The 143,456-nt window shown below is 41.2% G+C and overlaps 8 protein-coding genes, 1 non-coding gene and 1 pseudogene across 20 annotated transcripts; 7 read left to right on the top strand and 3 right to left on the bottom strand.

Moving 5' to 3' along the window:
- Window positions 1-32,191: 32,191 nt before the first annotated feature.
- Window positions 32,192-34,453, top strand: LOC106571466 (alpha-1,6-mannosyl-glycoprotein 2-beta-N-acetylglucosaminyltransferase). Its single transcript, XM_014144605.3, has 2 exons — window positions 32,192-32,457; window positions 32,555-34,453. The coding sequence occupies exon 2, from the start codon at window positions 32,802-32,804 to the stop codon at window positions 34,044-34,046; it is 1,245 nt and encodes a 414-aa protein (XP_014000080.1). The 5' UTR covers window positions 32,192-32,457; window positions 32,555-32,801; the 3' UTR covers window positions 34,047-34,453.
- A 2,390-nt stretch (window positions 34,454-36,843) lies between these two features.
- On the top strand, window positions 36,844-44,567 carry brox (BRO1 domain and CAAX motif containing). Of its 3 annotated transcripts, none has more exons than XM_014144293.1 (13): window positions 36,844-36,933; window positions 37,520-37,650; window positions 37,733-37,839; window positions 38,014-38,110; window positions 40,338-40,433; window positions 40,590-40,662; window positions 40,991-41,096; window positions 41,311-41,400; window positions 41,542-41,627; window positions 41,911-41,992; window positions 42,109-42,259; window positions 42,385-42,544; window positions 42,745-44,567. In XM_014144293.1, exons 2-13 carry the CDS (start codon window positions 37,550-37,552, stop codon window positions 42,832-42,834), a joined length of 1,239 nt encoding a protein of 412 aa, XP_013999768.1. In that variant the 5' UTR covers window positions 36,844-36,933; window positions 37,520-37,549; the 3' UTR covers window positions 42,835-44,567.
- A 501-nt stretch (window positions 44,568-45,068) lies between these two features.
- Window positions 45,069-49,005, top strand: LOC106571467 (protein FAM177A1-like). 4 transcript variants are annotated; one of them, XM_014144606.3, is made up of 6 exons: window positions 45,069-45,162; window positions 45,462-45,523; window positions 46,142-46,297; window positions 46,395-46,449; window positions 46,610-46,704; window positions 47,106-49,005. In XM_014144606.3, the coding sequence occupies exons 2-6, from the start codon at window positions 45,503-45,505 to the stop codon at window positions 47,298-47,300; spliced, it is 522 nt and encodes a 173-aa protein (XP_014000081.1). In that variant the 5' UTR covers window positions 45,069-45,162; window positions 45,462-45,502; the 3' UTR covers window positions 47,301-49,005. The 4 variants fall into 4 exon arrangements, with proteins under 4 accessions (XP_014000081.1, XP_082817959.1, XP_045551718.1 ...); XM_082961833.1 differs by having other exon boundaries at window positions 45,127-45,162; window positions 46,193-46,297; XM_045695762.2 differs by lacking the exon at window positions 45,069-45,162 and having other exon boundaries at window positions 45,171-45,523; window positions 46,193-46,297.
- Window positions 49,006-51,277: 2,272 nt separating this feature from the next.
- LOC123727309 (uncharacterized) lies at window positions 51,278-53,201 on the top strand (annotated as a pseudogene). The gene is made up of 2 exons (XR_014380624.1): window positions 51,278-51,923; window positions 52,520-53,201. The product of XR_014380624.1 is annotated as an uncharacterized LOC123727309 (transcript).
- On the bottom strand, window positions 51,421-51,502 carry trnas-gcu (transfer RNA serine (anticodon GCU)). The gene has a single exon. It is a non-coding gene; the product is annotated as a tRNA-Ser (tRNA).
- Window positions 53,202-53,544: 343 nt separating the features above from the next.
- On the top strand, window positions 53,545-57,960 carry LOC106571464 (meprin A subunit alpha). Its single transcript, XM_014144602.3, has 14 exons — window positions 53,545-53,812; window positions 53,934-53,958; window positions 54,056-54,100; window positions 54,232-54,272; window positions 54,427-54,502; window positions 54,652-54,769; window positions 54,999-55,174; window positions 55,383-55,604; window positions 55,807-55,953; window positions 56,080-56,295; window positions 56,395-56,859; window positions 57,088-57,261; window positions 57,496-57,573; window positions 57,737-57,960. Exons 1-13 carry the CDS (start codon window positions 53,753-53,755, stop codon window positions 57,543-57,545), a joined length of 1,815 nt encoding a protein of 604 aa, XP_014000077.1. The 5' UTR covers window positions 53,545-53,752; the 3' UTR covers window positions 57,546-57,573; window positions 57,737-57,960.
- A 1,655-nt stretch (window positions 57,961-59,615) lies between these two features.
- Window positions 59,616-63,873, top strand: LOC106571463 (meprin A subunit alpha). The gene is made up of 14 exons (XM_014144601.3): window positions 59,616-59,847; window positions 59,928-59,952; window positions 60,173-60,229; window positions 60,327-60,367; window positions 60,612-60,687; window positions 60,830-60,947; window positions 61,151-61,326; window positions 61,417-61,638; window positions 61,799-61,945; window positions 62,120-62,335; window positions 62,489-62,623; window positions 62,731-63,057; window positions 63,281-63,451; window positions 63,542-63,873. Exons 1-14 carry the CDS (start codon window positions 59,785-59,787, stop codon window positions 63,607-63,609), a joined length of 1,842 nt encoding a protein of 613 aa, XP_014000076.1. The 5' UTR covers window positions 59,616-59,784; the 3' UTR covers window positions 63,610-63,873.
- A 2,470-nt stretch (window positions 63,874-66,343) lies between these two features.
- On the top strand, window positions 66,344-75,895 carry mep1a.2 (meprin A, alpha (PABA peptide hydrolase), tandem duplicate 2). The gene is made up of 14 exons (XM_014144599.3): window positions 66,344-66,450; window positions 66,557-66,581; window positions 66,669-66,722; window positions 66,859-66,899; window positions 66,993-67,068; window positions 67,159-67,276; window positions 68,496-68,671; window positions 68,942-69,163; window positions 69,348-69,494; window positions 71,120-71,335; window positions 71,486-71,935; window positions 72,171-72,347; window positions 74,169-74,382; window positions 74,893-75,895. The coding sequence occupies exons 1-14, from the start codon at window positions 66,388-66,390 to the stop codon at window positions 75,041-75,043; spliced, it is 2,130 nt and encodes a 709-aa protein (XP_014000074.1). The 5' UTR covers window positions 66,344-66,387; the 3' UTR covers window positions 75,044-75,895.
- A 259-nt stretch (window positions 75,896-76,154) lies between these two features.
- LOC106571459 (adhesion G-protein coupled receptor F3) lies at window positions 76,155-101,428 on the bottom strand. 4 transcript variants are annotated; one of them, XM_014144596.3, is made up of 18 exons: window positions 101,293-101,428; window positions 83,600-83,660; window positions 83,109-83,121; window positions 82,756-82,884; window positions 82,496-82,648; window positions 82,201-82,265; window positions 81,991-82,049; window positions 81,727-81,848; window positions 81,118-81,345; window positions 80,706-80,927; window positions 80,367-80,507; window positions 79,961-80,157; window positions 79,497-79,667; window positions 78,094-79,416; window positions 77,945-77,986; window positions 77,786-77,821; window positions 77,032-77,108; window positions 76,155-76,818 (listed from the first exon to the last, which is right to left on the bottom strand). In XM_014144596.3, exons 1-17 carry the CDS (start codon window positions 101,313-101,315, stop codon window positions 77,043-77,045), a joined length of 3,051 nt encoding a protein of 1,016 aa, XP_014000071.1. In that variant the 5' UTR covers window positions 101,316-101,428; the 3' UTR covers window positions 76,155-76,818; window positions 77,032-77,042. The 4 variants fall into 4 exon arrangements, 3 of the variants coding, with proteins under 3 accessions (XP_014000071.1, XP_082817957.1, XP_045551712.1); XR_006759185.2 differs by having other exon boundaries at window positions 77,032-77,821; XM_082961831.1 differs by lacking the exon at window positions 101,293-101,428 and adding exons at window positions 85,550-85,670; window positions 96,245-96,373 and having other exon boundaries at window positions 76,155-77,821.
- A 37,709-nt stretch (window positions 101,429-139,137) lies between these two features.
- LOC106596676 (L-rhamnose-binding lectin CSL3) lies at window positions 139,138-141,850 on the bottom strand. 3 transcript variants are annotated; one of them, XM_045695749.2, is made up of 9 exons: window positions 141,787-141,850; window positions 141,528-141,563; window positions 141,403-141,447; window positions 141,124-141,259; window positions 140,862-140,980; window positions 139,794-139,838; window positions 139,557-139,686; window positions 139,369-139,476; window positions 139,138-139,291 (listed from the first exon to the last, which is right to left on the bottom strand). In XM_045695749.2, the coding sequence occupies exons 1-8, from the start codon at window positions 141,815-141,817 to the stop codon at window positions 139,371-139,373; spliced, it is 648 nt and encodes a 215-aa protein (XP_045551705.1). In that variant the 5' UTR covers window positions 141,818-141,850; the 3' UTR covers window positions 139,138-139,291; window positions 139,369-139,370. The 3 variants fall into 3 exon arrangements, with proteins under 3 accessions (XP_045551705.1, XP_045551706.1, XP_082817955.1); XM_045695750.2 differs by having other exon boundaries at window positions 139,138-139,476; XM_082961829.1 differs by lacking the exon at window positions 141,528-141,563 and having other exon boundaries at window positions 141,787-141,847.
- Between the last annotated feature and the right edge of the window lie 1,606 nt (window positions 141,851-143,456).

Below are 143,456 nucleotides of genomic sequence, written 5' to 3'. Positions count from 1 at the left end.
GCCAACATTTGGCACATAAACAAATGTCTACACTAGTAAACTGCAAACATGAAATACACGTTGGTAGATAACCTCTACAATAGGCCAATATTTCAACAAATGGAATTAGGATATAGTTCAATGTATTTGTAGAAGCCTAATACATGTTAATGTTTCCCCCGCCTCTCTCTCCATCTCTCTCTGGTAGCTCAGACGGCACATTCAAGCTATTTTGGGATACATTTTAGAACCCCATCCAGAAATGGGCAACATGAGAACAGAACCAAAGCTCTTAAAATGTCAATCAGCAGTAGAAACGATTTCAAAAAGGCATCCCCGCCCCTGTTTTGGTAAAAAGCTGAATGCAGGACTGACAATCCATGATATCAAAATAATAGTTATAACCATGTTGAGGCTATATAGTGTGGGTTCGATTCCCACGGGGGGCCAGTACAAAAACGTATGAAATGAAATGTACCGTAAGTCACTCTGGATAAGAGCGTCTGCTAAATGACTAAAATGTAAATGTAAAATGTTTGCTTACATTTACTTTGTTTACAAACATTGAAGTAAAACAAATGTAGGTCTATATTTTGGATTCTGGTGGGGTACGACAGGCATTTATAAGTTATATTATTCAAGAATCAGTGGGTTCATATAATACATTCATTAGTAAAAAAATTTTTTTAATGAATGTAGCAATTACTGATTTCCCCTTTAAGGTGATTTACACATATGGTTTCAGGTATTTGCATGAAATTCGATTAGACCTTAAGTTACAAATACCAAACTATGCCTCCAATACAGAAGGAATGAACATTTTATTTTTCTCCAACTAATGACAGTATAGCCCAATATAGGCCGTCCACACACACACACACACACACACACACACACACACACAACTTTACTCCAAAGACACATTATGGTTTTTACACTGATATAATTCATGGCCTATATTCAACTTGTTGGCACAAATAAAAGTGGAAGTGGAGCAAGCAGATAACCTCCATGCATGGCTGCTTAATTGACCATTTGCTAAACTGTCAGGGATTTCGTCGTCGTCAGACGATATGGCGAAATCATCGTCGGAAAAGGAGGACCAATATGCAGCAGAATTGTGTTGGCTCATCTTGAACATTTATTAGACTCAAAATGAACGTACAAAAATAACAAAACGAACTCACGATATAGACAGTCTTCTCAGGCTCACATACGGTAGACAAGAAACAATCTCCCACAAATGACAAACACACCCTAATCTATGGGACTCTCAATCAAAGGCAAAGAGAAAACACCTGCCTTCAATTGAGAGTCCCAACCCCAATTAATCAACCATAGAAACACACTCACTAGACTCCACATAGAAATACATAAACATAGACCATAAACCAAAAACCAAAAACCCGGAAATACTAAATCAAACGCCCTTTTACCAAAACACCACCCCCAACCACATAAAACAAATACCCTCTGCCACGTCCTGACCAAACTACAATGACAATTAACCCTTATACTGGCCAGGACGTGACATAAACAGTAGGCTGTTATTTGCTTTTGCTACATTTCAATAACGAGTTTTAGTGAGTAAATAACAAGAATAATCCCAAAGAAGTTAAATAATAATTTATTATGTTTTCTTTTAAAATCATTTAATATATATATATATATTATTGCAAGTTATATATATTTATATTGCAAGTTAGCCTATAGGCTCACTTTGTTACTGGCTTTGTTCACTTATAAGATTGGTTAGAATTTTTTGTGATGAGGTGAGCCATTTCTGATATATGCTTATTAAAACTGTATGAACTAAAAACATGACAAGTTCAAACCAGCTGATTCTCCTTTGCAAACGTGTAAACAAGAAATGCCAATGAAAATGGCAAAATTATCCAACAACATATGAATTGTCATATTATAAAATGTCTGTCAAATTTTTGGTACTTATCCGTTGAGACTTGCTGCAAATCGTGATTACCAAAGCCTTGGCTTTCGAAAGCAATGTCTAAATTACCTCGACGTTTCAGTATAAGGTGAATAAGTACAACCATCACCAAAATAACAACGACAATACATACTATCATTCCAAGAAGACCTCCGGCCTTTACAGTGAAAGGGCGCTCAGTTGGATGCTTGGCACTTGGTGTATATGGTGTCGTAAAACCTGAACCTTCCGATCGTTCTCTCTCAACACAATCATATTCACCAACCAAGTCGAATCCCTCGTCACAAGAACACAGGTAACCTCCATAAGTATTTGTGCAATTATGGTGGCAGTAAGTATCCATCTCACATTCATCTATGTCGACACAAATTGATGACCCATTTCTGTCATCGAGTAAGTAACCTATTGGACAGTAGCATTGATATGTTTTACTACGATCACATTCTGTGGGACACTCTTCTGCTAAACAAAGTAATTGACACCTGTTGGTGTCTTCTGTCATTGAAATGAATCCATCAAAACAGGAGCAAATGTAACTGCCTATCGTGTTCGTGCATTCGTGGTCACATGGACCCATGAAGCATTCATCCACATCGACGCATATGTCATATTCCAACTCATATCCCTTCTGGCATCTGCATTCAAATCCACCAAGAGTAGGCACATTGACACATTCAATGTTCTGTCCCGGGCACTGTCTATCATCGACACAATAATCAATGTCTTTGCACTCCTTCCCATCTTCTGCCAGTGCGTACCCATGGTGACACATGCAAGCGTAGCTGTCATCTTTTTTCTGGCAGAGATGCGCGCACCCTGAGTCATGGCAGGGGTCATTTAGCGCATATTCACATATGACGTGGTTGTCCTGGAGAGTTTTTCCAGGTGGACAGGTGCATACAGGTTCATGGTTAACTGAGGAACAGTCATGCGAACAGCCACCATTAAATACGTCGCAATTCCACGGTGCTTGCATCCACTGTTCAAAGTTACATATATACTTCGATCCGAGGGATTTCAGCGTTGCAATGGTTCCCGGGGGTAATACCAGTAGGTTGTCTCCCTTGAATCCCAATGGGTTGTCGTACAGAACGGATTCGTCCCCTTTTACCATGACATGTTGGCAAGGACTGTCAAGTTTATATTCACAAATAAATCCATCTATTTTACTGTTGCATGGCTGTTCCTTCCATTCAAAGTCGTATTTTGATACTGAAATGCATTTTGAAGAGCAGACATCATCAAAGTGTCCCCAGTTCTGGAACTTCGTTTCATTATCTCCAGTAATCCACCTGTACCCTCGTAAACCCAACGCTTGGTCGGGGCATTGGCCGCTCGGTAGCTGCAAACCAATCCAATAATCTCCAGTATGGATACCGAGTAATATTAAAAGGGTGCTATGCGATATCAAAGATCGCACTGTCATTAAATGTCCATTATGTCCATTATTATCCTCACAATGTTTTTGTGCCGTTTCAAAGTCGACTTGGTCCTGGAAAACCGCAAAGCACTGCTTCTCGATGCAGTATCCACCACGAGGGGCTTCCCCCTTGACTCTCAAAAGGAATGTTAACGCAACGAGTATTCCTACAGTATCCATCATTTTTTAACAATAGCCTACGCCTCAAATCAAATATAACAATTTCGCATATAATTTAGAGATGTAGGCTACTCGGCTCCTCTGCTTATAAAGCACGGTTTGATTAGTAGAATGAACGTTAAGACTGCTGATATCTGCCATTTATAAAAGCCTCCCTCCATGTTTTCGATTGATCAAGGAAGGAAGTTCCTTTTTGGATGGCGTAGTTGCTGACTAAGAACAAACAAGTTCTCTCTTAACCTGTAGTTGGGCTGGCTGCAACCTGGACTCAGGGGTAGACTTAACATCGTAAAGTAAATGTAGTAATACACACATTTGTATGATATGTTACGTTTTGTATTGTATGTCGTAATTTGTGAATATCCATTATCCATTTTGTAAGAATTACAATTGGTATGATATGTTACGAATTGCAATTTGTACAATATCTTACGAATTTCAATTCATACAATATCTTACGAATTTGCAAAATGTTTAATATGTTATGAATTCCAATTTGTTGTGGCAAAAGTTAGCTAGGTTGCTAACGCTAATGTTAGCTAGGTTGCTAACGTTAGCTAGGCTAGGGGTTAAGGGTTAATGTTAGGGTTAGGAGTTAGGTTAAAGGGTTGAGGTTAGGGTTAGGGGAAGGGTTAGCTAACATGCTAAGTAGTTGCAAAGTAACAAAAAAGTAGTAAGTAGTTGCAAAGTTGCTAATTAGATCAAATGCTTAGGTTGTCCGTGATGAGATGTTCGCGTTATATGGCCATCTGTCCACCTCAGCCAACCACCCTACTTTCATTTTTTGACCTTAAGTAACCTTCTGTCTTATGTAACCATACCAAACTTAACATACTGTATCATACTAATATGAATGTCCTGATTTTACTATTACATTATTACGTCTAGTCTATGAGACCAGGCTGGCCCATCATCCCGTATTACTAGTGCCATCGTGTCACTGATGCATGCGCCCACACACATTATCTTATTACATAGGCTATGCCGAATATTTAGAGGCGACCAAGATAATATCTGGGTCTCGGTGGTAGCTTAGGAGGAGTAGGAACATAATCAGTCACGGGGAGATTGAATCATGAGTGGCACAAATGCACCACAGGAAGTGGAAGGTGGGCTTAATTCTTCTAAGCCCACCCCACAATTTGTGTTACTAGATAGAGATGGCATGTTATTTCAGCGCTCCCATATTTCCTTTAATAAAATGGGTTGAGTGAGAGAAATGGGGAATTGAGTGGAAGTGGGTTTGGTTTTGTTCATGCAACTGGAACAAAACCTGTCCAACACTCATATTTGATTAGTCCTACTGATTGGTATGCTGTCATGATGAAGTCCACTATGTAGGCTACATTGTATGATAAGTAGTGGCATTTGTAGATTATTGTTGGCTGCTTGATATACCTGGAAAAGAATGTCATGTCTCTTTGGCATATTTATTTAAAACTTAGAAGGGGAAACTTCAAGATGTGTCTGCAGACTGTTTATTTTTGGAAAACCAAAGATATCCAGAACGGAAGAAACCATGCCTGTTCTTTCCAACACTTATGTTTGTATAGCCACATTCTGACAGAGCCAGTTTCGTTGGTGCCACCAACAACATATCCGAAGCCTATCATTGAGTAAACAATACCTCAAAGGGGCCCACTTCTTTGAGTCCGCTGCAAGACAAGTCTTTCATATGGGATGGAGGAAATGGGAGGTCTTCCCCTGCAGCGTGTAGCCGGGGATAAGGAGAAAGGGAAAAGGTGTGTACCGATGACCTTCCCTGTATCAAAACCCACGGGAGTGATTTCTCTCTGAGTCGGCGTTGTCGGAAGGTGCCAGCCATATCCTGTGATGGCTACTCCCAACCAACTCTACATTGATCATAACTTTTATGAAAATGGCTGAAATGACATTGAATAAGATTCACTCATGTTGTCGTAATGGAAAACTATAGACTGTGGAGAATGATGGAAGACACTTATTAAATAATATGTAAACATGCCTGTAACAGTCATCGTACGTAGTGGACCAAGGCGCAGCGGGTTGAGTGCTCATAGTGACTTTTATTGAACACAAACAAAACGATCGAACAAACAGGATTGCAGGCTAAACACACAGCTATGCAACAACAACTTCCCACAAGGGACATCTGAAAACAGGGCTACTTAAGTATGACTCTCAATCAGCAACAATGATGTACAGCTGTTCCTGATTGAGAGCCATACCAGGCCAACACAAAGAAATACACAACATAGATAGAGCATAGAAATACAAACATAGAACATAACCAAAAACCCCGGAATACTCTAAACAAACACCCCTCTACATAAACACATATACCAACAAACCCCGAACCACATAAAACAAACAACCCCTGCCACGTCCTGACCAAACTACAATAACAAATAACCCCTTTACTGGTCAGGACATGACAGTACCCCCCCCAAAGGTGCAGACCCCGGATGCACCTCACAAAAAATCAACACAAAAATAAACCACCCAAACTAAAGGGAGGGTGGCTACCGTCACCGACGGTTCCCGTGCTACACCCCCCCTCCCCAATCCTCCTACTGTGGGGGTGGCTCAGGCTCTGGCCTTAGTCCCCCAGCTAACCTGTCCACCCCCGCTGAATACCTCGGGCTGAAGCGCGTCGCTGTAGACCTCGGGCTGAAGAGCTTCGCTGTAGACCTCGGGCTGAAGGGCGACTCTGGGAGTTCCGGACTGTAGTGCGACTCTGGGCGCTCCGGACCGTAGGGCGACTCAGGCTGCGCTGGTTCCGGACCGTAAGGCGACTCTGGCTGCGCCGGTTCCGGACCGTAAGGCGACTCTGGCTGCGCCGGTTCCGGACCGTAAGGCAACTCTGGCTGTGCCGGTTCCGGACTGTAGGCCGTCTCACTCGGTTCCGGACTGTAGGCCGCCTCACTCGGTTCCGGACTGTAGGCCGCCTCACTCGGTTCCGGACTGTAGGCCGCCTCACTCGGTTCCGGACTGTAGGCCGTCTCACTCGGTTCCGGACACTCTGGACGGGGCACTGTTGCCGGACACTCTGGACGGGGCACTGTTGCCGGAAGCTCTGGACGAGGCACTATTGCCGGAAGCTCTGGACGAGGCACTATTGCCGGAAGCTCTGGACGGTGTACTGTCGTCGGAAGCTCTGGATGGGGACTGCGCACTGAAAGCCTGATGCGTGGGGCTGGTAGTGGAGGTACCAGACTGGAGACACGCACCCCAAGGCTAGTGCGAGGAGCAGGAACAGGACGAGTTGGACTGGGCTGACGCACTGGAGGCCTGATGCGTGGGGCTGGCTTTGGATACGCCAGACTGGATACACGCACCTCAGGGCTGGTACGAGGAGCGGGAACAGGATACACTGGGCCGTGAAGGCGCACTGGCGGTCTCGAGCGCAGTACTGGCACCACCCTTACTGGCTGGATGCCCGTTTCCCCCTGGCAAATGTGGGACGCTGGCACCGCGCACACCGGCCTTTGAATGCTCGGCCTCGACGCCGTGCGCATCACCCCATAGCACGGGACCTGACCAGTAACATGCTGCCTCCGGTAAGCACGGGGAGTTGGCTAGGGGCTTAACCCTGGCCCAGCCAAACTACCCATGTGCCCCCCCCCAAATACATTTATTGGGGAAGCCTCTCAGGCATCCTTCGTTGGGCCCGCTCTTCGCTCCACTTTCGCCGTTCCTCCCTCGCTGTCTCCACCTGTTTCCATGGCAGGGTCTTGTCCCCTGCCATTACCTCCTCCCATGTCCAAGATGTCCTCCACTCCCTTCTCTCCCTGGCCCAGGATCCTTGCTCCTCCTGGGCCCGCTGCTTGGTCCATTGGTGGTGGGAAGTTCTGTAACGGTCGTCGTACGTAGTGGACCAAGGCGCAGCGGGTTGAGTGCTCATAGTGACTTTTATTGAACACAAACAAAACAAGAAAACGAACAGGATTGCAGGCTTTACTTTAAAACAAACACCACCCTGCCACGTCCTGACCAAACTACAATAACAAATAACCCCTTTACTGGTCAGGACGTGACAATGCCATATTTTGAACATTTTCCTATGTTTAAACGTTACCATTTTGGCAGAATTTTGTCAAAAGCATTGCATGTTATCTGCAATCTGCTCATAACTTGCATAGCAATGTAATTTGAGACAGTGATTATGATCCCACATACATGTAGGCTACAAGGAAGTTCCATTTCTATTTGCCATGTGTAATAAAGAAATTAGAAATCTTACTCACTCACATTTATTATCTTGGAAGTGCCAAACCCAGCAACCACGTAATCTGATTCTAGTGTATACAATTCCGCTCAATTTAATTTGGCATTCCTCAAGCTATTGCTAGTGACCCAACCCAGACATTCATATTTTGGTATTCTGTCTGCCACAGCCTACCTTACTTTCTTTTGTCAACCCTTTTGTCAACCCTTTCTGCTTCATCCTAAGGAATTGACTGTTAGGATATTGTGTTTCGCCGCCTGAGACGCACATAATCGCAGTGTAAATAATGGTAGATCCACCGCATCAATGGCAGGAAATGGCTTCACGGGACTCTTAAGCCTTGTTCACACTGGCAGTTTGAAGTGACACTCATAGGTGGTTTGAAATCAGATACAAATCTGATTCCTGGCCATGCGACTTCGTCAAATATGACCAAATATGATTTGTTTGCCCCCAAGTGGTTTGTAGACTGTTATTTGGCATATGTTGTTGCTTGCTAGTTACTCTGTTGACAGTGTGAAGAGAACATGTGGTAACTAACTAGCTTGTTAATTGTTTACAAACAAATTAGTGAATGTGCTAGCAAGCTCAACAGCTACCTAGCTAGCTAGTTGACTGCTGTAGCTAGCCAAAAATACCTTATTTTGAAAGGTAATTATCCTTTGAGACTTTCTAAGTGTGAAAAGTGTTTAAACACTTTTTGTTGTTGATTTCACATTGAATTCACGTTAGTTGATAACTCAACCAAATGTAAATCAAAACTAGAGGTTGAACTAACGTCTGTGTCCAGTGGGTCTCTGTGACACTTTATTTTCTGGAATCTGGTTGATTTAATTCAGAGGGCCTGCTGAATAAAGCAAGATTATTAGCAGGCTGTCTGTGTTGGCAGCGTGGTCTGACTTGATTCTAAGAGATGTGCTTGTGTTGGAATGTGTGCTCGCACACAGTTCTTTAGGGCCTCTCCAACAGGCGATCACACAGAGACTCTTGCTATTGCCAGCATTCACTTACTACTGAGAAAACAACGGAGTGGTTTGGACGCATTGTAATAATCTGTTTCCAGCAATTGTGTTGTGCCACTCAGTACATGCAAAGAAAAGGGCCATTTAATCAAGTTGACAGAACTCCAGAGACAGGAAGACAAACTCTGACATGTCATAGTGTAACCGATGTGAAATGGCTAGTTAGTTAGCGGTGGTGCATGCTAATAGCGTTTCAATCGGGTGACGTCACTCGCTCTGAGACCTGAAGTAGTTGTTCCCCTTGCTCTGCAAGGGCCGTGGTTTTGTGGCGCGATGGGTAACGATGCTTCGTGGGTGTCAGTTGTTGATGTGTGCAGAGGGTCCCTGGTTCAAGCCCAGGTTGGGGCGAGGAGAGGGACGGAAGCTATACTGTTACAATAGCCTCTTCTTTATCACATCCTATCTAAACAGACTACCGGTAGTTGCAGGCAAACCCATGTACTCATAGCTTGGAGAGTGGTGTCGGTAGACAAGTAGATATGTCAGACTGAGCTACAAATAATTTAGTTTGCGGTCTTTTGCTGACTCACGCATTTCATTCAAGAATTTCCAGACTTTTAAGAGAGAAATGCATTGTAATCTCGTTTACCAGCCTCTCTGAAGGACTTTAACTTGCAACCTTAAATCAATGATTACTTGGTTCAAAGCAGAGTCACATCATTGTCATGTTTTTCTTTAGTCATTACTAGAACCCTGACCAGGAATCACTTATAACTAGGGCCCTAACAAGTTTTTGGATAGGCAATTCTTTCCTCCAAGATACTATTTTCCCTAGACATTACTAATTCCTCATTAAAGCAAATATTTCCCCTTAACCTTCCTACACACCGTTTCCATCCCCCTGAGCATGGGGAGCAGGAACAACCCTATGGTTCTCAACATCTCCCCTCTGTGAAAAATAAGCCTTCCCGAGGGTCTGGCACGATGACAGACAATCCCTGTTACAAGAACAAACACTTCTGGCTGGGCCTCAGCTGGACCATGCACAACTCTTCAACTCTCAAGTCGGAGATGAGGGGTACTCATAGTCCAAACAGCACATAACTTCAGAGGCTAGAAAGTCAACACAAACACACGGACTTATTTGTTTTCACCCACTGGGAATTACATCACATTTAAAGAGGCTGAATTACATGGTGAGAGTAGACATCTCGTGACATGGCATGGAAGGGTGAAAAGGCTGCATACACAGCACTAAGGATTTGTAGTTTATTGTACCAGCTCCTGTATGTTTCACAAGACTAGTTGATTGAGGAAGTGAAATGTTCTTTTGTATTCCCCTTTTTGGACATGTTTGCATAAACATGACCTGTCATCTCAAAAGTCTCCAATACCTAACTACCGTTGTGTCCATGATCCCATGCCTGGGATTCTATCTGAGCTAGGCCAGTGTGTGTGAAATATGGAGGAGAGGAGTCATCTTGGAAGAGCACTTGAGGGAGGAACTTGACTTTAGATGAAAGTTACAGGCCTCTGATAATTACCTAGTACCCAGGCGAGCCCTGGGTAATGGGTAATTATCAGAGGCCTGTACATTCTGGAATGCTTGACCCCTCTCCATGTATGCCTGGGAACACTTCCCCCTGAACAGGGAGGCCTATAGCTAACTGCTACTTAACCCACATTGTTCTTAGAATAGAAGAGTTGTCCCCTGATGATTATATTGCTGTTTTGGAAATTACCCACCTGCTCTGCTCTTCCCAGATAAGGATTACATTAACCACAAATATCATTAGTGCTTATCTCCCAAGTGAGGTGTTAGCAAGCCATAGGTATTCGACCCTCAGACAAAATCAAGCTCATGGTCATTTAGAAAAAACCTAATCCAATGAAATGAGGATGCACCTCTAATGGTTTGGGGAGGTTGAGGGAGGCACATTCTTGTGTACACTTTACCCCAGAGCAACATGAACAGATTCCTCCCTCATCTGGAAACAATATTTATTCATTCAGCAGGACTGAGTGAACTCGGCCAGATCTTTTCATACACCCTGCGACATCTGGAAAAAAGATGTGATCCCAGCAAAATGCCTGAAGCAAGACTCCTGTGAAGTTATCACTGTTCACTTTTTCCAATAGGTATTTTAGGCATTTTGACATTTGTTAAACCCCTGCTATGCATTCAAATGTAAGGATTTATCATTGCCCTTGCAAAAAAAAACATGTCACGTAAAAAAACGGCATTTCACATGTGAAAATCACTTTTATGTGGAATTGCAAGTTCACATGTAATTGTTTTCACATGTGAACTTGCAATTCCACATGTGAAAGTGAGATTTTCACGTGAACGTTTTTCACATATGAAACTGCATATTAGATTTTTACAAGTGATTGTTTTTCACGTGTGAACTTGCAATTCCACATCTGAAAATCTAATTTGCAGTTTCACATGTAAGAAAACTCCACATTTACTCCAATGTTGTGAACAAAGTAAAAGTAAACAAACACTGTATAGCCTAAAAACATGGTTAAAACTATCATTTTAATATCATGGATGTGTCACGCCCTGATCTGTTTCACCTGTCTTTGTGATTGTCTCCACCCACCTCCAGTTGTTACCCGTTTTTCCCATTAGTCCCTGGGTATTTATTCCTGTGTTCCCTGTTTGCCTGTTGCCAGTTCGTCTTGTCTTGTCAAGTCAACCAGTGTGGTTTTCCGTGCACCTGCTTTTTCTTATCTCTCTTTTGCTAGTCCTCCTGGTTTTGACCCTTGCCTGCCTTGACTCCTTTGCCTACCTTTAAACACCGTTAATACATTAATAGTATTATATGGTGTGGTCCTCTAGTGAGTGAGTTACATTTGTGCCATCAATATCAAGCAAAACTTCTGAAGTTGAGAAGAAATTTCTTAGTATTGCAAACAAAAATAATGACATTGAAAGCAAACAGATAGCAAAACAAAATAATGCAAGGAAATAATATTCAAATGTGAGAGCAGATGAATTGTAAATGGATTTCAGTGATCAAAAGAAAATTATAGTGCGATTAAATAAAACACCTCCCTCTTTCCTGCAATTTTCCCTATCATTGGTTATGTTACCCTGGCCTTCGCTTTCACTGCCTTTTATCCAGTTACAAGTTTTGGCGCATTCATTCACGCAACATAGCATCCTGCATCCCACTGCTGGTTTGCCTCTTAAGCTAAGTAGGGTCAGTCCTAGTCGGTCCCTGTATTGGAAAACAGATGCAGCTGTAAGCGATGAAAAATGAATGTGAGAAAAAAATCACGTGGGGAATGTCTACATGTGAAACTTCACACGTGCCCAAAAACCACATGTCTGATTCATGTGAACATTTCATGTGATTTGTTCACATCTTCTTGAATTTTTTTGTAAGGGTAGCAACGGCATATGACATCACACTAATGTTAATATACATGTTGCATATTGGTTTTACATGAGCCCATGTGTGTTCTTTGTCTTCTAGGGTTTTCTATGGGACTGGACTCACACAGTTTCACCTGTGTGTGTTATAGTATATAATATGCATATTATGCAAGCATGTTCAAGTGTTTGCTACAGTATTCTTTGTCAATGAAGCAGGCACTTTGTTGTAAAGCAAAGCATGCTTCTTTTATAGACAAATAAGTTGTCACATAAACTAAACCGCCCAACGCTTGGTACAGTTTCATGTGGTCTCATTCCTCTCCAAGGTCTGCATGGTCAACACATCACACTGGTTTCCATTCATTGTGTTCATGTTCTCCTGTTGATCTCAAACCACCAGGAGCCTGGAACCCTGTGGGCACCCCAACCCAGACACCGTCCTGCTCAGACGGCTGCCGGCTGGGGAAATACACACTGCTGTTACAAGCCAACACAAATGGGGACTTTCACTTAAGAGTCACCTCTGACTTTCCATTACTGTTTTAGGTCTGTTTACATCTGTTGTGGTGATTCCTGGACATTTGACATTATTTGGTTTGGCAACAGAGTGCTTTGTGATGATTCTGTCACCTCAAAAGAAACCACAGACTTCTAACTCAGAACGTGGTGGTCATGTGTAAGCATTGTTGTCATCAGTGACCCGCTGCTTCTGTCTGGCTTGCATCATCTTGCTCTGTGCCAGTGGACACATTTCGGCCGATCGGGTCTGATCAGAAGCAGTGAGTAAAGAGTGAGTATGTATCTGGTGATGTCACTGAGGGGGAAAAAACAGACTGCCTGTGTTACTACCCTGGACAGATGTTATTATGACACCTTTGAGACGTCACAACGTGGAGAAATCACTTCCTTTTTATAATTATAAAAATCATTCACACAATTATAATCGTCATCAGAGTTTGGCAAGTAAAGCAATACTCATTCTCCCACTTTCTCACTACAGCATAAGTCACAATGTTCTCTCCTACTCCACTGGGGATCTTGTAGTTTTATGTCACACAAGACCAGTGGAGGCTGCTGAGGGGAGGACGGCTCATAGTAATGGCTGGAATGGAGTGAATGGAATGGTATCAACCAAGGGAAACCACATGTTTGATACCATTCCACTGACTCCATTCCAGCCGTTATTATGAGCCGTCCTCCCCTCAGCAGCCTCCACTGCAAGACTCATAGTAAGATGACGATAGTAATGACAAGAAGTTTGTAGTCCAACTGTGGCCAAATTACTCAGCTGACAGACCAATCCATGGTTACAAGGTATTGATATTTCAATGTTAATCTAATCATTTACACTTAGAGATCTACAACTTCTCACATTTGGTCCAAAACCATGTTAATCATGACATTTTCTTCTGCATTACCTGGCATTATTTTCTGTATTTACGAGAAGGTACATTGGGATGGTCAGTGATTCAGTATTCCTTTGGGCACTAGGAGGAAAATGTGATTAGGTACAGTATAATATGCTTGGTGTGCGTTAGACTTACACGTAAAGTTTATGAAAGAAGAGAATTTCAGATCATTCAAGTGCACAATATGTTGGACTCCACAATTATCCTGTCTTGACGACTTGACCACTGATTTAACGACTGATTTAAATGACATCAAACCCCATTAAAACCTTAAAACAATTATTTCCCCAAAGCTCTTGTTAATTTAGCTCTGACTTATTTAGCTTTCCAATATTGTGAGTGGGGGAAATGGCCATCTTGGCCTGAAAAAACACATTTTCAATTCCAATGTCCTTTGGGTGTTGTGTTTGGCAATGACAAGCAAACCCATGGGAACGTTTGCACAGGCCATGAAAACGTTTGCACAGGTCTGAACATATTCCACCACATCCTCAAGCATCCCTATGCCAAGTTATTATTTCCTTGTACATGGAATCCAACCTGCATAGGGACTGCTGAACTCCATAAATATACCTTATAAATCTGTATTTTTGCACTTCTCTCATTTTTTACTGATATTTTCCAGCAGCTGACAGGATGATTGAGTCCTTCCACAAAAACATTGACCATTGTTACCGTGTCCCCATCAGGACATCCTTTATGTGTTATATTGTCACGTATCTTTCTATGGTAGAGTAGGTCAGGGCGTGACTGGGGGGTTTTGTCTAGTTTATTTATTTAGATGTTTGGTTCTAGTTTATTTTTTCTCTGTTGGGTTTTTTAATCTAGTTTAATTGTTCTATGTTGTGTTCTAGGTTATTTTTTCTATGTTGTTTTTTTTGTCTAGTTTACATTTTCTATGTTGTGTTCTAGGTTCTTTTTTCTAGGTTGGGGTTTTCGTATGATTCCCAATTAGAGGCAGCTGGTCATCGTTGTCTCTAATTGGGGATCATATTTAAGTTGTTGTTTTTCCCACTAGTGTTTGTGGGAGATTATTTTGAGTTTATGCATGTAGCATCTCTTTGTCACGGTTTGTGTTTGTTTATAGTTTATTGTCTGTCTTGCATAGTTTCACATAGAAATAAAGATGTGGAACGATACGCACGCTGAGCCTTGGTCTCTTTCATACGACAATCGTGACATATATCTTGAAACTGTATTGACAGAATGTAACATACTTAGATTTCCAGGTGTTTAATGTCAAAGGTTTATTTTTCAAAACTGAACAGAAGTATCAAATCACCTAACAGTCTCCTGCTAGTCTTCCCGTCTGTTGATTTATTGGAAGAAAAAAAAACGACTAGAAGAACAGAGGATAGTGACTTCGCACAAAATTGTCTCCATATAAAAGTTTCAAAATACCCCAGTCTTGGAAATGATTCCACACAGTCTGGGCATGTATCTGAGCTTAATTTATCCCTGTGTTTCATCTTGTGACTAAAATCAGTGTGGAGACCAATAACAGAATATTTCCTAATACCGTGTTGGAAGCAACAACATGGCAGTATCAGCCAAATTCTCATCTAAACTCATTTTAAACAGACGGGTTGAAAGCTGCTCTCCGCTCCAGTTAATTTATTTGTTAAATGTAAGACTTCAGATCAGCAGGCTAATGTTCCTTGTAAATCTTAAGACTTTTTAACTACATCTTCAATGGAGCGATTATGGTTGAATTCGGGTTACCATTGCTTCCATGATGCCTCCTTTAGAACGTGAGAACAACCCATAAATGGATGAGTGTATACAACTGTAGCACACAACATTTGCTCTGACTTCTATGTAAATGCCACAAGAGCGCTTAACGTATGCCCCCAAACTATAACAACCAATGGGTGATTATAAACCATGGCCTGTGGTGTTAAGGTCATAACACAACTCCAGCTACCCCTTACTGCACTCCTCAGTGAGTTCCTGACATTCTGTGTGTTTCGTTGGCTATATTACTACACAGTACATTCACATATGAATTCTTACATGTAATGATGCATTGGGGATGTAACAGAACATTCAGTACAGAAACATTAGGAACAGCTGCAGACATTAGGTCACACACACGCATCCATTAGTGTTGACATGTTCTTCTAGAGAGAGTGAGAGAGAGTCTGTGTGTGCGAGAGAGAAGGTAGAATGAGCTCTTGTAAATATTCATGAGAAGTTCCATCCACTACATATTTTTTCAATTTTGAAACAGGAAGTTCCTTTCTTTCTTTCTTTCTCAGGGCTGTTGCCAACTTCACCAGCAGTCAGAATATGTTGTATCTCAGCAGCCCAGGCAGCCTTTCTGATATCACTCTGTCTCTGTGTTGGCTTCACTGATTTGTTTCAGTTTATGTGAGGCTTAACCATGGAAATAGCAATGATGAGTCATCTGTTCTAAAAGCACAGCCAATGACATGGTGTACCTACACTAGAGCCAGGAGTTGGTTCTGACTATGAGACCTGAGCAGGAAAAACTCTGTCCCTAGTCCCTAAAAATGATAGTCATTTCATGTGAAAACTATGCTCATTGAACACTGTAATTTACAGTAAGTGCTTCAATCCCCACAACAACACATTGTTGCACTCTTGCTGTGAAATCCAAATGTAAAGTTTGCCCTAGTTTAAAGGGCAATTGACCCTTGGCTAAGTCCCACCCACCTTGGTTACTGTTGCAACCTAGGACAGCATTTTCCATGGAAGCACAATTCCCCATTCAACCACACAATGAAATTAAACACAAGTACTCCTGGTGCACTGTTCAATTGTTTATCCATTTAAACATACATTTTTTTAAAGAAAACTCTCAGTTTTTATCATAGCACTAATTGGCTTTTCTGCGATTTAAACGTGAGCTTGTCCGAGGTGTCGGAATTGACGGCAGTTGCTATCCATTGGAGTGCTGTAATTGCTTACCCAAAATTCTGGGGCGGGGTTTAGCGAAAGGTCAATTGAGGCTTTGCTCAAATATATGTGCAGCTAAGTCAGATGCATCTGTGTAACTAGGCCAGATATATTTGATACAATTCAAATAAGTAGTTTAGAAGAAGAAAAAAGATAGTTTCAGGTCATCAGATGCTCTTGCCTTGTTGAGCTTGACATATTGGTAGTTGTGATAAACAACTATAATTCCTTTCAGATTACCAGAGTCTATAATCAAGGTGACCATAAATTCATTTCAGCTCATTTTCGTAACCAAAATGACCTTTTGGCTTTTGGAGCCTCTCCAGACCATGGTGAATTATGAGAGTGGAGCTGTTGATGTTCAAGTAATAGATGTCTCTTCTATTGTTTTCCCAGAACTCCTCCACAGTAGCCGCTGGTTTACCACGCCAGTGTTCTGCAGGCCGTGTGTGTTCTACAGAAGCTGGCATTTTCTCAACAGGGCCAGCTGCTTTCTTTGGGAATCCTACATCATCTGTGTCCTGATTCTTTGTTGAGACTTTTATGAAACATCAAGCCTCGAAAAGAGCGAGGAGTTTACCTTTGCATTTCTATTAAAGTACGCCATGTGATGACACTTCACAATTTACAGAGGTTTTGTAAGTTTGTGCATTTGGTTCAACAGGTAACCTGCAAGGATAAATCTCTATATACTGTAAGGAAAGAGAGGAGTAGCTCAGGGTTAAAAGGTGGCCGGTCCCAAATGTCACTGTCTGGCACAGAGTGGTACCAGATGTACATATTACTATATGTAGGCCAGGCCTTTGTAGTGAGGCTCTCCCACATACATATCTTAAAGAGTACGACATATTCAAGGAGGCTCCTAAACACCCAGACTCATGGAATTATTAATTGTAGCTACCTCAATTACTCCGTCTTTGTCTAATAGACAGGCTAACCTAGAGGGATGTAGAAAGAAATTGTTTCTGAATTCCATCAAAGCATACAATCAAAATTAGATATTTCGGAAAATGAGTCTCTTGACATTATTGAAATTGGCAGACAACGAGTGGTCTAGAAGGGGTTTCAAATCCAGTCAGTTTGTTGAACTTTTCTGTTATGTAATGTGACAGTTTTACTACACACTGGGGAAAGTCTGTCTCTTTCTCACCAATTTGTTTATTTGCTCATTTGAAACACACATTTGTTTTACTCACATTGCCCGGAAGGTCATGACAGATATGGTCAAAATGTAAATGTATTCAACATATTTAATAAACACCTAAAACCTCCACCAGTTGTTATTGGTCGATTATTATTAAGTGTCCAGATGTTGGACAAATCCTCAGTATTTGTACATTACACTTAGATGAAGCTATTGCTTCCGTAGCTTTGTAAACAAATAACAAACAAACTTTTATTTTGTTTAGCTGTTAGCAAGGAAAGTACTTATTAACGTGTTTCTTCTGTCACCTCCATAAGATGATCCGTTTCCCTCAAGGACTGTCCCCAAATTTGAATGTTTCTTTAATACACGTTAGCCACACTGCCCATATCCGCTGGCTTTCAAACATTCCTCTCCTTCTAGGACTCACAAGACTGGGTAACAGTTCAATACTGCTGTCTCACAGCTGTAGTAGTTTTAGTGCATCAAAGAACAAGGCCCTTCTTGACAACAACAAGCCTACATGCAGAGAGGGGGAGCAACTTCAAACCAAATGTGGGGTGGCAGGTAGCCTAGTGGTTAGAGCGTTGGGCCAGTAACCGAAAGGTTGCTGGATTGAATCCCTGAGCTGACAAGGTAAAAATCTGTAATTCTGCCACTGAACAAGGCAGTTAACCCACTGTTCCCCACTAGGCCGTCATTGTAGATAAGAATTTGTTCTTAACTGACTTGCCTAGTTAAATAAAGGTTAAATTAAATGTCTCTGGCTCTAAAGAGCCGATATGCTGAACTCTCTGACTCTCAATGTGTCCTCATGTTTAGGACCAGAGTAAACTTTGTTAAGGATAATTGACTGGATCAAAACAAGCCTGTGGCTCAAACAAACTGTTAGGTTGACTCTTGTCATAATCAAAGCCAGTTTAAAGGGCACTGTTTTCCTGACCTTCCAATGCAGCCATGAGGAGGGGAGTACAACTGAAGATGGTTGCAAAATCTGTCAAAGGCTTTTATCTTATTTAGAGTGGCAATAACATCTGCTGTTCAATTAAAGTAGAAACAGAATTTTAGTAGTTAGATTGATTGGAGATAGAAGGAAGGAAATACAGAATAGTTTAGTTTATTAAGATCCCCATTAACTTCTGCACATGCAGCAGCTACTCTTCCTGGGTTCTACATAAAACATACAAATACATGACAAAGCAAAGTATAGAACAAGAACAACATAAGATATTACATAAAATAAAATAAATAAATAAAAATAGTTATATATATATATATATATATATATATATATATATATATATATATATATATATATAGGAAAGACACCAAGAGACAACAAAAATAGTCTTTACACACTTATTATATATACTGGGTGTACAAAACACTATATAATACAACTATAGTGTGTATGGTCCTAGGTGATTTTTCCCCCCAATGAACGGAGGACTTTGGAGGGATTTGGAAAACGTATTGAAAGGTTCAAGTTTACGGCACATCCATACAATTTGATCCCCATAAGATATAACAAAGGTCTTCTGTGGAAACCTGTCGTCAAATCATTGATTCTTTCACACACCCTTGACTGCAGTTCACAATGTCCACAGCCTTAAAATGTTCTTCTATTTTTCTGTCTTATTGGATCATGTTGTCAGGCATGGTTTGTCTGACAGATGTTATTTCTATGTAAAATATTCTGTAACAAGTGTTGTATTGTGCTCAATGGTGGATCTATTCATAATTATTTAAGAGATGATTGGGCCTTTCCACACTGTTTTGCATCAAACAGTGAGACTTGGTTTGAGTAACCTGAATTGGTTGGTTGACTTCCCCTTGCAAAATAAACATGTTTTTGCATAATATCCAATCTGTGACTGAAATGTCATGCAGTAGAAAGTCTGTATAGTATAAGGCCCTTGAAATAAACAGGAAAACATTCATAATTTCTGTTGTACACATAATGAGAAAGACTTGCCCTCTGCTCATGATTCAGTTGCTCTCTGACGATATTAAAGTGGAATCCCCACCTAAACACACATGCACGCACACCCCCCTTTCCCCATTCTCAATTTCCTGGCTCGAGTGATAGTTCAAGTGTCAGAGGGGCGGGTCTGCATAACTCTGTGTTCCAACTCCAGCGTGCTCTGCTCGCATCTGCTTTCAATTACGCCTCACCAGCTCATGTCATGATGCCGCCATTCTCTGTTTGGCTTGGTGCTACACCGCGTCCAGTTCCCTTCTCTTTTTTCTATGCAGACACATAACAGTGGTTAGCTTGCTTAGAGACATTGCTGAGTAGAAACAGCTGTTCAAGTCCAAAGAGAATATCACATTGTAGAATACTGTTGTGAAATTGTGCATGATGAGGTAATCACCATTACCATAAGGCCCTGTGGAAAATAGGTTATTTTTTACAATTCAATGATTATTCTACAAATACTAGCCTATGTAACAATTCTGTTGTTATTGTAGTAATTACATTGTCACTACACATGTGTAAGAGCAATTGAATGTAAAGTGTTGTAAAATATCAAGTGTCAATCAAAATAAATGTAATAGTATGTAAAATGTTTGTTGATCATAACAACTTTTGTCAGTGCTGTGTTTACTACAATTAGCAGTTTACAGTCATGCAATGTTAAACCCAGGCAGTTTTAGACTTGGCAGAAAAAACTGCTTCAGAAACATTGTATTTGTACACTAGTGTTTGCCAGTAATGTCCTTGGCTCTCCAAACAATTATTCCATTCAAATAAAACCATAAATGAATAATTTTTGTTGGGGGAAAAAAATCAATAAAATGGTATAAATGCTGGCAGTGGCATGTGTTCCATACTTTAATGTTTCCAATCACTGCCTCTGAATTGTTTACGGGAATAAGGAAGCAAAACTTTAATTTATTAGCAATACCTACAGTATAATGCATTGGGTGTATTAATAAGAATGCTTGTGTGGCTTAAAGCAGTCTTGAGGTGAGAAAGCATGAGAACTACTAGCAGAGAGAAGATCATACACTGATTGCACAAAACATTAGGAACACCTTCCTAATATTTTCCCTCAGAAAAGTCTCAATTCATCGGGGCATGGACTCTACAAGGCATCGAAAGCATTGTGCAGGGATGCTGGCTCATGTTGACTCCATTGCTCCCCAATTGAGTGAAGTTAGCTGCGATGTCCTTTGTGTGGTGGATCATTCTTGATACACACAGGAAACTATTGACCGTAAAAAAAAAACAGCAGCGTTGCAGTTCTTGACACACTCAAACCGATGCACCTGGCACCTACTACCATACCCCGTTCAAAAGCACTTCAATCTTTTGTTTTGCCCATTCACCCTCTGAATGGCACACATACACAATCCATGCCTCAATTGTGTCAAGGCTTAAAACTCCTTTTTTAACCTGTCTCCTCCCCTTCATCTCCACTCATTGAAGTGGATTTAACAAGTGACATCAATAAGGGATCATAGCTTTCACCTAGATTAACCTGGTCAGTCTATGTCATGGAAAGAGCAGGTGTTCCTAATGTTTTGTACAGTCAAAGTATATATCAGCCATACTCAGCAGGCGGACCGCGTTCCGGATCTGGACCCAGAATGGGTCAATTCAAAAACAGAAATCTACTATGTTGAGAGTTGCAATAGCAGAATGCAAAATGTGCACTTTCGAAAGTTGGTAGTGCATAGACAGTTTCCCTCTTATGTCATTCATTGACAGATGTTAGACTTAAAGAGCTATTTATATAACCTGTCAGAAATGTCCAGATGATCAACTACTAGCCCATGTTAGCTAGATCGGCAAATTAGGCTAAACAGCTGTCTAAACCTTACAATTATCATGGCCAGATTACGTGCCCAGGGGCCTGAATGAATGAACACACATAAGACACGGCAAAATGTGTACAATTGCAGGAAATTGGCTTTAAAACTGCACAATTTTCTCTCCGCCAACAAGAGGGGTGTGAACAGTTTGGGATCACATGGGTTGTGAGACGGGGGTTTTTCACTATGCCCATAAATTACAATCTACATAGGTATTTTGAACATGTTTGTACTGTATAGCATTGCTCTTCTCTAGCTTTGTTCCTAACATCAGCTGCAATCAAGAATGTTTAAAACCTTTGGATCCACTTTCTCAATTTGGGAGCTAGAGAGGCTGGTTCTGTGTTCATGTCAAACTGAGGGAAGGTACATTACAGTTCCTTGATCGTGCAAAAGTGTTTCGTAACTTTGTGCCTACAGTTTTGCTCTCTATCTAAGACAACGCAAGGAACATGTCTCTACCTTTTGTTCAGCTAATAAGGAAATGTAATACAAAACAATATAATTTTATGTTTATATAGAATCATGAGAACGTTTACACCAAACAAAGTACAAATTATTATGGGAGGAAATATCATATGTCTTTGCACAATGAGCAATTCTTCATAACTGAACATGTTTACATACAACTTTATGCAACAGTAATAGTTTTGGAAAACACTTAATAACCTTGTGCATAAAAAGTTTATCCATGTCACGTTCGTCGTACTGATTAGACCAAGGCGCAGCGGGAATGTGTATGCTCATCTTCTTGTGTATTGAGAAGAAAATGAAACAAAACACTTAATCAAAACAACGACGACGACGACGAAAAACCAGTCCTGTGAGGCACACAGCTACACATGGAACAACTACCCACAAAAACCCATGAAAAAACACCCCTACTAAATAGGACCTTCAATTAGAGGCAACGAGGAACAGCTGCCTCCAATTGAAGGTCAATCCAATAAACTCAGCATAGAAATAGATAAACTAGACACAGACATATAAATAGACTAACATAGAACATTGCCCAACAAACCCCGAAACACATTAAACAAACACCCCCTGCCATGTCCTGACCAAACTACAATAACAAATAACCTCTTTACTGGTCAGGATGTGACAATCCAACACAAAAAGTCAGAAGGAGGGGGAGAGAGAGTTTCCAGCTGGTTCATATAACTGCAAGTCACTTTTCAAACCCCCCTTAACGTAAGTGCTTGTTATAGACTTACATTAATTTGCAGAATGTGGCCCGATTGAATGCCATAAACCTGGGAACATCAATTAGATTCAGCCTCGGGCCGATTCTTTGGTCAGGGGACTGGAACATAATTACAAATAATTTGTAGACTGCAAATTGATAACAAGAAGTCCAGACAGATATAATATTTGACTAAAACGTAATCATTTCAAACCTTGCTTACATATTTCCAAAATATAAATCAATTGGAGCTGATTTGCTGGTCTTTTATTGTCTTTCGTGTCCAACATTAAAACATCTAAAAAGGACTGTCGCTACATCAGTTGGGGAAGCCTGCCAAAAACCATCCATCATCATTTGAATGTATTTTATAACAAACTCATGATGAACAGAGTTGCCAACATTATTGAATAACATGTCAAATGTTATAATATGTGTAGCCTATAGCATGATGCCTTTGTAGAAATCTATGAATGACGTTAACCCAAATCTGCTTTAAAGCACAGCCATGTTCTTTGTTAATTGGTTCCACGTTCTTCCTGTTAATGGTCAAGGGACATAGTGTACTCACACAACATTTAGATGTGTTTCTGTTGAGAGTGAGAGATTATTGTCCTAAAATGACATTTATCATGCTTGATTGGTTATTTGTTGCAGTTCCTTATTATGAGGCAATACCCATTACCATAAGGCCCTGTGGAAAGTACGCCATTTGGAAAGACAATCCACCGCTGTGGCCTCTGGATCTCTTAACACGTCTCTATTTTCACTCTTTTGACTCCACTCTTCAGGGCCATAGCCTGGACTGTAAATTGGTTAGTGTATAGTGGAATAGCTTGTCATGAGCTTGATGACATTACATTTGATGTGGCAATCTCGGAACTGTCCTTTTTGCAATTGAATGATTATTCTACAAGTACCAGCCTATGTAACAATTATGTTGTTATTGTAGTAATTACATTGTTACTACACATGTATAAGAGCAATTTAATGTAAAGTGTTGTAAAATATCAAGTGTCCATCAAAGGCAATTTAATAGTATGTAAAATGTATGTTGATCATAACAACTTTTGTCAGTGCTGTGTTTACTACAATTAGCAGTTTACAGTCATGCAATGTTAAATCCAGGCAGTTTTAGACTTGGCAGAAAAAACAGCTTCATAAACATTGTATTTGTACACTAGTGTTTGCCAGTAATGTTCTTGGCTCTCCAAACAATTATTCCATTACAATAAAACCAGAAATGAAAACCAGTATATTTTGAACATTATTTTAGTTGGGGAAAAAACTCAGTAAAATTTTCCAAATGCTGGGAGTGGCATGTGTTCAGTGCTTTAATGTTTCCAATCACTGCCTCTGAATTGTTTACTGGAATAAGGAAGCAAAACTTTCATTCATTAGCAATACCTACAGTATAATGCATTGGGTGTAGTCATAACAATGATTGTGTGGCTTAAAGTGTTCTTGAGGTGAGACAGCATGAGAACTGCTCATGTTTAGATATAACTCTAAACATACAGTCAGTCATAGTTTTGGAAAACACTTACTAAATAAGAGAGAGAGAGAGAGAGAGGAGAGAGAGAGAGAGAGAGAGAGAGAGAGAGAGAGAGAGAGAGAGAGTTTCCAACTGGTTGGTATAAATGCAAGTCACTTTTGTCCAAACCCTCCTTACTACAACTGCTTGTTATTAATGACATACAATACTATGCAGAATTTGGCTCAAAGGAATGCCATAAACCATTTTTTATGTATTTTATAGCAAACACATGATAAACAGAGTAGCCTACATTATTGTATAACATGTCAAATGTTATAATATGTGTGGCCTATAACATGATGCCTTTGCAGAAATGTATGAATGACATTAACCTCAAATCTGCTTTAAAGCACAGCTATGTTCTTTAATGATTAGTTCCACATTCTTCCTGTTAATGGTCAAGGGACATAGTGTACTCATACAACATTTAGATGTATTTTACTGTAATATGTTTCTGCTGAAAGTTATCACATTTGATGTGAGATGTTATTGTCCTAAAATGAAATGTATCCCGCTTGATTGGTTATTTGCTGCAGTTCCTTATTTCATAAGCCACAGACAAGAGGTCCTAATCGTTACACACAAAGCTTGCTGTCTATGAGATCTATTTCCTACCTTTTCACCACTCACATTCTAAACAATGCAGTACAGCCTACTGGTAGGTTCCTTGAAACATGATGCACCTATTGATGCTAAAACAAATGAAAATACAACCATGTGAGAGGTTGTGTCTGATTCCATGCTGTGTGTGGCTCAGAAATTCCGCATGTTCATCCAACCTTTCAATGACTGAGACCACAAAACAGCCTGTTGAACCTTTAGATTAAAAACACCATGTGGCTAAAGTTACAAATCAAATCCAATTATATGTGTCACATGCTCCGAATACGACTGGTGTAGACTTTCCCATGAAATGCCTGTTTAAGAAAATAGTGACACAAGAGGGATAAAATAAAATACACAGGAATGGAGCTATATACAGGGAGTACCAGTACCAGATCTATGTGGAGCTATATACAGGGAGTACCAGTACCAGATTAATGTGGAGCTATATACAGGGAGTACCAGTACCAGATCAATGTGGAGCTATATACAGGGAGTACCAGTACTAGATCTATGTGGAGCTATATACAGGGAGTACCAGTACCAGATCAATGTGGAGCTATATACAGGGAGTACCAGTACCAGATTAATGTGGAGCTATATACAGGGAGTACCAGTACCAGATCAATGTGGAGCTATATACAGGGAGTACCAGTACCAGATTAATGTGGAGCTATATACAGGGAGTACCAGTACCAGATCAATGTGGAGCTATATACAGGGAGTACCAGTACCAGATTAATGTGGAGCTATATACAGGGAGTACCAGTACCAGATCAATGTGGAGCTATATACAGGGAGTACCAGTACCAGATCAATGTGGAGTTATATACAGGGAGTTCCAGTACCAGATTAATGTGGAGCTATATACAGGGAGTACCAGTACCAGATCAATGTGGAGCTATATACAGGGAGTACCAGTACCAGATTAATGTGGAGCTATATACAGGAAGTACCAGTACCAGATCAATGTGGAGCTATATACAGGGAGTACCAGTACCAGATCAATGTGGAGCTATATACAGGGAGTACAAGTACCATATCAATGTGGAGCTATATACAGGGAGTACCAGTACCAGATCAATGTGGAGCTATATACAGGGAGTACCAGTACCAGATCAATGTGCTATATACAGGGAGTACCAGTACCAGATCAATGTGGAGCTATATACAGGGAGTACCAGTACCAGATCAATGTGGAGCTATATACAGGGAGTATATATGTATATGATCTCTCTTTTGGCGAACATATCAAGATTGTTTCAAGGACAGCTTTTTTCCATCTACGTAACATTGCAAAAATCTGAAAAATTCATCCATGATTTTGTTACTTCTAGGTTAGACTACTGCAATGCTCTACTTTCCGGCTACCCGGATAAAGCACTAAATAAACTTCAGTTAGTGCTAAATACGGCTGCTAGAATCCTGACTAGAACCTAAAAATGTGATCATATTTACTCCAGTGCAAGCCTCCCTACACTGGCTTCCTGTTAAGGCAAGGGCTTATTTCAAGGTTTTACTGCTAACCTACAAAGCATTACATGGGCTTGCTCCTACCTATCTTTCCGTCCTGTCATACATACCTACATGTACGCTACGGTCACAAGATGCAGGCCTCCTAATTGTCCCTAGAATTTCTATGCAAACAGCTGGAGGTAGGGCTTTCTCCTATAGAGCTCCATTTTTATGGAATGGTCTGCCTACCCATGTGAGAGACGCAGACTCAGTCTCAACCTTTAAGTCTTTACTGAAGACTCATCTCTTCAGTAGGTCCTATTATTGAGTGTAGTCTGGCCCAGGAGTGTGAAGGTGAACAGAAAAGCACTGGAGCAACGAACCGCCCTTGCTGTCTCTGCCTGGCCGGTTCCCCTCTCTCCACTGGGATTCTCTGCCTCTAACCATATTACAGGGGCTGAGTCACTGGCTTACTGGTGCTCTTCCATGCCGTTCATAGGAGGGGTGCGTCACTTGAGTGGGTTGAGTCACTGACGTGGTCTTACTGTCTGGGTTGGAGCCCCCCCCCCCCCCTTGGGTTGTGCTGTGGCAGAGATCTTTGTGGGCTATACTCGATCTTGTCTCAGGATGGTAAGTTGGTGGTTGAAGTTATCCCTCTAATGGTGTGGGGGCTGTGCTTTGGCAAAGTGGGTGGGGTTATATCCTGCCTGTTTGGCCCTGTCCGGGGGTATCATCGGATGGGGCCACAGTGTCTCCTGACCCCTCCTGTCTCAGCCTCCAGTATTTATGCTGCTGTAGTTTATGTGTCGGGGGGTAGGGTCAGTCTGTTATATCTGGAGTATTTCTCATGTCTTATCCGGTGTCCTGTGTGAATTTAAGTATGCTCTCTCTAATTCTCTCTTTCTTTCTTTCTCTCTCTCTCTCGGAGGACCTGAGCCCTAGGACCATGCCTCAGGACTACCTGGCATGATGACTCCTTGTTGTCCCCAGTCCACCTGGCCATGCTGCTGCTCCAGTTTCAACTGTTCTGCCTGCGGCTATGGAACCCTGACCAGTTCACTGTGATTACTATTATTTGACCATGCTGGTCATTTATGAACATTTGAACATCTTGGCCATGTTCTGTTATAATCTCCACCCGGCACAGCCAGAAGAGGACTGGCCACCCCTCATAGCCTGGTTCCTCTCTAGGTTTCTTCCTAGGTTTTGGCCTTTCTAGGGAGTTTTTCCTAGCCACTGTGCATTGCCACACCTGCATTGCTTGCTGTTTGGGGTTTTAGGCTGGTTTTCTGTACAGCACTTTGATATATCAGCTAATGTAAGAAGGGCTATATAAATACATTTGATTTGATTTTGATTTGAGTACCAGATCAATGTGGAGCTGTATACAGGGAGTACCAGTACCAGATCAATGTGGAGCTATATACAGGGAGTACCAGTACCAGATCAATGTGGAGCTATATACAGGGAGTACCAGTACCAGATCAATGTGGAGCTATGTACAGGGAGTACCAGTACCAGATCAATGTGGAGCTATATACAGGGAGTACCGGTACCAGATTAATGTGGAGAGGTACAAGGTATTTGAGGTAGATATGTTCATGAAGGCAGGGTAAAGTGACTAGGCATCAGGATAGATAATAATAACAGTAAAAATAAACCACAGTGTCACACCCTGATCCCGTTCACCTGTCTTTGTGCTTGTCTCCGCCCCCCTCCAGGTGCCCATCTTCCCTATTGTCCTGTGTATTTATACCTGTGTTCTCTGTTTGTCTGTTGCCAGTTAGTCTAAACTTGTCAGTTCTTACCAGCGGTCTTTCCTGCCTTCCTGTCTCTCTAGTTCTGTTTCCGAGTTTTTCCCGGTTCTGACCTTTCTGCCTGGCCTGACCCCGAGCCTGCCTGCCGTCCTGTACCTGCCTGACTCTGACCAGATCACGAAACTCTGCCTGCCCTTGACCTGTCCTCTGCCTGCCCCGTGTTTCTAAATCATCTGAGAACTGTACTATCCACCTCCCGTGTCTGCATCTGGGTCATATCCTGAGTCATGACACACAGAGTAGCAGCAGCATATGATGAGTGTAAAAGTGTGTGTGTGTGTGAGTGTGGATGTGTGTACAGTATGTACTGTATGTGTGTTCGTGTTGTGTCTGTATGCGTGTGTGTGTTATGTGTGTGTATTTAGTGTATGTGAATGTGTGTGTGTTTTGTGTGGGAGTGACAATGTAGTGTATATGGTGTGTATATAAAGTGCAATGGGTGTGCATAGGGTCAGTGAAAAAGAGTCAGTGTAGATAGTTTGGATACCATTAATTGACTATTTGGTAGTCTGGCTATTTGGTGGTCTTATTGCTTAGGGGGTAGAAGCTGTCTCGAAACCTGTTGGTCTGAGAGCTGATGCTCCTGTAGCGTTTTCCGGACGGTAGCAGAGTGAACAGCTTGGGTGGCTGTAGTTTTTGGCAATTTCTCGGGCCTTCCTCTGACACTGCCCGATATAGAGGTCCTGCATGGCAGGGAGCTCAGCCCCAGTGATGTATTGGTCTGTCCACACCACCCTCTGTAGCGCTTTGTGGTCAAGGGTGGTGCATTTGACATACCAAGTGGTGATGCAGCCAGTCAAGATGCTCTCGATGGTGCAGCTGTAGAACTTTTTGAGGATCTGAGGGCCCACGCCAACAAAAATGTCAGCCTCCTGAGTGGAAAGAGGCACTGCCGTGCCCTCTGCACGACTGAGCGGGTGTGTGTGGACCATGTTAAGTCCTTAGTGATGTGGACACCAAGGAACTTGAAGCTCTTGACCAGATCCACAACAGCCCTGTTGATGTGGATGGGGGCATGCTCTCCCCTCTTTCTCTTATAGTCCACGATCAGCTCCTTGGTCTTACAAGCACAGAGCTTTTTCCATGGGTTTCCTGAATTTAAGATGGCCCTAGTGGCCCGATACTTCCCCAACAGGTAAGATTACGTTTACCTAGTTGTTTTCTACATTTCTCCAGGCTCTACATGTTTATGTGTTTTCTTTCTTTCCTGATTCTTGGCTTAATTTTTCTCTTTTTGAGAGTATGGGGTCCTTATACTAACAAACCAAAATAGGACGGCAATCCTTTTACAAACATCAAATGTTTTCATTTTTTACTTGTGCTTTGTTCTAGTAGAACTACATCTATGTCTTGTACTATCTAGTATTGGTATTTCTATCTGATAGTATGACATCAGTGTCCTATATATCTCTCTGGTCACCCCCAAAGCCAATTCCTCCTTTGGCCGTCTCTCCTTCCAGTTCTCTGCTGCCAATGACTGGAACGAACTACAAAAATCTCTGAAACTCGAAACACTTATCTCCCTCACTAGCTTTAAGCACCAGCTGTCAGAGCAGCTCACAGATCACTGCACCTGTACATAGCCCATCTATAATTTAGGCCAAACAACTACCTCTTCCCCTACTGTATTTATTTATTTTGCTCCTTTGCACCCCATTATTTCTATTTCTACTTTGCACTTTCTTCCACTACAAATCTACCATTCCAGGGTTTTACTTGCTATATTATATTTACTTTGCCACCATGGCCTTTTTTGCCTTTACCTCCCTTATCGCACCTCATTTGCTCACATTGTATATAGACTTATTTTTCTACTGTATTATTGACTGTAAGTTTGTTTTACTCCATGTGTAACTCTGTGTTGTTGTATGTGTCGAACTGCTTTGCTTTATCTTGGCCATAAAGGTGAAATAAATAAAAAAGATGGATACGTCAGATTATCACAGGTGTCTATAATTATCTCTGTGGAATGCGGGTCTTATAATGTACAGTATACCTACCTTACAAGTTGTTTGCCGACCCGTGCCTCTGACTCTTTGGCAACGCATTTCCCATTTTGTAGACGGTTCTGATTAAGAGGTTGTCATTTGCATCGCCGAGCAGTGCCCAGTATATAAATAAATAAAAATGTTAGATGCTAACATTGCTAGATGTTAACATGCTAACACCCCCCTCCAAAACCAAACCAAACATGGATTCCATGTTGTCTTCTCACTTTGTATGCACAGCTGTCTGTGTTTCACACCTGACTGTCCAAGCTAATCAGCCTCACAATATGGGCATCATGTGCCGCAGACAGGAAGCAGACAAGAAGTAGAATGGACGTGTGTGCGCAAACATTGACATCCATGTTCTGTTTTGATATGGAGTGGGGTGGTAGCATCTAACTATTGGATTTCATTGTTTCTTGGGTACTGCTCGACGCTGCAAATGTCAACCTCTTAATCTTACAGATGTACATTCGGATGTACATTCAGATGTACATTCGGACATAGGAAAAGTGTCGCAAAACAGGCAGAGGCCCGGGTTGGCAAATAACTCGTCAGACACGTGCTGCTAAACAGGTACAGTCATTTGCCTCCTTCCTTGGGGCCTAAGGCACTGCATTTCAGTGCTAGAGGTATCACTACAGACCCTGGTTCGATCCCAGGCTGTATCATTACCGGCCATGATCGGGAGTCCCATAGGGCGGCGCACAATTGGCCCAGCATCATCTGGGTTAGGGGAGGGTTTGGCTGGGGAAGGCCGTCATAGTAAAATAAGAATTTGTTCTGAACTGACTTGCCTAGTTAAACAAATAAAAATTACTTGAATGCTTCTCCAATGTTATTCCCTAAGACGAAAAGTTACTGTTAAAATAACTGTACTTACTGTTATTAACTGCATATGTGACAGCGAGCTCTGTAGGGCTATGTGGAGATATGCTCTGATGAAGGTCAACTGACCGAAAGCTTAGCCTCTTAAAATAAATGCGCTAGACTAATTTTGCTATCTAAAAAACAAAATAGCTGACATGGGCTAATTGAGTGACTGACAGTGACTGACACCACGAGGAAAACTGCTGATACACAATCAAATTTCGAAATTGCTCCTTGTTTATTCTACTATCCTGTCAACAGTATGCTGAGACCCCGAGCAAGGGGGGATTGATCGAGGGGGCCTACAAAAAGGGGGGGCCACCAATAGCCCAACCCTGGTCGAGCTACTGTATTTTCTGTCTGCTGTCGCCATCTAGAGGAGAAAGTGATTAACATGTTTTCCCTAGTGACTCATTACTTAGTTACTTATGACTCAGCAACATTTTTTAGGCTTGAGTCTGACCTGGAAAGTTGGCTATACTGACGAGGGTTGGTGCCACTGGTGGGTTTGACCATGCTGATTAGGGTATGGGTGGGGGAAACAGACAGATTACAGCAGTCGCCGGGTGGGGTGTTAACAGATCCACGCCAGATCCGCTTTCTGTTATGGAATCCAAAACAAAACTCCATGTAAATGTGTGTGTGATTATCATCAAATGAATATGGGTGTTTCTCTGTCCTCTGGAATATCATCCAACTGTAGACAGAATTTCACAGCCGCCTGGTGGAATTAATACCCTATGTAATCACTAGTATGGAAGACTACAAGTGTACATGTGTGCCGAGACTAGTTAAATGTTGGATTGAATAGTTACAGGAGGCTTAGTTTGATGAGGAGCATTTGTCTTCGGGAAAATGTAGGCACAGCTATATCATTTATTCAGCACTGCAGCATCCATCACACTCAGACACACCCAGAAACTGACACAGTGAATGGAGAATGTAAATAGCTGTGTTAAAAACAACTTTGTTTTCATTGTGTAACTCTCTAACAAGTATGTTTAGGCAACTAACTACTGTAATCAACAGCCCTTAACAAATACACCCCATGTGGGTATTGGGCACATCTCATTCATACCAGCTGGGTAGCTTTAACCAGTTCAGCCTGACTGAAGAGGCCCTTATTGCCAAAGCCTGGACCAAAGCCTGGAAAAATGTAATCTTATGTAGACTGGAATCTCATTCTTCATAGAATTCATATAACACTTAATAGCATAAATCATACCATGACTTGCTGGTCCTAAACCTTCCTTTACTCTCAACATATCTCCTCCAAAGTAATGGATGTAGCCTATAGTGTAGGATTACATAAGCATAGGTAGGACACTTATTCGTTGACGCAGAAGCCAGTCTGTTCCTGTTGGCTGAATAGTACACGTCAGCACTCAATTTTGTAGGTTACTCGTACGCTATACGGCAGATATGCCACGTTCACATACTAATGGTAATTATGAAATTCAGAAATCTCCGACTTGCTAATAGGTTGTAGTTATACACGTGCCGCGTTTAACCAGTTAGAAAGTAGGATATTTTTGAGTTTTCTAGATCCGACTATCACTTGAACGCGGCAATAGTTCTAAAAAAACCTTACTTCCTGATAGCGGTTTACTGACACATGACACTCTGTTGGTAAGTCGACTCAACTACTGTAAATGAACTACCTGAATGGAAACAAAGCTAATATGTCTGACAATACATTATTTCATTATCTTGTTACTTTTCTCAGGTGATACCACCGAACGCTAAACTTCTAAACTGCAATAGCAACAGATGAACCGAACTGACAGATATTTGTGGCAGCAAAAGGAGTCATCATCAATACACTTTATAAGCCCCGCTGCCTCTGGGCTCTTATCGAAAGTTACAATGTTGCAACTGCAAGTAAGATGAAACACACGATGTGGACGCTTTCAATAGTCAGGTGATTCAAGTCATTGTTATTGTATTCAAAGTTTGCCTTTACCGTTACGAAAATGAGGTTACGATTCTTTAAAAAGAACCTGCTCATTCTCATGGGTGTTTCTTTAATTATTGCCACTGTCATGATCATAACACGTGTATTAATTTCTGATGAAGTCACGGGTGTTGTCGCTCAGGAAAACATGTTGTCTGATGATATGGCGAAGTTTCAGTATGGTTCTGTTCCTGAATTGATGAAGTCCGTTTACAATGCCAATTACCACCAATACGTTCAGAATGCGGACAAGTATCCTGGGGAGCCTAAACTGGTCCTGGTTATTCAGGTTCACAACAGACCAGACTACCTCAAAATACTCATCAAGTCATTGGAAAATGCAGCTGAGGTCCACAACTTTTTGCTGATTTTCAGCCATGACTATTTTTCAGAGGAAAACAATGACATAGTGCAAGGGATAACTTTCTGCAAGGTTTTACAAATATACTTCCCCTACAGCACACAGCTCTATCCCAGTGAGTTTCCTGGGCAGGATCCACGGGACTGTCCACGAGACATATCCAAGGATGATGCTTTAAAAACAGGATGCCTCAACGCTGAGCATCCAGATTCATATGGCCACTATAGGGAAGCCTCCATCACACAGACCAAACACCACTGGTGGTGGAAACTTCACTTTTTGTGGGAGCGAGTACAGGCTCTTCATGGATACAGTGGCTTCGCAGTTTTCCTCGAGGAGGACAACTACATCTTGCCCGACATCTACCACCTTTACAAGGAGATGGTTGGATACAGGAAGAGCAGCTGCCCTGATTGTGACATGCTGGCGCTAGGCAACCACAATGGCCTGGCAGAGTTTGATAAGCTCAGCAACAAGGTGCAGACTGCCGGGTGGATGTCTACTAAGCACAACATTGGCATGGGCATCTCCAGAGAGGTGTACTACAAGCTGATGGGTTGCAATGATGACTTCTGCACCTATGATGACTACAACTGGGACTGGACCCTCCAGCACCTGTCAGGGACTTGCATCTCCAAGCCACTCAAAGTGCTGGTGGCCCAGGGATCCAGGGTTCTCCATACTGGGAATTGTGGGCTGCACCAGAACAAGGAGGCCTGTCGGCCTGAGCTGGCCCTACAGAAAGCACAGGAGTCTCTTAAGCTTGCCAAAGTCTCCCTCTTCCCTCAGTCCGTGGCCCTAACAAACGCAGAGTCAATGGAGCACAAGGCTCACATGAAAAACGGCGGGTGGGGTGATATCCGGGACCATGTTCTTTGTAATAACTATGCTAAACGTCTATGAGCTAAGGGCTTCTAACTTTCATCTTTTTGATGTACTGAGGATTGAGGAAATAAGTGCCATTCATACATTCAGAGTTCCAATGACCGCATTGTGTTTTACTTGTGGTTTTTAATGAGGTCTTCCAAGGGTTAGCGAAATTTGGAATGTTTTGGTGTGTATGCAGCAGCATGATTTATAGGTTGGTTGTTATTACTGTTATTACCAAAAGTACCATGATTGCCAAATATATTTCTTTCTTTTTTTAAACAGATTATGCAAGCCTATTCTTATGGACTGTAACATCGTTTGCTTTATATTTTCTAAAAATGAAGACCACATTTTTGTTGAAGTAAAATGACTATGTTAGACTTCATGAAAATAACATACAATGTTTCAACGCCAGCAGCTAATTATTATGGTACACATAAATGACTTCATATTGAAAACAAGACTAAATCAGAGTGATACATCCTTGGCTTCGACTACATGTTAGATCATTGCCATTTCTATACATCCTTCAGAACAAATAAGAGAGTTGAGACATTTTCCCATTTAATGTGGTCACGCTTGTCCAACTTCAGGATCTCTTACCCATTCACACAAAATCTGGAATATAATATTTTTCCTTTAATTTATATGTGGTGCATATGGTACAAATAGAAAAATAACAGCAACAGTCATTGTTCGGTATGCAATGAACAAACCTATAGGTTATATTGTACAATAAAAGTGACAATCTTGAAATTACTTAGTAGTTTTATATATTTGTCAATAAACCAATGTTCACTTTGTATCTAACAATTGGTTTTACTTGTGAAATACTTACTGTACATAGTCATTTGTTTGACAAATGTGTGGGTACAATAAAACATGTTTTACATGGGAACAACAGGAATTTACTGATGTGTGTGTGTGTGTGTGTGTTTTAATTATTGTAATGGTTAGGATTTCTTATCATTATGACCTTAAAATGATGACCGACCTATTCTTGCTAGAGCAAAAGAGTGTGATGGGTCCACACTCAAAAAAGTGTTGCATAAACTTACTTAATAAAATATATATATATATATATATATATATATATATATATATATTATATATATATTTGACCAACCAAACTTCTGGGAGAGCGCAATCCCCTTTTGATTACAAAGTATTCACCCACCTTGGCATTTTTCCTATGTTGTTGCCTTACAACCTGAAATTAAAATAGATTTTTCAGGGGGTTTGTATCATTTGATTTACACAACATGCCTACCACTTTGAAGATGCAAAATATATTTTTTTGTGAAACAAACAAATACAGTGAGGGAAAAAAGTATTTGATCCCCTGCTGATTTTGTAAGTTTGCCCACTGACAAAAAAAATGATCAGGCTATACATTTTAATGGTAGGTTTATTTGAACAGTGAGAGACAGAATAACAACAAAAAAATCCAGAAAAAGCCAAGCTTTGTGGAGTGTACGGCTTAAAGTGGTTTTATGGACAGATACTCCAATCTCTGCTGTGGAGCTTTGCAGCTCTTTCAGGGTTATCTTTGGTCTCTTTGTTGCCTCTCTAGTTAATGCCCTACTTGCCTGGTCTGTGAGTTTTGGTGGGCGGCCCTCTCTTGGCAGGTTTGTTGTGGTACCATATTCTTTCCATTTTTTAATAATGGATTTAATGGTGCTCCGTGGGATGTTCAAAGTTTAGGATATTTTTTTATAACCCAACTGTGATCTGTACTTCTCCACAACTTTGTCCCTGACCTGTTTGGAGAGCTCCTTGGTCTTCATGGTGCCGCTTGCTTGGTGGTGCCCCTTGCTTAGTGGTGTTCCAGACTCTGGGGCCTTTCAGAACAGGCGTATATATACTGAGACTATTTTTGTGTATGTCCATTACATGAAATCCAAATAAAAATCAATTTAAATTAGTTTGTAATGGAACAAAATAGGGAAAATGCCAATGGGGATGAATACATTTGCAAGGCACTGTAGCTATTTAAGTTTGAGCAAATATTTCCATGGGCTTCCACGATCTTCCTCTATTGGCAAACATTATTTTCACATAATTTGCCTAAAAGGGAAATATTTGTATTTCCCTCTCCTATGCCTGTGAATTTGACAATGTACCTGTATTTTTGAAAACCAGATGACATCATTGGATCTGTCTTTAAATAGAGGTGGAAATTTAACCTGCGGTGCTCTGATGAGTTTCCCTTCAGTGGTGGAGATGTGTAGGATGCAGTTACTTTTTTTCATATTTTTTCATCAGTGCCTCGTAGAGATGCCCCTTTCTGCTTCTTATATCATGTGTAGTTTAAGATTGCATATGCAATATATTATATGAATGCTGAATGCAAATTAATGCTAAATGTCATGAACGGTTACTCCCCCACTTTTTTTTTATTATAAAGCACAATATTTCAAAGATTTTTCATTTTACCACGGTTTCTTGTTGGGTGGATGATCCACATTCCTTTTGGGAAATTGCTTTATGAAATTATGTTCAGACAAAAAGCTTGTAGGCTACTATAGTTCTGTTATAGGCAGCATAGCTGTCTATTTGCTTTCTCATCTCATCATTTAATGTTTAACAATATGGGGAAATAAAAGATGGCATTGTCAACCAGTGGTTTGTAAATGGGCTTGGTTTGAATAACATGTCTCGATGTGAGCAAATTACTTTATGCCCAAAACTCTCCCATATTTGGTACAGTCTATAGTTTTAACTGGTTTATGATCAATTTTAACATTTTAACTTAGATTGATTAACATTACAGCTAGAGCTGAAAAACGGATCCTAGACCTGTCGCAAGAAGCAACGTATGGTCACATGACTCAATACGCTCTTTCCACTGGTCAAGAACCATTCTGTGTCTTTATTTCCGGAAGTGCATCTTCAGATTGTCAGAGTTCCTAGATCCAAGGTTCGTAAACATCACTTCCACAATATTGTACAAACTAGCTTAATGATCCATCATGAAAAATATCTGAATTTTGTGGTTTTAGATTTTCGATATTTTTAGTCCATTAGGCAAATAGCAAGCTAGATGCCAATTTGTTTACATTAGCAAGCTAGCTAGCTAGCTAACGTTAGTTGGAGTTGCTGTTGTCACATTTGGATATAGGTTACGTAACAACCCACTTATTAATATTCATGTCTATTTATTTTTGGTAACATTATCTAATAACATTATACGAACAATGTGGTGTGTAATATGTTTACAATAGCTACGTCGTCCTGAAATATGCTAACCCGACTAGCCTATATGGAAACTAATGTTAGTTAGCTACCTACGCTTAGCTATTGTAGCTAGCTAACTATTTGTGTGCTAGCTACAGTAGGCCATCAAGACAGTCAGTTGTTGATGGTTGTCATCAAGGCACAGCCAGCAGTTAAGATACGTTTACTGTCATAACATAAGTATTTTATTTGTAGCTAATCAGGCCGTTATATGTCCAATTATTTATCTATTGAATTGTTAATTGATGTCCCTGTGCTTCATCTAGCAGACATCCAGCTTTTACCATCCAAGCCACAGAATGACTCATTGGTTCCACCGAAACCCATTGAAAGCAACTGCACCTGTCTCCTTCAACTTCTATGGAGTTGCTGGAAGCCCATCAGCAAACAAGATATGCAAGTATGTAGACTTGGCAATTGATATCCATTCTTAGTATGGCAATTGAAAACAAGTTTGCTTACATGTATATCTTCCTCATCAGTGACTTGAGAACAACAAGGGCAAGACTCTTGGAGATGTTCACAGATACCACCTGCAATCCCGAAATCATGAAAAATGCCACCGATGCTTATTTCTCCCTCTTACAAGGTGAATTTTCTGTTTGTTTGTGCCTTTTTCTCCTCTGTCTTTAGCCGGGCTCACTGTTTTGTAGTGTTTTTGTGTGATCTTTTAGCTACGCTACGCTCAGCTCATCATGCTTAACTATTTTCCATGCGTTGTTATTAACAATTAGTTGGCGGTCTTTTGATTGACATGACACAGGATTCATTGCACCTCTGGATGGCACCACACAAGAGAACAAGCTTCGGTTCATGCAGAACTTCAAGTGGACTGATACTTTGCAAGGAAACACCCCAAGGTAAAGGCTTCTAGCCCATAGGTGGTTGGTTACCTCCATCAGCCCCACAGTCAGATCTCCAGTCAACCCATACATTTTAGTTACAATAGGCTTGTCTTGGCTCTTTTGCATTTCCTGCTGACCCTGTTTTATAAATGTGACGAGTGGCTCGATTCGGTCTTATGAAGCGAAATGTTTTTTACATTGGTTTAAAAGTAAAGACTTAGAGCTAGACAATGGTATATCATACTCCACCGTTGAGTAACAATGGGAAAGTAATTCTGCTTTGAAAGTTGGCTCTTGAATGTTTTGGTACACCTACTTGTTAGCAATTTATGTCATTCTTCAATAACACAAACTCCAAAGCAAATCAGAGGGAGGAAAATAGGTTTATTCAAAGAGGACAAATCATACGGGGAGGTAGATGGTCATTCTCCCCTGTCCTCACTGGTTCTCTCCAGCGATTCTCTCCATAACAAAGGGACAGCATGTAGTTTTATAACCCAGTCCTAGCCTGTGGTTGACCAATTATAATTCCTTCCATTAAAACTAGCCAATGGCCAAATAACAAGTATCCTATTTTAGAAGATGTCTCTGAACCATTGATCAATAATTCCCTATTACAGAAAAAACACTATTTCCCTTAATCGTTATTACTCTATTGACTTCTCGTCCTTTTGACCTCTCGTCCTCTGTCTCTGCATTGTGTATTTATCTTTGACATATTCTTACATACTGGACAGCTCTTGTCTACACCATTCAGCATCGTTCACACCTTAAGTTAGCCAGTTAAAATAATGACCATATCATATAGGTGACAGCGTCTTAACTTCAGCTAATTTGTATTAATTATTACAGGAAAATAAACTCACAATCATTATTTACAAGTCATTTTAGAGCATTTTAGAACTTGGTCTCGTTGGCCTAACGTTATATCCTCCTTTGACTTTGGTGCAGGTCATGTTGTTTTTCAAATTACTGTCTCTGGTAAACACACACTATATCAAATAAAATCAGTGTATTTGTCACATGCATAGGATACAGAAGGTGTACAGTGGAATGGTCACTTGCATAGTGGAGTCTTTTGTTTAGACATCTAGCTAGCTAAACAATTAACCATATCAAATTGATTTTATTGGTCACATACACATGGTTAGCAGATGTTAATGCGAGTGTAGCAAAATGCTTGTGCTTCTAGTTCCGACTGTGCAGTAATATCTAACAAATAATAGATTTCCTGGGGTAACAGTGTAAGAATTAATACATAAAAAAAAAAAAAATACTTCATAGTTTACTAAGAACGCAAAGCGAGGCGGCCATTTCTGTCGGCACCAGATGTACTTGAACCATAATCCCAACTCATTATGTTACTACCCTGCATGAATCTGCTGGTAGCTAAACTAACCAACTATGACTAGCAAGGCAAATGGCTCTGAGATACAACTAATATTAATACACAGCCAGCTAGACTCTCTTAACCATATACATGGATGAATGCTTCTCCCTCTCTGTCATGGATGCCATGGTTGCCCTTATTTTGAAGATGTAATCTGGAGACAGGTGTTTTATACAACAGCCTTCTGTGTTCTCTTTTCGACTCCCTCCGCATATTTGCAATCAAACGGCAGAATTTCTCCATCTCCTTAGTTATCATACTCTGCTTCCACCGGACATTCCACTGATTTCAAAACTTGGTCCTCCAGGAAGTGGAGAGCATTAGCTAGCAACACTTTTGCAGTTCTGCGTGACGTCTTTCGAAAAAGCTGTGTTAGAAAGGATTACCTACACATACTGAGCAGCTCATGTTATAGACAGAAGCGTGATACATGTCAGCATGTCCAGCCCAGCCATTACCTCAGCCAATCATGGCTAGCAGGAAGGTTCCTGTTTTTTTTCTTCCCGTGGCTAAACCAACTAGGCTTGTAATTTTAACAATTGTATTCATATTTACAGATGGCATACACATTTGTTATTAAGACACATGAAAGTTCACATGTTCCAGAAGGCATTTCTGTCAAACACATTTTGATAGAAAATGTTTACATTCAAATGCCTCTCCTGTGAAGTGACGGGCGACATACGCCTCGTTTCCTGAAACAAGTCACACGCGTTATTACACCATTACTCAACATTCAACATTGGCATAGTTCTCTCACTGCAAACAAATGTCTCCGTTCATTATAGAAATACACACTCTCTCTCAATACTATTATTGTTATTAACATCCTGTCCCATTGCCTCTTTACAGTGCCCAACAAGATGCTATTTTTGAACTGATCTCCATGGCCTACAATGTTGCAATTTGGCAAACCAAGTTTGCCTCAAGACTTGCAGGAAAGGAAAAGTAAGTGTTTTATTTTCTGCGTTACAAATTTATCATACAATGCATCTGATTATGCAAATTAGGTCATTTATGACTTTGTCAATTCACACTCATTCTATTTACATATCAATATTGTAAAGGGTACACACTGACATTGTCATTTTCTTCCCTTTTCAGTGTAACAGAGGTAGATGCAAAAGATGTCCACAGGAGCCTGAAATTTGCTGCTGGGATTTTCAAACACCTCAAGGTGATAAGCTCATATTATCTATTATTATTATTATTATTATTATTATTATTATTATTATTATTTATTATAATAATAATACATTTTATTTTAAGCACTTTTCAAGACACCCAAAGTCACTTTACATAGAGATAATCAGCAAGTTAAAAAGTACATTCTGATAAACCTAACAAATATGGTTCCTATATTGCCCACTTTACATTAACCCCAACACATGGTGAACTATGTGAATAAATTATAGTATCATCAACCTGGACACAGGTCACTGGTTGTTGGTGCATGGTTGTGTTTAGCAGCAGACTCATTCTCCTCTCTGGTCTCTCCTCTGTAGGAGGTCCACATCCCCCGCCTAATCACCCCAGCAGAGAAGGGCCGGGACCTGGAACCCAGAGTCATCGACACCTACATTGTCCAGTGCCAAGCAGAGGCACAGGAAGGTAGCTACACTGGACCCAGTCAACTGTTCTGCTTAATGACTAGGGTCAGGAGCTGACAATGTGACTTGGCCAGGAAAACTTCTGGGGTCTTAGGGCAAATTCATGTTCCCATGTATTACTGTGTATGTGAGAGAGGGAGAATAGCCTACTTATGAAAGTGTTTGCAATTAATATGATATTAGCAATTATTAACCCATTTTTTTTCTGTTTGCAGTGACGATTGCCAGAGCGATTGAGCTCAAGCATAACGCCACTCTCATTGCAGCCTTGGCCTTCGAGACTGCAAACTTCTACCAGAAAGCTGGTAAGTATTTAGGTCTGTCCTGTCACTTCTTGACTTTGTTGCATTTTTGTAATGATCTTAAATTGTGTTAGAATGTCTGGATCTAACCACTGTTGGTCCTCCTGATCACTCAAATGAATGTTATCCTCTCTTTCTTCCCAGACGGCACACTGAACACCCTGGAGCCAGAGTGTAGCAGTAAGTGGAGGAAGTACCTCCAGCTGAAACAGCACTTCTACATGTCCTATGTAAGTCATTGAGCAGTTCTAGACAGTTGAGAGAAAGTCTTCGTTTTGTTTTTGACTGTTCTGTAAGTTTCGTGGTATACAATTGGTAGTTACAGTCTTGTCTCATCGCTGCAACTCCCGTACGGACTCGGGAGAGGCGATGGTAGAGAGCCGTGCGTCCTCCGAAACCCAACCAAGCCACACTGCTTCTTGACACAATGCCCACGCCTTAGACCACTGTGCCACTCGGGAGGCGAAATGCGTTTCTAATGATGCTTATGCCCTTCATTTGTCACTTTTTCAGGCATACTGCTACCACGGACAGACTCTCCTCTCTAGTGACAAGTGTGGGGAGTCAATAAGATCTCTCCAAGAGGCAGAAAAATGTTGGTATTTCTGTTCTAGAGATGATACATCATGTTTTGCTTTTTTGAAGCACTTAACAGGTGTCTCTTCAGCTTAAGAAGTGTAAATATTTACAGGTCTTGCTTACTGTGTTTAGGCTACTCCAGAGCCGAGACTCTGTGCAAAGAGTACCGTCAGACCAAAGGGCCGGGTAGCACGGCCAAGCCCTCTGAGCAGCTCTTCTTCACCAAGCTGGGTGGCTTGATCAAAAATACCCTGCAGAAGTGCGAGAGAGAAAACGGATTCATGTGAGTTAACACACACACACACACAGTGCGAGACACACACACACCTCCAGAAGAACACTGATTTGTTTAGAGTAAATAACATTAAGCAATTCTAGCATTTATACACAAATATTTCATTTCTCCAGATACTTCCACAAGGTCCCAGCCGAGGCGCCCCAGCTGGAGCTGAAGGCCAGTTATGGCCTTGCCGAGCCAATCTCTTTTGAGTTCCCAGCGCTCAGCGAGCAATGCACCCCTGAAGTCTACGCTACCTTTGACCTCACCAAGGGGGCCAAAGACGAGAAGGTAATGCTGGTCAGCCATTTGGCACTGAAACATAACTTGATTACTATAGTTTTTGTGCTCTGATTTTGTTTTGAAGTTGTCTTCACATATTTTGTGTTGTTACTGATAATAATCATATAAAGACAGTGATAGGGTTTTGTTCATTTGCTTGGCTGGGACAAAAGGTTTCATGTTTTTCCCCCTCACTATTTTGATTGCAGGCCAAACCAAAACGGGAAGAAGAGGTTATTAAGCCAATGAAGGAACCAGATTTGAAGCCTCAGAAAGATACAGGCTGCGTAATCTCGTAAACAACAGGAAGACACTACTCCCATACTGTACACATGCTTAAATTCCACCTAACAGAGATATGGAGTCCCATTTCCTTTCCATGAAAAGTAAACCATAGGAAAGTCCTTGTTGTTTCTTTGATTTATGGTAAAATGTTTTACATTATGCTGATATGCAGTGCTACCAAGCCAGACTATTCAGTCATTGAGTATAAAATGGCCTCTGAGAAAAGGTTATTGGTGATGGGGGGGATAACATAATAGATATCGGAGTAGAAATGTTAATCAACAAGGAACAGAAGAAAAGCATGGATTTATTCATCCATGGGCTTGTTTTATCTGTAGTGTTTTATGGTCAGTGATTTACAGTAGCATCTGTTGTACTTCATTTTATACGTAGCTGTTTTCATATTTTTTGGGACAAAATATTATTGGGTCAGACTTACAGCTGAATTGTTCTCTCACTAGTGCTGTTGGGGATTTTCTTAAAAGCCCCCGTCATATTGGATCTTTATTTATTGCTCATTTAAGAAACTGACAAATCATTTAGTAAGAACTTAACACTCCATGATGAATATCCAATCATTTGAGCAAATAGTATGTTTTCATTTATTTTATTTTTCTGTGTCTGATATTCTCTAATTTAATCAGTTTTCTTGCAACTGAAAGGACACTCTTGTACATACAGTATCATATTATTCATACTCTCTCAAGACACTCCATTGCTGGGTAGGGCCTGTATTTATTATAGTAACCATTGTGAAATATTCCCCTCTTTTTATTAGAGATTTGAGGACAAGGCGGTGCTTGTCTAGGGTCATAATAACCATAACAAGGCCAACTGTTCAGCAGGAACAGGGAACAACATCTGGAAAGCACTCAGGAGAGCGCAATGTGCTGAATGTTGCAGAAAATAAATGTAATTCATAAATCTGATATGAGCATGCCTGTTCTACTCAAAATGTTTTTCTGAACGTTCCATAACATTGTAACCTACGGATCTTCCTGTGATCTCAGAAAACTGTTTTAAATAACCCAGACTAGTGGCCATGGTTGCTGTTAAGACTGATTGATGAGCACAGGAACAATAGAATAATGGTTAATGAAGAAAGAAATTAAAATATGTCAATCATAACCTGCTCAAACCATTTCAGTGAAGAGAATGTTGTACTTTGGCACGTGGTCTTACACTATGTACGGAAATCTATCAAATTCATTTACTCATTTTTATTTTATCTGTAAATGACAATGATATACTCCATATGTATGCATAACTGTAGCTTTCAGAGTACTGATTCGCCATCATTTCCTAACAGTTTTTTAGAACTAATGACAACTAGCCTCTACTGAGGCAGTACAATAAGGGGACAAGTAACCACTAGTATAGTATACTAATTTGCCAATCAAGGAAGACAATTTTCCATTCTTTCTGTGCAACCTCAGAGTTCATTTAAATGCCTTTACATTTGAAATCTTATTTGTCACACACATGTCAGAACTCAGTGTAGATGTACTGTATCCAGCTCTAAATTAGAATTAAAATAACACATTAGGCTATATATTATCTTTACAACCCATTTTTATTCTTGGAACAATCGATTTTCACATTCAAGGACCAATTGTATTTATTTGAAAGAACACACGTCGTTTCCTGTATCAAAATGTATACACCAGTCTAACATAACTCTTCTTCAAATGGTGTCCTTCATTGAAAATGTGTTTCAAATGGAAATAAAAACATCAAGAAACCTGAATTACTATTTTATGTTAAGTTCAAACACTACATTTCCTGGTGTGTGTTGTAATTAGGGTTCCAAAATTTCAGGAACTTTCAAAATCCCTGGTTTTCCCAAAATCTCGGTTGGAAGATTCCCAGCATCAGGAGGAAATAAGCAGGAACTCCGGAATCCTCCAACCAGGATTTCAGGAAAAACTGAATTTATTGAAAGTTCCTGGAATTTTGCAACCCTAGTTGAAGTCATAGCCTTAGATAGACATCACATCATTGTATGTCCCATTATGGTTTATGTGAGGGCATGGGCATTGAGGCCATCTCCATTTTGAAGTAGTCAATTTTGTTCTACTTTTATGGGTTGGCAAACAAACTGCAACCTGTAGTGTGTTGCTTGAACAGGTATAAAGACAAGGTTGGTGATTTACTGCCACCTGCATTTATTGAATGTTTGCTCAAGAGTACAATTCATTGGCTGATCACTCCTCGTGTGATCCTTCCTTAAACCATAGGACGTCCCACCCAGTTGACTACCTCAAAATGGTGAAAGTCCTCAATGGCTCTGCCCATGCAAAAAATTGGCTTTTGGGCACTAGCATCCTCTTTCTATCTCTATGGTTAGTATCATTAGCCAGAGGAACAACAGTACTGCATATAGCAGTTAACCTTGCCATTTGAAAAAGCCCAACCCTCAGCCTTAGAAGGAACTGAAATGAGTAGCCTGTCATCCAAAGGCAGGACTGGTGTACACAGTAATCATGACTCAAATGTGTGTTTCTGGTGTGTATCAGGTTTCAAAACTAATGAAGGACCCGGTATCTCGCTTTTTTTCTTTTGCCTTGATTGACCATTCCAGTAGCATCAAAGTGGAGGAAATGTATTTACTCTGAGCTGAGAAAACATTTATACTCTACAGGCAGCAGCACAAGGAAAGGAAAACATTTTCTTCAGTGAAGAATGAGCGAAGGTTTCAAGGAAGTAAGTGCTGTTCATATATATGCTAAAGGTTTTACCTGTCGGAGGGTTACAGGCTTTTCTTTATAATTACTTTTTCAGTATCTCTCGATTCAGAGCTACTTTTATGATTGCTACCTGTATGGATCATGCTAATAGCTCTTTAAAGCTAGAATCTGCTCTGGCTACATCCATTTTTGGATTTATGATATATACTTGTTTAATATAACGTACACATGCCTCATGACCTTAGTTGAACTGTCATACCCTATCAGAATCAAAAATGTAAGCTTGTTAATGTAAACAAACACTGTATAGCCTCAAAACATGGTTAAAACTATCATATCGATATCATGGGTGCATCCATAGCGCTATGTATTTGAGTGGTTGCATTATTCTAGGCCCTTCCCTCAGCTTTTTACCAAAACATAGGTGGGGTATCCACTTTGTTATTGTTTCAACTGCAGATTCTAGCTTTAAGACTATCCCTTGACTAATAGATGGCGCCATTGGAAATTGCTAACCATAAGCTAATGTAGTACGCACACAGACACCATTATCAACCACAGACCTTATATGAATTATTTATGCAGAACAGGGGTATTCTAGAGGATATGGAGTAATTCACAGTGTGTCTCTCAGGGCCCTGACATTCAGGGGACACAGTTCAGGGGTCCCTCTCTGTCCCAGCAGAGGAGGGTCATCCATTTCTCCAGCGGTGAGACTCTGGAGGAAGATAACAGTGAGACAGAGGAGGATACATCACATGAGCAGGTGTTTAGGGAGCCTGAAGACATGGTATGGAAGTATTCAAACAGATAAGATTTAGATTCTTAGTAGAAATACTTTTTTGTCCATTAGTAGTCTAAATGTAGCAATAACCTGTGTGTTTTAGCTTAAACTCCCGTGGAGAGCATATACTTGGTCTCTGGGCAGGAAGTCATTGCGCAGTAAGTTGCATTCCATTCCAGTGTGCTCTTGAAACATTCAAATTCAGCAAGGCAGTGTACTCCATATAATTCAGTCATTGTATCGTAATACTGCTTTACCACTGTATGTCCATTAAATACCTTTTTGAAAAGGTCTTACATAAAGTATTTTTGTCTTCAGCTTGTGATTTTCTTGGGGGAAAACTGGCTGGTCTACTTGGCCTTAACACTGCCAAATACCAGTATGCTGTAGACGAATATCAACGTTCCATTAAGGTAAGGTAGTTGTACACATAACATAACACATCACATAGTCTTTCTTGACAACATAGGGCCAGGCATGAGTTTTTCCTGACAATGTGAGCTGACCAGGTACAACCTGGTGATAGGCATTAGGCCCCACAGTTGTTCCTGTTCTGGTCAAGTGGCCAGGAAAAGCTCCTAGACCTACATATAAAGCCTGCACGACATATTCAGAAATGTAGGCCACATGTGTAGGCCACATATAAATGTAGGCCACATATGAATGTTTCCATTCATCAGTCATTTTTAGCTCTTGATTAGACATCACATCAACTCTAATAATGTATCAATCAAACTAAGACAGAACTAAATTCTGTCTGAGTTTCTAAACCTAATTGAAACATTGATAACCCAACGGTTTTGATCACTTCTAGACCAAACCCAGTAAAGAAACTGAATGCTCTTATGAGGAAGGAACAGAGATAATTCACCTTTCTTCAAGGATGAGCAGTGAGTACGGGGCCACAAGCTCCCACAGACTCCCTGCTGGTTCTCAAGCCTCCCAGAACATTGAGCACAGAACTACAGGATCCCACAACAAGGGCTATCAAAATGATAATGAGCACTGAGAAAGAACTAGCTATTATGAATTAAACATATTAACATGTGTTAAGAAAGCTAATATTCATGTTGATGTGTGTATTTTTTGCGGTTCCTCTCGCTATGGTTTCTACCAAACCAGGGTTCAAATACATGTATATTTGATATTTAAAATACTTGTTTCTGTGTATTTGAGTATTGTCACGTTCTGAATCTTCAAATTCCCTGTCATATATGAGCCAAGGCGCAGCGTGCTGGTAATTCCACATCTTTATTTGAAAAAAACCGAACCAAAACAATAAACAGGTAAACAGCAAGAAACATAACGCAACTGTGGCGTACACACACAGAAATAATAATAACCCACAAACACAGGTGGGGAAAAGGCTGCCTGAGTATGATTCCCAATCAGAGACAACGAATGACAGCTGCCTCTGATTGGAAACCATACTCGGCCAATAAAGAAAAACAACATAGACATACAACACTGTCACGTCCTGACCAGTTTAGGGATTATTTGCTATTGTAGTTTGGTCAGGACGTGGCAGAGGGTATTTTGTTTATGTGTTTCGGGGTGGTGGTGTATGTAGTAGGGTGTTTGATTTATTATTTCCGGGTTTTGGTCTATGTTCTATGTTTTGTATTTCTATGTTCTTTCTGGTTTGTTGTATTTCTATGTTTAGGTTGATGGGGGGGTTGGACTCTCAATTGGAGGCAGGTGCTTTCTCGTTGCCTCTGATTGAGAGTCCTATATATGGGTTATTGTTTGGTTTGGTGTTGTGGGAGATTGTTTCTTGTTTTGCCTGTGTGAGCATGACAAGACTGTTTTGTTGTTTGTGAGTTCTTCATTTTGGTGTTCTCTTTTATTTAAAAATAAATACAAGATGAGCATCCACATTCCTGCTGCGTTTTGGTCCTCTATTCCCGACGACAACCGTTACAAACACATAGAATGCCCACCCCATGTCACACCCTGACCTAACCAAACAGAGAAAAATGACTCTCTCAGGTCAGGGCGTGACAAGTATTTCCCAAAACCAGTACCTTTATACTCCTGAGACCCAGTAATACATTTTTGTCCTCTCTAGTGGACATCAGTTCTTGGTTCATATCACTGAGGCCATACAAGCCACTGTATTAAGTCCTGTTGTCCCTTTGAGAGGACATTCTGGGCTTTTCGATGATAAGAGCGTCTGCTAAATGAGGTAAATGTAAATATCACGTGTGGGGGTGTGACCTTGACATATCTTCCTGGTTTAAAAAAAAATGGCTGCCGTCAAAATTAGGTACTTTTATGGAATATTTTAAGTGTGTGTAATTATTAATTATTTTTGTGAGTTTGATATTCAAATTCTTTCTAGAAAGTGAATATCTCAGGAATAGTTAAGTGAGTTGTCAGGACTGTGTAATAAATGTTTCACATTAAATAAGAGCTTATCAAGAAATGTCCTCTGTAGTGGCCACCCGGATGCCGCAACTATGTTTTCACCTACTGTACCCATTGACTGCAATGTCAATTTTTTCATATTTACGTCCTAATGACCACTACAGGGGACAATTTTGCACGTACAATAAAAGATAAATAACAATATTATTTTCTTGGTAAAATGTTTTTTTTTCACCCTAAACACTTATGTTATGTAAAATACATATGTATTGGTCAATAATATAAATGCAACATGTAAAGTGTTGGTCCCATGTTTCATGAGCTGAAATAAAAGATCCCAGACATTTTCCATTCGCACAAAATGCTTATTTCTCTCAAATTTTGTGCACAAATTTGTTTACATCCCTGTTAGTGAACATTTAGCCTAGTGGTTAGAGCCTAGTGGTTAGAGCCTAGTGGTTATAGCCTAGTGGTTAGAGCCTAGTGGTTAGAGCCTAGTGGTTAGAGCCTAGTGGTTAGAGCCTAGTGGTTAGAGATTGGGCCAGTAACCAAAAGTTGCTAAATTGAATCCCCGTGCTGACGGGGTAAAAATCTGTTGTTCTACCCCTGAACAAGGCAGTTAACCCATTGTTCCTAGGCCATCATTGTAAATAAGAATTTGTTCTTAACTGACTTGCCTAGTTAAATAAATAAAAAAATGTCTCCTTTGCCAAGATAATCCATCCACCTGACAGGTGTAGCATATCAAGAAGCTGATTAAACAGCATGATCATTACACAGTGCACCTTGTGCCGGGGACAATAAAAGGCCACTCTAAAATGTGCAGTTGTGTCACACAACACAATGCCACAGATGTCTCAAGTAGAGGGAGTGTGCAATTGGCATGCTGACTGCAGGAATGTCCACCCGTGCTGTTGCCAGATAATTGAATGTTAATTTTTCTACCGTAAGCCACATCCAACGTCGTTTTAATTTGGCAGTATGTCCAACCGGCCTCACAACTGGAGACCACGTGTGACCACGCCAGCCCAGGACCTCCACATCCGGCTTCTTCACCTGCAGGATCGTGATACCAGCCACCTGGACAGCTGATGAAACTGGGTTTGTACAACCAAAGAATTGTCTGCACAAACTGTCAGAAACCATCTCAGGTTAGCTCATCTGCGTGTTCGTCGTCCTCACCAGGGTCTTGACCTGACTGCAGTTCAGCGTCGCAATCGACTTCAGCGGGCAAATGCTCATCTTCGATGGCCACTGGCACGCTGGAGAAGTGTGCTCTTCACGGATCAATCCCGACTTCAACTGTACAGGGCAGATGGCAGACAGTGTGTATTTTAATTTAATTTATTTAACCTTTATTTAACTAGGCAAGTCAGTTAAGAACAAATTCTTATTTACAATGACGGCCTACCAAAAGGCCTCTTGCAGGGATGGGGGCTGGGATTAAAAATTAATTAAATAAAAATATAGGACAAAACACACATCACAACAAGAGAGACCTAAGATAACAACATAGCATGGCAGCAACACATGACAACACAGCATGGTAGCAACACAACATGACAACCATGTCGTTGTGTGGGCGAGCAGTTTACTGATGTCAACGTTGTGAACAGAGTGCTCCATGGTGGCTGTGGGGTTATGGTATGGGCAGGCATAAGCTACGGACAATGAACACAACTGCATTTTATCGATGGCAATTTTAATGCACAGAGATACCGTAACGAGATTCTGAGGCCCATTGTCGTGCCATTCATCTGCCGCCATCAATTCATGTTTCAGCATGATAATGCATGGCCCCATGTCGCAAGGACCTGCACACAATTCCTAGAAGCTGAAAATGTCCCAGTTCTTCCATGGCCTGCATACTCACCAGACATGGCACCCATTGAGTATGATTGGAATGCTCTGGATCAACGTGTACGACAGTGTGTTCCAGTTGCCGCCAATATCCAGCAAGTTCACACAGCCATTGAAGTGGGACAACATTCCACAGGCCACAATCAACAGCCTGATCAACTGTATGTGAAGGAGATGTGTTACGCTGCATGAGGCAAATGGTGGTCACACCAGATACTGACTGGTTTTCTGATCCATGTCCCTATGTTTTTTTAAAAAGGTTTCTGTGACCAACAGATGCATATCTGTATTCCCAGTCATGTTAAATCCATTGATTAGGGCCTAATGAATTTATTTAAATTGACTGATTTCCTTATATGACCTATAAGTCAGTAAAATCGTTGAAATTGATGCATGTTGTGTTTATATTTTTGTTCAGTGTATATATATAATATATCCCTTATTTTTTTCCCCAGCTCTCAGAAGGTAATTTTAGTATTTGAATGGTTGTTTGACAAAATAAACAAATAGTCTTCCAAATTGTATTTGAAAGTACTGTATTTTCAAATACTTATTTCAAATACCTAGGTTAAATTCATGGGAGCCAGAATTTGATTATGTTAAAATACTTTCCAATATTAAACTACTTGTTTTTTCAAATAAAAGTTATATGAATAATTGTTTTGAAATGTATTGAAAAGTTATTTAAATACCCGAAACAGCATTTGACCTCAGGTTGGTTTCTACTCTATTGCACTTTATCTGTCTATATTCATAAAATGCTGGATTTGAAGAAGAAAAAAAATACATTTTCCATGCATCCCTTCAATTTGATTGAATTTCTGACTAAATGTCGGACATATTTTGTAGAGCAAAGCTAGTGGCTACATATAACTACATTTCAGGACAGGGCCAAAAGTGTTCGACGAGGATGGGATTCGAACCCACGCGTGCAGAGCACAATGGATTAGCAGTCCATCGCCTTAACCACTCGGCCACCTCGTCGTTCTACCCAATGCTAAACAGTTAGCTTTATCAAACCAAGCTACATATAGTGCCCCGTTACATGTTTCCACAACATATAACGTTGCATTTCAGAATCGTTCTGATTTGTATAAATAAAATGTATACATTTTAGCTAGCCACATCTGTCTTAATCATTCCATTGTGGTAGATAGCTAACGTTAGCCAGCTATAATTTGTAAACTGGACCTATCAGCGCAAGAAACACAGGCGCATTCCGAATTCAACAAATTTCCAGTAGCAGCAGCGAGTGCTTTGAAAGCCAACATGCAAATGATTGACAGAGTAATTTAGGCTGTTTCGGATTATCGTGAGTTGTATAACATAACTTTAAACTCGTACAAGGACTCACAGAGAAAGGCAAGGGCATGGAGAGCTGTACATCTGCAAGTGGAAATGCCTGGTAAAGACAGCTTGCTGCTAGCAAGATAACCGTAGCTAGCTAACTCGTAAGGGTGAGGACTAGATGGTATATAACTACAAAGAGAATGGACTTTTCGTAGCAGGTTAGGATAATTCGGTTAAGGGTAGGACAATTGTTAGGTTTAGGGATAATTCAAATGCAGAAATTCTCCCGAAACGACATTTTCTTTTTAAGATTTAGACAGTATTTGCGTCACTTCCGTCCGTAGCAGTATAGTATCTAGCCACAACCTCAAGTAAACTAGCCAACTTGCTAGCTACCTGCTTGAACTGTGTTGTTGACCAAATACCCAACTTTCTCTCACCTAGTAGGTAGCTTGCTGCATACATAGCCAGCTACATACTTAGCTAGCTACCTGACAATTGTTATTTCTCTAATAAAACAACAATGTGATCCCTGCAATAAGGTAAATTAGAAATAAATATATGTTTACATAAGATTAAAGAAATGTCATGGTGTGTATTTCCCTCAACCTTTGATAGCTCAGATTGAGATTGCTCTATTTGTGTAAGATGCAGGTATCCTTACCTGTCTCCCCTCTTCTTTTTGTCTGACGCGTCATTTGGTGTGTTCAGTTGATGACTGTCAGAAGAAATGGAAGAACCTGAGGGACACATTCATCAGATTCAAGCGGGCTGAAGAGCAGAGGAAAGCCTCTGGGGACGGATAGTCACAAGAAGAACTGGATGCACAGCAGGAGAATGTCCTTCCTCACCCCCTTCATTCAGGCCAAGAGCTGGCAAGGAGACACCACACTTGACTTGGAGGATAGGGGAGAGAATGATAAGGAAATGGAGAGGAACGGGGAAAGTGCCACAGAAGGCGTGGATGATAAATCAGCCTTCATTATTCACGAGATCAAGGGGGACTAGGCAGATGATGAGGATGCTCCCTCTCCTGACACTACATCGGGATCCAATGGGCCCAGCCAGAAGATGAGGTGGCAGATGGATGGGATGGATGGAATGGAGGACGAGATGTTCTTTAGTTTGCTCCCGTATTTTAGGAAGCTCCCCCATGGAAAAAAGAGTGCTGTAAAACTGAAAATACACCAACTTTTACATGAAGCAGCATTACAATAACCCACTGCCCCGCCACGCCCCCTCCTTTCCTCAATTCTGTTTACCGTGTTTTGTAAAGCATAAGCCTACTTTTTGTCATGTTACCAATTATTGTTCTCTACTCAGTTTGATATTATGACTTGTTTACGGTGATTGCAAAGTCAATTGTTAACAAATAAATACTTTATATATTTGAGTGCCTGAATTGATTGCTGTGTCTGCAAGCAATTCTCCCAAATGCTCAGAATAATGAAACACTGCACCCTTTCTTCTGGGCAGATGTGGAAACCATTGGCAATGGTGATGCTACCAGTTAAGCAAGGTTAACCATTAATGCAAATCATTGGCAAATCCGGGGAGGGAAGATCTCACTAGCCAGCTTTGACTCTGTTTTGCATGCTTTTTTAGAAGAAGCACCAACCCAAGTCAGTATTTGTTTTTAACACATAAGCAGAGCGGGGTAGTTTTCAATACTTACCAGGTGGTGGCAGTCTCACTGATTGTCATATAAAAAAGTGTTATTCCCCCCCAGCCAATGAGTGTTGTCTCCCATTCGTTTTCCCTGAGTTGTTTGGGAAGGCACTCTGAACTGGTTTTATAACATCCCACATATCAGCAGCACTGTAGATTCAAGGCCCCCAGTTACTTTTTACCATAGCAGACATAAACTTTATCAAGGGCTAAAGGTCCTCTGGTTCACTTGGACGCTTAAACCAAAGCAGAAACTCTAGTCTAGCCATATTCATCATGTCCATGCAGACACTTCTCTTCTTGACAGGACTGGTTGCGCTGTCCAGTTCATACATTGTAAGTACAGTCAATACATTTGAATTATGATTGTGAAGATGATTACTAGTCATGTAGTAATGGAATGGAAATTATAGCATATTTATTATTTGCTAAATATTTGTTTCACTTTGGGGGACAGATTCCTCTGTCATCTCATGTGCATGGTATGTCAACCAAATATCTTACCATAAAGTCAATTCCAAATACATAAAAATGATTCTACCTCCATGTCTTTATCTGAGCCATGCTTTTTATGTGCAGAGGTATACGGAAACGGTGAAGATGATAACCCCTTACTTAACTTGGGTGAGTTTGAGGAACTTAACCGGGTGTTTGTATGTGGTCATTTTGATTAAACATTTAATGTTTGATGTCCATGACATGAATAATGATCAAATGTTGAATTCATTGTTTTCAAATTATATTTGGCCTGACAGGAGCAGAAGAAGACTTGGTTGAAGGGGATATGCTCATTCCGGTAAGAACCAATGGTGTTATTTTGCTATATGTTATCAGATCGCTGTTTTTGCTTAAAAAAACAGATTGTCCTTTGATAATCTTTATAATGTCTTCCCTGAGTCCAGAAAGATTCAGTCCAATTAGTACATGACTCTTTTTCTTCCTTTTAACAGCCAGGACGCAATGCCTTGATTGACACTAAATACAGATGGAAGTTTCCCATACCCTACATTCTGTCAGATGACTTGGGTAAGTGCAAGTTGAATTTGATATAGAGTCCAACTAAAATTACTTGAATTCATTTATTTACATGCAACACAGCATAAAAGGCATATTATCAATTTATTACACTGTAAGCCACTTGTAATGTCTTAGCTTTGTTCTTCCTTGTCTTTCAGATTTGAATGCCAAAGGTTGTGTCCATCAGGCATTTGAAATGTATCGTCTGAAATCTTGCATAGACTTCAAGCCCTACGAAGGCGAGAAGACATACATTAAGTTTGAAAAGAGAGGCGGGTATGAGCTGACAGTGTACATATTGTCCAACAGCCATTGCTTTTACACAGAACGCTCTATAGCTTTCATGTATGCATTCACCAGGACAGACTAAATTAACAAATCTCAGTCAATTTGTTACACAAAACAATTGCCTTCTTGCATAACTGCTGCAACGTTTTAACATTCGACTTTAAACATGTCTGCCCTCACACATCCATATAACTCAACGTTGAACTGTGTTTGCAAGGTGTTTCTCCAGCGTTGGGGACCAGCAGAATGGACAGATCCTGTCCCTGGGCGATGGCTGTGACCACAAGGCTGTAATCGAACACGAGCTCCTCCACGCTCTGGGCTTCTACCATGAGCAGTCTCGCCAGGACAGAGACGACTATGTCAAGATCTGGCTGGACCAAGTCACTCCAGGTCAGTATCAGTCAGGCCTCTGGTTGATGAGAGACAGCAAGGGTGGTGTATCTTGGCCACAAAGGGCCAAGTGGAGGGTTTTGTTACGGCCTAGCACTAACACTATTCAGCCTAGCACTATTCACAACATGTGACTGCCTAGATGCAATACCATTATTAGTCAAGTGGGAACATTTTAGTATGACATGTCTTTTATCCTTTCTTGCAGGGCTAGAACATAATTTCAACAAATACGATGATTCCTTCATCACTGACCAGAACACTCCTTACGATTATGAGTCTGTCATGCACTACCGGCCATACTCCTTCAACGTGGACCCCAACATTCCCACAATCACCACCAACATCCCAGAATTCAACAACATCATTGGCCAGTACCTGGACTTCAGCAAACTGGACATGCTGAGGTTGAACAGGATGTATAACTGCTGTAAGTGTTGTGAGACATATGACAGAGAGTATTACCTATTTGTCCTGACATAGCTGTGTGGCAGCAGTGTAGGAAAATGCAGCTGATCACCACTCCGTTTTTGTCAAGTTAAAATGTTCTAGTGTCAGATGTGATGATGAAATTATAGTTGCTTCATTGTGATCCACGTGTCAACTGAGATATGCCCCTCCTCCATTGCCAGCCTCCCCTCTCACTCTCCTGGACCAGTGTTCCTTTGAGTACATCAACATCTGTGGGATGATTCAGAGCCCCACTGATGATGCAGATTGGGTCCACACCAAGAGCAGCACTGGGAACGAGGATCACACTCTCATTGGCCAATGCAGAGGTCAGAGTTCAACAATACATCACCTCAGATCAACCACTTCTAGGAGTAGATTACCATACCCCCAATCCTAACCATTAGAGTGAATAGCTCTAACATTGTATGTGTGATATCTTTGTGGTCTTTTAGATGCAGGTTACTACATGCACTTCAACACTAAGACCGGGAAGGAGGACGAGTCAGCTCTGTTAGAGTCTCGCATCCTGTACCCCAAGAGACACCTGCAGTGTCTGCAGTTTTTCTACAAGATGACAGGCGGACCAAAGGACAGACTTGTGATTTGGGTGAAGATGGACGATGGGACTGGGACAGTTCGCAAACTGAAGAAAATACACACCATCTGGGGTATTCATTTTCAAATATACAATCACTGATATATGTGTTGTTTATCCTCTTCGGTTGAAACTTTGTTACTGCACGATTTCATTTCGATTTGTAAACTAGGAGATGATGACCACACATGGAGGATTGTCCACGTCTCCATGGAGATCGAAGAGAAGTTCCGCTATGCTTTCCAAGGTGTCCGAGGAGATCCATCTACAACCAGTGGAGGAATCTTCATTGACGACATCAGCCTGACTGAGACTCGCTGTCCCAACGCTGTCTGGCAGATCAAGAACTTCACCGGTATCCTCAACACTGCAAACAATACCACCGTCATGGACAGTCCAGTCTTCTACAGCCCAGAGGGCTATCGTTACGGTGTACGTGTCCGCCCCGTCTCTGACTACAGTGACCACACTGGTGGCTACACTGGGATGTACTTCCACCTGGCCAGCGGTGAGAATGACGTGGTCATGCAGTGGCCGGCCCTGAATAGGCAGGCTAAAATCGTGGTCATGGACCAGGATCCTGACATCCAACTGAGGATGTCGTCTGCTCGCAGTCTGACTACAGACCTGATTAAGAGTATGTCATTATTGTGTTTAGAGAATACACTTTAGGTTAAATTTGTCTTCATGTACACTTTACCTTAAAGTATTTTCTCTTTGCTTAACTTAATTATATCTGGAAAAATCAGGAAATGCTTAGTTTGTTATATCTGGCCCATAATCTGGTCAGATTACAACGGCAATGAAACAGCTATAATGTGATTTAATAGTCTTATGATATACAGAATGTTTCTGTGTTCGCCAGCTCCAGATGGGAAGCTGTGGTGGGATAATCCAACCAATGTGGGGACCTACGACCCAGGGTGTGGGTGCTACAGGGGAGAGTCGCGGGGATGGCGCAACATGATCAAGCATTTCGACTTGCGACGACGGAACTACCTGAAAAACGATGACCTCATCATCTTTGTCGACTTTGAAGGTAAGAATTTGTTCTTAACTGACTTGCCAAATTAAATAAAGGTTACAAAAAAATGTGGAGGAGGATTAGTGTCATTACTGGTCAGATATTACAACACTCATTTGTTTTACATCCCTGTCAGATATCAGGATTTTACTTTCTGAAATGCTTTGCGATAGCCAGAGCAATAAAGGAGCTTGATAGATTTTGAGGTCAGCTGATTGAATGGCCACACTGCTTTTAATGTCTCTGTAGACATAACATCTCTGATAAAAACAGAGGTTCCCATAAACCCAAAGGAGTGAGCATGTATTTTACTACCACCGAGGGGAGGTAAGCTAATTATTTTAAATTCTTTCAAATTTATTTTCTTTTTGTGCTGTGGATTTTGTGGGATATTTCCAAGAGTCACTTTTTAAACTAGACTGACATTTGTATTTTCATTAATATTGTTCCAATTTAGTTTTTTGTGTCTTTGTATTTGATATTTTGGCAGATCCGGCAGTCCTGAGGATTTGGACAGACTCAAGAAGAGTACAGAAAATAACAGCACAATTTATGTAAACTAATGTTGTGAGTAAATATAAATTATTTTGTCGAAAATTTGATTGGTTTGCAAACTTTATAAAATAACTAAAAACTCTTGAAATTGTATTTGTTTTTACTGTTCAAAAATTCTTATTCACAATGCTTTCATTAAAGTTTGAGTCTTCAAATAAATGCTTCATTATGTTTTTTCTGTTGCACAGGATTTTTTGTTATGAAATAAAAATCAATATCACATAACACTTCGTAGATATGATCACAGTAAAATACAGTTTTTAAAGTCATATACGTATGAGGATCATGGCTCCTTTATATCTATGTCACTTAAATGATGGGGGATTATTATGATTCACTTTTAGTATCTCAAAATGTCAATTTTGTAATACAGTTTATCTCACACACTTCAATCATCATATACATCATATAAAATATGTTTGCATTTGTTACCATAGCGTGTTATATTACCCATAGAAATATATACTGAACAAAAATATAAACGCAACATGTAATGTGTTGGTCCCATATTTCATGAGCACACATAAGCACACAAAGCTTATTTCTATAATATTTGTGCACAAATGTGTTTACATCACTGTTAGTGAGCATTTCTCCTTTGCCAAGATAAAACATCCACCTGACAGGTGTGGCATATCAAGAAGCTGATTAAACAGCATGAACATTACACAGTTGCACCTTGTGCTGGAACAATAAAAGGGCACTTTAAAATGTGCAGTTTTGTCACACAACACAATTCCACAAATGTCTCAAGTTTTGAGGGAGAGTGCAATTGGCATGCTGACTGCAGGAATGTCCACCAGAGCTGTTGCCAGAGAATTTCATTTTCATTTCTCTACCATAAGCCACACCCAACGTTGTTTTAGGGAATTTGGCAGTATGTCCAACCGGCCACACAAGCGCATACTAAGTGTAACCCTGCCAGCCCAGGACCTCCACATCCGGCTTCTTCACCTGCCGGATAATCTGAGACCAGCCACCCAGACAACTAATGAAACTGTGCACAAGCAAAGAATTTCTGCACAAGCTGTCAGAAACCATGGTGTCGTTTGTGCGAGCAGTTTGCTGATGTCAACGTTGTTAACAGCGTGCCCCATGGTGGTGGTCAGGTTATGGTATGAGCAGGCGTAAGCTATGGATAATGAACACAATTGCATTTTATCGATTGCAATTTGAATGCACAGAGATAACATGACAAGATCCAGAGGCCCATTGTCGTTGCATTCATCTGCCGCCATCACCTCATGTTTCAGCATGATAATGCACAGCCCCATGTCCCAAGGATCTGTAGCATATTCCTGTAAGCTGAAAATGTCCCAGTTCTTCCATGGCATGCATACTTACCAGACATGTCACCCATTGAGCATGTTTGGGATGCTCGAGGTCGACGAATACGACAATGTGTTCCAGTTCCAGCCAATATACAGCAACTTCACACAGCCATTGAAAAGGAGTGGGACAACATTTCACAGGCCACGATCAACAGCCTGATCAACTCTATGCGAAGGAGCTGTGTCACGCTGCATGAGGTCACACCAGATACTGACTGGTTTTCTGATCCACGTCCCTACCTTTTTTTAAGGTATCTGTGACCAACAATTTCTTTCAATTGATTGATTTCCTTAAATTAACTGTTAAAATCTTTGAAATTGTTGCATGTTGCGTTTATATTTTGGTTCAGTGTAATTACTATGTTGTTACCAATGGACGCTAGCAGAACTCAAAACCCCACTATTGCACTCTTGAACACACTTATCAAAGTAATCACTTCCATGGCCATATCTGATTATTAACCACAACTTTCCACTGAACCTGACAAGACAGTTTCCACACAACAATAAAGTATTGGTGTTGTATTGAAGTTTTGAATATGCAACATGATCACCTGTGGGTCAAAGTTTCCCTTCCAGCTTGCTGTATTAAGAGTATTTAAAGGGATTTAATTAGTGCTGTGGTATCAGGTCTGTGGTCAACCTCTCCAAAATGTCACTACTGGGGGTCTTGTGCTGTCTGGGACTGCTGCTGTCTCTGTCCTCTGCATTCACGGTAAGATCTCTCTCTCTCTATCTAATACATTTGCCATGAATGCGTGATTTTGAAAACAACATTCTCATCTCACTTCACAGATTAGGCGGATGTCAAAGGAGAAATGTGAGAACTATTTTTTATTTAACCTATAATTAATCAAATCATATGGTTTGTATACATTTGTAATGTATTCCATCCTTATGGTGCTCATGTCACATTGGTGAGTTATTTTACATAACAAGACATATTTGTAGTTCAAGACAGGTCTAAGAAAAAGTGCTCAAATGGGTTTATAGCAAAATGAAAATATATTCATCGTCTAACATTGTGGATCTTACTGTAGCCTTTGCCATTGATGCTGATGAGGTAATACGACGAGACATCCCCTTCATCAACTCAGGTAACTTTCTTAGTGCATACTGGTATACAGTGAATGTATTTGATATTATATTTTGTGGTGTTTTAAAACTATCTTCCATTTCTATAATCTTCCATAGGATTGAAGACCCCTGTTGTCGAGGGCGACATTGCATTGAACGTAAGTTAATACTGTGCTAAATCTTTCATTGTCTGCAAGTATGTTCGCTGTCTTTCCACTTAGAAGAAAAAATAGGGCTTTCAATAAAAAAATAAGTGTGATAAATAGCCTGCACTCTATAAATGAAACTTTGACCTTTTAACTATCTAGATTTTGATTGATGTGATTTCAATAAAGATAACGATAGTACGTCCAGTGCAATCAATAATTAAGTGTTGCAATAAAAGTTATATCACTCTATCAGCCTGGACGCAATGCCCTTGTGGATCCAGCCTTCAGGTGGAAATTCCCCATCCCTTACATACTGGCTGACAGCCTTGGTAAAAATGTGCACCGTCTCTCATCCTAGTAACATGATATACACTGGTGATAAACCATGATTTAAGAAGACTAAACCATTATAATCAATACACATACAGATTATAATATTTCTAGTCCGTTAATCCCTTGTTTGTTTTTCAGACCTGAATGCCAAGGGGGTCATTTTCCAGGCCTTTGAGATGTACCGGCTGAAATCCTGTGTGGATTTCAAACCCTATGAAGGAGAGAAGAGCTTTATCAAATTTGAAAAGCTAGATGGGTATAGTTTGTTTTTCTGATATACAAGTCTGCTCCTCCACTCGATTCTGCTAATGATCACAGTCTTAACAGCCTTAGTTGAATCTTGTGCATTACTGCTTGGCTGGAACAAAGGTCTGCACCCACATTGGCACTATGTGGAAACGATTGGTCTCCCGTGTTCAAGAGATAATTCACTGCTGTGGCATCACGGAATTGTTGCAGGTGCTGGTCTATGGTCGGAGACCTACAGACAGGGCAACAGCTGTCATTGGGCCCATCCTGTGACTACAAAGGCACCATAATGCATGAGCTCCTCCATGCCCTGGGCTTTTACCACGAACAGTCTCGCACCGACCGAGATGACTATGTGGACATCTGGTGGGACCAGGTCCTGCCTGGTAAGGTTCAAAAGCTCAACACCCAAAACATTTTCGCATGGCAAGCCTTATTTTAAAACTTACCATAACCTTTGTATGTACATTCTACAGGTATGGACCACAATTTTGATAAATACGCTGATGATTTCATCACCGACCAGAACACGCCATACGACTACGAGTCTATCATGCATTACGGCCCATATTCCTTTAACAAAGACCCACGGTACCCAACCATCACAGCCAAGGACCCAGAGATGACCAAAGTGCTGGGCCAGTACAATGACTTCAGCAGCCTGGATCTACTGAGGCTCAACAGGATGTATAACTGCTGTGAGTCTTTCCTGATCAGGTCACATGATCAGGAGGACCATAACTTTTTTCCTAATCACTTGATTTGACCAGAAAAAACTGCTGATGATGTGTTTAACTTATGTTGTGTTTAACTGATTAAGTTTGCTTAGTGTGCTTGTGTATGATGTCTGTCCTGTAGCCTCCTCTCTGACGTTGTTGGACCAGTGTGCCTTTGAGACCGTCAACACCTGTGGGATGATCCAGAACCGTAACGATGATGGTGACTGGGTACGCACCAAGAGCCAGCCAGGGTCTCATGACCACACTCTCATTGGCCAGTGCAAAGGTAGGGTTAACATACAGTATTACTAGGGTCAGGATCCTTGACATTGTCCGGAAAAAAACTCCTGCCCCTACACATCGCAAGGGTGGACACAGGTCTATCAACCATTCTGAATGGCATTCATGACTATTTTACCATAACACATCTATGACAACATCTTGTTTGTGATCTGTGTAGACGCAGGGTTCTTCATGAACTTTTACACCGACACCGGCCGGGCAGGCGACTCAGCCTTTCTGGAATCCAGGGTCCTGCACCCCAAGAGGAATCTGCAGTGTTTGCAGTTCTTCTACAAGATGACAGGAAGCTCCAAGGACAAGCTGGTGGTCTGGACCAGGAAGGAGGTTGCTAAGGGCAAAGTCTTATCCCCTACTGCAGCTGGGAATTTCACAGGTAGGCTTGAGAAAACTGGTGAACAGCCATGCTCAATAATCTGATAAACCACGGCTGTGCTATGCGTTGTAGCATCATAACATAGCTTCAACAGGTACTGTTTGAAAATGTTCAACCTTAAAAATGATCATTACCCTGCATCTGTTTTCACAGGTGATGACGACCACTCCTGGAAGATTGCCCACGTTCCTTTGACGATGGACTCCAAGTTCCGCTATGCCTTCCAGGGGATCAGGGGCGACCCAGCCAACTCCTTGGGGGGGATTCAGGTGGATGACATCACCCTAGGTACGGTACTCTGTCTTAACATTTTAAGTAACTGTAAAACCCTTCGGTGTGTATGACAGGTGCTATGTGAATGAAGTTTTTATTGTCATTATTCTTATTCATATTAGCGGAGACACGCTGCCCCAGTGGAACATGGCGTATCAAGAACTTCAGCGAGTACATGAAGAGTTACGCCACAGGAGAGTACATCCAGAGCCCACGTTTCTACAGCCCCGAGGGCTACGCCTTCGGCATCCAGCTGCTACCCAACTCCTACTACAATGGGTACATTGGGGCCTTCTTCCACCTGAGCACCGGGAAGAACGACCAGGCCCTGGAGTGGCCGGCAGGGAACAGACAGGTCACCATCACACTGCTGGACCAGGACTCTGACGTCAGGCATCGGCAGTCCTTCTCCTACAGCTTCACCACCAGTCCCACTCATCTCATTCCAGGTATGGGGCAGGCTAATGTTGGTTCAAAGGGGCACATAACATTTTTTTCCTCACACTCAGATGATTGTGACTATTAAAGTGTTTGGTTAAACAATCGTCATAGCATTACCAACATTTTTATGAGTCAGCATAACAAGACATCTATACACGTCAGGACATGGAAATCAATTCCCTTCACATAATCTATGTGCAGATTGTCTGCTTATTTATAACAATCTTTCAGACTCCAACATATTGTACTGGGATAACCCGTCCAAGATGGGGACGTACGACCCGTCCTGTGACTGTTATCATGGCTGGACCTGGGGCTGGAACGCCTACTTCTCCCACTACCACCTCAATAGTAGGAGCTACCTGAAGAATGATGACCTCATTCTCTTCGTTGAGTTTGAAGGTGCGCCTGACTCTACTTTCAACGGGCTCTGAGATTTTCTTGACCACTTGAAACTGTGTTAAACATGTTCCCTGTTGCTTGTATTTCCAGATCTTACTCCGCTGATCAAAAGTGAAGTTCCAGTCAAGTCTCCAGTTCAGCTCCGGAGTCAGGACTGAGGCTGTCCAGAACATTTATCAGATGCAGACTTTATGCATTTTTAAATGTCAATGTTCACTTTTCTTTTTATTTCAAACATTTACATAAAGGCAGTGGAAGTAAACATTAGCAGGCCTATTGACAAGTCAATTTGTCAGTTGTAATGTTAAACACTGTCTTGACAATCTGTCTGTGGCCTCCATCTGGAAACTGGTTTGTTTATTTGTAGCCTGTGAAATGCACCTTCATGCCGCTTTTATCTGATTAAAATCAAACTATTCAAAGTATTGTCTCCAAATTAGTCTGTTCACCAGTTAACCACCATTTGCCCTGCCACCCATAACCAGAATAAAAGATAAGGATATACAGTGCGCTCCAAAAGTATTGGGACAGTGACACATTTTGTTGTTGTTTTAACTCTGTACTGGATTTTAAATGATACAATGATTGTGAGGTTAAAGTGCAGACTCAATTCTTTTTACAACACTAACCAAACAACAACAAAAAAACACCACATGTAAACACGACACCACATTGTTCTCTCTCATCCTATTTTGATTTTAGTGGCACATTTCTATACTTTCATTTCTGTCATCCTAACAAAAAACCTAAATACAAATGTTGCATATATGGGAGGGCTGCAACAAATTTTCAAGAACAAGAAATAAATAGGTAATTAATAATTAAAGAAAATTGCCAGAATGTTTTCATTATCTACATTGTTTGTATAAAATTACATATGATTTATTAGTACAATATCAATAATTTTGAATCAATTTACATGATTAGTATTAATGACATACTATAAATAACAATATAATAAAATATACAGACCGTCAGCTTTAATCTGAATGAATCGTGAATAATGATAAGTGAGAAAGTTACATACGCACAAATATCATACCCCCAAAAATGCTAACCTCCCTTGTTATTGTAATGGTGAGAGGTTAGCATGTCTTGGGGTTATGATATTTGTGCATCTGTAACTTTCTCGCTCATCATTATTCACGATTCATTCAGGATTATCCGTAATCATGGTAGCATCCACATTAATGTAGAAGTGTTTAGAAACATATTCTATTCTTATTTACAATAAAATGAACAAAAAAATTGCACATTGCATTATTTACCATTCCTTTCTTTTGGGCACAAAATAATCTGAAACACAACCAAAACAAACAGCAAATGCATCCAACAAATGTGTAGAGTCACAAGCTTGATGTAGTTGTTACGTGCTATGAATATGGGACCAAATAAATAGTTTAATATTTAACTTTATTACACATAGGTGAATTTGTCCTAATACTTTTGGACTATGTACAAAAAGTGCTGTATCTCTTAACAGTTCATCCGATATGGATGGAAATACCCTCAAATTAAAGCTAACGGTCTGCACTTCAACCTCATAGTCATTGTATCATTTCAAATCCAAAAGTTATGGAGTACAGCGACATTAAATATATATATATCACTTTCCCTATACTTTTGAACTCACTGTACTGTATGTGTAACCGATGTGAAATGGCTAGCTAGTTAGCGGGGTGCGCGCTAATAGTGTTTCAATCAGTGATGTCACTCGCTCTGAGACCTTGAAGTAGTTGTTCCCCTTGCTCTGAAAGAGCCGTGGCTTTTGTGGAGCGATGGGTAACGATACTTCGACGGTGGCTGTTGTCAATGTGTGCAGTAGGTCCCTAGTGCGGGCCCAGGTAGTGGCGAGGAGAGGGACGGAAGCTATACTGTTACATTGGTGCCGTGACCCGGATCACTGGTTGCTGCGGAAAAGGGGGGTGAGTGTAACCGATGTGAAATGGCTAGCTAGTTAGCGGGGTGCGCGCTAATACCGTTTCAATCGGTGACGTCACTCGCTCTGAGACCTTGAAGTAGAGTTGTTCCCCTTGCTCTGCAAGGGCTGCGGCTTTTGTGGAGCGATGGGTAACGATGCTTCGTGGGTGTCAGTTGTTGATGTGTGCAGAGGGTCCTGGTTTGAGCCCAGGTAGGGGCGAGGAGAGGGACAGAAGCTATACTGTTACATATGTTCAAACCTTTGGAGCTCACTGTATGTTCAAACACACTGACACACTATTAACCACTCTGCCTGTCTTTAATAACACCATGTAGCTCAGGATAAATTAAGACGAGTAAATACACAAACCTGGACAAAACACAACTGCAATTAAAACACTATTTGTTTTATATTAAAACAATTTAGAAATAAGTTTAAACTTAAGAAACTTAAACCTGCATGCTAAAGTGCATGTCAGAAACTCAATCGAAAACACTAAATCATGTTTGAAACTGTTGCTGACATAGTACCAAAACACAAAAACATATTTATCTGCCAAGGTTACAAGATAAGATCATTGAAGATAATGATATGACAAGACACATCTGACTGAACAGCAAAGTGAGAGAGAGAGATGTGATGGTCAAGTGTTAAGGTCACGTTACTCATTACAGTCATTATAAACAGATGTAGGATGTTAATTTGTGCCAGTTTGTTACAACAGGAAAATAATCTCCAGCAACAGTAAATGTGAATTATTATGTGGATTATAATTAATGGACATTTTTGTAGGGATTGATACATTTTCATTAGAGCAAATCAAGTCTGATATTTGAAAGTGGAATACACTATTTATAGCTTTGCATTTCCTGCTGTGCAAGAAAATTCTTAGCAACAAAATAGTGGTCAAATTAAGATCCTACATCTGTATAGATCAAAGTTTCATCCAGACTCTGACTTTATTGGCCTGTTTACAATAGCAGATAAACACATATCCAACTCCTCCAGATTAAACATGGGCTCTGTCAATGCGCCATGGAGGATCACCGCTTTCATTGCAATTCTGGTTGTGTTCAAGGTAGGGCACACGTCCTATGTTATTGAAAGGAATTGACTTCATTATAATAACTGTACATTTGATCAATTATATGTTGTGAGTCAAGCAGCGTCTCTTTTTGTTGTAGGTGCAAGCTGTTCCGACACGTTATGGTAAGTTCTAGATCGTCTCGTGCATAAGGGTGGATGTGTGATAACGTTCTGTGTTCTTACAGAATGGTTTCTCTGTTGAATGAATAGGTGGTGATGCAGATGCAGGTGAATTGCGAGAGGATATACTTGATATCAATTCAGGTAATTATCTCTACACTCTCTCAGTTAAACTGTAACATTACTGAAGTTATATAATAATATGTGCAATAATCTCACAAATCTGGCAATATTTTTTTTTACTGAGAGTGATAGATTTGTTTATTTCCTGATATTTCAGAAGCAGATCTAAACCTCTTTGAGGGAGACATTGCAGGTGATGTAAGTACACTTCTCTTCATAGCCTTGTTCTATGTAATAGTTGACTAAACATAAATCAGTTGGCCTACTTAATTTATTTTATGGATTTTGCAGCCAAGGCGAAATGCAATCCTGGATGAAACGAGAAGATGGAAGTTTCCCATTCCTTACATCTTGACAGATTCTTTGGGTATGTAGGCTCTACCAACCATGTCTCAATGCTAAATGAAATACAGTCATTGACAACATTCTGAAAACCAGGTCATATTCACTCCCTCAGAGCTGAATGCAAAAGGTGTTATTCACCAGGCATTCGAAGCATACCGCCTGAAATCCTGTGTGGACTTCAAGCCCTATGAGGGAGAAAGCACATACATCTCCTTCACAAAGCTGAGTGGGTGAGTTCAGCCAAATACACTGTAATGTCATGAGCTCTTGGTTAACTTGATGGACCGTCTGTCCCTCCAAAGCATAAAATACAAGGTTTTATGGCGAGCACAGATTAGAAAATGCTTATCTAAGGAAATTACATTCATCATAGTGTTCTATGCGTCTACAGATTCCAAACCTGTAATAAATGGTGACCCCTCTTTTAGTGTGTAAAGTCGAGGAATGTGCAAAAGCACTTTGTTGAATACAGTCCTTCATGTCATCATTGTTATGATGAGGTACATATTCTGTGTGGACCACAGTACAGTAATGTTATGGTGAAATATGAAGTAAGATGTACGATTGTAAATCAGTTTTCTCCACAGAACAAATTAGGAAACATTGTATAGTAGATTGTTCCTATTTTCCCTTTAGCACATTTTTCTTACCTACTTTTTTGAAACTCTTCGTCGTTGGCTAAGGGCTTCTTGGTTAAGGGGATCATTTATGGATCATTTAGCGATTCGATTTAGAATTTTAGGACCCCTTCAGGTCAACAAAATATATATAAAAAAATTATTGATAAAATATTACATTAGGCTTTTACTACTATAGCCCATAGAAACACATTGAAAAACACATTCATAAATGTTTTTTAAGTGTCCGTCATATCTAGGAGCTCAGGAAATATTGCGCTTTTTTTATACACATATTTAACCCCTTTTTGGGGGTAGGCAGAAAACTACCTTCATACTTCCATTCATTTTTTTAAACTAGTACCGGTTACCTTCAAACGAGTCCCATGACACCATCGTTTTCGTGAGAATCTCCCCTTTCCACAGTGGGGTCACATTAGTTTATAGCCGTAACGGTTCGGACACTAACAAACAGAAGTTGGCACATCGACGGTACCAACTTCAGATGAGTCCCCTGACACTTGTGGGGGTTATAATAGGTATGTAATAGGCCAAATAGTTCAGACGCTACAGGCGTTTTCGTGAGAAGACCGATTTTTTGGGATGTCTCATGGTGTGACAAACACCTTCCACCGTGACATCTGCGGAGGTGGATTTAGAAACATCCAATGCAAAAAATTGTCAGATTTTGATGGGGATTGTATCAATCGACTCTTAGGGATAATTAAGGTCTATTAAGTAAGCATTTCTCGGTATTTGACGGATAACATTTGATTTGATTATATGTTTACTCTCGTGTCATAATGCGTAATCCTGTCTGTGACGGCCACAGATGCTGGTCATTTGTAGGAGATGATAAGGTAGGACAGAACCTCTCCATAGGGGCGCGCTGTGACACCAAGGCCATCGTGGAGCACGAGCTCCTCCACGCTCTGGGCTTCTACCATGAGCAGTCACGCTCTGACAGAGACGACTACGTCAAGATCTGGTGGGACCAAATCATAGAAGGTGGGTATGATGGAATTAAGCACAGGCGGTGGCAGATACAAGTATCAGTTGTGTATCAAATCAAAGTTTATTGGTGGTGTACACAGGTTTGCAGATGTTATTGCAGGTAGAGCAAAATGCTAGTGTTTTTAGCTCCAACAGTGCAGTAATACCTAGAAAAAAACTAAACACAATCCACACAAAAGAATAAGAGCAAATATTACTTGGAAAAGTGATTTACAAGCGTCTAACAATTTTGAATAACACATTCTGTAACCTGCATATCTACAGGAAAGGAGCACAACTTTAACAAGTATGAGGACGACTTCATCACAGACCTGAACACGCCATATGACTATGAGTCCGTCATGCATTACAGGCCATTGTCTTTCAACAAGAACGCCACCATCCCTACCATCACCACAGCCATCCCAGCGTTCAATGAGATCATCGGACAGCGTCTGGACTTCAGCGCTGTAGACCTGCTCAGGCTAAACCGCATGTACGACTGCAGTAAGTGACCCATATGGAATGACCTATATGATCAAATTGCAAGAGCAATCAACTTTTCTCAGTAGCATCAAATAAAGTATAAGGAAATTATGATGAACAACCACAGCCTTAGACATTGCCATTCTGATATAGATTTGATGATGGTGATTATGAATAACAGCTAACAGAGTTGCTGTTGTTGCAGCCAATACACACACTCTCCTGGACCAGTGTTCCTTTGAGCTGATCAACATCTGTGGTATGATCCAGGGTGAGACTGACGAGGCAGACTGGGTCCAGACCCTGAGCAGCGCTGAGGAGCCAGACCACACACTGGCAGGCCGTTGCAGAGGTTCCTACAGTACTACCTACACACACACGGACAAAATCTTTCACGTTCTTCATCCTGTCGTGACTTTACTTTCATTAATCTGATGACTGTTATTCATCTAATCAACTGACTACGTTTAATTGTTACCCGATTAAATTAATAATGTTACAATTAACTCATAAGGAATTTGGGGCACCACGAGAGCGGTTGTTTATAGAGTTACCATCTTCCGAATTAAACTCTAAAAGGTCTTTACTTGCCACATCCATAAAACAGTCAATGTATTAATCATACCCTCGTATCATATCATCATTCTGAACAGTCGTAACCTCCTGCATCTGCAAAAACCTCAGCCTTACTTATGATTCAGTACTACACAAATTGGATTAATTATTTATTTACTAGCTAACTAAATGATAACACAGGTTAAACATACACACTTAATACATTAGAAACAGGTCCCTAGCGGACTGTCACAATATTGCAGCTTGTTACAAAGGAGATGGAGAGGGCGAGGTTTAGGGGCAGAGACATAACACTTTGGTACATTTAGAAACTACTTTCACAGTAATCATATACTTTGCACACGAACCGCCACCCGTTTGGAGTAAGAAAGCGTGAATGTATTCACGTGTAAATGCCTTGGTTCGCCGGGTATCTTGGTCGGAACCAAGCCTTCACAGAAGGGGTTTTGTTTGGGCCTTTCCAAGGGTCTCCACCCGTCTCTTCTACTGTTGTCCTCTGCCGTTGTCCAGTATCCGTTGACTTGTTGTATAGTCCTGAACAGAACTACAGAGTTTATTCTACTTTCCATTCGCTCCTGAACCTTTCTCTTTGAAGATAGTGTAGCCAGCCATGTCGGTGGTTCCCATTGGGGGATGAGATTAAGAAGTGTAGTAGTATGGTCCCACTTAAGTTCACTTTTCTAGATACTTTACTTAGGACAGCTAATCAGCTGTACCAGTAATTGTCCGGGATGTGACTATCGTCTCTACCTCGGGTTGAGATTTCAGAGTTCGAACCACTTGAGACGCCTTTCTGGTCTCATATGTTAATTCTTAAACCCTCATTTTATACAGTTCATTCAAATTGGGGTTGTTCGAGAGGCTGACACGCTCTCTGACCTCCCTCAAGGGGCGGGTGACTACTCACTTGTACAAAGTAATAGAAACAATTTCCTCTTATATTTTCTAACATCACATCCTTCTCTTAACAAAAACACTTTCATCATTGTTCATATTTCATGCACAACGTATCAGATGGAGATTTCACACATGTAGTGGGTATACTTTCCAAGTTACAGTATTTCCTTTATAACATTTTTAATGACATCACAAAATAACCAACAATATGACCATTCCCACGTTCTCTGTTAGGACTATTGTTCCAGTATTCGCTTTTGAATGAGTTAAAGTTTCAGCGGGAAAAGTCTCTGGAGAAAAAGCACATTCCTTTGTGAATTTGGAGAGGGAGACACTGGATCTCCTCTCCTTTAATTTACAACAGGGCAACCCCCCACACCAATTCCCTCCTCCACCTATACATTTGGATCCTCACAGGACAGTCATGACAATCCTTCCACTTGATGTTAGCAATCATATATGGTTGGTTAAGTATTTGTACTGCATCTATGACCCTCTCTGTAGATGCTGGCTATTTCATGAGGTTTGACACATCTAAAGCGACAGTGGGGAAAAGTGCTCTTCTAGAGTCACGCATCCTCTACCCTAAGAGGAAGGAGCAGTGTCTGCAGTTCTTCTACAAGATGATTGGGCCTGCCGGGGACAGGCTGTTTGTGTGGGTCAGAACAGACGATGGGACGGGAAATGTCTGCAGTGTCAAGAAGGTCCATACCATCACAGGTACTGTATTCAGGATAACCCCACTTTCAACAAAATACATAAATATGTTACACATATGGTTTGTAGAGTTGTAATAGTGTCTGTGTTGCATGTTACTCCAGGAGTATAGGAAGGTGATCAGGAAGCTGATCAGATGTCTTATTTCCTCAGGTGATGGAGATGACTCCTGGAATGTAGCCCACGTGACCTTGAAGGTCAAAGAGAGGTTCCGCTACTTCTTCCAGGGCATGGTAGGGTCCAACAACAATGCAGAGGGGGCCATCTTGATCGATGACATCACATTAACAGAGACCACCTGCCCCAGCGGCGTTTGGAGAATTCAGAACTTCACTGGCCTGCTCGCCACAACTCCAGCCGGAGGGCGCATCAGGAGCAAGCCGTTCTACAGCGCTGAGGGTTATGCTTATGGGATCAGCCTCTACCCCAAGGGAAGAGACGGCACATATCCTGACTATGTGGGTGTGACCTTCCATCTATGCAGCGGGGAGAACGATGGTGTGATGGAGTGGCCAGTGATCAACAGGCAGGCCACCGTCACTGCCATGGACCAGGACCCCGACGCTAAGCTGAGGATGTCTGCCACCAGAAGCTTCACCACCGGTCAGTTAATGTAATCATGTGCTTATGAGTCCCTTACGTAAAGTATGCCTTGCATCGCATACAAACAGGCACGGTATTGTTCAGTATTTACTGATTCGCTGTGAAAATCTATACGCTTGTCTGATCTTAGTCCACCATAAAATATAATATCAAATGTATACACCAGGCAATCTTCTGATACATGTAAAATAATTGGCTTTGTAACATGTTAATACCTTAAACTGTTTTTTTCCAGATACTACTAACCCATATTGGGTCAAGCCCACCAGCACCAGTGGGGCAGAGTGGGACACGAGCTCCAACTGCTACAGAGGATCTGAGTATGGATGGACTACATTCCTCTCTCATGACCAGCTGCACAGGAGAAGCTTTCTCAAGAACGATGATCTCGTCATTGTTGCTGACTTTGACGGTACATCAAACTTGACAACATCAGTTTATTTGCTCCCATACAAAATAGCGAGACATACAGTGCATTCGAAAAGTATTCAGACCCCCTTCACTTTTTCCACATTTTGTTACGTTACAGCCTTATTCTAAAATGGATTACATAAAACATTTTACTCATCAATCTACACACAATACCCCATAATGACGAAGCGAAAGCAGGTTTTTAGAAATTTTTGCAAATGTATAAAAAAAAACATGAAATACCTTAGTTATATAAGTATTCAGACACTTTACTATGAGACTTGAAATTGAGCTCAGGTGCATCCTGTTTCCATTGATCATCCTTGAGATGTTTCTACAACTTGATTGGACATAAATTCAATTCATTGGACATGATTTGGAAAGGCACACACCAGTCTATATAAGGTCCCACAGTTGAAAATGCATGTCAGAGCAATAACCAAGCCATGAGGTTGAAGGAATTGTCTGTAGAACTCTGAGACAGGATTATGTCGATGCACAGATCTGGGGAAGGGTACCAAAAAATTACTGCATCATTGAAGGTCCCCAAGAACACAGTGGCCTCCGTCATTCTTAAATGGAAGAAGTTTGGAACCACCAAGACTCTTCCTAGAGCTGGCCGCCCAGCCAAACTGAGAAATTGGCGGAGAAGGGCCTTGGTCAGGGAGGTGACCAAAAACCCATGGTCACTCTGACAGAGCTCTAGAGGTCCTCTGTGGTGATGAGACAAACTTCCAGAAGGACAACCATCTCTGCAGGACTCCACCAATCAGGCTTTTATGGTAGTGTGGCAAGACGGAAGCCACTCCTCAGTAAAAGGCACATGAGAGCCCGCTTGGAGTTTGCCAAAAGGCACCTAAAAGACCATTAGAGGCATGAATGCCAAGCGTCACGTCTGAAGGAAACCTGGCACCATCATTATGGTGATGCATCGTGGTGCCAGCATCATGCTGTGGGGATGTTTTTCAGCGGAAGGGACTGAGAGACTAGTCAGGATCGAGGGAAAGATGAACAGAGCAAAGTACAGAGAGATCCTTGATGAAAACTTGCTCCAGAGTGCTCAGGACCTCAGACTGGGGCAAAGGTTCACCTTCCAACAGGACAATGACCCTAAGCACACTGCCAAGACAACGCAGGAGTGGCTTTGGGACAAGTCTCTGAATGTTCTTGAGTGGTCCAGCCAGAGCCCGGACTTGAACCTGATCTAACATCTCTGGAGAGGCCTGAAAATAGCTATGCAGCGACGCTCCCCATTCAACCTGACAGAGCTTGAGAGGATCATCAGAGAAGAATGGGAGAAACTTCCTAAGTACAGGTGTGCCAAGCTTGTAGCGTCATACCCAAGAAGACTTGAGGCTGTAATCGCTTCCAAAGGTGCTTCAACAAGGTACTGAGTAAAGGGTCTGAATACTTATGTAAATGTGATATTTCAGTGGTTTTGCTTTGTCATTATGTGGTACTGTGTATAGATTAATGAGGGGGGAAAAAAACAATTTAATTAATTTTAGAATAAGGGTGTAACGTAACAAAATGTGGAAAAAGGCAATAGGTCTGTATACTTTCCGAATGCACGGTATACTGTATATTTATATATAGTGTATATTGTTATGTGATGATTTGAACAGTTTCTGACTGTTACTATTTAACCTAACCCACATCACCCTAAAACTGTGCAAAGCAATCAATTGACATGGTCACTTTACAGCAAGAGACAAAATAGAGTTGAATAATTTAGCAGTTGGATTATTACACCACAAAACAACAAAAACACAACATTCTCTCTCCTAACACGAAACAATTATTATTTGTGGATGTGTTCCAGATTTGACCCACCTGTTGAAGATGGAGGTCCCTGTCCAGCCAAAGAGTCCCAGTGATGACCTCTCAGAGGAGGAGACCCCCAGACAGGAGAAGGAAATGGCTGATGTTCCGAAACACAGACAGGCACGGGCCGTCCTTAGTGACCCGTGTAGCCCTGACCCCTGCCTCAACGGGGGAGTGTGTGTGGTTGAGAAACATGGGAAAGCCACGTGCAGGTGTGTTTATAAGTATGACCTGCACAACCCCATATCAACACCTAGGGCTCAATTCAATCTGTATTTCGGAAATTCAGTGCTGCAGCGTGATTGAAATTTAAAGACAATGTTCCCATGTTTGCAGAGACTACATTCACGGAAAACGCTGCATATGTCGGCTCAATCGGAAATGATCTTTACATGTTAATTGCGCCATAGTGCTGAATTGATACTGTAGTTACTGTGTGACATAGCATACACTAATTTCCTTTTCTGTTTCTTCGTACACACATTTCCATTCCAAAATCTGCCAGATCTTTGTCTATGTTGACTGATTCTGCAATTGTGAAGTTTGACATGGGCACCTCACATCTGGGTCACTACTTGCATTATCATTTTGACATGCTCTCTGCATTTTTGCTAGAGTTTTTGCTTCCATGAAAGCACAGTACAATATGGTATAGGAGACAAGGAGTGAGTATGTGTATTCACTGTTATCACTGACTCATAATGGCTGTTATTCTCACTAAGGTGTGCCCCTGGCCAGGCCACATACTATGCTGGTGAGACGTGTGAGAAGCAACATATTGATGGCCGCATTCTGGGCGTTCTGATTGGTGGAGCCACAGGGACGATCGTTCTGACTCTGGCCATCTTCTCAGTCATCCGGAGAGTTCACTGAGTCACCATACTGCGTCACAGCTATACTTATGTACCACCTCAATCCCAATGCCTCTTTAAGAAACAGTGATAATAGATTGCCATGCTTATTGTATATTTGATATCGTTAGTTTGAATCAATAAGAACTCCTTGACCATGGCTGGTATTCAATCAATTAATTGCAGAGAGTGACTTTTCATAGAACAGTTCACTCTCCACTGTATGTGAAATGATTTATTAATGACTTATGTTTATGTTAGGTTTGGACGCTTGTAATTGTCTATAACATGAACTAAAACAATATTGTGGCAAGTTGCTCAATAATTGTTTATTTAACTAGGCAAGTCAGTTCAGAACAAATTCTTATTTACATTGACGGCCTACCCCGGCCAAACCAGGACGACGCTGGGCCAATTGTGCACCGCCCTATGGGACTCCCAATCACGGCCGGATGTGATACAGTCTGGAATTGAACCAGGGACTGTAGTGACACCTCTTGCACTGAGATGCAGTGCCTTAGACCGCTGCGTCACTCGGGAGCCTGAATGAAATAATGAAATAATTGCTTCTGTGAGATTTATGTTTCTTTATTTTATTGATTATTAGATGATTGCAAGAGCACACACACACATACAGATAACAATGTAACAATTAAACATTAGCATAGGGCTAGATTTAATTCAGACTGCGGAAGATCCATGTTACAGCGCAATTGACATTTAAAGGCAATTTCCGATTGGACTGACATTACTGTGAATGCAGTCTCTGAGAAATGTCGGAACATTGCCTTTAAATGTCAATCACACTCTGGGTTGAATCTAGGCCATAGACTAATGGAGATACCTCCCTTCCCTAATAAAGCTAGTTAATCTAGGGGCTCTATTCATTCCGTAGCACTGAAGATCCACTTTATAAGTCCAATTGACAATTAAAGGCAGCGTTTCCGCGGTTGCAGAGACTGCATGTCAGCTCAATCAGAAATTACCTTAACATTTTTATGTGGATCTTCCACGATACTTTATCGAAATGGATTGAATCCAGCCATAGGTTTCTCATTCTATTAAATAATGCATTTGCTGTACAGCCACAAATGATACTCCTATATTCCTAACAATAAATTGGTGGCAGCGGGTTAAGATTAAACAAACAATTAGGCCGTGATTCATTAAAAGGCACATTGTCTACAAGTGCACAGCACTTGAAGGGCATTTTCAAGGTAATTTCTGCTTGAGCCGATATCTGCAGTGTTTACCGTGAATGCAATCTTTGCAAATGTTGGGGAAATAGCCTTTAAAAGGCACTTTGTCAGTATGCAATGTGTTTGTCTACAACATGCCTCTGATTGAATCCTGGCCTTCCTTTATTACAATAACTTTGATTGACACATTTCATCTACAGTCATAAATAATGCAAGTACAGGACAACTCAATAAATTAAATCATTAGTAATATTAACCAAATGCCATTGACCAACACCACAGTAATATTATGACATCTCTTCAGACATCATAGTATGCTACTGTATTGTTTGTTGAATTAAGTTTACAGGAAATCACAAAGATGTGTTTAGCAATTGATTCATGTCTAGGAGTTCAAATATGAATATGACACTTGATAGGTAATTGACATAATATAATGAAATCATGATAAGACCTGTCTAAACACCACCTAAACCACAGCCATCCCTGTCTTTGAGGAACCAACCAGGTGGATGTTTCTGTCTGGATGAGTGTAGTGGCAGACATATGGGTTGGTCCTGATCCAGTATATAGCTTGATCCAGTATATAGCTAGTTTTCTGAGGCAGAAAACATATGATGAGTACAGTGTCTTTCAATCCCCAATCGTGCAGACCCTTAAAGTGTGCAGGCTTTTGTTACAGCCCAGTACTAGCATGCCTGATTTAACTAATTAAGGGCTCCAGGGGTTAAGAGTTAGGTGTTAACTGAATTATGGAAATTACACGTGTTTAGCAGCAGACATGCTTGTCTTGTATCAAGACTGTACAAACCTTGATGTTCATCAATTATTTGAAGTGGACTTTGTCAGGTTTTTTATACTCTCACTTTTCCCTTTGGTAGTAAGTGCCTGGTGAGAGAGGTGGGCAGATTTATATCTGTGCTTTCAGTAACACATGACATTATGTTGCTTTTCTGTGTAGTAACACTGTAATTACACTGGCATTACAATATTGATACATAGTGCTTTATTTTGCTTTGCTTTCTAATTACAAAGGAGTAGAACTGGGCGTTTTTTGTTAATTAACAGTCTTTATAAATTGGGTGGTTCGAGCCCTGAATGCTGATTGGCTGACAGCCGTGGTATATCAGACTGTATACCACGGGTATGACAAAACATTTATTTTTACTGCTCTAATTAAATTGGTAACCAGTTTATAATAGCAATAAGGCACCTCTGGGGTTTGTGATATATGGCCAATATACCACGGCTACGGGCAGTGTCCAGGCATTCCGCGTTGCGCCTCGCCTAAGAACAGCACTTAGCCATGGTATATTGGCCATATACCACACCTCCTCGGGCCTTATTGCTTAAGTATTCCATTTGTGTAAAACCATCCACTTCCATTACTATGTCATTACAAGACAACTACCATAGTACTATGGAAGTACAATGTTGTAACTAGCGTAGTTATAGCATTCCTACACAGGTATAAGAGCAACTTGAAGAAAGATTTAACCACATTTCACTGCTCTATAATTGAAAGGAAAGAAAACAAAAGCAGGAAAAAAAAGAGCAGAACTCACCCCAGCCAAGAAAAGTTTCAAGACCTCATCTCTCACCTGGTATTAACATGACAAAGAAGGAGTAGTAGTAAGGGTACATAATATCTATACAGTTAGTATACATTATTCACTATTGTAACACTATTAAATTATATAAGATCTTTAAGGATGGACAAATACCCTTTTCTCTGCAAAACATCCAGTCAGCAAAATGAAGAGGCCCTGAAAAACATCACACATTGAATACAATGGTAAAAACTAATTACAGCTAATTTCACTCAATAGTTTCAGACAGGAATATCTGTAATGGAAAATGGATGAAAACATACCTGAAAGGAGTTTATGATGGTGAAAGCATAACGCATCACCACACCCATTGGTGCTTTGATATCAGTGAGCAGCACAAAGAATCCCAAAGCCCATGTTACCCCAAAGACTGGCGTTAAAAAGACCATCACTTTCATGATGCTTTTGGCTGCCTCTTTCTCATCGGCTTTACTCCCATCAGAGACAGTGGACTTTAGGAGTGTCATGATGACAACAGCCATGGAGAAGAGATTCAACAAAACAATCGTCCCGACGGGCAGAAGAAATGCGTGAATGGACCCCTTCAGAAGTCCCTCGTAAGTGAGCCAGCAGGTTTCCGTGTTGTGGTAGGGTTTCCCTGTGTATTTGTAGTACACATAGGTTGCTGACACTATCACTGTGGGACAGATGTAGCCGAGGATGGTAGACAGGAGCAGATATACACTCTTCCTCAGCGGGTGGAAGATGAAGATGAGCTGGTGTAGTAGCATGATGCTGAGGCATAGCATCCAGCAGAACATAGCCAGGAAGAAGAACTGCTTGGTCACGGTCAGGATGAGGCACCAAGTAGAAGTTTTGATGCTGGAGAAGCAGGCGGCCAGGAAACTGCAGTCAGCCAGTAACAGGCACAGAGAGATGTTGACCAAGGCCGTGTGGCGGAAGTGCGAGAGGTTGGACTTGACGACGGCCGACCACACCAGCGCCTCGATGATGAGGAAGATGAGAAGGGAGCAGATGGACACGCCGAGGCCCACGTAGGTGATCTCATCCTGAAAGAGCAGGGTCACCGGGATCTTTGACATCAGCACTGAGAAGGAGGTCAGGTGGGTGCACTCGCAATAGCTTCTATTGTTGACCCTTTTCTTCCACTTGCAGCCTTCTTCAGACCATTCGTTCAATGTGGTGTTCCAGAACACACAGAGGATGTTGGAGTCTTGAGCCATCGACTGGTTGATGGGAAAGTCCAATTGGATGTCTATTTTGGAGTCATTGCTGCTTTGCAGTGTGACTGACACCACAATGTCAGGGAAGTTATAGCCTGGGAAATTTGAATTGTTTAATTTGTCAGCTAGGTTTTTTACTCCCACAGTTTTCACTATTCCCGAGGACAGGGCCAATTTGACCTCTACACCAAACACAATGTCATTGCAAGATGTGCTGTTTTGAACATTGCAGAGTTTGAGTTGTATATTTGGGGTGTCATTTCCGTCACTGGTATTCATTTTGATGTTATTCACCAGACCCTCGACAGACAAGAGGTATTTTGAGGACATGTCGTATTCAAGGGCTTTGTTGGCTGCCTTCCAAGAGTTATTCAACATGTTGCTTGCTGCATCAAGAAATGTCTGAAAAATAAATATACATTTATGTTTCTGTATGAGATATATTGTACACGACTGTATAACTCGTTTGGGGTATGGCTCACATCTAAAATGGAGTTATCCAGGGTGATGGTTTCTGATGCTCTCGACATGATATCCAGAACATTGATGGATGCACTCAGATCAGCAGCTGAGTCAGCAACCATGCTCTTCTTCAAATCAGAAAATATTTGAATAGCAACCTGCAGAGTGGCCCCAAGTCCCTCTTTAAAATTCTGTGATGTAAAAACAAACATGGAATAGTAACTTTTTTTCCTATACCAACACATTCTACAGGCCCAGAGTAATTCAACGCAAGTCACACATCATTCCAGTGGCTGGATGTGTAGTAGAAGAATGTGAGATATCATATGACCAACCCGTGAGTAGTGTTGTCATATTACTAAATGGCAGGAATGCAAGCACTTTTACAGAAAATGTAGGCATTCACCAAAACATTACCAATGTTCCATATCAACTTTACAGTATACGAGTTGTGTGAGTGCAGAATGTGAAAGGCCATACTCACTGCTGCTGCATTGACAACTTTGTTTAGCTCCTCATTAACACAGTTATCCAGCACACTCATCCATTCAGGCCCCTTGCATGTCCGCTCTTTGTACCCCACTCTATTCACCTCACATTTTCGGATGGTAACAGTTACACCTTTTGGGGTTTTTGGCCAAACATTATTTTCTTCAGGACAAGCCTGGTTCTTGTCCTGAGCTGAATATAAACAGCAGTAAAGAGTATTAATAGGAATTAAGCCTCCACTTCATTGAGTAAACTTATTTCATCTTCTTCATCCCTTCTGGATGTAAGGGGACTTTAACAAATCACTTAAGAAACACATTTGAGGGATAGTAATTAACTGGTATAGCTTTTCTTCTTTTTTTTTTTTTTTACTTTTATGGAGTCATACAATCTGAACATACCATATATCACTGGGATAGTTATGTTTGCACTCTTGATCTCATTCATCTGGTTTATAAAGTTGACGATGACAACATGGGGTGAGCTTGATGGACTGCAATTTAGAGATATCGTTGTGGTGGAGGCTATCCCCGCTGGTTGTACTAGAATAGAATGTGGTCACACTTTATTTGGATAGTGAAGATTTTCCATCTGTAGATGCTCTACAGATGGTCATACTATCAACAAACTATCTGTTGATAAGCAACTGCTTATTTTTTATCAAGTTACTGCAACTTTTGAGCACAAACATAAATAAGGTGATACATAGTTCAAGACACAAGACTAAGAGTTCCTGGTACCTGGTGGAGGTGGGAGATTATTTTGGTATGACCAAGTGACCGTATATTGCTCTGTGCTGTTATCGATGGTTGCGGTGACTGTCACAGGAGGCGCTGCATCTTGGCATTCTACAGTCAGTGGGTCAATCGTCATGGTGATCTTATCTGGTAGCAGGGCTACCTTCAACTCTGCAGAGGCTGTGTGCACAATGGACCCTTTGGAAAATCCACACTTATAAATCCCTTCAGAAGCATTTAAATGAGGGATAAAATAGTTAATCATCACTCAAAAAGCAATATACATTATCATCAGTAGGCCTATTTCAGCATCGAACAAAATGAGATGCTATATTTACAATGACTTCATAAACATGAAATAGAATCCTACACCCTCGACTTATATTGGCAAGCATCATAGGTCTCTCAGACTCACCTGCCCAGTTCCCTGACAACTTTATAATTTGGACTGTGGTACAATTGGGTGACGTTTCATTGGGGAATGAGACGGTTATGCTGCTTCCAGTGTTCAGATCAAATGTCTTATTTCCTTTTAACAGGTTCCAGTTCCAAGAGCCGTTTGTTTTCTCTTCAAATCTGCAGTTTAGCATCGGTTTTGAGAAGAATTTCACTGTGTCCATTGGATACTGAATGCTCACGAGTCCTGTGGAAAAGCAAAAACATACAGTATCAATGCAATAAACAATACAATACATCCTTACACGCTTTACATAATTATTTCCAACATAACATCATCTATTTCATACCATAATCCTTGCCACATATCTCAATATGAAACTGGTCTCTGCACTTGTTTGTATGGTCCGGCGAAGGTCATCATAGTACCAAAAGCTTAACTCTGAAACTGCAACTGATTGGAGTGTGCAGAGACTCCATTTAAAAAAAAGATATATATACTGTATATAATATTTCCTCTTGTGACTTATCTGAGCCTAATGCCTGGGTGTTTTTGGCAGATCTACTCATGGTCTTAATATCACTACGTGAAATGACTGTACTGTAATGGAAAGGGCAGGGCATTTACCTGATGTTTCAACAGCTATTTTGCCAACAGTAGGTTCCAGGTCAGATATTATTTTTGCAAGTGTATCAGTCAGAAAAATGACACTGAGATCCACTTTGAAATCAATAATTTGGCCATCATCCCTTATGTGTCAGTATTGAGTTGCCAATGGGTGAAAGGGAGACAAAAACAGAAATTGATGTTGCACCTTTGGGGAGAAAAACAAGCACTCTGCCAAATATTAAGCAATGAGTAAATACATCTAATACATTTAGATTTCATTACCTCGGTCCAGACACATTGAGGCACCCAAACCCATGTAATTGTTTAAAACCATCTGTAAGCTGAGAGAAAAAGGAAATGTTATCATCAATATTATATATACTGTGTGTTCAGGTGTCACTTTAACTCATTATACATGTTAATCATTTTTATCAAAACCAAAACTACTATTTCAGCGAATTTGAATTCCTTAAAATAAAAATAAAAATGTACCTGTTTTTTGATAGTATCAGTTTCATTAATTGTTAATTTCACTTGGACTGTTCCATTAAAGCGAACTATGTCAAAAAAACAAAACAATTATAATAGAGTAGAATGTACAGTAACACTGCAACAATAACAATAACTACATTAATAATAGCAGTGGATGACAATTAGTAGAAACAACAGCAACAATGATACAATGAAGAAGGAATCATAACAATACTTTTTTAATAATATCAACTAGGGCTAGGCTATTGATCATATAGAAGAATGATAGTAGAAACAACAGTATCAGCAATAGTACCTTTCACTTTGGGTATGCAGAGGGCTGGGTAGTGAGAAATATTTGCGTTACAATATGAGTCATTGCAACAGTGGAAATTGCCACACACGTCGTTACTCCAGATGTACGCTGATGAACAGTTACATGTAGAAGCATTCCCGACAATTTTACATTCTACAAAGAAACACACATTATCAACCGGGCTATGGATGAAACACTGATAGAGGAGCATTTTTTTAAACACTATGAAACCATATTTGGTAGAAATAGTGATACTGTACCTGCTGTTAGTTCAAGCAGTCCAATAGTCATTGTTATATTAGGTGTTGTTATTTGCTTGATTGCTGATAGAGCACCAGATACGTTGAACGTAGCATTGCTTTCTATCATGAACTCAGCCATGTAGGTATCTAAAACGATCAGTGACATAAAGGAAACATTTTGGCAAATAGGCATGAGAGCCTGTTCGACTTCCGATTTAAATGATAAGAGGAGAGGGTCTTCAAGTGTGCATCTGCTTGTGTGAGTTACTTAGTAATTTCACCTTTCCTCATGTATTCCCTTTATGGTTCTTTTCATAGAGTAAGCTGCTTGGTTTGTTATGTATTCAGACATAAATTTATAAATAACTCACCCACTGCTAAGGCCTGTGTCAATGAAGAGAGGGACACATTATATTTCATCACTAAAGGAACATTATAAACTGGCTGATTTGAGCCCTGAATGCTGATTGGCTGACAGCCATAGTATATCAGACCGTATGACAAAACATTTATTTTTACTACTCTAATTATGTTGGTAACCAGTTTATAATAGCAATAAGGCACCTCAGGGGTTTGTGATATATGGCCAATATACCATGTCTAAGGGCTGTGTCCAGGCACTCCGCGTTGTGTTGTGGATAAGAACAGCCCTTAGACATGGTATATTGGCCATATACCACACCCCCTCTGACCACTAGAATTAATCTGTGAGATAATATACATTAATTAGGCTACTTCCATTTCTCTATAACATGTTTTGTTTTTATCTGTGCTATACTTGATTTACTTGGCTAACATCCATGGCTCCTGTGTAAATTGTCTTACCGGCTCATTTCAAATACCATTACAATGTACTGCTTACCTGGTTGTAGTGGAATACCACACCAATGAAAAGTATTACAGCTCTGGCCCACATCGTTTGTCTGATGGAAGTAAAGAAGATGGACACTGCTTCAATAATTTGGACACATTACTTAATTACAATGTTTGGCTCTTCGAGTGAAACAAAAAGTGAAGACATTAACATACATTTTCTGATAGTCAATACCCATTGTTGTTATATTTGTCTCATTTGAGTCTGTGTCTATTTGTTGCTTTTATTATTTTATTCAGATGTTATTATCCATCTCTGGGAATGTATTTCCTTTTCTTTTTTTATATTTCCCTCTGAGGTAGCTACTTAAATAACAAATACACTTCATAACCATTATTAACCTCTTATCTCATGTGCTCCTTTCCCTGAAGTACACAAAGTCATAATTTAACTAGACAAACTTTCCTTTGCATTACTTTGCATTTTCCCCGTAACACAAACATAGCAGGCAGTGAGCTTGTCCTGCTGAACTGCTGATGGTGCACTGAATGGCTCTTGTCAATCTCTCTGATCAATAAACAAAACTTAGAACAATGCACGTACTATGTACACTGTTCTGTATGTCCTCTCAATCATTTACATGTCGGAAGAGTCCCTTCAGAAAGTATTCAAACCCCTTGACTTTTTCCACATTTTGTTGTGTTACAGCCTGAATTCAAAATGGAATAAATATAATTTTTTCTCATCCATCTACACACAATACCCCATAATGACAAAGTTAAAGTTTTTCTAAAATTTTGCAAATGTATTGAAAATGAAATACAGAAATATCTAATTGACATAAGTATTCACACCTCTGAGTCAATACATTTCTTTCTGGATAAGTCTCTAAGAGTTTTGCACACCTGGATCATACATTATTATAAAAAAATAGCTTTGACAGCCATTTTGAAGTCTTGCCATAGATTTTCAAGACGATTTAAGTCAAAACTCTAACTAGGCCACTCAGGAACATTCAATGTCGTCTTGGTAAGCAACTCAAGTGTAAATTTGGCCTTGTGTTTTAGGTTATTGTCCTGCTGAAAGGTGAATTTCTCTCCCAATGTCTGTTGGAAAGCAGATTGAATTAGGTTGTCGCTACGATTTTGCATGTGATTAGCTTTATTCAGTTTATTTTTATTTTTTGCTGTTTTACTTTAATGCCTTGTTGCAAACAGGAGGCATGTTTTGGAATAGTTTTATTCTGTACAGGCTTCCTTCTTTCACTCTATCATTTAGGTTAGTATTGTGGAGTAACGACAATGTTGTTGATCCATCCTCAGTTTTCTCCCGTCCCAGCCATTAAACTCTGCAACGGTTTTAAAGTCACCCGTTGGCCTCATGGTGAAATCCCTGAACGGTTTCCTTTGTCTCCGGCAACTGAATTAGGAAGGACGCCTGTATCTTTGTAGTGACTGGGTGTATTGATACACCATCCAAAGTGTAATAACTTAATAACTTCACCACAATGTCTGCTTTTTTTTCATTTTGTTTTTACTCATCTACCAGTAGGTGCCCTTATTTGCGAGGCATTGGATAACCTCCCTGGTCTTTGTGGTTGAATTTGTGTTTGAAATACAATGCTCGACTGAGGGACCTTGTAGATCATTTCATGTGTGGGGTACAGAGATGAGGTAGTCATTCAAAAATCATGTTAAACACTACGTATGTTTGCGCACAGAGTGAGTCCATGCAACTTATTATGTGACTTGTTAAGTAGTGATGGGTCGTTCGTGAACGAGTCGGCTCTAAGAGTGAATGTTGGGAGCCGGCTCGCATATCAGAAGAGCCAAATCAATTTATAAAATTATACAAAAATTAAGATGTGAATAATCAAAAGATTTGAATGAATAGAATTAACTAATTCAAAGAACGAAAAAATAAATAAAATAATATAGGCCTAAATGCTCAAGCGCACAGACATTCGTTCTGACTGTCTGCTCAGACTAACAGCCTCACCTGTTGTTCCTGTCAATCAGACAAGCAGTGTCAACCAATGAACCAAAGATGCGTGAGGGAGGGACGAGCCAACTCACTCACAGTCACACACTTAGCAGCCGAGGAGAGAGAGGAAGGACAGCTGTGAAAACAACAGCTGGAAAATGAGTCGGAAGCACAGTAGCATTTGGATGCATTTTAATAATGTAGACAATGTTAGAGCACAGTGTAGAATTTGCCAAAACAAAATCTCATATAAAGCCGGTTCTATGTGTGACAGGTTAAAGGAAATACTCATAGCCTGTTATACATTAAAAAGTATTAGTAAGTTCATAGTATGTGAGGATCTTAAAACATCTAAGGTTAAAAAGATCATGCATTCTGTATTAGTTGATAGAGATTGATAACATTCATAATTGTGTTAAAGTTAAAATCCATCAAGCGTAAAAAAGGTAAGAATTGTAAAAGGAATGTGTAAACGTTATATTGATTACTTTATTTTGTGGTGCCTAATTGAAGGGGAAAAGTGTTAATCTGTGATCTACTAAATGCTCTTTAATCTATGAGCCTGAGATCAATTGCTCTGGTCTCCACCCAAGTTCGCGGGGAAATCACGGTCTTTTCCTCATTACAGTAAAAGTTCTCACTGAGGAAATAATTCCGTATCACTCTCGTGATTATTTCTCCCCTTTTTCAGGGGCGTAACATTTTTGGAGGCTCCGCTGAGATTGCTGCTCAGATGTCCAGTTTCCACATCCTGGTCGCTGAATTCCGAGCCAGCTAAATCTCCACATAACAACTCAGGCAGGCTGCAGTGAGGAAAGTGTTGCTGTTCGAGGGGAGCTGGAAGTTGGTGGTTAAGTACGTGTCAGCTGAGGCCATTGATCGACCATCAGAGACAGTAAGGACCATCTATTTCAGAGTCAACTCCTGCACAGTAAAAGTTCCTCCTGTTCTGTCAACATGACGACCGCCTTGGAAGAACTACAGGAAGAGGTAGTAGGAGAATTGCACACCCTGACTAAAGACAAGTTACTAGAGATATGTGATTTCCTTGACATCTCAGGCGAACAGAGAAGAGATGTTCAAGATAAATCCCGCATATCATTGATGACTCACATTATGAGGTTCCTTGAAAGAGAGGAAGCTGCAGAGTTAGAAGATGGCGGCATGTCGGAATTGTTGCTACTTAAAGACAAAATGACAGAGACGATCAGTGGCATAGATAACAAAACAGGGCAAACTGACCATGATATTGAAACAGCCGGAACACATCACAGAATAGAGGAACTGAGAACTGCAACCCCACAACAAGGGGTGGGAACTGAGCAGATTACTGCAGCCAAAGCCAGTGATTCTCTGCGTCAGCCCCAACCCCATGCTAATCTTCAGGTGAGCGTGCCGCTCTCACCCAGTGCACAGCCCAGCTCATACTGGCGCAAAGAGTTTAACATTTCTGGTCAGATAGGTGAACCGGGCCAGAAAGATAAACTGATTTTTTCCAGCCTTGCCCATCAGATCGAGAATGGACTTAACAGAGGCTATCCTGAGGTAGAAATAGTACACGCAGTAGTCAGGGCTATTTCTCCAGGCTCACAGCTACGCAGCTACTTGGAGGGTAAACCCCAGCTAACTCTTCCCACACTTAGATGTATCCTGCGTTCCCACTTCCAAGAGAAGAGTGCAACAGAGCTTTACAAACAGCTAGCTTCAGAAGCACAGCATAGCAAGGAGACCCCTCAAAGCTTCCTGATGCGCGTCATAGATTTGAGGCAGAAAGTACTGTTTGCATCCCAGGAGTCAGAATCAGGGCTTAAGTATGACCCTGCTCTAGTCCAGCGCATGTGTTTACACACAGTCCTTACAGGTCTCCAGAGTGACAGTATCAGGATAGACATGCAGCCTCTCCTGCTAGATAGCGAAACATCAGATGAGGTTTTGCTAGAGAAGCTTAACATTGCTTGTGCTAATGAGATAGAAAGACGAAACAAAAGGCGGTTTAATTCCCCACAGCCTGCTACAACGGTAAGTGTAGTCCAGTTAGAAGATACGCCATCTGCAAAGTGCCCTGTGAAGGAAGCCAAAGCTAAGATACCCGCAGAACTGTTAACAGAGTTAGCTGAACTTAAGACAGGTGTAGCTTCTCTAAAAGGTCTCAGTGCAGAGATTGCTCAGATTAAGGAGACATTACAGCAGCCTATGTTTCAGTCACCGCCTTGTGTCTATGCCCCACCTCCAGTTAGGAGGTCAGATAGGGACCCCCAGCCACCTGTTTCCCATCAGCAGTATTACAGCAACTACAGTCAGCCCCAAGCACCTGACTCTGCTCAGCATCGATATGCACCTAACCTGTATACCAACCGCTCTGCTCAAGCTCCAAGGAGGTGTTTTGTCTGCCAGCAGGCCAGAACAGATGCACGCTGCACACACTGCTTCCGATGTGGGAGTGGAGAACATTTTCAAGCTGGATGTAAAATCCGGGGGAGTCAGACCATCAAGAGAGGCCCCTTTAAACGGGGAAGGGTTACCGCTGAGGGACGAGTGTTAACCGTAGCTACCAAAAAGTCCCAGAAATGTGCAAATTGTGCCCGAGAAGATTCATTTGAGAACCTGAAACAATGTTCATCATGTAAAGAGACACTGTACTGTTCCAAAGTATGTCAAAACCAACATTGGACTAAACATAGGGAAAAATGCACTCACCTGAAAATTGACTCTACCAGGGAAAGGTTTTCCTGCACAGAGGAAAATGCCCACTCTTTACCATCCCTAGCTCAAGGTTGCCACCCCCGTAAGGTCACCTCGCTAGTCGGCAGACAGTGCCTTATTGAGTGTCACCTGAATCGCCACCACCTCCAAGCTCTATGGGACACAGGCTCTCAGGTATCGGTCATTGATGAACGATGGAAAGACAAATCTCTCCCAAACGCAAGGCTGAGAGATGTTTCAGAAATCCTGGACTCACCTGATGGTCTAAGGTTGACTGCAGCAAATGGGACTGAAATGCCGTACCTGGGATGGATTGAAACAACTTTTCGGCTAGCCTCTGAAACTGACCAAACAAAGGAACTGATCATCCCAGTGCTGGTAATGAAAGGCTGTCACCTATCTCATCCCATCATAGGTTTCAATGTTATCGAGCACATCCTGACAATGACCGACAAGACTAAACAATACAGTACAGTAAAAACAGCTTTCCCAAGCCTCAAAAGAAACAAGGTGAGAGTTTTATACAGGCTGTTAGCGCAGAACAGACAGATGAATATGCAGTGAAAACCAAGAAAGAGAAGGTTGCTGTACCAAAACACAGTAGCATTCAGATTGAGTGCCGTGTAGCTTCCCAGCCTTTCAAAGAGGACATGACAATGCTTTTCCAGCCAGACCTGAACCCGCAGTGGCCAGACGACCTTGAGTTCTTTGACACACTAGTCAGAGTCAGGAAAGGTGTTTTTCCAGTTATCATGCTTGATGTCTCTAACCCCACTGACCACGACATTGCCCTGCTAGGACGCACAATAATCGGTACAGTACAAACCATTATGACTGTGTTACCTGCCCAGGTCTTTGAAAAAACTGTCACCCCAGCCACGTGAATCACACAAGCGTTCAAACCCCATGTACTGCTACTGAACAGTGGGATCCACCAGTAGGTTTAAATCACCTAACCGAAGAGCAGAGAGAAGTTGTTAGGCAAATGCTTAGAGAAGAGTGTCACTCCTTCTCCAGATCAGACAATGACATTGGCTGTATTGAACGATTGAAAATGACTATTTCTCTAAAGGACTCTGAACCAGTCAAGCGCACATACATGTCAGTGCCCAGGCAACTGTATCAGGAGATGAAGGGTTATCTTTATGACCTCATAGCCCAGGGCTGGGTTAGGAAGTCAAACTCTTCATATTCTTCACCTGTCGTGTGCGTTCGGAAGAAGGACGGGACCCTCCGGTTGTGTATAGATTACAGAGACCTGAACAGAAAGACACATCCCGACCGCCAGCCTATCCCTCGGGTCCAAGACATCATGGACAGTTTAGGTGGTAATTCCTTGTTCTCCCTTTTAGATCAGGGAAAAGCGTATCACCAGGGGTTCATCTCTGAAGAAAGCAGACCACTGACAGCATTTGTGACCCCATGGGGACTCTATGAGTGGATACGTATGCCATTCGGCCTCATGAACGCTCCTGCAGCTTTTCAGCGGTGTATGGAGGAGTGTTTGGAAGGGCTCCGGGATAACATCTGCATTCCTTATCTGGACGACACGCTAGTTTTCAGTAAAACATTCGACAGCCATGTGAATGATGTGCGAAAAGTTTTGCAGCGTCTCAGAGAGTATGGCATTAAACTCAAACCAAGTAAGTGTGATCTCTTTAAACCCCAGGTCCGTTATTTGTGCAGAATAGTGTCTGCAGAGGGCAGCCGAGTTGACCCAGCTGATTTTGAAGCAGTAAGAGCATTGAAAGAAATCAGACCAGAGACTGTGGGCCAGCTCAGAAAAATGCTTGGTTTACTCACTTACTACAGACAGTACATCAAAGACTTTTCTAGGAGGGCCAGCTGCCTGTATGACCTCCTGAAAGCAGATTCAGAGAAATTACCTCACCACCCACGGAAAACAAAAACAAAGAAAGCAAGTCATGTGGTGCCCTCAAACAAGCCAATCCTGTGGACTGACCAGCATCAACAGGCACTTGAACAGCTGATTGAGTGTTTGCTTCACCCACCAGTCTTAGGGTTCCCTGATTTCACTCAGCCATTTGTTGTACACACTGATGCGTCACACCAAGGCTTGGGAGCAGTTCTTTATCAAAAGCAAGATGGGAAGCTTAGGGTCATTGCTTATGGCTCTCGAACCTTAACAGCAGCTGAGAAGAACTATCACTACCACTCGGGCAAGCTAGAATTTCTAGCTCTAAAATGGGCAATCACTGATAAGTTCCGTGATTATTTGTACTATGCTCCGACCTTCACTGTATACAGCGATAACAACCCGCTCAGCTACATTCTGTCTACGGCAAAACTGAACGCAACCACTTCCAGGTGGGTTGCAGAATTGGCTGATTTCCACTTTACAATAAAGTACAGGCCAGGCAAAGAGAACGGTGATGCAGATGCTTTGTCAAGGATGCCACTGGATGTAGAGTCACTGATGGAAGAATGTTCTGAGGAGCTTCCACCAGACACCATTGCCGCCACGATACAAGCAGTTGAGGTACAGAAAGAGGCTGTTGTACATTGGTCACTTTCAGCTGCATCTATGTCAGTATCAGCTGAAGGTGAGACAACCACTGCAACAATCAGCTCGATCCCAAAAGATGGGATAAGAGAAGCACAAGAATCTGATCCGGTCATCCGTCCTGTGCTCAATTTCAAACTGTCTGGTTCCAAACCGCCAGTTAAAGAGCAAAAGGAATGCAGTCCAAAGACAAAATGCCTATTCAGGGAATGGGACAAATTGACAATAGACAGTGATGGCATTCTGTACAGAATCACTACAGCCCGCAAGCAGTTAGTTCTACCAGAGCAGTACAAAGGTAAAGTAATGGAAGAGTTGCACAATAACATGGGACACCAAGGTACTGACCGCACTGTATCACTAGTACGTGACCGCTTCTTCTGGCCATATATGCAAGCTGACATCGAGCACTATGTGACTAAAACTTGTAGCTGTGTCAAGCAGAAAAAGCCAGCCCATGAAACAAGAGCTCCTCTGACAAACATTGTGACGACACAGCCATTTGAACTGGTATGTATAGACTTCCTTCATCTCGACAGATGCAAAGGGGGATATGAGAACATCCTCGTGATTGTTGATCATTTTACACGTTTCACTCAAGCCTACGCCACCACATCAAAGTCAGGTAAAACTGCTGCAAATCTCATCTTCAATGACTTTGCCCTGAAGTTCGGGTTCCCGTCCCGCATCCACCATGACCAAGGGGGAGAATTTGAAAATCAGTTGTTCCATCAATTAAAGAAACTCAGTGGCATGGCGGGGTCCAGAACAACACCCTATCACCCGATGGGGAACGGTCAAGTGGAACGCATGAACAGAACAGTGTTGCAAATGTTAAAGACACTAACTGAGACACAAAAGTCAAACTGGAAGGAGTCTCTGAACAAACTGGTTTATGCCTATAACTGCACCCGTTGCGAAGTGACTGGCTATTCACCATTTTATCTTCTGTTTGGGAGATCACCCAGGCTTCCAGTTGATATGCTCTTTGGATTGTCCACAGAGGCAGGTTCCAGTAACCAGCGAGACTACGTGGAGAACTGGAAACGAGGGATGGAAGAAGCATACGCCATTGCAAATGAAAATGCTCAGAAAGCCGCTGAAAGAAGTAAGAAGTACTATGACACTAAAGTTAGGAGTTCAGTGCTACAGCCTGGCGAGCGAGTTCTGATTAAAAACCTGATACCAAGAGGAGGACCAGGAAAACTCCGTCACTATTGGGAAGATACAATTCACACAGTAGTGAGACAAATGGGTTCAGACCTGCCGATTTATGAATTGAGACCAGAAAAGGGTAGGGGACGCTCCAGGGTCCTGTACAGAAACCTGCTCATGTCCTGTGACCACTTACCTTTTGAGACACAACCAGAAATGACCAAAGATGACAAAAGTCAGAAAAAAAGGAGACATCAGCCTGAATCAGAGCCTCTAGATTCTGATGAAGACAGCGGGGATGAATATGACCTTCATCATGAGCCGCTACAGGTTCCCACATCTCCTACAGTACCCGAGGAGAGGGATGCTGAACCAGCAAGAGAGTGGGAACACAGGCCCCCACCAGTGAAACAGACAGTTGTAGTGCCAGTACCTGATACGCAACCAGCACAGCCTCTGGTTGAAAAGCGGCTGGAGGAGACAACAACAGTTAAAGACCTGCCTGCTGAGGAGATGAACTTGCCTGCTGAAAATGTGCCTGATGATCGTCCACCAAGTGCCTTTCCTTCATTAACTGCTGCTGCTGAACCTGAGGAACCAGCCTACCAGCTGCCACAAAGAGAGAGACACCCTCCAAGACGTATCACCTATGATCAGCTTGGTATCCCTTCCTGCTACAGTATCCAGCCACAGTTGTTCCCTGTCTACTCTGCACCAGGAATGGTTCCATGGCTGCCATCACTACAGCAATGTTACTTTCAGCCACCTTACATGTATGGGCTTCAGCAAACATGAGGCTACAGAGTTGACATGTTTGACCATGGACTACTGACTGATTTCACAGACTGTCACAAGAGACAATTTGCAGACTATGCATAATGATCATTAAAATTGATGGACTGTTGATCAATAGTATGAGAAAAGACTGCTTATGGACTGTTTATACAGCTGGTCAACAGATGTGGACTGTGAAAATAACTTGTTAGTTATATTTGAACTGTGACCCTTGACCTCTGCTCAAGTACTACCTTACAGAAGAGTATTTCCTAGGTCCAATGCAGACAGACTGTTGAAGAAGATGATGTTGATAATGTTGGGACAACATTTATTTTGTCGGGGAGAGTGTGACAGATTAAAGGAAATACTCATAGCCTGTTATACATTAAAAAGTATTAGTAAGTTCATAGTATGTGAGGATCTTAAAACATCTAAGGTTAAAAAGATCATGCATTCTGTATTAGTTGATAGAGATTGATAACATTCATAATTGTGTTAAAGTTAAAATCCATCAAGCGTACAAAAGGTAAGAATTGTAAAAGGAATGTGTAAACGTTATATTGATTACTTTATTTTGTGGTGCCTAATTGAAGGGGAAAAGTGTTAATCTGTGATCTACTAAATGCTCCTTAATCTATGAGCCTGAGATCGATTGCTCTGGTCTCCACCCAAGTTCGCGGGGAAATCGCGGTCTTTTCCTCATTACAGTAAAAGTTCTCACTGAGGAAATAATACCGTATCACTCTCGTGATTATTTCTCCCCTTTTTCAGGGGCGTAACATATGCACAACCTACACCGGCATATGCGAACTGTGCACCCAACTGTGAAGCTAGCTGTAGCGGAGCTTCGAGAAACTAGCGGGCCTGCTAGTGATAGTGGTGGAGCCAGCACTTGTATCCACTCAGTCAAGTAGGCCTACTCCGCAATCCACAGCAACACGGTCTTCTATTGACCCGTTTATGCCAAAGTCTATGTCTGTAGCAAAACAAGGCCAAATTGATATTACATTGGCTAAAATGACTGCCACCGATTTCCAGCCATTTTCGATCGTGGAGGACAGAGGTTTTAGAAATTATAGCAATAGTCTAAATCCAATGTACACAATTCCAAGCAGGAAAACAGTTTCAAAATCACTTATTCCACAACTGTACGAGAGCACACAGGCTTCAGAGCGGGAAAGAGTCCAAAAAGCTACTGCGGTTTGCCTTACCACTGTCTGCTGGACATCAAAGGTAACCACTTCTTACATGTCAGTTACATGTTACTTCATTGAAGATGTCCAGCTGTCTTCTGGACTACCTTGAGTTCAGTGACAGACACACCTCAGGGAACTTGGCAGAGGAACTGTTGAGAGTGGCCAGAGAATAGCAAGTAGATGGAAAAGTGGGCTGTTGTGTTAGCGACAGTGTAGCCAGGGGCGAAAATCTGACATCAACTTTGGAGGGGACAATTACATTAAATTTTCTCAAGAGAAATTCTTGAGGGGGACACCAAAAGTAGTGCTGTAACACATAGCCTACGTTGTAATATGTTAAATGTATATTGAGGAACCATACTTACTACTACTGGATAATTGATAGGTACAGTAGTTAACAGAAGGGTTGTCCCAACTTGTTCAAATGTTTAAATCATCATAATACTACTACTAATAATAGTTATAGCAGTGTTCCTTATCAGTCCAGTATGTCTGCAGGTATTTGTATTTACAACCAGCAATACCAAGAAAAGCCAGTAGGTGGCAATGGTACTGTACACTGTATGGGTGCAGTTTTCGTAAATACAATGAACATGGTGTGATCTCGTCTAAAATAATCTCCATTGAGTAACATCACAAAGTTGTTCTCCGTATTGAATTGACCTTTTAATTTTACTTTTTCTGATACATTTATAAAGTCATTAAATATGTGCCACTGGCCTGAGTCTACTACAATAGCTTTACAAGAACAAAAAAGCTAAAAATAAGTACAGTTCTAAAAGCAAAATAACTACTTCAATGAATAACCCAAATAAATCAACCAAAATATCCTTCAGTCTGTGTCTCAACTCTTCAAACAGCAGCTATGGACAAGTATGTCACACAAAGTATGACATTTTAAATAAAATAACATGAAATAAATAATTAGTAAGTGTACTGTCATGTACTAAAGCCTCCTGAGGACCTCTGCTGCCTCTCCACTGCTGCTACAGGGGTATTTGTTGTGAAAGAGAGGGATCTGCACTGAAAGAGAATCTATGTTTAGCTCTGGGTACTGATCTAGAGACTCATCCAACTCCCCCGTGAGAAGCGCTCTTTCCAACTTTTGCAGGACGTTTAGACTGTCCTGGTCAGAACGGTCGCCAAACTGAACCTCCACACCATCCAACACAAAAAAATTCTGCCCTATAGTGATCCACTGCTTTGCCAGCAAATCGTCTTGAGTAGGTCTCAATGGATTCAATAGAGTCAATCAATGTTGTTGCTTTCTCATACAGTGCAAGGTAGCTTTCGTCATTTCTCTTGCCCCTAATAGATGACCGCACACACTCGACTGCAGCCTGCATACCAGAGACAGTCTGAGTTTTCTTCTGCAGTGAAATGTTTAGACATTCAAGCTCTCCAAGAACAGCAGAGGCAAGTGTGAGGCCCAACACAGTCTTGCCTTTGCTGAAGTGCTCGAATAAGCCACTGGCGGTTGAAGCTGTCTTGGATGCAGTTGTTGCCATCTCCTCTAGGCTGCTTAGTACCCGCTCATACTGCCCTAGCACAGCTCTAATAGCAGTATTCCGCACAGTCCACCTCGTTGGACATAGGGGTTTCAGGGTGGTCAGATTTGTATCTTTGGACGTGGCAATTGATTCAAACATGCTCTTAAACTTTCCTGACTGGCCATAGAGGACACCTAACTGATGGACCCAAGAAAGGGAATCCCGGATCAGTGGGGAGGCTGTGCAGCCAGCCTGTGTAATCAGATTACACAGTGTGCTCCACAATGCACATAGAGGGCTAATGGCTGCTGCCTCCTCACAATTGCCTGTGCACCTGTGTATTTTCCTGCCATGTTTAGAGTCACCATCGTAGCTCTGCCCACGTAAGCCAGACATGGGCAAATTGAGCCTCAACAACACATCAGTTGCCACTTTTGCAATGCCCTCGCCTGTTGTCTCCGACACCCTGTATAGCCCAATAAACTCCTTGTGAGGGACAAGGTCATGGTCAACATAACGCAGGCAGACACTCTCCTGTTCAGCACCAGAGACATCTTGAGTACCATCAACAATTACTGAAAATTGTACAATCGGAAGAGACCTAATCTCAGCTGCAATGCCTTGAATGACTGTATTGGCCATGATGTTCAGAATTTCATTCTGTACTCCTAACTACCGGTACCCAAAACTACACAATTAATCAAAACAGCAATACCATTGCCTTAAACAAATCTTAGTTCAGTCACCAGTTTAAGTTGAGAGTGGGGGTATCTATGGCATTTTCCAATTATGTCCCTATTTTACAAGATAACAAAAAAATTAGAACCTTTCATAATGTTGCCAAACAAAGACTCAACAAACTTACCTGAGACTCCCTGTCTCTGCCAGTCTGTCCCTGCATATCTGTCCCCAACTCTGCTGTCTGTGTGCCATCTGTTGCCTGCTCTGCCTAATGACATCAATGTGAAACATTTCTATTAGCATTTCACTTCTTTCTTATTAACATTTTATCAACTAGTCTTTGAGATATTAGGCTACTAGGGTTCTTACTTTGCGTTTTGGTGTACTGAATAATACTCTGATGTCCGTCTTTTTTCTTTTTTCTGCCATTTTTCTACCTGGCTGGCTACACACACACACAGTGTGTAGGTTATTTACAGTAGGAGATGGGCTTCTATCATCTTATCTTCTATCATTCTATATGGACTTCGATCTAAAAGGTAGCTAGCAAATGTGAAACGGATTAAAATGACAAGAGTTGACAGCTGTATGAGTTCACCATTTACACAACATATGCTGCAACCTTTTGTAATTTTAATAGTTTGTTTCATATTGGCTGGCTTCCAACAATAGCTGAATTTGCAAAGCTAGTGAGCGCCAATTCCGTTTCAGTGGTGTTTGCTATAATCTTTGTTACCCGAGTTAAATAAAGTTGAAATAAAATAAATAAAAGTTCCCTTGCGACAATTTAGCTTTTGCAACGAGACCATTAAATATATTTAAGACCATTGTCTTAAAATTAGAACCTGTTCAGTTTGGATTTCAGTTTATCGCTAACCTTATCACAGGGACTTTGAAGCACTAACTTACATCATCTGCATGCTGATTTCGGAATAAATTGACGATAGCAAAGATTCCATCTTTGACGAGGCCACATAAATGGAATAGGTACTAGCTAGCTTAATAGTTAATATTTGCGCGCTACCTCTGCATATTCAGCTAGTGTGTGTGCGCGATTGACTGGCTAACCTCACGTCAGTTACGTTCATTGAGTGCCTTTCAGACAGTAGATACGACCTCTCTGTTACGGAGCAAGCTAAGGAACTGGCAGTGGATCAAACCATTGTGAGGCAAAGGGTAGGGGTGTCGCAATCTTTTGAAACTTAAAAACGCGCTATTAAGTGTCTATAATCAGCACAATTGCTTTCATTGCGTATTATTAATATTATTTAAATTACATAGTTATGTTTCAGTGATATATTGGGGGGGACAAATCATATTTTTCCCAGGATGGGGGGGTCGTGTCCCCCCCGTCCCCCCCGGGATTTCCACCCCTGAGTGTAGCTAACATAACCAAAGCCATGAAAATGTTCAAATGGACCCATCATCCATGTATTGCCCACACAATCAACCTGATTGTAAGAGATGCTCTGAAGGTGATGAAGCACACTGTGGACAAAGTGAAAGCAGCTGTGGAATATATCCACAGGAGCACAGTAGGTGCTGAAAAACTAAAGTCTACACAACGCCAGATGGGGATGCCTGAGCTGAGGCCTAAACAAGACTGCACTACAAAGTGAAATTCAACATTTTATATGTTGAAACGGTTTCTTGAGTCAAAGGATGCCATCATCTCTACCCTGACCATTGTCAATGCACCTGTTGATGCTCTGACCCAAGAGGAATGGGAGGTGATGGAGGAGGTGTGCAGAGTCCTGGAACCCTTTGAGCTGTGGAGATCAGTGGAGAGAGGTACAGTAAGCAGTTATTACTACATCATTATTTAATCCAGTAATTATATATGTATATGAATTGTAGATGAGAATGTAGTATCAGTAGACAAAACATGAACCTGAACTAATAAGTTACTGTTCTCTCTTTTCAGCTATGTGACAGCCTCAAAAATGATACTCCTGTGTAAGGGTCTGCAGCGAATCACAGCCAGCCGACCGAGGAGGGGAGCAAATGTAACCACAGGACATGTGATAGAGTTGATGGACACCCTATGTTCATCAACGGACAGAAAGTTCCACAGAACGGAATATAATCATGTACTATCAGAAACCGCTGCACTTGACCACAGGTTTAAGAAGTTAGCCTTCAGTGATGCCAGAGCGATTGATGAGGCTCTTCAAAGAATAACCTCAGCAGCATGGAGGGACAGCTCCAGCAGTCAGCTGGCTCAGGCACAGGGGCAATAGGAAGAAGAAGGATCAGATGGAGCAGAAGCACCAGCAGTAGTACCACAAACATCTGCTGCTTGGATGCTGTTTGACGAGAAAGCAACTGGGGATGCAGCACGCAGGAATCCCTCAGCAGATGCCATAATGGAGGTTCGATGAGCTGGTGGAAGAACAAGGCCTCTGTCTACCCACGGCTTACTAAAGTCATGACAGGGAGGCTCTGCATAGTGGCCACATTCGTTCCCTCTGAGAGGGTCTTCTCGAAAACGGGACAAATAATTACTGAGAGAAGAAACCGCATCAGCCCCTCTAAAGTGAAGCAGCTTTTTGGTGAGCTGAGCCGAACGTGCCGACTCACTGAAAAGAGCCGGAATGCCCATCACTATGGTTAAGCACATTTTTACTCATGAACTTATATAGGCATGCCATAGCAAGCTATGACATTATGGAGTATTGTGTGTAGGCCAGTGACATAAAATCTCAATTTAATACTCAACAAAATGTGGAAAAAGTCAAGGGGTTTGAATACTTTCTGAAGGCAATGTTGATATTGATAAAAACAATTCTAAAAATGTAACTGCAATGAAGCATGCTGGGAAATATAGTGATGGAGTAGTTTTGGTTCAACTCTGGTTATTGACACCTACTGTCACGTCCTGGCCAGTATAAGGTTAATTGTTTTTGTAGTTTGGTCAGGACGTGGCAGAGGGTATTTGTTTTATGTGGTTCGGGGTGGTGTGTTTGTGTAAAGGGTGTTTGATTTAGTATTTCCGGGTTTTTGGTTGATGGTCTATGTGTTTGTATTCTATGGTTAGTCTAGTGTGTGTATTTCTATGTTTGGTTAATTGGGGTTGGGACTCTCAGTTGAAGGCAGGTGTTGTCTATCTGCCTTTGATTGAGAGTCCCATATATTAGGGTGTGTTTGTGTGTGTGATTTGTGGGTGATTGTTCTGTGTTAGCCTTGTGCCTTGCAGACTGTCAGTGAATCGTTCGTTTTCTTGTTTGTTGTTTTGTATTCATTTTGAAGTGAATAAATGTTCAAAATGAACAATCACATACCTGCTGCGTTTTGGTCTACCTTTTCCGACGATGATTTCGTTATATCGTCAGAAGACGAAGAAATCCCTGACACCTACACTGGGGGTTATTGTACTTCTTTACAGTGTTAATTTAACTGATATGAAAGGGACACATCTGCAGGCTTCCATATATTTCAAGAAACTTTTAGAATTCTGAAGAACCGTAGATGCCACGTCAAGTACCTCACACTTACCTCAAAGGTTCTTTATCGCGTAAGAGTTCTCCAAGGAACCTTAAGAGCTGAGGATGAATCATTAAAGAATTTTCATTTTTTTCCAGTGTAGAACGCCATGGCACACATAAATGCATATGGTTATTAACTAAAGATCCTCAACATTAAGGTAATTTAACAATGAAAAGGGTTAGCCTACACATTCAGCTGGATCTTACACGATCTTCCATGATACTTAAACCTATGGGATCGCACAATTACACAATAAAAACAAATTGTTCTATATAGTGCCAAATAAGGGTTATTTGGCTTGTAACCATAGCAGAACCCTTGTATATAAAGAACCATGCTCATAAGGTTCTAAATGGAACTTGCATGGTGCTATAAAGAATCCTTTTCTTTAAAAAAAATGTTCTACATAGCACCAAAAAAGGGTTCCGCGATGGTTACAACCCTTTTGGGGCTATATAGAACAATTTTTTTTATGGTTCATTATAGAACCTTTATGGAGGTTATAGGGGTTATAGAACCTTTATGGAGGTTCTCTATCTCAAAGGTTCTTTTAAGAACTATAACGTTTTTTATTCTGGTTTAATAGTCATATTATATTGTTAAAACACCATATGTTTCATTATTGTGTTCATTGTGTTAATTAACAAATTGAATCAGGTGTGTTAGCTCTGGAATGGCTAAGGAGAGAATTGAGAACTACTGACTTAGTCAAACATTCTGAATTGACACAAGTCTATACATTAGTCTTTCACAAGACACCATCACTGGACATATACTGTACAAAATGTAATAGCACAACGCAACAGATCAGATAAACTGGAATGAGTCTCACTCACGGTTGCACAAAAATAGCTATGAAAAACCACGCCTCAAATATTCTAATAAGCCACCCCTTCATTTTTATAATCACTGAAAGAGGATAGAACCCTTTTTTGAATTGCAAAGAACCATTGAGTCAGTATGGTTCCACATTCTTTATTACTGCAGATATAGATATTACTGCACGGTCAGAACTAGAAGCACAAGCATTTCACTACACTCGCATTTCGCTACACTCGCATTACCATCTGCTAACCATGTGTATGTGACCAATGAAATTTGATTTGATTTAGAACCGTCACCCTTCCTAGAGAACCCTTGTGGAACCCTACTTTTTTAGTGTGTACAAAACATCCTGGTGCGTTTAGAGGTTATCACAGCACAGAAAATGTAATTATGCCACTTTTATAAAGTAATGTATGGCCTCTCAATATGACATTAATTTGAGCATTAATGAGATGGTACACCAGGTAGTGTGAATAGAACAGAATACTATGCAGAAGCAGCCTGTATAAACAGGCTACATTATTCCAGACATATCTCTTTTCTGTCTATGGAAGCTCACTTTATTTAAAAAGAACTTGAGCAGAAATAAGTGTCTCAATTGAAAGCACTTTTTTAGGTCTTGGGTCTTGGAAATCTCCCCTAAAAGTGAACTATTTTTCAACATCAATACAATACAGCCATTTTGCTAGCCTAACTAATTATTGGTAACTACATTTTAAAAAATGTCACAATATTCAAAATGTTTCACTCACACAATAAAATGTTCTGTTTAAAGTTATTTTCAAACTACATATTGGCATACGTTTGAATAAGAATATACACGGCAAACACCAAGTATTAAGCAGTATGAATCATTTGTAAATGCAGTCCTTCATAGAAATTATGAAAGATAATATATTTTCAGGAAGAGGAGATACTGACCTTGACTTAAGAAATCTGCTCATAAACCTTGGTTTTACTTGTGAAACCAGTGATCAACAGGTGGGATGCAGTTTGTAATCCATGATCACCAGGATAGGGTAGACTGAACGGTCACAGTGAAAAAGCTTGAAAGCAGCAAAGGAGATGCGTCAGATGACTATAAGAAGCTGCTTTGACAGTGTTCCCTGCCATTTGCATGGCTGGTATCTCCCAATGCCATCTGAACTGGTCAACACGGGCCTTCAGGCCTTCAACTTTCCATCCACATTTGGCTACCAAATCCAGCTTTTTCATTCAGGAGGTAACAGACTATATCAATAGGACATTTTGCCTGGACATTACATGTAATTCCTATACATTTAATGATTATACATTCAATTGAGGAAAGACAGGTGGAACAGTGAGAGGCCCAATGTGTTTAGTTCTTTTATTACAAATATTTACCAGCTAGACATTACAGAACACAGTACTTGATGAGGCCTGACTGTATTGAGCCACAGTTACCTTGTAACTACTTCAATACTGGTTAATTAAGAGTCTTTTGACGCACCCATGTGTCAATCTAAGCAACGTAATACAAACATACCCACCACATCTGCCTGTCGGACTTCCGCATCTGCGGTGGAAGGTGGCTGAGCTACAGCGGTGTTTGTCAGACCATGAGACATCCAGAAAATCTAATGAAAACGTTTGTAGCGTCTGAACGTGACTCATCTGAAGTAGGTAAAGCTGATGTGCCAACTTCTGTCTGTAGTGTCCAAACCGTTGGGGCTAAAAATACTGTCATGACACAAAACCCACAAAATCTACCACACAAGGCAAAACATCCCATTACACCAAAGCCTACTTGCCAACAGTATGTTTATTTTATATATAATTTACTGAAATTGACCATATAAAATTATCATTGTAATTGCGCACACATTGATGTCAGACATGCACCTACCCCAATGTTCTGTTTCTGATGACTGGGATGAATGCAGGAGCAGATTTCAGGAGCAAGACAAGACACCCTCTTTTTGACTGATGACCTATATAAGGGCATGTACGTGATAGGACTATCTGGCTTATTTGATAATGATGGTCATAATGCTTCTTGACAGTGTCATAAAGTGTATTTTTTCTTAGTCCAAGTAAAGTGACACAGGATGGTCATAATGCTTCTTGACAGTGTCATAAAGTGTATTTTCTTAGTCCAAGTAAATTGACACAGGATGGTCATAATGGTCAGGATGGTCATATTTTCTACAAGTTATTTAAAATATGATTAAAAAACATGACTGTAAAGAACGCATTACAACAACAACAAAGGACTTAAGAAAGGAAACGTCTTGTCAGGGAAAAACACATCTTACTTTACCTTACTGACTTTATTGTCCCAATGGGGACATGTTGTTGCAGTGTCATGTACACATTTAAAGTGGCATTTAAATACAGTAGAAAACAAATTGACAATACAACATTCATAACAGTTACATACCAATAAAAAGAGACTAGCTGGCTGGCCTTACTGGGTATCACAACCGGCCGTGATCGGGAATGCCATAGGGCGGCACACAATTGGCCCAGCGTCGCCCGGGTTAGGGGAGGGTTTGGCCGAGGTAGGCCATCATTGTAAAATAAGAATTTGTTCTTAACTGACTTGCCTAGTTAAATAAAGGTTAAATAAATACAAATAAATAAATAAAGATAGGAATATTAGCCTGAGCTGTTTAAGAGGGATATCACACCTGGCACAAATTATTGTCTTGTTCTGTTTTTCCTGCCGGGGGGATACCCTATACCTGCACCCAGAGGGGAGTAGTTCAAAGTCCGGGTAGATTAAGGAAGATTTTACAGTTGTGCCTACTAAAACCTGTAAAATCTTCCCTAACAATAAGCCTTCGGTATCAAAAAATATTAAATTACAACTTAATAGGAAGAAGGCAGTTTATGCTGAGGGTGATAGACAGGCTGTAAGAGATGTACAACGTGAGATCAAAAGACAGATGACTGTAAAGAATGCATTACAACAATAACAACAAAGGACTTAAGACACAAACTTTCAAATGAAAGGAAACTTTGTGGGAGGGAAAAAAACACATTATGTTGGTGTCATAACCAGCCATAAAATAATACAATATCCTGTATGTCACAACAGGTGTAAATATATGGGTCATGACAGTGTTATGACCATATAATGACAGGTTATGACACGTTATGTCAGCGGTTATGACATATTATGACATGATTATGACCGTGTCATAAAGTGTCATGTCTCTGGTTGTCAAGTATAGGCTTACCTTTTTTAGTACTACATTTATATTGATTACTGCATTTTTGGGTTTAGAGTTTGCAAGAAAGGTATTTCACTGTACTTATGTACATGACATTAAAACTTGAAACTGACATAAGTTGTCTTTCATACCTCCACAATCTTCAACTGATGCAAAGGCAGGTTGAACATAAAAATGTATCATGCTAGACTAATTTACTGATCACACTCATGACATGACTTGTAGTCTTATTTTAGCATTAACTTTTGCTTTGGATTCAGTTACCACTTTACTGTAATGTCAACCATAAATGTGGTTATACTGTCTATGGGTAAGCCCATGTGTTTTCCTGACCACACAGATGTGCATAACTACAGTGCATTTGGAGAGAATTCAGAGCCCTTGTCTTTATCCACATTTTGTTACGTCACAGCCTTAATCTAAAATGGATGAAAAGGTTTTTTCCCCCCTCATCAATCTACACACAATATCCCATAAAGACAAAGCAAAATACAGGTTGTTTTTTTTGCAAATGTATAAAAAAAATAAAAAATGAAATATCAGATTTACATAAGTATTCAGACCCTTTACTCAATACTTTGTTGAAGCACCTTTGGCAGCGATTGCAGCCTCGAGTCTTCTTGGGTATGACGCTACAAGCTTGGCACACCTGTATTTCTCTAATTGTTCTCTGCAGATTCTCTCAAGCTCGGTCAGGTTGGATGGGGAACGTCGCTGCACAGCTATTTTCAGGTCTCTCCAGAGATGTTAGATCGCGTTCAAGTCTGGGGTCTGGCTGAGCCACTCAAGGACATTCAGAGACTTGTCCCGAAGCCACTCCCGCGTTGTCGTTGCTGTGTGCCCAGGGTCGTTGCCCTGTTGGAAGGTGAACCTTCGCCCCAGTCTGTCACACCCTGATCTGTTTCACCTGTCTTTGTGCTTGTCTCCACCCCCCACCAGGTGTCTCCCATCTCCCAACATTATCCCCTGTGTATTTATACCTGCGTTTTCTGTTTGTCTGTTGCCAGTTCGTCTTGTCCCATCAAATCCTACCAGCGTGTTCCCGTGTTTCCTGTGCTCTAGTTTTAGTTTTTCTTAGTCGTCCCAGTTCTGACCTTTCTGAACCGTGATACAGTCTGAGGTCCAGAGCAGGTTTTCATCAAGGATCTCTCTCTGTACTTTGTGCCATTCTTCTTTCCCTCCATCCTGACTAGTCTCCCAGTCCCTGCCACTGAAAAACATCCCCACAGCATGATGCTGCCACCACCATGCTTTAACGTAAGGATGGTGCCAGGTTTCCTCCAGACGTGACGCTTGCATTCAGGCCAAAAAGTTAAATCTTAGTTTCATCAGACCAGAGAATCTTGTTTTTCATGGTCTGAGAGTCTTTTAGGTGCCTTTTGGCAAACTCCAAGCAGGCTGTCATGTGCCTTTTACTGAGGAGTGGCTTCCGTCTGGCCACTCTACCATAAAGGCCTGATTGGTGGAGTGCTGCAGAAATGGTTGTCCTTCTGGAAGGTTCTCCCATCTCCACAGAGGAACTCTGGTGGTCTGTCAGAGTGACCATTGGGTTCTTGGTCACCGATTGCTCTGTTTGGCTGGGCAGCCAGCTTTAGGAAGAGTCTTGGTGGTTCCAAACTTCTTCCATTTAAGAATGATGGTGTCACATCCTGACCAGTGTAGGGGTTATTGGTTATGGTAGTTTGGTCAGGACGTGGCAGAGGGTATTTGTTTTATATGGTTCGGGGGGTTATGTGTATGTAGAGGGGTATTGTATTTATGTGTTCCGGGGTTTTTGGTGTATGTTCTTGTTTTGGGTTTCTAGGTTTTCTAGGTTTTGTATTTCTTTGTTGGCCTGGTGTGGCTCTCAATCAGGAACAGCTGTACATCGTTGTTCCTGATTGGGAGTCATACTTAGGGAGCTTGTTTTCACCTGTCTCTTTGTGGGTAGTTGTATTTTGCACTGCTGTTATTATAGCCTGTGAAACGGTCGTTCTTTGTTTCTTGTTTTCGTGTTCACTATAATTAAAATAAATAAAATGATGAGCACGCAACCCGCTGCGCCTTGGTCCCCTTCTCTCTTCAACGACAGCCGTGACAGATGGAGGCCACTGTGGTCTTGGAGACCTTCTATGCTGCAGACATTTTTGGTACCCTTCCCCGGATCTGTGCCTCAACACATTTCTGTCTCGGAACTATACGGACAATTCCTTTGACCTGATGGCTTGGTTTTTGTTCTGATGTACACTGTCAACTGTGGGACCTTATATAGACAGGTGTATGTTATACCAGTGCCCCCTGGTGGTGATACAAAGTAACTTTTTATGAACAAATACGTTCAACCTTTTATTCAAATAATTTCTGTCCTACTCCTAACTTTTTATTACACTATTGGACCATTACCCAATAACCCCCGCCATAATCCTCAGACAAACAAACAATGAAACATACAACGCACTATACATAAACAACTCAACTCATTCACTGGGTACCTCAACAAAATAATAAAAAATAACTAGTATCTGGGTAATTACCTCAAATAAAATGAGATGATTAACGCTGAATCACCTCTGCAAAACTAACTAGTATTTAACTCATAACCGGCCAACCCCTGTAGGATAGGACAAGCCTCAGATAGCTTCGTCACACCACCTCTGCTAAATAACTCTCAATCAAATAATTCCCGGCAACCCCGTAGGATAGGGCAAGCCTTAGATGGCCTCGTCAAACCACCTCTGCACAATAAAATAACTAGTAAACAAGTAAAAATAAAAATCATCAAGCTTTCATTTCATTCATCCTATACTGACATCATGCATTTCACCAATAGCCCATTACGTAAGTTTACCAAACTAGGATCCGACTGTCATATTCAAAGTGGATGTCTATGTTTTAGATTGAGTGAGGTGCCACTTACTTGTTAGAGGGAAACCACACCAGTGAATGCCATTTAATTACAGACTTAGATTAAAGGGTGTCTGCTTACCTTATTTCATTTTGAGCTCTGGCACCGTGGTGTGGAATCTCCGCCAACCGGGGTGACACTCACTCCTGGCTAGCTCGCCAAATGTTAGGGTTCGTTCCTTGGTCCTTGTCAATCATTGGCTCATTGGTGAAATTAGCATTATGACAATATCTTTAATGAAATCATTCAAAATCTTGACAATCAGGAACATAGCACGCATGTTTCCGAGTAAGTTACGCATAAAAGAAAAGGTCCCATGTTATTTTATCAAACCCGAAGTGATGTCACTGCCTACGTCATTATCTTTTACTCATGAGACCAAAACCATGCCTACACAGCTATATAAACAAGGCTTTTAGTGTGTTATCTAAAAGCTTAGCAGTAAATGTCCAAGCTGATTTATAGTGGAATGTCTGACTAGTCTTATCTCCTACACTCCCCTGCAGAGTTCTGTCTCAGTCACACATTTCTCAGAGGGGTCTCTTTATAAGAGGCAGAGAGAGAGAGAACTAGAAAACTGTGGAACAATATTTTACCCTCATAACATATATATATATTTTTAATGTGTAGTCTAGGACCCTATAAATGTAAAGAGGGAGGGATCTTATAACCCCTCCCCTTCTATTAATACAACTTAAGCATAATCAATTATTCTAATACATCACTCATTTGGTACAGCCCCAATCATAACCCCTAGGTGAACTCCTGACAGACTCCAATCAAGTTGTAGAAACAGCTCAAGGATGATCAATGGAAACAGAATGCACCTGAGCTTAATTTCTCATAGAAAAGATTGATGAGGAAAAAAATGAATTGAACCCATTTTAGAATAAGGCTTTCCGAATGCACTGTAAACTGAAGGTTATCATAGTTTCAAGTTTCAAGTTTTATTAGTCGTATGTATGGGACACGCATGGCATACATTGTCCAACGAAATTCTTACTTGCAGGTTCCATTTCGACAATGCAACAATAAAAATAAACAATAAAACATTAAGAATATCAACATAAAGTAAATGGCTCAGTAGAATAGAATAAACAATTTAGCATAAGCATAACACAGGAAAGCACACTTTATAGTCCAATATTTACACATGGGGGGAAGTGTTCAAACTGAGCCGTATAAAGGAGTCTGGTAGCATCAGTTGTGATGTGTGTGGGGCATGGATGTATAAAGACTGAGTGTACAAAACATTAGGAACACCTTCCTAATATTGAGTTGCCCTTTTGCCCTCTGAGGAGCCTCAATTTGTCAGGCCATGGACTCTACAAGGTGTCTAAAGCGTTCCATAGGGATTCTGGCCCATGTTGACTCCATTTCTTCCCACAGTTGTGTCAAGTTGGCTGGATGTCCTTTGTGTGGTGGACCGTTCTTGATATACACGGGAAACTGTGGAGCGTGAACAACCTTGCAGCGTTGCAGTTCTTGACACAAACCGATGCTCCTGGCACCTACTACCATACCCTATTCAAGGGCACTTCAATCTTTTGTCTTGCCCATTCCCCCTCTGAATGGCACTCATACACAATCCATGTATCAATTGTTTCAAGGCTTAAAAATTGTTTGTTAACCTGTCTCCTCCCCTTCATCTACGCTGATTAAAGTGGATTTAACACGTAACATCAATAAGGGATCATTGCTTTCACCTGGATTCACCTGGTCAGTCTATGTCATGGAAAGAGCAGGTGTCGTAATGTTTTGTACACTCAGTGTATGTGTGTGTATGTCCGTGTGGGTGTGTGCATGAGTGAATGCATATGTGCTAAGATGCAGAGAATCAGAGCAGGGGGTCAGTCCAGTTCAAGCGTTCAGCAGCCTGATGGATTGTAGATAGAAACTGTCTCTGAGCCTGTTGGTATCAGAGTGGTGGTGTTGTTGGCCCATGACAAGTCCTTGGTAGTGTGGATGCCGAGGAACTTAAAACTCGTGACTCTCTACTGCAGTCCCGTTGATGTGGAGAAGGGCATGTTCCCCCGTCTACTTCCTGAAATCAACCATCAACTCCTTTGTTTTGCTGCGGGGAGAGGGAGAGGCTGTTGTCATGACACCACTTACTATCATAAAGTTAAGCTTACTGTAATCTTTAAAGAAGCATCATGTTATGTTGTTCCACTCACTTTTAGGAACTAAAACAACGCCTGAGCCAAAGCCACAATCATGCAAAGGTTGGAAACAAAGCCCTAAAGATGCACGAGTATAGCACATCAACAAACATTATGTATGCAATGCTTATTGAAATCCAGACCTGCCTCTTTCTAAGACCTACATGTACTAGAAAGTTAACGCAGCACGGATAGAACAACTAAACTCAGCAAAAAAATAAAGGTCCCTTTTTCAGGACCCTGTCTTTCAAAGATAATTACTAAAAATCCAATAACTTCACAGATCTTCATTGCAAAGGGTTTAAACACTGTTTCCCATGCTTGTTCAATGAACCATAAACAACTAATGAACATGCACCTGTGGAACAGTCGTTAAGACACTAACAGTTTACAGACGGTAGGCAATTAAGGTCACAGTTATGAAAACTTAGGACACTAATGAGGCCTTTCTACTGACTCTGAATAACACCAAAAGAAAGATGCCCAGGGTCCCTGCTCATCTGCGTGAACGTGCCTTAGGCATGCTGCAAGGAGGCATGAGGACAGCAGATGTGACCAGGGCAATAAATTGCAATGTCCTTACTGTGAGACACCTAAGACAGCGCTACAGGGAGACAGGATGGACAGCTGATCGTCCTCGCAGTGGCAAACCACGTGTAACAACACCTGTACAGGATCGGTACATCCGAAGATCACACCTGCGGGACAGGTACAGGATGGCAACAACAACTGTCCTAGTTACACCAGGAATGCACAATCCCTCCATCAGTGCTCAGACTGTCCGCAATAGGCTGAGAGAGGCTGGACTGAGGGCTTGTAGGCCTGTTGTAAGGCAGGTCCTCACCAGACATCACCGGCAACAATGTCACGTATGGGCACAAACCCACCGTCAGTGGACCAGACAGGACTGGCAAAAAGTGCTCTTCACTGACGAGTCGCGGTTTTGTCTCACCAGGGGTGATGGTCGGATTCTTGTTGATCGTCGAAGGAATGAGCATTACACCGAGGCCTGTATTCTGGAGCGGGATCGATCTGGAGGTGGAGGGTCCGTCATGGTCTGGGGCAGTGTGTCACAGCATCATCGGACTGAGCTTGTTGTCATTGCAGGCAATCTCAACGCTGTGCGTTACAGGGAAGACATCCTCCTCCCTCATGTGGTACCCTTCCTGCAGGCTCATCCTGACATGACCCTCCAGCATGACAATGCCATCAGCCATACTGCTCGTTCTGTGCGTGATTTCCTGCAAGACAGGAATATCAGTGTTCTGCCATGGCCAGCGAAGAGCCCGGTTCTCAATCCTGTTGAGCACATCTGGGACCTGTTGGATCGGAGGGTGAGGGCTAGGGCCATTCCCCCCAGAAATGTCCAGGAACTTGCAGCTGCCTTGGTGGAAGAGTGGGGTAACATCTCACAGCCAGAACTGGCAAATCTGGTGCAGTCCATGAGGAGGAGATGCACTGCAGTACTTAATGCAGCTGGTGGAACTTGTTCAGTTTATGTCTCAGTTGTTGAATCTTATGTTCATACAAATATTTACACATGTTAAACCCTCTTACATCTAGACGTTCCGCTAGCGGAACACCTGCTCCAATATCCAATGATGGGCGTGGCGTGAAATACAAACTCCTCTAAAATCCGAAAACTTCAATTTTTCAAACATATGACTATTTTACAGCATTTTAAAGACAAGACTCTCGTTAATCTAACCACACTGTCCGATTTCAAAAAGGCTTTACAGCGAAAGCAAAACATTAGATTATGTCAGCAGAATACCCAGCCAGAAATAATCAGACACCCATTTTTCAAGCTAGCATATAATGTCACAAAAAACAAAACCACAGCTAAATGCAGCACTAACCTTTGATGATCTTCATCAGATGACAACCCTAGGACATTATGTTATACAATGCATGCATGTTTTGTTCAATCAAGTTCATATTTTTTACATTAGCATGTGACGTTCAGAACTAGCATACCCCCCGCAAACATCCGGTGAATTTACTAAATTACTCACGATAAACGTTCACAAAAAACATAACAATTATTTTAAGAATTATAGATACAGAACTCCTCTATGCACTCGATATGTCCGATTTTAAAATAGCTTTTCGGTGAATGCACATTTTGCAATATTCTCAGTAGATAGCCCAGCCATCACGGCTAGCCATTTAGACACCGACCAAGTTTAGCCCTGACCAAACTCCGATTTACTATTACAAAAGTTTGATTACGTTTGGTGTTCTTCGTCAGAATGCACTCCCAGGACTGCTACTTCAATAACAAATGTTGGTTTGGTTCAAAATAATCCATAGTTATGTTCAAACAGCGGCGTTTTGTTCGTGCGTTCAAGACACTATCCAAAGTGTAAATAAGGGTCACGAGCATGGCGCAATTCGTGACAAAAGATTTCTAAATATTCCATTACCGTACTTCGAAGCATGTCAACCGCTGTTTAAAATCAATTTTTATGCCATTTTTCTCGTAAAAAAGTGATAATATTCCGACCGCGAATCTGCGTTTAGGTAAACAGACGAAAGAAAACAAAGCATGAGGTCGACTTGGGCACGTGCCTGAGTCTCACAGTACTGTAACCAGCCACTACCCAAACGCGCTACTTTTTTTCAGCCAGAGCCTGCAAAGCCACGATTCAGCTTTTTGCCGCCTTCTGAGAGCCCATGGGAGCCGTGGGAAGTGTCACGTAACAGCAGAGATCCTCTGTAATGGATAGAGATAATCAAGAAGGGCAAGAAATTGTCAGACAGGGCACTTCCTGCATGGAATCTTCTCAGGTTTTGGCCTGCCAAATGAGTTCTGTTATACTCACAGACACCATTCAAACAGTTTTAGAAACTTTGGAGTGTTTTCTATCCAAAGCTAATAATTATATGCATATTCTAGTTTCTGGGCAGGAGTAATAATCAGATTAAATCGGGTACGTTTTTTTATCCGGCTGTGAAAATACTGCCCCCTAGCCATAACAGGTTAAGTTTGCTGAAAATAAACGCAGTTGACAGTGAGAGGAAGTTTCTTTTTTTGCTGAGTTTACAGTATTTTGTAACCCAAGTCCTATTTTGTAAGACAAAATATAATCTCAAAGTCCAGTGGATTAGGCGCTATCGACTCATTTTTGCATAAGAGAAGTTTCATGATGGCAGGTCAATTTATTTATATAGCAATTATTCGTCCAACAGGGGCAATGCAGGGGAAGTGATCACCTAGTAGCCACGGGCCTAGGGTGTTGTGGATGAGGTTGAGGATGGGCTAAACCATGGGCTATGGCTTCAAACATTGCTGGTTCAAACTTGACCAATCAGGAACATTCACTGTCTTCTTGGTAAGCAACTCCAGTGTAGATTTGGCCTTGTGTTTTAGTTTATTGTCCTGCTGGAAGGTGAATTCATCTCCCAGTATCTGGTGGAAAGCAGACCGAACCAGGTTTTCCTCTAGGATATAGCCTGTGCTTACCTCCATTCCGTTTCTTTTTTATCCTGAAAAACTAAGCGATTACAAGATTATCACTTTTGGTACTATGCTTGGGTGGCTCGCTTTTGGAGTCAGGTCCAGGAGTTGTTGTAAAGTTGTAATATCTGTGTTCAGATGGACCTAAAATAGTACTGTTAGGAGATCTGAAAAACCATGATCAATCAATGGGAAATATGAGTATACTCTTATTAGGGTTCGTTCCTTTCGTCCTTGTCAATCATTGGCTCATTGGGGAAATTAGCATTATGACAATATCTATAATTAAATCATTAAAAAAACTTTATTAATGCAATTGCAGACAGAAGTTGACAATCAAGAACATAGCACGCATGTTTCCGAGTAAGTTCTGCATCAAACAAAAGATCTGAAGTTGTTTTGTTAAACCCCAAGTCTGGCCCTGGTGATGTCACTATCTACGTCATTACCCTTTTCCCTCTGAGACCAAAACCATGCCTACAAAGCTGTATAAACAATGGCTTTTAGTGTTATCTAAAAACCTAGCAGTAAATGTCCACTCCCCAAAGTTGATTTATTGTGGAATGTTTAACTAGTCTTATCTCCTACACTCCCCTGCAGAGTTATGTCTCAGTCACACATTTCTCAGAGGAGTCTCTTTATAATAGAGAGAAAACTAAAAAACAACTGTGGAACAATTCTAAACCTCTATAATGAATATATATATATATATATATATATATATATATATATATATATAGTTAATCTGTAGTCTAGGAACCTATAAATGTAAGGAGGGAGGGGTCTTCCCTGTGGCTCAGCTGGTAGAGCATGGTGTGTGCAACACCAGGGTTGTGGATTTGATTCCCACAGGGGGCCAGTACAAAACTTCACTACTGTGAGTTGCTCTGGATAAGAGTGTCTGCTAAATGACTAATATGTAAATGTATAACCCCTTCTATTAATACAACATAATCAATTATTCTACTACATCAAACATTTGACCAGCCCCAATCATAACCCCTAGGTGAACTAATAACACTCTTGGATAAAGTATCTATTTTTAGGGCACTCTCATTAGAAATGGTACAAATAGAGAGGTTCCAGACCCTCGTAAGACAACACAGTAAAATAGAAGGATATATGCAAAAGGAAATAGTAAAATGGTAGTGTACTGGAAAAGAGGGGTTAACTTTCCCAGTGCCTATTTCTCTATTATTAAAGAAAAAGCAGATTATATTATTGTGGGTTCTTGAGTGGCTTCGGAGTCCAGGTTTTGAAGCGCAGACTCTGAGGGACAGACATATGCTTCCATTGGGGTTGTGGGCTCGCTAAAGAAGGTCCTTCTTGGGAGATGGTGTTGGGGCATCCTGACGGTGTGACCAGTCCATTGGAGTTGTGCCTTAATGATCTTAGCCTCAATGCTGGTGCAGTTAGCTTTTTGCTGTACTTTAGCTTTTTTTACAGGGGTCAGTTTTGTAAAACGAATCCCATCCAAATAGTCCTCTGGAAAAACAGAAATGCTGGGGTAATAATTACATAACTGTAAGTTATACAAGTCCGGTGCAAATAGGGCTGTAAAGAGGAAATTTGTCTGGATGTTCGATGTAGTTCCTATACATTTAATTGAGTACAGACAAGTGGAGCAGTGAGAGGCCCAAAGTGTTTGTTTCTTTAATTGAAAATATTTATCAGCTAGGCATTACAGAACACATTGCCTGATGAGGCCTGACTGTATTTGAGCCACAATGACCTGAGTAACTACTTCAATACTGATTCAAATGGACAAAATAACATCTTCTATGGTATGACAACATACAATTCTGAGTTAAATAAGCATTTTCTCAAAGGCCAGGTTGTGTTCCTGGAACACTGGGATGAATGTTTTACAGACTCTCTGTAGCTATAGAGCTGCAATGTGCAAACACATCATCACCATGGAGAATATGCAAATAGTTACTGGCAGCAACAAAGGGCTGCATCCAATCCATATAGATACACATGGCATGGTCTTCCCCTTCCTCCTTTGAGGAGCCTCCACTAGTCCATGTGTTAACAGAAGCAATGAAGAGATGCTACAACAAGGAGCGGAACTGGAACGAGGAGCTCCACCCTCTCTCTTTCCAAGTTACAGGCCAAATGTCCCATCCCCTTCCAAAATGTTAAAGATGCAAACATCTGCAACATCGTGATTTGTCAAATTAACCAATGACGAAAAACCCAAACACCAGAACTACTGCTGCTCATTATCCCACGCATCCCATTCCTTCTCGACAGATTCTACAGTACCAGTTGTTTACGTAGATCTGTCCACACGAGATTAAGATTATCCATGGACTAAACATGCTACAGTATCAATGCTTTCAACCAAGCAAGAACAACACAAACAAGCAGCTGTACAGCTGGAATTTGACACAATGGTTATGATGCAACTGATATTTTTGTTTACACAACCATTGTGTGGTGTCTGAACCTGTTAGGGCTAGGGGGCAGTATTTACACAGCCGGATAAAAAACGTACCAGATTTAATCTGGTTATTACTACTGCCCAGTAACTAGAATATGCATATAATTATTGGCTTTGGATAGAAAACACCCTAAAGTTTCTAAAACTGTTTGAATGGTGTCTGTGAGTATAACAGAACTCATATGGCAGGCAAAAACCTGAGAAGATTCTGTACAGGAAGTGCCCTCTCTGACAATTCCTTGAGCTTCTTGACTCTTTTTATTGAAAACTTAGGATCTTTGCTGTAACGTGACACTTCCTACGGCTCCCATAGGCTCTCAGAACCCGGGAAAAAGCTGAAAGATGTCGACTATCGTTAATCTAACCACACTGTCCGATTTCAAAAAGGCTTTACAACGAAAGCAAAACATTAGATTATGTCAGCAGAGTACCCAGCCAGAAATAATCAGACACCCATTTTTCAAGCTAGCATATAATGTCACATAAACCCAAACCACAGCTAAATGCAGCACTAACCTTTGATGATCTTCATCAGATGACAACCCTAGGACATTATGTTATACAATACATGCATGTTTTGTTCAATCAAGTTCATATTTATATCAAAAACCAGCTTTTTACATTAGCATGTGACTAGCATGTGACTAGCATTCCCACCGAACACTGCCGGTGAATTTACTAAATTACTCACGATAAACGTTCACAAAAAGCATAACAATTATTTTAAGAATTATAGATACAGAACTCCTCTATGCACTCGATATGTCCGATTTTAAAATAGCTTTTCGGTGAAAGCACATTTTGCAATATTCTCAGTAGATAGCCCGGCATCACAGGGCTCGCTATTTAGACACTCAGCAAATTTAGCACTCACCAAAGTCAGATTTACTATAAGAAAAATGTTATTACCTTTGCTGTCTTCGTCAGAATGCACTCCCGGGACTTCTACTTCAATAACAAATGTTGGTTTGGTTCAAAATAATCCATCGTTATATCCAAACAGCGGCGTTTTGTTCGTGCGTTCAAGACACTATCCGAAAGGGTAAATAAGGGTGACGAGCATGGCGCAATTCGTGACAAAAAAATTCTAAATATTCCATTACCGTACTTCGAAGCATGTCAACCGCTGTTTAAAATACATTTTTATGCCATTTTTCTCATAAAAAAGCGATAATATTCCGACCGGGAATCTGCGTTTAGGTAAACAGACGAAAGAAAATAAAGCATTCGGTCGACTCGGGCACGCGCCTAAGCCCATAGTACTCTGATCGGCCACTTGCCAAAAGCGATAATGTGTTTCAGCCAGAGGCTGCCTCGATATCGTTCAGCTTTTTCCCGGGCTCTGAGAGCCTATGGGAGCCGTAGGAAGTGTCACGTTAGAGCAAAGATCCTCAGTCTTCAATAAAAAGAGCCAAGATGAAACACAACTTCTCAGACAGGCCACTTCCTGCATGGAATCTTCTCAGGTTTTGGCCTGCCATTTGAGTTCTGTTATACTCAGACACCATTCAAACAGTTTTAGAAACTTTAGGGTGTTTTCTATCCAAAGCCAATAATTATATGCATATTCTAGTTACTGGGCAGGAGTAGTAACCAGATTAAATCGGTAAATTTTTTATCCGGCCGTGTCTGCCCCCTAGCCCTAACAGGTTAATACTTTGTAGCGCCACCTTTTGCTGCGATTACAGCTGTAAGTCGCTTGGGGTATGTCTCTATCAGTTTTGCACATCGAGAGACTGACATTTTTGCCCATTCCTCCTTGCAAAACAGCTCGAGCTCAGTGAGGTTGGATGGAGAGCGTTTGTGAACAGCAGTTTTCAGTTCTTTCCACAGATTCTCGATTGGATTCAGGTCTGGACTTTGACTTGGCCATTCTAACACCTGGATATTTTTATTTGTGAACCATTCCATTGTAGATGTTGCTTTATGTTTTGGATCACTGTCTTGTTGGAAGACAAATCTCCGTCCCAGTCTCAGGTCTTTTGCAGACTCCATCTGGTTTTCTTCCAGAATGGTCCTGTATTTGGCTCCATCCATCTTCCCATCAATTTTAACCATCTTCCCTGCCCCTGCTGAAGAAAAGCAGGCCCAAACCATGATGCTGCCACCACCATGTTTGACAGTGGGGATGGTGTGTTCAGGGTGATGAGCTGTGTTGCTTTTACGCCAAACATAACGTTTTGCATTGTTGCCAAAAAGTTCGATTTTGGTTTCATCTGACCAGAGCACCTTCTTCCACATGTTTGGTGTGTCTCCCAGGTGGCTAGTGGCAAACTTTAAACGACACTTTTTATGGATATCTTTAAGAAATGGCTTTCTTCTTGCCACTCTTCCATAAAGGCCAGATTTGTGCAGTATACGACTGATTGTTGTCCTATGGACAGTCTCCCACCTCAGCTGTAGATCTCTGCAGTTCATCCAGAGTGATCATGGGCCTCTTGGCTGCATCTCTGATCAGTCTTCTCTTTGTATGAGCTGAAAGTTTAGAGGGACGGCCGGGTCTTCGTAGATTTGCAGTGGTCTGATACTCCTTCCATTTCAATATTATCGCTTGCACAGTGGTCCTTGGGATGTTTAAAGCTTGGGAAATCTATTTTATATCCAAATCCGGCTTTAAACTTCTCCACAACAGTATCTCGGACCTGCCTGGTGTGTTCCTTGTTCTTCATGATGCTCTCTGCGCTTTAAACGGACCTCTGAGACTATCACAGAGCAGGTGCATTTATACAGAGACTTGATTACACACAGGTGGATTCTATTTATCATCATTAGTCATTTAGGTCAACATTGGATCATTCAGAGATCCTCACTGAACTTCTGGAGAGAGTTTGCTGCACTGAAAGTAAAGGGGCTGAATAATTTTGCACGCCCAATTTTTCAGTTTTTTATTTGTTAAAAAAGTTTGAAATATCCAATAAATTTCGTTCCACTTCATGATTGTGTCCCACTTGTTGTTGATTCTTCACAAAAAATTACAGTTTTATATGTTTATGTTTGAAGCCTGAAATGTGGCAAAAGGTCGAAAAGTTCAAGGGGGCCAAATACTTTCGCAAGGCACTGAGAGCAAACAACGCAATTATCACAACACATAGGTTGTAATATGGCTTTTTTGGAGGGAAGGGTGGGATTGGCTTCCCCAGTGATTTTACCCACACAATGCTACTGCACAAGCAATTAACAAAGGTGTATGGAGATGTTTGCTCAATACAAACTATAACCAACTCATCGCAGCTCTGCCACGAAAATGGATGAGGCAATTCATTACTCAAAAGAGAAAGGAATGAATTGGTTTGTCTGTCTCCAATGAAAATCCATGCATGTCTTGGCATGACTAGTATAAATCGTAAAATGTATCATTTTCACTTAAGGTCGAGAGTTTTGACAACTACGCCTCATAAAATTCAAGATAGTTGGGAACAGATGATTGATGCTCCAATACCACGGCATCAGGTTTATTAACTGACATTAAAGGCCACGAGGAAACAGAATCAATAGATTATCTCTTTTGACACTGTCCTAAGGTAGCTCGCTTTTGGAGCTAGGTCCGGGAGTGGCTTGTGAACTTCTATGGGCTACGTGGGACAGCCAGTGAAATATCAGGACGGCAAATTCAAAACAACAAAATGTCATAATTCAACTTTCTCAAACATACAACTATTTTACACCATTTTAAAGATACACTTCTCCTTGATGTAACCACATTGTCCGATTTCAAAAAGGCTTTACAACGAAAGCAAAACATTAGATTATGTTAGGAGAGTACATAGACAAAAATAATCACACAGCCATTTTCCAAGCAAGGACATGTGTCAATAAAACCCAAAACACAGCTAAATGAAGCACTAACCTTTGACGATCTTCATCAGATGACACTCCTAGGACATTATGTTACATAATACATGTATGTTTTGTTCGATAAAGTTCATATGTATATCCAAAAACAGCATTTTACATTGGCGCGTGATGTTCAGAAAATGTATTCCCACCAAATCTTCCGGTGAATGTGCACATCAATTTACAAAAATAGTCATCATAAACCTTGACAAAATATACTGCTCAAAAAATAAAGGGAACACTTAAACAACACATCCTAGATCTGAATGAAAGAAATAATCTTATTAAATACTTTTTTCTTTACATAGTTGAATGTGCTGACAACAAAATCACACAAAAATAATCAATGGAAATCCAATTTATCAACCCATGGAGGTCTGGATTTGGAGTCACACTCAAAATTAAAGTGGAAAACCACACTACAGGCTGATCCAACTTTGATGTAATGTCCTTAAAACAAGTCAAAATGAGGCTCAGTAGTGTGTGTGGCCTCCACGTGCCTGTATGACCTCCCTACAATGCCTGGGCATGCTCCTGATGAGGTGGCGGATGGTCTCCTGAGGGATCTCCTCCCAGACCTGGACTAAAGCATCCGCCAACTCCTGGACAGTCTGTGGTGCAATGTGGCATTGGTGGATGGAGCGAGACATGATGTCCCAGATGTGCTCAATTGGATTCAGGTCTGGGGAACGGGCGGGCCTGTCCACAGCATCAATGCCTTCCTCTTGCAGGAACTGCTGACACACTCCAGCCACATGAGGTCTAGCATTGTCTTGCATTAGGAGGAACCCAGGGCCAACCGCACCAGCATATGGTCTCACAAGGGGTCTGAGGATCTCATCTCGGTACCTAATGGCAGTCAGGCTACCTCTGGCGAGCACATGGAGGGCTGTGCGGCCCCCAAAGAAATGCCACCCCACACCATGACTGACCCACCGCCAAACCGGTCATGCTGGAATATCTTGCAGGCAGCAGAACGTTCTCCACGGCGTCTCCAGACTCTGTCACGTCTGTCACGTGCTCAGTGTGAACCTGCTTTCATCTGTGAAGAGCACAGGGCGCCAGTGGCGAATTTGCCAATCTTGGTGTTCTCTGGCAAATGCGAAACGTCCTGCACAGTGTTGGGCTGTAAGCACAACCCCCACCTGTGGACGTCGGGCCCTCATACCACCCTCATGGAGTCTGTTTCTGACCGTTTGAGCAGACACATGCACATTTGTGGCTTGCTGGAGGTCATTTTGCAGGGGTCTGGCAGTGCTTCTCCTGCTCCTCCTTGCACAAAGGCGGAGGTAGCGGTCCTGCTGCTGGGTTGTTGCCCTCCTACGGCCTCCTCCACGTCTCCTGATGTACTGGCCTGTCTCCTGTTAGCGCCTCCATGCTCTGGACACTACGCTGACAGACACAGCAAACCTTCTTGCCACAGCTCGCATTGATGTGCCATCCTGGATGAGCTGCACTACCTGAGCCACTTGTGTGGGTTGTAGACTCCGTCTCATGCTACCACTAGAGTGAAAGCACCGCCAGCATTCAAAAGTGACCAAAACATCAGCCAGGAAGCATAGGAACTGAGAAGTGGTCTGTGGTCCCCACCTGCAGAACCACTCCTTTATTGGGGGTGTCTTGCTAATTGCCTATAATTTCCACCTGTTGTCTATTCCATTTGCACAACAGCATGTGAAATGTATTGTCAATCAGTGTTGCTTCCTAAGTGGACAGTTTGATTTCACAGAAGTGTGATTGACTTGGAGTTACATTGTGTTGTTTAAGTGTTCCCTTTATTTTTTTGAGCAGTGTATATAACAATTATTTAAAGAATTATAGATAGACTACTCCTGGATGCAACCGCTGTGTCAGATTTTAAAATAGCTTTACGGAGAAAGCACATTTTTCAATATTCTGAGTACATAGCTCAGCCATCACAGCGAGCTATACAGACACCCGCCAAGTTCGGGGCAACCTAAACTCAGAATTAGTATTAGAAATATTGTCTTACCTTTGCTGATCTCCGTCAGAATGCACTCCCAGGACTGCTAGTTCCACAAGAAATGTTGTTTTTGTTCGAAATACTCCATTTATGTCCAAATACCTCCGTTTTGTTTGTGCGTTCAGGTCACTATCCAAAGGCATACCGCGCGAGCGCGATACCAGAGACGAAAAGTCAAACTGTTCCATTACCGTACTTAGAAGCATGTCAAACGCTGTTTAAAATCAATCTTTATGGTATTTTAACTTAAAATTGCGATAATATTCCAACCGGACAATAGCATATTCATTCAAGAAGAAAAAGAAGGAACAGCACGCTTGCGGGAACACGCATATCCAATCCCTTTGTCCACAGGCAGTCCACTCAGTAACTGAGCTCCTATTATCTGCCCAGTGACAGGAGAATGCTCAAACCACTTTCTGAAGGCTGTTGGCAGCCAATGGAAAGCTTAGGAAGTGCAACGTCACCCCACAGACTGTAGTTTCGATAGAGAATCAAAAGAAGAACTACAATTCTCAGACTTTCCACTTCCTGCTTGGATTTTTCTCAGGTTTTTGCCTGCCATATGAGTTCTGTTATACTCACAGACACCATTCAAACAGTTTTAGAAACTTCAGAGTGTTTTCCATCCAAATCTACTAATAATATGCATATTCTATTTTCTGGGCCAGAGTAGTAACCTGTTTAAATTGGGTACGTTTTCCATCCGGCCGTGAAAATACTGCCCCCTACACCCCAACAAGATAAGTCATAATGTCCGTGTTCAAATAGACCTAAAAAATGTTCTAAAATTACGATCAATCAATGGGAAATTCGCTTCGTTAAAGTAGGCTATTTATTTTTATGGCACTCTCGGTAGAAATGGTACAAATAGAGAGACAGGTTCAAGACCTTTGTAAAATAGGATGTATTGCAAAATGAAATAGAAAAATGGTAGAGTACTGGGAAAGATGGGTTAACTTTCCCACGGCCTCTTTTAAAAGATTAAGCAGATGAAATTGTATTAATGAATTGTTTCATTGCCCAATATGTTAGGTAATTAAATGTCTGCATACAGTTCATGGTTCATATTGATATTATGGTCACTCTTGATTTGAAGTGCATCTTGTGGAGGTTTCATAAAGTATTCATACAGGCTTTATCTCTCTCTCTCTCTCTCTGGTAGTCCGTCGGTTTCGAATATGATAACTTATGCATATCACATCGGTTTATTTGGGTTGTTGAGTGGCTTTGGAGTCAGAGTTTTGAAGCGTAGACTCTGAGGCATGAGGGACAGACATATGCTTCCGCTGGGGTTGTGGGGCCGGTTGTGCGGGAATGACGCTTTGCTCTGGCTGCAGTTATAGCCTAATGTTAGCAAGCTAATGTTAGCTAACATTGAACCTGGTTGGTTAGCTACCTGCAGATTCATGCAGGGTAGTAACGTTATGAGTTGGGAAAATGATTCATTGTTTAGCTAGCTAGCTACATGTCTAAACAAAAGACTCCACTTTGCAAGTAACTATTTCAATAGAATGTGCATGATGTCACTGCGGCAACTTTCAATAGAGGTAGCTGGTAAATTCACTCTGGCTACCTACTCCGATTTCAGGGCACTCTTGTCTGAGTGTGCCAGTGTGCAGAATAACTGACAAATTTACGAATGCTCAACACCTGCTGAATATGGCCAGTGTCAGTAAACGTTGGCAAAAACAGCATAATTCAATTGTTGCCAGCAGCACAGTTACAGTCACCAACGCTCTGGATACCATAAAAGCAGCCTAACCAGCTCTGCTAGAGTGAGTAAAATGGTCAGAGTGAGCTGTTCTCTCATTTGTGTCTGGGGTGGCAGGTAGCCTAGTGGTTAGAGTGTTGGACTAGTAACTAGATTGAATCCCCGCGCTGACAAGGTAAACCTGTCGTTCTGCCACTGAACAAGGCAGTTAACCCACTGTTCCTAGGCTGTCATTGAAAATGAGAATTTGTTCTTAACTGACTTGCCTAGTTAATTAAAGGTAAAAAAAAATGTATATATTAAATTTAAAAAAATACAACCTCTGTCTACGTGGCAGTTTAGCAGGTGTGGGAGCATAGTGCACAAACAAATAATATAACGGCAGTTTTGTTACTACTTTCTGCTGATAGAATTGTCGCTGCTGCTCAAGCAAGCCTCTGTTCTCTTCATATCTCCACACAGCTGTGCCCTTGAAAGATACGAAAAGAACAGGTTGATCCAAAAACTGTGGTCACTCTCAGAGGCTCTTTGTCTTTGGCCACGTGACCAAGTTGCTCAGAAACAAGAAGAAAATTACTGGCTTCTTCTTACATGAGAGAAACAGACAGTGGAAATGTACAGGTTTTAAGGCTCATACAGCGCATGTGCATAGCAAAGTTTGTAATTTTGCCACCATATTCTTCCCTTTTGAGACTAATCTCAACCTAATACAAAATGACAAGTAAGCATTTAAGTAATTATTCATAATGTAAGTCAATTATGTCATAAAGCAAAACTTCAACCAAGCAGAATATGAAATATTGTAGGAGAGGGCTTTCTTTGTAAATAGCTTCTGTTGTACCACTGAGTTTTCACATTCAGAATGGTGCAAAACAGTCTTAATAACAAACTTGCATGCCATCTGTAAGTACGAATAAAAATGTGAAATTACGAGCCTTGTTGGTTAAGCCACAGAAAAAGCCAGCAACCTTCCCACTAGCCATGATTGGCTGAGATAATGAGTGGGCTGGACATGCCGAGAGAGAAGTTCAAATTGGTCTGCCATATTGAAGTCATCTGTCTATTTGAGCTCGTCAGTCTGTGTTGGTAATCTTGTCGAATGCTGCTTTTAACCTCTATGGGCTAGGTGGGACGCTTGCGTCCCACCTACGTAACAGCCACTGGCAGCCTGTGGCGCGATTTTCAAAACGTTAAAAATCCTATTACTTCAATTTCTCAAACATATGACTATTTTACAGCTATTTAAAGACAAGACTCTCGTTAATCTAACCACACTGTCCGATTTCAAAAAGGCTTTACAACGAAAGCAAAACATTAGATTATGTCAGCAGAGTACCAAGCCAGAAATAATCAGACACCCATTTTTCAAGCCAGCATATAATGTCACCAAAACCCAGAAGACAGCTAAATGCAGCACTCACCTTTGATGATCTTCATCAGATGACAACCCTAGGACATTATGTTATACAATACATGCATGTTTTGTTCAATCAAGTTCATATTTATATCAAAAAACAGCTTTTTACATTAGCATGTGACGTTCAGAACTAGCATACCCCCCGCAAACTTCCGGGGAATTCGCTAACATTTTACTAAATTACTCACGATAAACGTTCACAAAAAGCATAACAATTATTTTAAGAATTATAGATACAGACCTCCTCTATGCACTCGATATGTCCGATTTTAAAATAGCTTTTTGGTGAAAGCACATTTTGCAATATTCTAAGTACATAGCCCAGGCATCACGGGCTCGCTATTTAGACACCCGGCAAGTTTAGCACTCACCATAATCATATTTACTATTATAAAAGTTTGATTACCTTTTGTTGTCTTCGTCAGAATGCACACCCAGGACTGCTACTTCAATAACAAATGTTGGTTTGGTCCAAAATAATCCATCGTTATATCCGAATAGCGGCGTTTTGTTCGTGCGTTCCAGACACTATCCGAAATAGTAAAGAAGTGTCGCGCGCATGGCGCAATTCGTGACAATAAAATTCTAAATATTCCATTACCGTACTTCGAAGCATGTCAACCGCTGTTTAAAATCAATTTTTACGACATTTTTCTCGTAGAAAAGCGATAATATTCCGACAGGGAATCTCCTTTTCGGCAAACAGAGGAAAAAATCCCAAAGGCGGGGGCGGTCGGGTCACGCGCATAAGCCCAGTGTCCCTTGATCGGCCACTTGAGAAAGGCGATAATGTGTTTCAGCCTGTGGCTGGAATGACGACATTCTGTTTTTTTCCGGGCTCTGAGCGCCTATGGACGACGTGGGAAGTGTCACGTTAGAGCAGAGATCCTTAGTAAATGATAGAGATGGAAAAGAAGTTCAAGAAATGGTCAGACAGGCCACTTCCTGTAAAGGAATCTCTCAGGTTTTGACCTGCCATTTGAGTTCTGTTATACTCACAGACACCATTCAAACAGTTTTAGAAAATTTAGGGTGTTTTCTATCCATATGTAATAAGTATATGCATATTCTAGTTACTGGGTAGGAGTGGTAACCAGATTAAATTGGGTATGTTTTTTATCCAGCCGTGTCAATACTGCCCCCTAGCCCTAACAGGTTAAAAAATGTATTGTGAAGTGAAGCTGCGTAATTGTTGCTCTCCATTTTATGAAGGATCAAGTTTTGAAATCATTGGAATTAGAGTATGATAGCTAAAGAGGTGGAGTAAACACCTGTCCCCAGATTACATCTTCAATCTAAGGGCAACTGTGGTATGGCATTCCTGACAGGGAGACACGTCCATGATGCATGTTGATGTATACAGGTAAGATAGTCTAGCGTTAGCTAGCTACATTTTCAGATATTACACGTTTCACATTTTGAAAGTGGTTTCATTTAAAGCTAAAGTGTACTGTTAGCTAGCTAGCTAAGGTTAGCTGGCTGGCTCCCTAGCTGATGTTATTATTTGTTTCCCAGAGCCATTTGCTTTTCTAGTTAGAGCCTAATGTTAGCTAGCTAATATTGGACATGGTTCGTTAGCTCCCAGCACTGTGGCATTGTTACCACTTTGTTCATTGTTCTTTAATTGCTAATGTTAGCTGGCTGGCTCGTTAGCTAACGTTACAAGACAGGTGGGATCTTAAACGTTGTTTACCTAGCTAGATTCATTGTTTACCTAGCTAGCTATATGTCTTAAGCTAAAGTGTACTGTTAGCTAGCTAATGTTAGCTGGCTGGCTCCCTAGCGGACGTTATTATTGGTTTCCCAGAGCTGTTTGCTTTTCTAGTTGGAGTCTAATGTTAGGCAGTGTTTGCACTTTGTTCATTGTTGTTTAACTAGCTAATGTTAGCTGGCTGGCTCGTTAGCTAACTTTACGTGATGTGTGTACAACACCTGTTGAATATGGCCGGTGTCAGTAAACGTCTGCAAAAAAGCGTAATGAAATTGTTGCTATCAGAGCTGGTTATGCTGTTTTTGTGTTATCCAGAGGTAAACAAATCATCGGCCATAGCGTCAAGTGTGCACTCGTTTGAACGATGCTGAATGGGTGTAGATAAAGAAGAGCTCTTCACTAGATACCAAAACATTCAAAGGCGATTTTCTTAGAAGTGAGTTTGCAAGTTGATCAACTTTCAAAGCAGAATTACTTTCCCATTGTTCCTCAAATGCAGTTTCTGATATACCATTTTATAGCTCTTGTTAGGGTTCATTTCTTTCGTCCTTGTCAATCATTGGTTCATTGGTGAAATTAGCATTATGACAATATCTTTAATTAAATCATTCAAAAACCTTTATTAATGCAATTGCAGACAGAAATTGACAATCAGGAACATAGCACGCATGTTTCCGAGTAAGTTCTGCATCTAACAAAAAGTCTCCAGTTGTTTTGTTACACCCTCAGTCTATCCTGGTGATGTCACTACCTACGTCATTACCTTTTTACTCCTGAGACCAAAACCCTATATAAACAATGGCTTTTAGTGTTATCTAAAACTTAGCAGTAAACGTCCACTCCCCAAAGCTGATTTATTGTGGAATGTTTGACTAGTCTTATCTCCTCCATTCCCCTGCAGAGCTCCTTCTTCACAGTCACACATTCTCAGAGGGGCCTTTTTATAAGAAAAAGAGAGAGAACTAAAAAACAATTGTGGAATACTAAACCTCTACAATGAATATATATTGTTAATCTGTAGTCTAGGACCCTATACATTCTTACTACATAAGAATAATCAATTATTCTAATACATCAAACATTTTGGTACAACCCTTTTCATGACCCCTAGGTGAACCCGACACTCTACTTTAATCCAATGTAAAAAACACAATTTCACATTTTGCTACGTAAGACCGAATCCAGGTGGTCAGTCACATATTACAAAGTTCCCATAGAGGAGTCAAATAATGGAACACCCAATAGTATCCATGGTAGGGATTGAAATAAAAAAATATATGTGACTGACCGGCTCAAATAGGTCTTATGTAGCAACATTTGAAATTGTATTTTTTACATTGGATAAAAGTACTCTGAGCTACAAAATCATATATCCGACACTGCATGAGGAACAATGAGAAAGTAATTCTGCTTTGAAAGTTGAAAAATGTGTAAACTCACTTTTGAGAAAATGGCCTTTGAATGTTTTGATACCTACTGGAGAGCTCTCCTTTGTCTACACCCATTCAGCATTGTTCACAATTTCTTCAGCCAGCCCAATCCATCTCTTTAAGGATTCACATGTGAGGTCACGTGCTAAGCAGTGAGTAGTGTAGTAAAGATTAAGACTAAAAGGGGTCAAAGTAGAAGCCTACAATAAGGAACATTTCCAGTTAAACAGAAAGTGTCCAGATAAAAACATTTTAGAAATATTAGATGACGCTTACCCCGACACACTTGTCTAAATTGATGGGTGATGTGAAAGAAATGCTGTAAATCCACAGCCACATATTGCCAATTGGATTGGTCTCTACAGAAGGTGTAAACGGTACAGCCAAATGTTTACGTGCATAGTAGCAATATCAGAAATAGATAAAATAATATACAATATGTACAAGAACAATATCAATATCAGTGATAGATGAGGTAGTTATCTGCATACAAACAGGGGTAAAGTTGCTGAGCAGCAGGATAAAAAAAGTAGTAGCAGCAACGTATGACGTGTGTGTTAGGAGTGTAACGCTTTGTTTTGGAGACGGCGGAGCGGCGCAGGACACAGGTTTGAGTGCAAACAGACTTGTTTACTCAAAAAACAATCAAAATCTCCAACAGCAAAACAACAGGGTTAGGAGAAACACCTCCAACAACCACTGACAACGAACAATCACGGACAAAACAGAAAGGTAAGCCAGAGGGTAAATAAGGAACATAATAAGGGAATTGAAACCAGGTGTGTATAATCAAGACAAAAACATGGATCGGTGGTGACTAGAAAGCCGGTGACGTCGACCGCCGAACGCCGCCCGAACAAGGAGAGGGGCCGACTTCGGCGGAAGTCGTGACAAGGAGAGAGTCATTTGAATAGAGACACTGCAGATAGTGCTGATGACTGGTCCGATTCAACATTCATTTCATTCAATTCCGATTATACAAAATTGGGAAAAACAAAATGGACCATCCATGGTGGACCCCCACCTGCACTCGAGCAGATCTATTTCAACCTGTCTACCAGTGCATGAGTTAATGAGGCGCTTGCTATTCCAACTGTCATAAACTGTCACTGGAACTCGACCATCAAGACGGTAGGTAGACACCCCTTTTGTTAAGATGGAAACAAAATAGCTAGCCAGCTAATTATTGTTATTTTGTGACAGTTCTAATGTTAAATGTAATCTATTTATGATATTTTGTTTGTGGTATCGTTTGCTAAATGGTCTGGTAAAATAATTGGGAAATCAGAGTATGTTCACGTTATGTGTTTCTGTGATTGTGTTTACAATATAAAGTAAAACTTCAACGGTTAATAATATTTCTTATCCAATTTGGACGTTAAGTAACTGGATAATTTTTGTAACAATATTCTGCAGAAAAGTATGTTGAAATGTTATTTTACTGCCGCTTAAGTTACCAGTGTGAAAAGGCAGGTTAACAGTAGCCTAACATTAATTTATACGACAGACTAGGATATCGACACATAAAACTACTAATGTTAAGGGATTTCTAACATGTTTCGAGGCCAGTTTCATAATCAGCAATCAGATTGCGTTGTCTATGATGTTCACTTACAGCAAACTGTTAACCAACCTTTTCTGATTAATCAAGGTGAGTGTTCCCTGAAAATGACCCAAATTTATGAATGTTTTTTTGCAGTCAATTTGACACCTAAAAATCTCTGCTCTGTCTCTCTAGCCTGCCAGCTAATTCCAGCAGTAGCCCCAGCTCTTCCTCCGGCAGCCAGCCAGCTATTCAGCCAACAAAGGTGATTAAGGTTCCTAATAATTGAGTGAGAACCTCATTTATTGTTCTCAGCACCCATTTATTGATTTTCTGTTTTCCAGTGGTTTTTGTTATTAAACTGCGCTGTTGGAAAAACTGTTTTTGCTCTCCTGCGTCTGACTTCTCTGCCGCCAGTACGCACCCCTTACAGATACTGTGTGCAAGGCAAATGATCAGCATTAAAAACATTGTGGATGGGTATAATTTGTATGTATAAAATGTATAATAGTAATATTTAAAATTACTAAATCAGGTCTTTTTGTATACATTTATTTAAATTTGCATCGGGCCGCTTCTGGGGGGATTCTGTTAAGATCCCGGCAAAGTCGGCTGAATTCGGTTGACGGAAACGGGTCGATGTACTTGGGACGATTCTGGGCAGTCATTCATTTTGATTCCGGGCCGAGTCCGACACCAGGCCGATTCAATCAGTTCCGGCCCCCCCCGGAAGTGGGCCGCTTCTGGGCCGATTCCTCATTGCTAGCTGGGATGGGCACCCCCACAGCTAACACACACAACTTTCTCCACTGATACTGCACATTCCTTCATCTCATGCCCTCCTGCACACTTCTCAAATCTAGGAATCTCCCTCCTACACACTGCTGCAACATTACCATAAGTTAGGCACCTAAAACACTGTAGTATTTTCCGAACAAAAGCTCTCACGGGATAACTGACACATCCTAACTTGACCTTGTTGGGCAAAACTCTGCATCAAAACTCAGCAGGACAGACAATGTCTTCTCTGTTTCACCACGCTCACCACCGGGTCTGCGTCGCACCAAACAGCGAAGAAAATGTTCTAAACAGACGCTTCAGCTGGGTTACCCCTTCTGTCTGTGGTATAATTGGCTGCACTGCTCTGCTAACTAGCTAGCTATCTAGCAGCCTAGCTCCTGACAAGATGGAGTAACATTAGCTAGCTATCGACATCATAATATTTCTGTCAGGATTTTTGGGTCTGCCTGACAGGATCGAAACATAGATTCTTAGTAGCCAGCCGCTCCTTTGTCTAAGTACTGTATCTCTGGCCATCTAAACTTGGTAACGCCTACAAAGCTTGAGAGACGGCTGTTGGATTGTGATTGGACAATATCCAACGCATGTGCAACATGGGGGCGTCCCAAGGATTCCGGATAGCACCCACCAAACTAAATTTAGAGGAATCTGCCTTTGTCCATTCACCCAAAGAAAGAGAAAGAGAGAAAAAAGCCAACAGGAAAAATAAACTCAAGGAAATATAAGAACATACACACAAGCTTCAACTGATGCAAAGGCAGGTTGGTCATGAAAAGAGTGACTTAACCAGTAGAAGAATATACATTATATACATACAAAACGTCTATTGTGTTCAACTAATCAACTGATCTCACTCATGACATGACTTTTAGTCTATTTTAGCATTAATGGAAATGAGCTAACAAAAAGAAAGGAAACAGAACAAAATGCAGGTCCTGGGTTTGTGAGAGAGTTGCTTGGGCACATTTGCTGTGTGCTGTACCCGAGGATGTGTCAGATGGAAAAAGTGTGTTTGAGTATAGCCTATACACATTCTCTGTGACATGTATTTACTGTATAAAAGCTGGTATTTAACTTTGCAATTTCTTAATTATTTACCTCAGAATGTAATCTGACATGGAAAAACTGAGGGCCACAACCATGATATGTGCGAGGACTACATGGGATGTGCACGCATTTGTGTGCACGTGTACATGCACATGTAGCTCAGCTGAATCCAACACAGCTTGTTTCTAAAGCTAAGCAGCGAACATAGATATAGGCATCTGGATGGTAGACTTGTTCTCACTCAAGGGCATTACCCCTCACATACCAGTAGGAGTCATTGGACAATGGCTTCACATTCTATTTAGAGATACCTCGATTTAGGTTAATAACATGACATTGATTCAACCATACCATTTTACTATCAACATTGAAACAAGGTCAAATAAAATGTCTTATGAAATACAGTGAGGGAAAAAAGTATTTGATCCCCTTTTGTACGTTTGCCCACTGACAAAGAAGTGATCAGTCTATAATTTTAATGGTAGGTTTATTTGAACAGTGAGAGACAGAATAACAAAAAAATCCAGAAAAACGCATGTCAAAAATGTTATGAATTGATTTGCATTTTAATGAGGGAAATAAGTATTTGACCCCCTCTCAATCAGAAAGATTTCTGGCTCCCAGGTGTCTTTTATACAGGTAACGAGCTGAGATTAGGAACACACTCTTAAAGGGAGTGCTCCTAATCTCAGTTTGTTACCTGTATAAAAGACACCTGTCCACAGAAGCAATTAATCAGATTCCAAACTCTCCACCATGGCGAAGACCAAAGAGCTCTCCAAGGATGTCAGGGACAAGATTGTAGACCTACACAAGGCTGGAATGGGCTACAAGACCATCGTCAAGCAGCTTGGTGAGAAGGTGACAACAGTTGGCGCGATTATTCGCAAACGGAAGAAACACAAAAGAACTGTCAATATCCCTTGGCCTGGGGCTCCATGCAAGGTCTCACCTCGTGGAGTTGCAATGATCATGAGAACGGTGAGGAATCAGCCCAGAACTACACGGGAGGATCTTGACAATGATCTCAAGGCAACTGGGACCATAGTCACCAAGAAAACAATTGGTAACACACTACACCGTGAAGGACTGAAATCCTGCAGCGCCTGCAAGGTCCCCCTGCTCAAGAATACGTATACATGCCCGTCTGAAGTTTGCCAATAAACATCTGAATTATTCAGAGGACAACTGGGTGAAAGTGTTGTGGTCAGATGAGACCAAAATGGAGCTCTTTGACATCAACTCAGCTCGCCGTGTTTGGAGGAGGAGGAATGCTGCCTATGACCCCAAGAACACCATCCCCACCGTCAAACATGGAGGTGGAAACATTATGCTTTGGGGGACAGGACAACTTCACCGCATCAAAGGGACGATGGACGGGGCCATGTACCGTCAAATCTTGGGTGAGATCCTCCTTCCCTCAGCCAGGGCATTGAAAATGGGTTGTGGATGGGTAATCCAGTATGACAATGACCCAAAACACACGGCCAAGGCAACAAAGGAGTGGCTCAAGAAGAAGCACATTAAGGTCCTGGAGTGGCCTAGCCAGTCTCCAGACCTTAATCCCATAGAAAATCTGTGGCGGGAGCTGAAGGTTCGAGTTGCCAAACGTCAGCCTCAAAACCTTAATGACTTGGAGATGATCTGCAAAGAGGAGTGGGACAAAATCCCTCCTGAGATGTGTGAAGACCTGGTGGCCAACTACAAGAAACGTCTGACCTCTGTGATTGCCAACAAGGGTTTTGCCACCAAGTACTAAGTCATGTTTTGCAGAGGGGTCAAATACTTATTTCCCTCATTAAAATGCAAATAATTGTATAACATTTTTGACATGCATTTTTCTGGATTTTTTTGTTGTTATTTTGTCTCTCACTATTCCAATAAACCTACCATTATAATGATAGACTGATCATTTCTTTGTCAGTGGGCAAACGTACAAAATCAGCAGGGGATCAAATACCTTTTTCCCCCACTGTACCTCCCTTATCCTATCTCATTTGCACATGCTGTATATAGACCTATTGTATTATTGACTGCATGTTTGTTTGTTTATTCCATGTGTAACTGTGTTGTTGCTTGTGTCGCACTGCTTTGCTTTATCTTGGCCAGGTCGCAGTTGTAAATGAGAACTTGTTCTCAACTGGCCTACCTGGTTAAGTAACGGTGAAATAAAATTAAAAAAATGTAAAAAGTGATGAGATTGAAGGGCACTATGGTGTTGAAGGCTGAACCAATCACTGTTACATTGAACTGGTGTTATGATAATTCTGTTCCCAATGTTCATAAACTGAACTTCAATTAAACTACTCAGTCTGCACCCCAGAGTTTGTAAGATTCTGGTTAAATGACACAGACGGAGGCCCAGCCTACAATAGTCAACAATGTTTATTCACGAGGGCTCTGAATATCATACAATGTACACAGCCTTCTATACCTAACATTTGGTCATACCATATGTGATACCCCTTACAAATAAATGACTCTCCTCTTGTTTAACACTGTCAATGCTTATTTACAAGTCTTCTCCATCACATACATTGCTTATCATATCCTGCCCCATGTTACATAATCTACTGCAAGCCTAAAGGTTTCTCCCCTCCCTGGGTGGGGAGACCTTCTTCCTGTTATCAGTTTCACAGTGGTCACAAGTTGTCTGCTGTCAGTTAACCTGTTGAGGTATAGGGGGCAGTATTTCCACTTTTGGATGAAAAGCGTGCCCAGAGTAAACTGCCTAATACTCGGGCCCAGAGTATTAGGCAGTATTAAACTGTTTGAATGATGTCTGTGAGTATAACAGAACTCATATGGCAGGCAAAAACCTGAGAGGTATCCAACCAAGAAGTGGGAACTCTGAGGCTTGTAGTCTTTTCAAATGATTGTCTATCCAAACTACAGTGTCTGTGATGTCATAATCCACTTCCTAAGGCTTCCACTTGATGTCAACAGTCATTAGAACCTTGTTTGAGGCTTCTACTATGCAATTTGATTGAATAACACCTGGAACAATAAGTGGTCTGGCTGGGGTCACTTAGTTACCTCATTCGCGGTCACGCAGGGCTAGCCATTTTTCTTTTTCTTCTGTAATGAATACGCTATTGTCCGGTTGGAATATTATCAACGTTTTATGTTAAAAACACCCTAAAGATTGATTGTGAACATGGTTTGACATGTTTTTACAAACGCTAAGGGAACTTTATAACTTTTCGTCTATGATGGATGGACGCGCATCATGCCTTTTGGAATAGTGATCTGGACGCACAAACAAAACTGATTTATTTGGACATAAATTATGGACTTTATCGAACAAATGAACATTTCTTGTGGAAGTGGGAGTCCTTCCGAGTGCATTCCGGCGAAGATCAGCAAAGGTAAGAAAATATTTATAACAGTATTTTAGAGTTTTGATGACGCCGTGGCTTGACGGCTAACTGTATAGCTTGCATTGATGGCCGAGCTCTGTACTCAGAATATTGAACAACGTGCTTTCTCCTTAAAGTTATTTTGAAATCTGACACAGCGGTTGCATTAAGGAGTAGTTTATCTATAATTCTTTAAATAATTTTTATATATTTTGTCAACGTTTATGATGAGTATTTCTGTAAATTGATGTGCTGATTCACCGGAAGTTTTGGGAGTTATACATTTTCTGAACGTCACACGCCAATGTAAAATGGGGTTTTTGGATAGAAATATGAACTTGATCGAACAAAAAATGCATGTATTGTGTAACATGATGTCCTAGGAGTGTCATCTGATGAAGATCGTCAAAGGTTAGTGCATAATTTTAGCTGGTTTTCTGTTTTTTTGTGATGCCTGTCCTTGCTAGGAAAATGGCTGTGTGGTTTTTCTTGTCTTGGCACTGTCCTAACATAATCTAACTTTATGCTTTCGCCATAAAGCCTTTTTGAAATCGGACAATGTGGTTGGATTAAGGAGAGGTTTATCTTTCAAATGGTGTAAAATAGTTGTATGTTTGAGAAATTTGAATAATGACATTTTGTTGTTTTGAATTTGGCGCCCTGATATTTCACTGGCTGCTGAATAGTGTGAACCGTGGGTGGGGCGGTAGCATCCCAAGCAGCCCTGAGAAGTTAACAGTTCCCCTTTTCCTTGAATGTCTTACTTACATTGCTAAAGAGTAAAGTCTTAGCTTGTCCTATGCACTCACATTTATAGAATTAGTCTTCTAATCATTCAGTTATACATTTTCGGGGTGGAATCATTTAGTCAAAACTGTGATGTTTAACGAACAATTTCAATCTATCTAATCGAATAGAATCCACAGATTGCGAGTTGAAGATAAATACTTTTACTAAGAGTATTAGTATATTAGTAATTGACTGACCGGTCTCTCCAGATCTCCTAACAGTACTATATCTAGGGTCAATTTTAGATCAATGCTATGCATTTTCAGCCATTCCTGAACCTGAGACCAGAAAGAGGCTACCGGAGAGTAATACCAAAATAAATGGTCTATTCATTCTGTATCCTCACAACAAAATCTGCAGAGCTTCGATGATTTTATGCCCCAAATATTCAACATTTTGTTGGTGGCAAGAATTCTATATTTTAATTTTAACTGAAAAGCACGAAGTCTTGAATCTTGCGTTGTTTTATATATCAACTCATACACCCTGTACCATGGAATCGGTACATAAAAAATCTCTTCCCAACTATTTTGCAATCTGTATGGCACAGTTGTCAACATCCTGGTCCTCAAATGAAACTGGTAAACTTTCCTATTTATGCTATTTTTATTCCTCCGCCAGTTTTGATCCTTTATATTGGGATCACATGTGACCACCGTCAGTCTGAACATGCGCATGATGCCAGGTACAGGAGTGGTAGTAACAGAGAAAATGCAACTGATGCTAATTAGACCCAATACACCTGGTATTTATGTTATGTGACATGTCTTAATTAACCCAGGTGTATCTATTTGTCTCCAGGTGCAGCTCATTGCAATTAGGGGCCGGCGTTTGCTGGTCTATACATGGCTATTGGTTCAGTCTCATCTCATGGAGATAGATAGAGGACTCTAGATGGATAAAAATACATTTTGGCATTAACATTGCCATTGAGGGCGGAACATTTTAAAGTAGACATCTAGGTGGGGCTTCTTCGTTAAGGAAGAATCACACGGGCCACGTTCAGTCGCAAAGCCTTCGAGCATTGCAGATTTCCATTTCATGAATAGAGACAACGTATTTCCTTATTCTACATGTCGGAGAGCCATATTTGTTCAACATTGCATATTTTTATCTGAACCTTCCAAAACGTTGCATCCTGCTGAACGCACCCTATTATTCAATCCGGGTCATCAGGAGGGATCAGCCAATTAATTATACTCTTGAGCAAACATTGCATAACTGTATTCACATCCTACCATACCTTTGTCTGTACATTATGCCTTGAATCTATTCTACCTTGCCCAGAAACCTGCTCCTTTTACTCTCTGTTCCGAACGTACTAGACGACCAGTTGTTATAGCCTTTAGCCGTACACTTATCCTACTGCTAATCTGTTCCTCTGGTGATGTAGAGGTTAACCCAGGCCCTGCAGTGCCTAGCTCCACTCCCATTCCCCAGGCGCTCTCATTTGTTGACTTCTCTAACCGTAAAAGCCTTGGTTTCATGCATGTTAACATTAGAAGCCCCCTCCCTAAGTTTATTTTATTCACTGCTATAGCACACTCTGCCAACCCGGTTGTCCTAGCCGTGTCTGAATCCTGGTTTAGGAGGACCACCAAAACCCCTGAAATTTCCATCCCTAACTATAACATTTTCCGACAAGATAGAACTGCCAAAGCAGGTGGAGTTGCAATCTACTGCAGCGTTAGCCTGCAGAGTTCTGTCTTACTATCCAGGTCTGTGCCCAAACAATTTGACCTTGTACTTTTAAAAAAAAATCAACCTTTCCAGAAACAAGTCTCTCACCGTTGCCACTTGCTATAGACCACCTTCTGTGCCCTGGACACCATATGTGAACTGATTGCCCCCCATCTATCTTCAGAGCTCGTGCTGTTAGGTGACCTATACTGGCATATGCTTAACACCCCGGCCATCCTACAATCTAAGCTTGATGCCCTCAATCTCACACAAATTATCAATGAACCTACCAGGTACAACCCCAAATCCATAAACACGGGCACCCTCATATATATCATCCTAACCAACGTGCCCTCCAAATACACCTCTGCTGTCTTCAACCAGGATCTCAGCGATCACTGCCAAATTGCCTGCGTCCGTAATGGGTCTGCGGTCAAACAACCACCTCTCATCACTTTCAAACGCTTCCTAAAACCCTTCAGCGAGCAAACCTTTCTAATCGACCAGGCCCGGGTATCCTGGAAGGATTTTGACCTCATTCCGACAATAGAGGATGTCTAGTTATTCATTAAAAGTGCTTTCCTCACCATCTTAAATAAGCATGCCCCATTCAAAAAATGTACAACCAGGAACAGATATGGACCTTGGTTCACTCCAGACCTGACTGCTCTTGACCAGCACAAAAACATCCTGTGGCGTACTGCATTAGCATCGAATAGCCCCCGCGATATGCAGCTTTTCAGGGAAGTTAGGAAAGCAAAGGCTAGCTTTTTCAAACTGAAATTTTCATCCTGTGACACGAACTCCAAAAAGTTCTGGGACACTGTCACCACCGATAAATCCATGATAATTGAGAATTTCAATAAGCATTTTTCTATGGCTGGCCGTGCTTTCCACCTGGCTACCCCTACCCAGGTCAACAGCCCTGCACCCCCCACATCAACTTGCCAAAGCCTCTCCCATCCTTCACCCAAATCCAGATCGCTGATGTTCTGATAGTGCTGCAAACTCTGGACCCCTATAACTCAGCCGGGCTAGACAATCTGGACCGTCTTTTTCTAAAATGATCAGCCGAAATTGTTGCAACCCCTATTACTAGCCTGTTCAACCTCTCTTTCGCATCGTCTGAGATCCCCAAAGATTGGAAAGCTGTCATCCCCCTCTTCAAGGTCATCACCCTCTTCAAAGGGGGAGACACTCTAGACCCAAATTGCTACAGACCTATATCTATCCTACCCTGCCTTTCTAAGGTCTTCGAAAGCCAAGATAACAAACAGATCACCAACCATTTCGAATCCAACCGTAATTTCTCCGCTATGCAATCTGGTTTCCGAGCTGGTCATGGGTGTACTTCAGCAACGCTCAAGGTCCTAAAAGATATCATAACCACCATCGATAAGAGACAATACTGTGCAGCTGTATTCATCGACCTGGCCAAGGCTTTCGACTCTGTCAATCACCACATTCTTATCGGCAAACTCAACAAACTTGGTTTCTCAAATGACTGCCTAGCCTGGTTCACCAACTTCTTCTCAGATAGAGTTAAGTTGGTCAAATCGGAGGGCCTGTTGTCCGGACCTCTGGCAGTCTCTATGGGGGTGCCACAGGGTTCAATTCTCGGGTCGACTCTTTTCTCTGTATACATCAATGATGTTGCTCTTGTTGCTGGTGATTCTCTGATCCACCTCTATGCAGACGACACCATTATGTATACTTCTGGCCCTTCTTTGGACACTAAGAACAAAATACCCTTATCAAATATCTTTTGCACAAATACAGGTCTTTTATCAACCAGCACAGAGTTCAGCCATAATATTTTTTGTAATATTTGTTCTATCTTTTCAGGTGGATGAAATTGTAGCCAGTTCTGCAATGCTTGTTTGAAAAAGAGAGATACTGTGAAAAAAAAGTATCATTTGCAATTAATCAAAAATGAGACATGGCAATCTGCACAAAGGATGAGCTTTTCTTAGTAATCTACATGAGAACCATTTAGGGTTCAAGAAAAACTTTTGAATAAGTGAAGCTTTCAGAAAGAGGTTTAGTGCTTTTATATTTAATAATCTCAACCCATCCAATTCATATTCATAATAGATTACATTACATCGTTCTTGAATAAGTTAAGTTCTTGTTTTTCCACTGATTTTGTATCTCTGTAGTATTGTTTTTATCGCCATTTACCTGTACTATTAGTTCATGGGTTCTCTTAGTTAATGCTGACTATTTGGGGCATACAACCATCGAAGCTCTGCAGATTTTGTGAGGATACAGAATCAATTGTCCATTTATTTTGGTATTGCCCTCAAGTAGCCTCTCAGGAATGTCTGAAAATGCAAAACATTGATCCAAAATTGACCCTAGAAATAGTACTGTTGGAGAGCTGGAGACCGGGGTCAGTCAATTACCACTCTGTCAAAGTATTTCAACTCAGTCTGTAGATTCTAGTCGACAGAAATTGTGTTAATCACAACATAGTATGCTGCGTAGAAATCCCAAAAGGGTGGCCAGCAGAGACAGGTGGGATGTGGAATTGGAGACAAGTGGGAGCAGAGTTGCTGGGCAAAGGATAGAATGACAGATGTAAAATAAATTCCATATAAAAAGGTAAGTACATTGACACTGAGGGCTGTGTTGATACAGTTGAGGTTGATTCCATGCAGGTGTTTGTACAAATGCACATGGTGCCATACATGCACTCAAACATTGTTGGCCTTGCTTTTCCTCAGGGTGGAATCTGATGGTTGAGGGGCAGCATCGGTAGGGTCCCCGTTTGACATTGTGGGAGATCTGTCGACGTGCCCTTCAGCAGGGTGTTGACCCTGTTTGCCTCTCTGGATAAGAGGCTGTTAGATGACTAATATGATGTAGTTGGGCAGCATCACTGCAAGTATATGTTTAAGAAATAGCCTCTAGATTAATTTACACATCACGGTAACATTTGGCTTATGATCTGATCAATAAGAGTCTATCACTTAATGATCAGGGTTTGTAGGGTCTACACGTTGTATGTAATGTCTTAACCGTCCAGGTCTGCTTTGTGACCAGATTAGCTGCTGACGTGAACAAACTTGGACAAGTAAGCCTGCTGATGTCATAAGTACTACTTGTCAGTGATTTGAGGGGCAGGTACAATTGATTGACCATCCAGAGCACAATGAGTATTTTACAACTGCCTAAAGGTGGGCACAGAAGACCGACAAAGGCATGTTAGGGCCAGGTACAAATGAGTCCAGTGAAAGGCGAGAATAAAGGACACATGTTCAGAAATATTCATGTGACATTTAGTAATATACAAGAGGCAACCAGTCTTGTCTTTCTGACATGTCATTTAATTCAGACCAACCACAGTTCAGAAATGCTTCCACACAAAATACACAGGTTTACAATGGTCATTGAAGTTGGAGGAAAACAGCAAGATATCCCAGAAGCCTTGTACATCTTCAGGTTCCACAGGAAGATATTCTACAAGACAAACCGTCAGCACCAGCATTCTAGTTCCCAGTCATGTGTGCATGCACACACATATATATAAAACTCACATTCAGTCACAGGTGTAAGCCACATCCAAGTACTTATAAGTTCCGACACAGGGGTCACCGAACACGGAGTTGGATACCTTGACGATACACTGGCGCTCTCCGTCACACCTGTGTGTAAACAGGTAGAGGTTATTAACGCCACAGCCAATGAGTGCCTACAGGTAAATGCACACTAAAGGTGTCACTACCTTTCTGCCATTGTGCTGGATTGGCTGAGGCAGTTGGTGTTTTTGAGTTGTTTATGTGGGCGCCCAGTGGAACACACATCGTGTTGACGACGACCATAGTTGGCACGCTGAATATGGATCTCACCCCGATCTGAGGAAGATAAAGAAGAAAATGGCCAAATCTGGGTGTTTGTGTGGGCTAGTGACTAATATACATCACCACATGATTATACCGTACGGTAGTGCTAACCAGCTTACCACATAGTAGTTGGGAATCAGAGCCTTCACATATGATGCTGCTTACTGCAAGGACAACACAGGAGTTACACCACACTGGCCAGACAAATTAAGACATACATTAGCCTGGTGAAGTGTTTGGGATGGGCACTAACAGGGAATGTTGATTTCAGGTGCATATTTTTTTTAAAGTCATTTTAAACTTGTTGGCAAGTATAAAAAGGCGCGTCATCTTTCACTGTTACCTTGTAGTTTCAGTTCCTTATGAGCAGGTCTCTAAAGGCTAACATTTTAAGCAAACTGGCTGGCTAGATCTAAACTGGTGAAAAATAAAGTCGACCCGCTACACCAAATCTGTATTTCTATGCCGTGCCAGATTAGCTGTATACCCTACAAATATGTGGGAGTAGCGCTAGCTAGCTACCGTTCACTGAAACATAGTCGGTCTTTAACCAGATTAAGTGCGCACAAGCATCAAATAAGCCACTTCCCGTCCGTGTTCCTGCTGGCTAATTGAGCTTGATATGTACATCTAAAAAGGAACAGCATATGAGACAAGTCAAAAAGGGTCAATGGTGCAGCTGTAGAATTGAGCATCGGAAGGCTGATAGCAAATCCTTTTAGCCTCCTGGCAGGGAGGGGCTCAGCCCTCCGTTTCATGTAGTCCACAATCAGTTCCTTTGTCTTGCCGATATTGTCGTCTTGGCACCACACTGCCAGGTCTCCGACCTCCCTATAGGCTACGCTAACTAAAGTTGTTGCCGGGTACATTGTTCCATAACCACAGTTTATGTGCTAGAGTTAGTTAGCAGGTGAGGGTGGCTTAAACATGGAGAAACAAATGCATGTATTTAACACGTTGTGGCCATAAAGCAGAATTTAATAACAAAGCTGGTACCATAGGGGAACCAACCCATTCTATTCCCTTTCTTGCCATCAGCAGAGTGCACGCTTTTACAAAAGAGTCAAATGGGTAGGAGTATTAAACAATATCCCAACATGCCACAGTCATACCGATAGTACGTCGAATTAAATTATGGCTTTTGGTGCCCACCACTAGCTATTATTAGCACACATTCAGAGACTGACTTGTTTCATGCTGTTGGACACAGGAGTATTTGGTGTCCAGGTACTTGTAAGTCCCGACACAGGGGTCCCCAAAAACGAAGTTGGATGCTGGGACAACACACTGGCTCTTCCCATCGCACCTGTTTGTTTCAAAGACAGGTAGAGGTCATGAGTTCCCACAGGTGAAGACTACAGGTTCTAGTATCTTTTTAACCATCTTGCTGGTGGTTGTTACCACTACAGCCAAGGAGTTCATACAGGTAAACACCACTGGTTCTAGTACCTTTCTGCCACCTTGCTGGTGGAGGATTGGCTGAGGCAGTTGGTGTCGGTGAGTTGGTTATCGGGGCGCCCAATGGAACACACATCGTGTTGACGCCGACCATAGTTGGCACGCTTGATTTGAATCTTACCTCCATCTGAGGGAGATGGGGAAGAGAGACAAAGAAAAGGAGAAAGGTGAGCGAAGACTGGGTCTCTTAAGTGTGGGCCAGTGACGCTAATCTACAGTAGAAAATATCATAGGTGGTCAGTGACTATACAGTAGTGTTGACTAGCTTACCACATTGCAGTAAAGCATCAGAGCCTTCACACGTGATGCTGATTGCTGCCAGGACAAATTAACAGGAATTACACACCACTCACATTAGCTTGGTTAAGTAGTATCATCATTATTACATACAGTACCTCCATCTGTTAGTGTACAGCAAGCTGCAGCCAGCACTGAAAGAACGTCACACAGCTAGTTCAGCAACATTCCACATCATATGCACTTGGACCATGAAGCTAGAATTTAGCATTTGACTCTACTGTAGTCATGGAGTTCAGAATTTGGTCTCTTATTCCATGCATGCAATGTGACAGTTTGTTAGACAATTTTGTTTTGAACAATAGAAATTGAATGTCCCTCAAGTCATATGACATGATACAGATTTTGTATACTCACATGTGACCACCGTCAGTCTGAACATGCGCATGATGCCAGGTACAGGAGTGGTAGTAACAGAGAAAATGCAACTGATGCTAATTAGACCCAATACACCTGGTATTTATGTTATGTGACATGTCTTAATTAACCCAGGTGTATCTATTTGTCTCCAGGTGCAGCTCATTGCAATTAGGGGCCGGCGTTTGCTGGTCTATACATGGCTATTGGTTCAGTCTCATCTCATGGAGATAGATAGAGGACTCTAGATGGATAAAAATACATTTTGGCATTAACATTGCCATTGAGGGCGGAACATTTTAAAGTAGACATCTAGGTGGGGCTTCTTCGTTAAGGAAGAATCACACGGGCCACGTTCAGTCGCAAAGCTTTCGAGCATTGCAGATTTCCATTTCATGAATAGAGACAACGTATTTCCTTATTCTACATGTCGGAGAGCCATATTTGTTCAACATTGCATATTTTTATCTGAACCTTCCAAAACGTTGCATCCTGCTGAACGCACCCTATTATTCAATCCGGGTCATCAGGAGGGATCAGCCAATTAATTATACTCTTGAGCAAACATTGCATAACTGTATTCACATCCTACCATACCTTTGTCTGTACATTATGCCTTGAATCTATTCTACCTTGCCCAGAAACCTGCTCCTTTTACTCTCTGTTCCGAACGTACTAGACGACCAGTTGTTATAGCCTTTAGCCGTACACTTATCCTACTGCTAATCTGTTCCTCTGGTGATGTAGAGGTTAACCCAGGCCCTGCAGTGCCTAGCTCCACTCCCATTCCCCAGGCGCTCTCATTTGTTGACTTCTCTAACCGTAAAAGCCTTGGTTTCATGCATGTTAACATTAGAAGCCCCCTCCCTAAGTTTATTTTATTCACTGCTATAGCACACTCTGCCAACCCGGTTGTCCTAGCCGTGTCTGAATCCTGGTTTAGGAGGACCACCAAAACCCCTGAAATTTCCATCCCTAACTATAACATTTTCCGACAAGATAGAACTGCCAAAGCAGGTGGAGTTGCAATCTACTGCAGCGTTAGCCTGCAGAGTTCTGTCTTACTATCCAGGTCTGTGCCCAAACAATTTGACCTTGTACTTTTTAAAAAAAATCAACCTTTCCAGAAACAAGTCTCTCACCGTTGCCACTTGCTATAGACCACCTTCTGTGCCCTGGACACCATATGTGAACTGATTGCCCCCCATCTATCTTCAGAGCTCGTGCTGTTAGGTGACCTATACTGGCATATGCTTAACACCCCGGCCATCCTACAATCTAAGCTTGATGCCCTCAATCTCACACAAATTATCAATGAACCTACCAGGTACAACCCCAAATCCATAAACACGGGCACCCTCATATATATCATCCTAACCAACGTGCCCTCCAAATACACCTCTGCTGTCTTCAACCAGGATCTCAGCGATCACTGCCAAATTGCCTGCGTCCGTAATGGGTCTGCGGTCAAACAACCACCTCTCATCACTTTCAAACGCTTCCTAAAACCCTTCAGCGAGCAAACCTTTCTAATCGACCAGGCCCGGGTATCCTGGAAGGATTTTGACCTCATTCCGACAATAGAGGATGTCTAGTTATTCATTAAAAGTGCTTTCCTCACCATCTTAAATAAGCATGCCCCATTCAAAAAATGTACAACCAGGAACAGA

Source organism: Salmo salar, chromosome 15 (genome assembly GCF_965601325.2).
Source record: "Salmo salar chromosome 15, fSalSal1, whole genome shotgun sequence".
Lineage (NCBI taxonomy): Eukaryota > Metazoa > Chordata > Actinopteri > Salmoniformes > Salmonidae > Salmo > Salmo salar.
The sequence above is the reverse complement of the archived record's forward strand: the minus strand, read 5'-3'. Positions and strand labels throughout refer to the sequence as shown.

Excerpts from the sequence above, each read along its gene's own strand:
- LOC106571466 (XM_014144605.3), top strand. The coding sequence starts at position 32,802 with ATGAGGTTACGATTCTTTAAAAAGAACCTGCTCATTCTCATGGGTGTT.
- brox (XM_014144293.1), top strand. The coding sequence starts at position 37,550 with ATGACTCATTGGTTCCACCGAAACCCATTGAAAGCAACTGCACCTGTC. Across the intron at positions 40,434-40,589 it reads AGACTTGCAGGAAAGGAAAA|TGTAACAGAGGTAGATGCAA; the intron begins GTAAGTGTTTTA and ends TTCCCTTTTCAG. Across the intron at positions 41,097-41,310 it reads CCAAGCAGAGGCACAGGAAG|TGACGATTGCCAGAGCGATT; the intron begins GTAGCTACACTG and ends TTCTGTTTGCAG.
- LOC106571467 (XM_014144606.3), top strand. The coding sequence starts at position 45,503 with ATGAGCGAAGGTTTCAAGGAA. Across the intron at positions 45,524-46,141 it reads TGAGCGAAGGTTTCAAGGAA|GGCCCTGACATTCAGGGGAC; the intron begins GTAAGTGCTGTT and ends TGTGTCTCTCAG. Across the intron at positions 46,705-47,105 it reads AATATCAACGTTCCATTAAG|ACCAAACCCAGTAAAGAAAC; the intron begins GTAAGGTAGTTG and ends GATCACTTCTAG.
- LOC106571464 (XM_014144602.3), top strand. The coding sequence starts at position 53,753 with ATGTCCATGCAGACACTTCTCTTCTTGACAGGACTGGTTGCGCTGTCC. Across the intron at positions 53,959-54,055 it reads TCTGTCATCTCATGTGCATG|AGGTATACGGAAACGGTGAA; the intron begins GTATGTCAACCA and ends TTTTATGTGCAG. Across the intron at positions 54,273-54,426 it reads AAGGGGATATGCTCATTCCG|CCAGGACGCAATGCCTTGAT; the intron begins GTAAGAACCAAT and ends TCCTTTTAACAG.
- LOC106571463 (XM_014144601.3), top strand. The coding sequence starts at position 59,785 with ATGTCACTACTGGGGGTCTTGTGCTGTCTGGGACTGCTGCTGTCTCTG. Across the intron at positions 60,230-60,326 it reads CATCCCCTTCATCAACTCAG|GATTGAAGACCCCTGTTGTC; the intron begins GTAACTTTCTTA and ends AATCTTCCATAG. Across the intron at positions 63,452-63,541 it reads TCTCTTCGTTGAGTTTGAAG|ATCTTACTCCGCTGATCAAA; the intron begins GTGCGCCTGACT and ends TTGTATTTCCAG.
- mep1a.2 (XM_014144599.3), top strand. The coding sequence starts at position 66,388 with ATGGGCTCTGTCAATGCGCCATGGAGGATCACCGCTTTCATTGCAATT. Across the intron at positions 67,277-68,495 it reads TCCTTCACAAAGCTGAGTGG|ATGCTGGTCATTTGTAGGAG; the intron begins GTGAGTTCAGCC and ends TGACGGCCACAG. Across the intron at positions 72,348-74,168 it reads CATTGTTGCTGACTTTGACG|ATTTGACCCACCTGTTGAAG; the intron begins GTACATCAAACT and ends GATGTGTTCCAG.
- LOC106571459 (XM_045695756.2), bottom strand. The coding sequence starts at position 101,315 with ATGAGCAGATTTCTTAAGTCAAG. Across the intron at positions 82,649-82,755 it reads ACTGCTTGAACTAACAGCAG|AATGTAAAATTGTCGGGAAT; the intron begins GTACAGTATCAC and ends GTTTCTTTGTAG. Across the intron at positions 77,822-77,944 it reads GATGTTTTGCAGAGAAAAGG|GTGAGAGATGAGGTCTTGAA; the intron begins GTATTTGTCCAT and ends TGTTAATACCAG.
- LOC106596676 (XM_045695750.2), bottom strand. The coding sequence starts at position 141,817 with ATGCGCATGTTCAGACTGACGGTGGTCACAT. Across the intron at positions 141,564-141,786 it reads CAGACTGACGGTGGTCACAT|TGCTGGCTGCAGCTTGCTGT; the intron begins GTGAGTATACAA and ends ACGTTCTTTCAG. Across the intron at positions 141,448-141,527 it reads CTGTACACTAACAGATGGAG|CAATCAGCATCACGTGTGAA; the intron begins GTACTGTATGTA and ends TTGTCCTGGCAG.